Source organism: Mytilus californianus, unplaced genomic scaffold (genome assembly GCF_021869535.1).
Source record: "Mytilus californianus isolate M0D057914Y unplaced genomic scaffold, xbMytCali1.0.p SCAF_30, whole genome shotgun sequence".
Classification (NCBI taxonomy): domain Eukaryota; kingdom Metazoa; phylum Mollusca; class Bivalvia; order Mytilida; family Mytilidae; genus Mytilus; species Mytilus californianus.
Genome location: NW_026262680.1, coordinates 189,743 through 333,921, shown reverse-complemented (window position 1 = coordinate 333,921; position 144,179 = coordinate 189,743). Strand labels below are relative to the sequence as shown.

At 32.5% G+C, this 144,179-nt stretch overlaps 5 protein-coding genes across 9 annotated transcripts; all 5 read left to right on the top strand.

Moving 5' to 3' along the window:
* Window positions 1-14,955: 14,955 nt before the first annotated feature.
* On the top strand, window positions 14,956-15,917 carry LOC127736422 (E3 ubiquitin-protein ligase TRIM33-like). The gene has a single exon (XM_052246966.1). The coding sequence runs from the start codon at window positions 14,956-14,958 to the stop codon at window positions 15,895-15,897; it is 942 nt and encodes a 313-aa protein (XP_052102926.1). The 3' UTR covers window positions 15,898-15,917.
* Window positions 15,918-15,933: 16 nt separating this feature from the next.
* On the top strand, window positions 15,934-16,993 carry LOC127736376 (uncharacterized). Its single transcript, XM_052246888.1, has one exon. It carries the CDS (start codon window positions 15,934-15,936, stop codon window positions 16,882-16,884), a length of 951 nt encoding a protein of 316 aa, XP_052102848.1. The 3' UTR covers window positions 16,885-16,993.
* An 18,560-nt stretch (window positions 16,994-35,553) lies between these two features.
* On the top strand, window positions 35,554-71,585 carry LOC127736367 (carbonic anhydrase 1-like). The gene is made up of 8 exons (XM_052246875.1): window positions 35,554-35,669; window positions 49,768-49,809; window positions 53,597-53,767; window positions 57,944-58,092; window positions 59,264-59,356; window positions 64,501-64,564; window positions 65,888-66,036; window positions 71,234-71,585. The coding sequence occupies exons 1-8, from the start codon at window positions 35,603-35,605 to the stop codon at window positions 71,477-71,479; spliced, it is 981 nt and encodes a 326-aa protein (XP_052102835.1). The 5' UTR covers window positions 35,554-35,602; the 3' UTR covers window positions 71,480-71,585.
* Window positions 71,586-111,792: 40,207 nt separating this feature from the next.
* Window positions 111,793-122,780, top strand: LOC127736364 (tumor necrosis factor receptor superfamily member 6-like). Of its 3 annotated transcripts, none has more exons than XM_052246868.1 (7): window positions 111,793-111,909; window positions 115,960-116,477; window positions 117,237-117,398; window positions 117,934-118,057; window positions 119,787-119,932; window positions 120,510-120,617; window positions 121,823-122,780. In XM_052246868.1, the coding sequence occupies exons 2-7, from the start codon at window positions 115,976-115,978 to the stop codon at window positions 122,092-122,094; spliced, it is 1,314 nt and encodes a 437-aa protein (XP_052102828.1). In that variant the 5' UTR covers window positions 111,793-111,909; window positions 115,960-115,975; the 3' UTR covers window positions 122,095-122,780. The 3 variants fall into 3 exon arrangements, with proteins under 3 accessions (XP_052102828.1, XP_052102830.1, XP_052102829.1); XM_052246869.1 differs by lacking the exon at window positions 111,793-111,909 and adding an exon at window positions 112,142-112,349; XM_052246870.1 differs by lacking the exon at window positions 115,960-116,477 and having other exon boundaries at window positions 111,822-111,909.
* Window positions 122,781-122,925: 145 nt separating this feature from the next.
* On the top strand, window positions 122,926-142,840 carry LOC127736366 (tumor necrosis factor receptor superfamily member 6-like). Of its 3 annotated transcripts, none has more exons than XM_052246872.1 (7): window positions 122,926-124,142; window positions 136,130-136,643; window positions 137,623-137,784; window positions 138,165-138,288; window positions 138,702-138,769; window positions 140,445-140,621; window positions 141,855-142,840. In XM_052246872.1, exons 2-7 carry the CDS (start codon window positions 136,145-136,147, stop codon window positions 142,127-142,129), a joined length of 1,305 nt encoding a protein of 434 aa, XP_052102832.1. In that variant the 5' UTR covers window positions 122,926-124,142; window positions 136,130-136,144; the 3' UTR covers window positions 142,130-142,840. The 3 variants fall into 3 exon arrangements, with proteins under 3 accessions (XP_052102832.1, XP_052102834.1, XP_052102831.1); XM_052246874.1 differs by lacking the exon at window positions 122,926-124,142 and adding an exon at window positions 132,008-132,190; XM_052246871.1 differs by lacking the exon at window positions 122,926-124,142 and adding an exon at window positions 132,008-132,194.
* Window positions 142,841-144,179: the final 1,339 nt, after the last annotated feature.

The following is a 144,179-nucleotide window of genomic DNA, read 5'->3' as shown; positions in this document are numbered from 1 at the left end:
TTATTAGGTGTATGGGATGATTATAATGTGTACTTGTCAGACTGGCAGGTTTTATCTGACCTTGACCTCATTTTTATTTTTCAGTGCACAATCTTTAGTTTTTGTGGTTTTGTCTATCTAAGATACTATAAACAATAAGTTCTCTATATTTGGTGTATGGAATGTAAGTTGTACATGTCTGATTGGCAGGTTTCATATGACCGTGACCTCATGTTCATGGGTTTGAATTACTCTGACGTCAACTATATTTAGTCAGTTCTTAATCTTTTTTGTCGGAGAAAACTTGCTACTAATTTCTGGTTGGCAAACGGAGAAGACTCTTGCATAGCAAGAACAAAAACAAAAACAAAAACGAAATTACATTTCAAATGTTCAACAAGAATTGATTGTTTTATGTAAACCATTAACATAAATTCCCACAAATAAGTTTTTTGCCAACTGGTAATACATTTGCACCGTAAATGGAATTCGTTTGTATCCAGGCATGATCATAGTTCTGTACTTAACAATGAATAACTCGAGTTAACTAAATGACAGATAGAACTTTCATATACATGCAGCTTTATCGTCCTTTTTGATTCAGAGTTCGGCTCCATAGGTAAGAAAAGAAGACATAAAACGATACGCCAAACCATTAAATGTGTTGATGAGGGATTTATGTTCAAATCAATGTTGACATACATAAATTATAGAATTTCCCTTCGAAAATTTCACATGAAAATGAAACTTGAGACTTGGCTAATTACAAGTATTTCTTTTACTTGCACTAGTGTTAGTGCCATTTAGAAGTTGATTCATATCAACTTCTTTTTCATGACAGTTTACAAGCACACCATGAAAACGAATACAGCATTATGTATGTACTATCCCTTTCTTACAACTAGACATACAGTAGCGATCTCAACATTTCAGATTATTCCTCAGATGGAAAAAGGGAAAATTATATATTTTGTTAAACATATGTTTATATAATTATGATAGCATCTTAACCGAAAAGGATAGTCTAAAAAATATATATTTACCTTCAAGGGTTACAATTAGTGTCATTGTTTTAATTATAGACAAATCAATCTGAGGCTATTGTTTTTGTCTGAAAAATATATATTTACCTTCATAGGTTACAATTAATGTCATTGTTTTAATTATAGACAAATCAATCTGAGGCCATTGTATTAGTCTGAAAAATATATATTTATCTTCATAGATTACAATTAGTGTCATTGTTTTAATTATAGACAAATCAATCTGAGGCTATTGTATTTGTCTGAAAAATATATATTTAACTCCATACGTTACAATTACTGTTATTGTTTTAATTATAGACCAATCAATCTGATGCCATTGTATTTGTCTGAAAAATATATATTTACCTTCATAGGTTACAATTAGCGTCATTGCTTTAATTATAGACAAATCAATCTGAGGCCATTGTATTAGTCTGAAAAATATATATTTATCTTCATAGATTACAATTAGTGTCATTGTTTTAATTATAGACAAATCAATCTGAGGCTATTGTATTTGTCTGAAAAATATATATTTAACTCCATACGTTACAATTACTGTTATTGTTTTAATTATAGACCAATCAATCTGATGCCATTGTATTTGTCTGAAAAATATTTATTTACCTTCATAGGTTACAATTAGCGTCATTGCTTTAATTATAGACAAATCAATCTGAGGCTATTGTATTTGTCTGAAAAATAAAAATTTACCTTCATAGGTTACAATTAGTGTCATTGTTTTAATTATAGACAAATCAATCTGAGGCTATTGTATTTGTCTTAAAAATATATATTTATCTTCATAGGTTACAATTAGTGTCATTGTAATTATAGACCGATCAATCTGATGCCATTGTATTAGTCTGAAAAATATATATTTACCTTCATAGATTACACTTAGTGTCATTGTTTTAATCATAGACAAAATAACCTGAGGACATTGTATAGGTACTCTTCTTGACAAAATGACCGTTTTTTGCATTAAAATTTATCAGAATAATTGCAACACAGTGGCATTACATTGACTTTGGTTCTGTGAGCGGTTTTCTGCACAAAATTGACATTATATTAAATCGAGTATAGTACCCGATGTACCAAAATATAAGTAGCATTGATAAAAGCATTTAAGTGTCAATCACTTAAGTTAAAAATATGGCACTTTAAAATGTAATACCAATATTGATTTATATCTAATATCTCATCAAAGAAAAACATAATTTTGTATGAAGCTTGAATGTGCAAAAAAAAAACGTAAATTTTGAACATGAACTCATTATGAATGCTGTCTGTATGTGTGTTTATGGAAAATTTAATACAAAATGTGCCTTTACAATTCCCAGCTTAATAATTAAGTTTTCGCTTTTGATGAAAACGTTTATATACGAAATAACACAACATATATGCTTCCTTATTGCCAAATGTCATTTGTTTAAAATATAAACTATTTAATGGAGTTAATTGTGTCACCAAAAATATTGGCTTTCAACTTTCGGCCTGGAAAGTTTCCTGATGAAGATAAATCAAGAAAAGCGCTTCGAATGCATGATATTTATAAAGTGTTGTTTTCATATTGTATGAACAAATACAGTGGATTTACTATTTTATCAAAATAAATTTATTTTGTAAAATGTTCTTTCATTTATCTGTAACCTGGCCCTGGGAGTCTAGGAAGAAAACATTTCAAAAGAAAGAATTAAAACTACACAAGGAAAAAAATACTTTCTGCATGCACGCGTATTAGCTAAGGCCATGCAAGGTACCTCGTCTGTAAACCTTCCACCTTTTAATATTCTGCAAAACCTTTCTTGCTAACTAAAAAAAAAATTGTTGGGAATCTTGAAATGTGCAAGTATATTTTTTTTTTTTTTGTACTTAACAAAGTTTTATCTTCGGTAAATATCTGAATTTTCAAAAAAGTTGCAGTGGCCAAAAAATGTTGATTACCTGAAATTTAAAGATATTCTGAGGAATCTCTTGGCATACAGACTATACATAGATAGTCTTAAACCAATTTTGAGTTTATGCTACCAATCAATAATTTACAACTATTAATACATCCACCAACCATCTCACACATTTAAACTAAATCAAGCACTTATGATACTGTGGTGAATCTATATTTATGTCCTTTTTGTTGCCAAACCTAAATAAGAAATGACCACCGCCGTGCAACGTAATAAAACAATACGATAAATACAAACATACAGCTTCCAAGAAACCTTTTCTCAAATTGGTTCTACAATTGAACAAAGTTCAACATACAACAATAAATACAAACGCATAATTTCCTTTAAAAAAATATCTTACAAATTAGACTAAATATTGCATTTATTATACTGAGCTGATACTATACGTATTTCCCTTTTCCTACCAAACCAAAATAAAAAAATGCTTTCACAAAGGAACAAAATACGAGAAATACAAACATACAGCTCGTCCGAAACTATTTCTCACGTAATAACAAAATCATGCACCTATGGTGATCCTCTTCAATTTTGGAGTCTTTGGTGCCTATCCAAATCATAGATGGTCACCACTTTGGAACACAATTTAACATAGAATTGCATTGAACATCCATACAAATAAGTTCTGTACCAAGACAGTTAGGAATATTTTAACCAAGTATTGAATAAATGACACTATGATAATTTTGAGGTTTTTGCTTCTAATCTTAAACCAAGATGGCTGTCACTTTGGGCCACATTATAGCATTTAACCCTACGAGAATGGCATAGAAAAAGATCAGAACACATTTAATAGGGACCACCATACATTTACTCTATTACAAAAACATTGTAAAACAAACATTTAAACTAATCAAACAATAACTTTCCTCACTGATCTGTGTCCACATTTTTATAAAAGACAAACAACTTTTGAAAAATCAATATATAAAATCGGATATTGTTGAAGATAAGACAACGGCTAAGTGTATTTACCTTTTAATCTGGTATATTTAAATATATCTCAGATAGATTACATATCAAGTTAAAAGTCCAGTCATTGAAAATGGCAATTGCATCGGACAAAACAGATAATTTTAATGATTCATTGACCTGTACCATCTGTTTAGAGACCTTGACGGGCCCATTTATTTACCCTGGCTCCATACGTTCTGTAAGACATGCATTAAGATGTATATTCTGTCAACTGTTGGGAAGAAAAATACCAAAACATCGTTAAATTGTCCGATTTGTCGACAGACAGTTTTGATGGGCGAGTAACCTGGAAATCCGGAGATCTGGGCTGAAAATTTACTAGATAATTATTTTGATGCTTATATAATGGATAGACTAGCAGTTAGAAGAAGCGAAAAAATATGTGATTCGAGTAAGGTGAACAATAAATCGGAAGCTGCATTGTCTTGGTGTCCCGTATGCGAAGAGGCGTTCTGTAAGTCGTGCGAAATATGCCGCAAATGTTTTAAAATGAGCGTAAAACACCCGTTAGAAACGCTAAAGGAAATTTCAACGAATAAAGACTCGGCAAATATTTCAACCATAATAAGCTGCGAAGAACATGCCAGAGAGATATGAAGATTTACTCTGCTGATCATCGTAATATGAAAATATTATTACGATTGTAAATGCAGCTTCGGGTATAAAGGTGTCTGAGCAAACAACACAACTTTTAGAAAATCTAAAACATATGAGAGAATTGATAAGGACCTTGATTAAAAATCGTAAAGAGCAGTTGGAAAAATGTAAAAATAGAGCAAAAGGAATTCAGAACAAAGTTAAAAGCGTTAGGCAAGACTTATTCAAACAGATAAGTGAAAAAGAAGATGAAATTAATGGACAAATATCTAAATCTAAAACACATATATTGTTAATCGTATCAAAAGGTACAGCAAAATTAGAAAGCTTCGAAAGTTCAGTAGTTAACTGGATATCGTTATCGGAAACTTGTTTGAAAAACGGTACTGTTCAACAATGTCTGTGTGAAATATATAAAATTTCTGCTAACAAAGCAACATTCGATTAGGACTTTGCAAAAACCATTTCTGAAATTAAGACTATAATCATAAATTTCACAGAGGGCACAGATTTCGTGCAATTTAGAATTAATTCATTTGGTCAAATCAGCATTTCCAATAGTAAATGAAAAAGTCCTTATAATTCATTAGACATAAATCAATCTTTGAATTTTCAATCAGGAGATGTAAAACGTTTGCGAACTAATCAACTACCATTCAAAGGTGTCATACTAGTGGGATATTCTTCCAGACGAAATTGGTGTTTGTCCAATATTATGACTCGAAAGTGGTAAAATAGAGTCAAAACGGATCCCCCATTTCTAAACTTGTTCTTCACAAGAAAACATTTCACCAATGGACAACAAAGAGCTGTGGTGTCGACAGTAGAACAATCCATATTCATAATAGACATAAAGAAAATGAACTCATTACAAACAATTTTCATTTCCTTTGCAGTTTATGGTATAGCATATGTAGAACAATACATGTATTACATGGATTAATACCTCATCAGGAGCAAAAATACACACAAAAACAACAAGCGATCAAGTTGGTTTGTTTGTGCATGCAGCAAAGACAATTTTATTTGCGAAAATGGGACAAGCGGAATAATGATTGCAGAACTGCAGAACCTAGAAATAAGACAATAATGTACAACAATAAAACACTTTCCAACCCTAGGGGAATTACTGAGGATTGTGATGACAACATATATATTTGTCGATTAGTCTAAAAAAAACATACATCAATTTTTAAAAGATTGCAGACTAATTCCAACATATGAAGCCGATGCAATTGGATAAAAATCACCATGGATGATTCGTTTCAAAGACAACAGCAATATCTTTTTTCATGTTATGATACGGAAAAAGTTTTGCACTTTGCGAATTTTCTTAAGAAATTTCAAAGATGAAATCGTCTTTAAAAAAATATGTTTTTATACAATAGTTTAAGTTTCTGTAACATAAATTACAAAATAATATATATTTGTTTTAAATCAATTTTAGTGCCTTAGCAAAAAATAGTTTGCCTTTTATTTGACATACATGTATTTTGTTGTTTTAACGACATTATACTAAACATTGTAAACTTATTTAAGCCTGTAAATTTACATTACCTATATTGAGAAATGATTACGTTGCTTTAATCTGGAAACATTAATGAAAAATGTTCAGTTGTGAAGTCACAATATAAATATAAAATGTTGATTTTAATTTTTTCACATTATCATTTTTCGATGGTCAGCAAAAACATGGTTAAAATTCGATATATATTTTGTTTTCATATGGGTGTCACAGATACAGTTATGTCTGCACTATATATCTTGACTCATATCTAGAAATTGACATTGAGAATCGGTACAACAAAGGAGACGATTTCAGCTTTCCATTTATGAACGTTCTATTTTTATGAAGCAACATTCCAACAGATATATGATAAGATATTCAAGAGCTTGCCTTTCCTTTCATCATTTTCCTAAAAGAAGATTCCCTGCTAACGAGGTAGCTATTGAATCAAGGGCTCCTAGTAGTAAACTTAAGGTAATTTCTTCGAAAGTTTTATGGACGCCATTACGAGTTAGTTGAGCGTTACGGAACATCTGTGTCACAGACTACCACGGACATGTTCAAATTATCGTAACTACGGCTCTTTATTCTTCTTCGCGATTGTGACTCATCGATTTAAATTATCGTACATAATCCACACGACGCGTACTACATGTAGAACAGGATCTCCTTACCCTTCCTAAGCACATGAGATCACATCGGTTTTTAATTGGGTTTGTGTTCCTTGTTTAGTCTTCTATGTTGTGGTTTATAGACTATTCTTTCATCGTCTTTTTTGTTTTGGTAGTGTCGCTCTCACTTCGACAAATGTTTGTCCTTTTGGTATCTTCCGGGGCGACTTATTTCCCAGAAAAAAATAAAATCATTAAACATATTAATTTACATAAATTGTGCTACTGCATGGTGACTTTGCAAACTTTAAATCGCAACAGCCAGATTTTAGCAAAAGAGATTCAATGCATAGCTAACCTAGATACAAACACATTGCATAATAGTAGCTAACCTAGATACAAACACATTGCATAATAGTAGCTAACCTAGATACAAACCCTTTGCATAATAGTAAAAGTCGACCTGACTTCCGTTGGTTCAAAAATAAATCCTTCATTTAGTTCTTCACAAAACAAAAGACAAGATCTCCCTAATGTAGAACCAAGAATGCCGGATTTTAGTCAAAAGTTTCCTAAAATGGTACTGAAAACCACACATTTCCATACTTGCCCTCTCAGGAATACTTTTTTGTGACACTTTTGTTGGACATGTTGAGAGAGTCTATTTGTTTTAAATGGGTTTTGATTAAGATAATTTAAATATGACTGTTGTACCCCAATTTTTGACATTTTTACCTATTATATAAATAAGAAGATGTGGTATGAGTGCCTATGAGACAACTCTTCATCCAAGTCACAATGTATAAAAAGTAAATTATGTCTATTTGTGTTGCTCACACATTGTTGTTAATATAATGGAATTCTATATGACTATAATACGAGTGAGAGGTTTAGCTAGCTATAAAACAACATTTAATCTACCATTTTCTACATTAGGAAATGCCTGTACCAAGTCAGGAATATGACAGTTGTTTTCCATTCGTTTGATGTGTTTGGGCTTTTGATTTTGTCATTTGATTAAGGACTTTCGGTTTTGAATTATCCTTGGAGTTCGGTTTTTGTTATTTTACTTTTTAATTAGAATTGAGAGAATTGATTGCAGATTGTTTTCATGATATAAAAATAATCGGTTAAAATTGTGTTATAAAATAAAATTGAGAATGGAAATGGGGAATGTGTCAAAGAGACAACAACCCGACCATAGAGCAGACAACAGCCGAAGGCCACCAATGGGTCTTCAATGCAGCGAGAAACTCCCGCACGTCATACTAAACTCCAAATTATACACAGGAAACTAAAATTAAAATTGATACAAGACTAACAAAGGCCAGAGGCTCTGACTTGGGACAGGCGCAAAAATGCGGCGGGGTTAAACCTACATGTAACGTTTTTAGAATCGTTATGAATCATAATGGGCTTCTGTAAGGTGTTGTATATTTGAATGTGTGTGTTTAGAATTTAATTTTTAATTTTGATAGAAAAAAAGGAAATTTTGCTGCCGTTCATATTAAAGTATCTATAACCTTCCACATTTTTTTTTAATCCTGTACTTAATTATTGATAACTTTTTATATTTAACCCTTTATTTTCTAATTTACAAGTATTACTGTTTATATAATGGGAGAGTAGTTAAAAGCTTCAATTTTCATCTTTAACCCTTATAAAATGTTTTCAACATTATGATAAAGATCTCTCTTAAGAATGTTGGCTTTTCTGCTTCCTTCTTTTTGTAGACGTTTGAGTGAGTAAATAAATCATCCTAAAAAAATGTTACAAAGCAGGGACAATTAAAATGTTTAAGATAGTTAATTCATTCCATGGATCTTTTGGGTCACTGAATTTGAAATCACGTCACATCGCGATCCTTGCTAAATGTTTTCTTTACTACATTGGTGACTATGGCAACAGTTTTTAATCTGAATCTATCCTTAACTTTTAACTGTTTGTGTTTGAGTGTTCCTGATGAAGCTTAATCTAAAGAAACTCTTCAGACGCATACATTTATAATGCGTAATTTTCATCGTATAACACTCATTCGATACCGCTGCTGCCTGAGGGTGTCACCAGCTCAGAACTTAGTGTTTTTCACTGACGTGATTTGTAACATACTTTTCTTAAACCATTCGTTGATAAATTTAGAAATAATTAAGAAACTAAGGTTAAAATTCTTTCCAGCAAAGTTGACCTCTGATGAATTTGCTATTATCTTTAGGTCCATTTTAGTCATAAAGCTCTTCACATGGGCAGGCACTTATACATCCATGGCATTCAAATATTCTGGTTTAAGCGTTCCTGACGCAGGTTAATTCATCGATTTATGAGGTATTGTTTTCATTTTCTTGCACTTGGTCAATACCGCTGATATTAGACTGTTTGTCCCCAAGGTTATCACCAGCTTAGTAGTCAGTGCTTCAGTACTTACATGCATTATAACATCCATTTCTCAAATTCTCCGTTTATCAACTTAAAAACTATAAAGAAACTAAGGTTCCAACTTCCTGAGGTAAAATTGTCTCTCGATGGATTTCACTATTATGTAGATGTCCTTTTTGATCATATAACTCTTTACGTTTTCAGGAAATTAACTATCATTGGAATACACATGTTAGGGTTTGAGAGTTTCTTATGAATTTTAATCCCGAAAAGTGTGTAAAATATGAAAACAAAACGTTATTAATTTCATGCGTCCAAAGCGCTTTTGGATTTACTTTTATCAGTAACGCTCAAAACTAAAAATTTGAAAGCCGAGGATGTATAAGAACCGAAGCCGTTGAAGAGCTATATGACCAAACAGTACCTACAAAAATTGCAAATTTCATCCAAGGTCAACTTTGCCTGAGGGAGTTGAAACCTTAGTGTCTTAATAATTTCAAAATTTATAAACGGACAATTTTAGAAAAGTTTATTAAAAATCATGTCAGTACCGAAGTACTGACTACTGAGCTGATGATACCCTCGGGACTGATAGTCCACCAGCAGAGGTTGGATAAAATTGAGAATGGAAATTGGGAATGTGTCAAAGAGACAACAACCCGACCAAAGAGCAGAAAACAGCCCAAGGCTACCAATGGGTCTTCAACACAGCGAGAAAATGTATACATTTTATAAATAGAGATTTACAATAAGTGTATGACTCCGACCCGAGTCCGAATACGATTCAGGTTAAGACAGGTTAAGTAACGGGGGTGATCTCAAAATAATAAAAGTATTGTTAACATTGCACTTTAAATCATTACAGTATTCATTGAAAATTTGTTTTCGACGGTTAACAAAAACTACCACAAATATGTATGGCTTATATGGCTTAACGTTTGTGACGAAGATGCCTTCATGACTTTATAGCCAATAACATGCTCAACGGAGACTCGGTATTCTGTAATGAATCTGTTTAGCTTCCTACACTTTCTCTTTATGTGTTCCAGCTTTCTGGTTATCTGAAATGTCTGATAAACGGCTGATGAAATAATCAAATATCTTTCTGTTGACGAGGATCAGAAGCCAGCTACTCCTGTACTAGCAGTTGAGGAACCTGAAATTAGAAAACTGGATATTGGGCCTAAAAATGGAGATTTCAATGCAGACAATGCTAAGTAAAAGCTGCAGAAATTTCTACAGAAAATGCTACAACTGGAAGTGCAGAAAATAATAATGATGCTCCTGCAGATAACATCAATGATTCTCCTAGAAATTTTGAACCTACAAGAAAAGAAATCCCCCGAAAAGAAAGAAAAAAAAGAACCTTATATGCAGACGGTTCGCACTAACCATGAAACTTTCAGTGTTATTGCTCCCCGATTGAATGAAAGGTGAAGTACATTTTCCCTCAAGCCACATCCACTTACAAGTACCTTCCGTGTTCCTCCATAACACTTCTCCGTCCAGTCGTTTTGATTCTTTCTTCCCTTTCTATTTCATTTCAATCTACGTAACGGGTGAGGTTTTGTCATCACTTCGCGTCAGTCATCGTTTGTATCGTTTGTTGCTCAATTTAAATTTTTCCTTCTGAAATTATTACAGGAATGCTAACATAGAACACTCTATTTATTTGTCAATAAAAAATTTAAAAAGGATACTCCCAACTAAACAGCTGAAATATTAGAATAATAATTATCTTGTAGAATTGTCTATTTGAAAAAAATGAAGCATCGTATGACTTTCTTTTATTCAAATACAAACAGTTGCACATTACTTCGATAGGGATGCTGTTTGGAATGACTAAGAAGGTAAAAGAATTAAATATATACTCATTGGATATTCAAAATGATCCACAAAACTTATAAACTCCTTTTTCTCTGATTAAAATCAATGCAAACAGGAGTATGCATTACAATTCACTGGCAGCTAAAAAAAAAACAAAGACAAAAAACACATATTCAAATTCCTTACCAAAAAATGTTTGATACAATAAGAATCATTCAATTGGAAATGTTTATCCTATCTTCCAAGACTATACACAGTGGAACTAGCCCACCCCCTTTCCAGACAAAAAAAAAAACGGAACAAAAGTATTATCCTATTCCCTTTTTAATAATTCGTCAGTTAGCAAAGGATAATTTAACTTGAAAACGGGGTGTTTTTTACGTCAACGATAAAAATTATCAGGTAACAGGAGCAAAAAAATGTTGTTGTGAAAGTTTTAAAATTATGAACATATCTGTAAGCCAGCATAAAAAAGGCGTTTTTCACAGTAAAAAAATTAAAAAGTGTTTAATTAATTTGATAAATGGTTTTGTCCTATCTCCGCCCAAAGATCGAGTATGGTAAAATTATATAGCGTACACACTCTTTTAAGATCACCCCTTTTAAGTACCTGTATCACATGTAGTCGCACTCGTACTCGGACTCCGAGTCTGAAATCTCTTCTAGTTATTTTTTTTTCCTAGATTTTTGGTGAATTAGTCTAATATCAGGGTCTCCTAAATAAATAAGCATTTAGACTCGGTGAGTATTGGAATAGTTGTCTACTTTAATCGTAGAAGATCATAATTGATGTACTAAAAGACCACTTTTTACAGGATGTTGTGTAATATAATGAAACTGATTTGTAGTTTTATACTGGTGTTTACCTGTTTCGATAAATTATAAGCGATCCCGGTAATTTACTATGATATTAACGACACCGTTTTCGGTTATGCGTTTTTTTAATTGTAAAATTTGTTGTAAAGGGCGTATGATTTTTTTCAGGGTAACCTTTCTATGCAGTTTTTTTCGAACATTTCGACAACGAATTTCCATTAAATATTCAAATAGTCGAGCTCTCCTAGTGACTCTAAGTTATAATAATACCAAATTAAATTTTAATGCAGTTGTTGCTATTTTTGTAATTTTCATTGGTTATTGCCAATTTTGTTTGCGTGGTACCAATTCCACGGTTGAAATGTCATCGGGTGTGTGTATCTGTATCACATATTCCTACGCGTTTTGTTACAAACAAACGGAATGGCGAGTACGTGTATGACGAAGACATTGCGATGCTAGGGCCACTAATAATGTAAGACTTTGGATTGATATTTTAGATAAAAAAATTTAAAAAAAAGCTTAAAAGGGAGGGGACCCTCGGTACACAAACTATTTCTGCATCTTTTATATCTTATCATGTACATGTATGAAAATGGATACACCCTGTGTGTAACATCAAATTGTTTTCTTGTGCGTGTAGCATCACCATTATTTAATGTTTTTGTTGATATTGTCAGATCTTACAAATGTAAGATGAGTATTAAAATCAAGGCTTTCCCTGATTTAGATTGATTTTGATTTTAGATAGTATTCCCAAAGTTGTTTAAGTTTACTGGCTGCCAAATTAGTCTTTTATAGAATTTCAATATATCTATTAGGAGTAAAACTTTACTTTCTACATTTTCCTTGCATGGGCAAGTGGGCTTTATATGAAGACTGTACCTAAAATACACAAAAATGTATATTTCTAACAGCTCTTTGGCTATTTCTTAGGTTCTTTTTGGTCATATAGCTCTTCAAATGTTTCGGTTCTTGTACATCCTTGGTCAAAATGTTCGTTTAGTCTAGTACAAGCATGTGCCATATCAGTGAATGGTTTGTATGTTAGGATTTCGAAATTATCAACCTCAAATAGAGCATAGTATATACAATAAGTTCCTTCGAAATTCTTTTGGAGGGGAGTATACAAGCCCGTCATATCGAATCATCCAATTTCTCCTAAACAGTCTGTTCTTTCCTACGCAATTTCTTTACGGAAAAGTTATAGTTTGTTCTTGGTTGAAAATGATTCCTTATCAAATTAAATTATTGTTCTTTTGTTATTTGATATGTTGATTGCTTCACAAGGCCCATGTTGTTTATACCTATTTGTATGTCGGGGGTTGTTTCATGATTATTATCACCGTTATTGCTCGTATCAATGCTTGGTCCATTTGGAGTCGTTGGTATTTTAGAAGGGGCTGATTTGTGGCGTTTCCTGAAGGAAAGAGAGTAAACGTTACTAAAAATGTAATGCCTGAATTTTATGACCATTGATAGAAAAAATTGAAAACAACACGTTTAATAATTTCATGCGTCCGAAGCGCTTTTCTGGATTTACCTTCATCAGGAACGCTCAATGCCAAACATTTGAAATCCAAGGGATGTATAAGTACCGAAACAGTTGAAGAGCTATATGACAAAAATACCTAAAACAAATAGCCAAATTCATCTAAGGTCAACTTTGCCTGAGGGAGTTGAAACCTTAGTTTCTTTATAATTTCAAAATTTATAAACGGACAATTTTAGAAAAGTTTGTTTTAAATCATGTCAGTACCGAAGTACTGACTACTGAGCTGATGATACCCTCGGGGACTGATAGTCCACCAGCAGAGGTATCTACCCAGTGATGTTAAAAAATTGAAAACAGCACGTTTAATAATTTCATGCGTCCGAAGCGCTTTTCTGGATTTACCTTCATCAGGAACGCTCAATGCCAAACATTTGAAATCCAAGGGATGTATAAGTACCGAAACAGTTGAAGAGCTATATGACAAAAATACCTAAAACAAATAGCCAAAGTCATCTAAGGTCAACTTTGCCTGAGGGAGTTGAAACCTTAGTTTCTTTATAGTTTCAAAATTTATAAACGGACAATTTTAGAAAAGTTTGTTATAAATCATGCCAGTACCGAAGTACTGACTACTGAGCTGATGATACCCTCGGGGACTGACAGTCCACCAGCAGAGGTATCGACCCAGTGATGTAAAAAATTGAAAACAACACGTTTAATAATTTCATGCGTCCGAAGCGCTTTTCTGGATTTACCTTCATCAGGAACGCTCAATGCCAAACATTTGAAATCCGAGGGATGTATAAGTACCGAAACAGTTGAAAAGCTGTATGACAAAAATACCATGGGTATAGAATTATGAATGTTCGTAAGATTTTGGCTGTGATTGTTCGTCTTGGTCTTTCTGGTTTAAAGCATTCATCTGGATCAATAGCAGGAACCAGCCCCTCAACCACCTTGTACCATTAATTGTCGAGGGAAGATGCCATACAAATTCAAATTTTTTAAATTTAGATAAAATAATATTAATTACCTAGCTACTTACAACATTTAAGATTGAAAACTGTCTCTTCATTTTCACACCTGCACATCAAAGGCATCGAAGAAGTAATTTACAATCGCTGAATACATGTTCATTGTATAAACATGTCCTTCTTACTATTAAAGTTATCTCCATTGTTATTCAACATTAAACAAATAGAATAAAACCCCTTTTACGTGTTTTCCCTTCTTAACAGGTCAACTTTAAAAGAAGAAAAAACAATTAGAAAAACAACTTAAATCAGTTAAATAACTGATAAAATCATCCTGTAAAATTAATGTGAAAAGAACAATGCGGTACAATTGACAAGTTCTTTAGAGCGGTATTGTATTTTATCACTTGTCAGCAACAATTGAAAAATTTAGCTGATATTGCTGAAAACACATCAGTGCAGCCAGGAAATAAGTATTTGCAATCATCAAATTAGGAGATAAATGTATTTGCATATTTATCAGCATGGTTCTTACTGAAAATGCTCATCCCGCATCATAGAGAAGACTCACAGAATGCCAGATTGTTTAATATTTTCATGTATATCCCACTTTGCTTCGTGTTTACTGTTCTTGCAATAGGGATAGCGGAAGTGATATTCATAGATTAGATATATATTAGACAATAAGTTGCATTTCATATAAATATTTTGTCACACAGGTAAGTTAAACCTGAATCTATATTCATATTTAAGTCAGGGTAATCGAGACTAGTGACAAGGAAGTTTAATTTTAACTACTTGTATTCAAAATGGCGATTGCACCGGACAAAAAAAGTAATTTTGATGATTTCTTGACGTGTTTCATTTGTTTGGAGACCTTTACAGGGCCTAAATATTTACCATGTCTCCACACTTTCTGCACGAAATGCATTAACACTTATATTCTGTCCACCGTGGAGAAGGAAAAAACTAAAGCGACCTTTAAGTGTCCGATTTGTCGACAGAATGTTTTGATGGGAGAGTCAACAGGAAATCCGGAGACCTGGGCTGAAAAATTACCAGGTAATCATTTTGTTGCCTCTTTGGTGAATAGACAAGCAATACGAAGACACGAAAAAATATGCGATGCTTGTAATGCGAACAATGAATCGAAAAATGCGTTCTCTTGGTGCATTGTATGTGAAGAGGCGTTTTGTGAATCTTGTGACAAATGTCATAAATCGTTCAAGATGACTGCAAAACACCCGATCATGTTGCTGAAAGACATTGTAACTAACAAAGAAACGGTAAGCATTCCTTCGTTGATATATTGCGAAGAACATTCAGGGGAGGTAGTAAAGGCTTACTGCGTTGATCATTCTAAACCTTTATGTACATTATGTGCGACTTTATCGCATAAAAAATGCGAAGATGTCATAACAATCGAAGCGGCGGCTTCAGGTATAAAAAAATCTGAAAAAGTAATGGAATTGTCTAGAGAACTAAAAGAAACAAGCAAACAGCTGTCTGATTTAATACAAAACAGGAAAGACCATACGACCGATTTCGAAAAAGAGGCTGAAGCTGCTCTTACAAAAGTCAGTGCCATAAAGGATAACATTGTTAAGCATTTAAACACAATTGAAGAACAAATTAAAGACGAAATAAACAAATCAAAAAAAGAAGTAGTTCTAAAACTTTTCGAAAAGTCAACAGAACTTGAAAGTCTGAAAAGTACTGTTGATAACTTCATTGCTATATTTGATACCTGATTACATCATGGATCCGAACGGCAGTGTTTACTCGAAATGAATAGAATTAACGAAAACATGGTGACATTTGGTGATTTATTTACAAAAGGTATAAGCGGAATGAAGAATGTGTCCATGCTTCTAGAGACTAATGCAATAGCGGAAGAATTTGCAGATAGAATGGCAGTTATAGGAGTTCTTAAATTGGTCGAAATGAACGCAAGTTGTCCTAATTTATCATTCGTGAAGAATGTAAATTTCCACACGAAGAATATAAATGTAATTAAAGTTATTGATCTTACTGGATATTTTGCCTATCTAAGTGGTCTGTTTATGAAAGATGAATTCATCTTTACGCATAGTCAGTTATTGAAAGTATTCAAATATAGTGACAACGGAGACTGTCTGGCTGAACTAAAGCTACCAAACAGTCTCTACGATATAGATAAAATAAATGACACAATAGTTGCGATATCAGCAAACTTAAATAACATGTTTATCATCAACACGCATGACATGTCATTGTGCCGTAGAATTGAAAACACATATCCAGTTCATGGATTCTGTCATATCAATGGAGAATTTATTCTTGCATGTAGTAATACTTTAACCTGGATAAACACTTTCACTGGTGTCAAAAACGAACAGGCCAGAACAAACGGGAATACCTATTTTATTCATGCAGAAGACCGAAAACATTATATTTGTGCAGATGGAAAAAATGCAGTGACCAGAATGGTTAATAATACAAAAGCATTTACTTACACAAATAGTAAGCTTAAAAGCCCGAGAGATATAGATGTCGATTGTGAAGGTAATGTGTATATTTGCGGATATAAATCAGAAAATATACACCAACTCAGTAACAATGGCAAGCTGGTTAGAATTTTTCCAACCGATAAAATTGGAATCAAACAACCGTGGGTTATACGTTTCAAGAAAAATAGCAACCAGTTTTTTGTCACATGCTATCGAACAGGAAAAGTTGTCGTGTGCGAAATTATTTGATTTTGTAGAGTAAAATATTTTAGTCAAGTTGTAATTGTGAGTTGTTTTAAATATTGTCTAATAAGTAAGTAAGATAAATAAAAGGGAAGTAAACATTAAATAATATAATTTCTCATAGCAGTTTATATCATAAAATTTTATATTTTTATTCCAAAAGTATAGAATTTTAATATGCTAGTTCTCATTTTTGCAATGTATATCCATTTCAATTTAAAAATTACAAAAACACTTTAGATTATGAATATTGATACTGTTTTCTGCCTACCTATTATATGTAGGTCTTTTATAAGTTAACCTTAAATATATATTTTGATTTTGTTTTGAATTTTACGGACTCTAGCGTTTTAATTTTTAATGCTGTATTTCGATATATTGAAAAGCTTTTAAACACATAATATCGAACAGTGATTACGCTTTCGCCATTGACTCTGTGTAACCGAACATTTTTCTGAAGGAGAGCTGTAACAATGTGTTTCTTGTCATCGATTCACCTTCTTAATCGAGATATTTTTTACCAAATTGTTCGTTACTTTTTTCAATCAATTCTGCCTAAGCTATTAGATGACTTCCTATTTGAGTTATTTTCTTTTCTGTATTTGACAATTCAACACTATAATTAGATCTTTGAGTATTGTTTTTATTTGTATTAATATTGATTTTATTATCAGTAAATTAAAATCAAACTAAAAATTATTTTTTTTATATATATGCACATTCATGGCTTTACAATTTGTCGATACCTGTATCTTGGCATAGCACATGGTCATGTTTTTCTCTGACTTTTAATGACGTCTTTACACTAAATCCATTGGATGTTTGATGTGTACTAATTGATATTTTAGTCTTAGATGCATGATTTTTTTTATTAGTTTTTATTGGCTTTGATCTAGCTGTCAGTAACTGCGAGTACTCTCAGATCTGTACTTAGAGTGTTTTTGTTTTAGGGATGTATAAGTACCCCGCCACGTCCACTCTGTGTTTTTTTATATGTATTTCTGCTTTGTATCCATCAGATGAGTTAAGCCCTTTTCAACTGATTTTTATAGTTTGTTCTTATGCTGTACTGTCACACCACTGTTCCAGGTTAGGGGGGTTTGCGCCTTCAAACTAGTTTAACCCCGCCACATTCTGTATGTGCCTATCCCAAGTCAGGAATCTGTAATTCAGTGGTTGTCGTTTGTTGCTGTATATAGTATTTGTTTTTCGTTCATTATTTTGTACATTAATCAAGCCGTTAGTTTTCTCGTTTGAATTGGTTTACATTAATTTTATCATTTCGAGACCTTTTATAGCTGACTTTGCGGTATGGGTTTTACTTATTGTTGAAGGCTGTACGGTGGCCTATAGTTGTTAAGTTATGTGTCATTTGGTCTCTTGTGGAGCGTTGTCTCATTGGCAATCATACCCCATCTTCTTATCTTTATATGGTATATTAACCGTAAGTCTAGATCGATTTAGGGTCATTTGATTTTAGTTTATTAGTTCATTATCAGGTTAAATATCAACGACATATTTTAGAGTTTGATCTTTGCTTAATGCAACAGACGTTGATAATGGTTTTTGCAATATGTTTAGTTGCTACATGTGTCAAAGTGATCTGACGTAAACGTTTGTGATTATGAAGTACAAACTATATATAGGGTTAAAGATATTTTAGTACATATTTTCTCTGATGTGTTGAACTTAATAATTAATTTCATTCCAAGAATTCCATTCAGGTAAATATTAAAGCTTTGTTTATAAAAATAAGATAAATGTGGTTTATTGCCAATGAAACAAATTAAAGTATCTATAAAGACCAAAGGACACATGGGCAAAGATACGATCTAAGAGTACTCGCACGAACTGAAAAATAGTTTTAATCAGTTTCTTGATAAATTGATATGCATTTCACAAAAGAAATATTAAAGTTCTAAAAATGATTTAAGATGATCATATCAAATTAGTTAGTACAATTGAAAGTGTATAAAATGATTAACGATGGTCGAGATAAGATATATTATTCATTGGTAATCTTCAACGTAATATTGTTCGATGTTTTCGTCCTGGTTGTTCAGAAGAATATTCAAACTCATCGATCGGAAACAAACTGACAATTTCATGGCAAAAAACTAAAAAACGATCGAAAGAAAAACACAAGTATACAAAACGAAAAACAGAAAACAAAAGCCTGAGCGACAAAACCCCCACCAAAATCGGAGGGTGATCTCAGGTGCTCCAGAAAGGTGAGCAGATCCTGCTCGACATTTGGCATCAGTCGAGTTGCTCAAGTAATTACAAATCCGGCGGTTAGTCTAATTTGGTAGGTCACAATCGAAAAGAGGACGGGATTGAAGTTAGGACAACTGGAATATATCCGTCGTCATCTGTGAAACAGATATTCTATAACAGTCACCAACTCGTGATGCCGTCCGTAAAATTTTCAAATGGATGATTTTAACTTCAAAACTTGAAACTATTGGCTTCCTTGTAAGCAGCAATCCTCTATCAAAGAAATCAACCGACCCTCATTGTCAATTTGTAGATGTAATTCAATATAGGCGACGGACTTAACTGTATCTATTATATCCTTTATTTCAAGTTCGATGGGATGAATGCGTTCTACATAGTCACTAAACGTTGAACTATTTAGCGAGAGGACATCATTCATTAGGCAGAACGTGAAGTAAAGGATAACGTTAGCCTCTTTTCATATTTCCTAAGAAGCTCCTGAATAAAGAAACAAGTCGGCATGAAAAAATGAACAGTTGGTTCACAATCAATCAGGAAATCAGGTATCTTGATAATGTCAGTTTCAAAGAATTGTTTGTTTGAATCAGAGTGAGATTTTACAAAGTACGAATTATCCCTCCTAAAGAAACGATAATTGTATCTACGTTGGCCGTTCCTTTGTATGAAACAAAGCAAGACCACACTTTCAATCGTCTTTGAGTTTGGAGTGGAGATAACTTGTTTAAAGTGTAGAAAAAGTCAAATGGTTTAATACTGTTACAAAAAAGGTCAGAGATTTAGATTGTATGTACTCAGATGTTTGAAGGATTTTAGTAAACACATCTGATTCATGCCACCCCTAGAATAAGGAGTTTCACAAAAACTGTAGATCTAGGCCTTGATTGCTGATCAAATTATTGATATTAAAAATTTGGAAAGAGGTTTTGTGTAGCTCTTGGAAGAACTAGTAATTGTACGTTGTTTGTAAGGACACTTATGTAATTCAGGTATCCAGACTTGCAGACACCTTATACCTTCAGGTATTTCACATCCTATCTTTTACGGTAATATTCTATACAAAACACAAATTTTAAAATGTCGTCATTCACCTCAAAAGCTAACCAAACCTTTCAACTGACTTATTCGTAAGGGATATAGTTACGATACTGATGTCAAGTCATTAAAGATGGCATTTTTTGGAATTAATATTGATTCGCTCGTAGGGTCGTTGCATCGGAAATAAACACATTTTTTTCTAAAACCAGTTGTTAGCATGATACGGGTTATGTTCTTCTCGTATAATTTATGATGGCATGATACTAAACGCCTAACGGGATGGATAGTGCTTGATTTTCATATGATGAAGACATAATCTTTCAATCAGTTTAATTGAAGTCTGGAGCTGGCATGTCATTAACTGATAGTAGTCCTTTGTTAATTTATGTTTATCATTGTCATTTTGCTTTGTTTCTTCAGTTAACTATTCAACATCGGATTTTTTTAAAACTGAGTTTTACTGTGCGTTTTACTGTGTGTTTGTTTACTCCACTTTAGCTTGAGGCATACTGGGAAGGTTGTGATCTCATAAAACATGTTAAACCCGCCGTATTTTTGCGCCTGTTCCAAGTGTTTAATATCATGTCAGTACCGAAGCACTTATTACTAAGTTGCGATACCCTCGGCGATAGTCCACCAGCAGTGGTATCGACCCAGTGCTAGCAAATTAAAATAACACTTTGTAATTTTGTGCGTCCGAAGCCCTTTTCTGGACTTACCTTAATCAGGAAAGTTCAAACCCAAACATTTGAAAGCCAAGGATCAATAACACCTGGACACGTCAAAGGGGCATTAGCTTCGAGATATATTTTGTTTTTGTTCAAACATTAATGAAAGTGAAATAGTAAAATAATAATTTGCTTTTAGCTGCAAGTTTGCTTTAATTTTGTCAAAATAAGCTAAGGAACATCGCTGATGAATTATTCACTTGCAAGTGAATAATTTGATCTCATTAAATCCATATTCATGTGACCTTGAATTTAACCCGTAGCTAGGTATGGGTAGCGCATAAACAAGGCGTTTTCAGCTATTAAAAGGAAAATAATATCAAAATTGAAAGCCAAACAAGGATTTATCATTTGGTTGACATGATTCGATTTACACAATCTCATTTTTATTCCAGCATAAATGGTTTGCTAGTGTAAATAATAATGAGATGGAGTCTATTAATTTGAAGTTATTTGTCCATTTGCAGCAAAATGACTTAGGTCAAGGGTAAACGACTTGTTCTATTTTATGATGGTCATCGCTTCATACTCTCCTTAGAAACCTTAACAGATGTCAATAAAATGTTTAAGATATTTTGCTAGCTGCTGAATGATGCATCTTCCATACTAAAGGTCGAAGTGGTACGGTAATATTAAATAGGAGTTTAATCCTATAAATATGTTTAATGAACTGTTTTGTATTATCTGAAAAACAATGCATAGATAATAGACAATTTGGGTCTTTTGATTTTATATCTATTATCTATAAATTGAGATTGAATTCAATTCCACAGGACAAATTGACGTTATCGTTGATTTTGAACTTTGTCTGTTATTTCTACTTCTCTGAAATACACCTTATTGCTATTTATTGCTATCCGGATAACTTCTAAAATTACACAACTTTTCAAACCAGTTGAAGCTATCTGTGGCATTTTTCAAACAATGTATTGTGCATAAAACTTTTCATAGCCACATGTTTAAACCATCGTTAACCAACAAAACAAAGCATTTACAAAGACTTTATTTTGTCTTTAAAAAATTTCTTCTAAAACTGTAAAAATATTTAAATCTGCACTTTCCAAACGCTTCCTCTTTCATCTCATTGCTGGTGACCTTTGTTTTGGACTAAATAGCGATAAGGTGTATTGTAAAAGAGAGGAGAAAGATACCAAAGCGTCATTCCAACTCATAAGTCGAAAAAACTGACAACGACATTGCAAAAAAAGAAAAAGACAAAGACAAAAAAGACAAACAACAGTACATAAAAGACAACATAGAAGACTGAAGACAGGGCAACACGAACCCCCACTAAAACGGAAGTAATCTCAAGTGCTCCGGAAGTGTAAGCAGATCCGGCTCCACATGTTGCACCCGTCGTGTTGCTCATGTAAGTACAAACCCGGTGACAAGTCTAATTCGGTAGGTAGCATTCGGGGAAAAGAGAGCGGGATTGTGGATACGACAATTGGAACATATCCGTCGTCATCTGTGAAACAAATATTTCATAACGATCAGCTAAGTCATGGTGGATAGTCAAATATTTTAGAGATTATTTCAATATGGTCACTTGGAACTCTTGGTTTAATAGATCCTTTTGTACCAGCAACCCTCTGTCAAAGAAATCATTATAGGCAAAGCAGTCTCTGGAATATCAACTTATCCTGCAAGAGGATGTTCTGTGCTGTAGATTTGCTCCTGATTGATACTGGTGAAAATATGTGCGAACAAAGACGAAAATTATAATTGCTGCCTTTTTCCCGAATAAAAAAGAAAGGTTTTTTAAATGTTTTAATTTTGTTTTTAAGGGCACAAAGACAAGCAATATAATATTAGCCCTCTATGCTGTTTTGGTATGCTTCTCTCAAAAGTGCTAAACATCACGAATATGAAAAGAAAACAAACCTATTCCTTGAGGCAGCTTCCTTTACCTTAATACGCACGACAAAATAATAAATTTGTAAAAAAAGGAAGCAACTTGTCAAAATTGTGCATTTTCTCGGTTTAGACAAGTGATGGTGGGTCATTACTCTCCGCCGGTGGTTCTTACTACGATGATAGGGCATTTTGACAAGACGGTGGTCGCAATAAATTTTCACGCTACAGCATTTATTGAAATAGGCGTTAAAATGGCCCTGTAGTTTATTTTTAGGCATCAATTTGATTGTTTTTTTAAATAGAATTGGACAATTGTTTGCATTTTATCCGTATTTTTAATTTTCAGTCATGGTGATCATATTTGTTGTTGGATTTTATTATCATTCGATGAAAATTTGAACACACTATCGATCATTCATGTCAAGTTTCAATTGGTTTAAATCGGCAAAAGGGTTTCAGAGGTAAAGATGTTTGGAAAAAGTGCAAATAATGAGTGAAAATAGTCATTTAAGGATAGTAAATCAAATAACCAGTAAGTAGTCAGTTTCAGTCACGAGACTTAATTGAATTGTAAATCTTGTATTTGTCAATCATTTTGCTGTTTACAGTTTCTGCCTGTCAATAAAAGTTTTTTAAGATAATAGGCAAAACACTAAATTTGATAAACATGGTCAATGATCAGCAAAAACTCCTATAAGTAGTCAGTCACTGGCTTAAACAAGTATGGGGGACTAAGCAAATACATGACAACTAGTTTTTTATACTTTGCCAAGATGATGGCTATATCATACAATATTAAAACAAGAGTGCACACGCTGAAATGTCTCGACTTTTTTACTAATCATTGATATTATGTTTATAGTCCTAAATATAAAGCTTTATTACAACTGTCACATAAACTTAACATTAACCAAGTAAACTAAACATTGACCAATGAACCATGAAAATGAGGTGAAGGTCAGATGAACCATGTTAGGCAGGCATGTACATCTAACAATTCTTCCATACAACAAATATAGTTGACCTATTGCTTATAGTTTAAGAAAAACAGACCAAAACACAAAAACTTAAAACTGAGCAATGAACCTTGATAATGAGGTCAAGGTCAAATAAAACCTGCGTGACTGACATGTACATCAAAGAATATTTCCATACACCGAATATAGTTGAACTATTGCATATAGTATTAGAAAAAAAGACCAAAACTCAAAAACTTAACTTTGACCACTGAACCATGAAAATGAGGTCAAGGTCAGATGACATCTGCCAGCTAGACATGTACACCTTACAATCATTCCATACACCAAATATAGTAGACCTATTGCATAAAGTATAAGAAAAACAGACCAAAACACAAAAACTTAACTATAACCACTGAACCATGAAAATGAGGTCAAGGTCAGATGACACCTGCCAGTTGGACATGTACACCTTACAGTCCTTCCATACACCGAATATACAAGACCTATTGCTTATAGTATCTGAGATATGGACTTGACCACCAAAATTTAACCTTGTTCACTGATCCATGAAATGAGGTTGAGGTCAAGTGAAAACTGTCTGACGGGCATGAGGACCTTGCAAGGTACGCACTTACCAAATATAGTTATCCTATTACTCATAATAAGAGAGAATTTAACATTACAAAAAATCTTAATCTTTTTTCAAGTAGTCACTGAACCATGAAAATGAGGTCAAGGACATTGGACATGTGACTGACGGAAACTTCGTAACATGAGGCATCCATATACAAAGTATGAAGCATCCAGATCTTCCACCTTATAAAATATAAAGCTTTTAATAAGTTAGCTAACGCCGCCGCCGCCGCCGGATCACTATCCCTATGTCGAGCTTTCTGTGACAAAAGTCGCAGGCTCGACAAAAATATAATAAGCACAGATCACATTGCTTGTTTCACTCTTCAAGTTGTGAACAATTGACATATTCTGTAATAATTATTTAGGGAACCCCAATTTGTTGTAAAAGAATGAAAACTTAATGACAAAATTTCGAAATAAAACATGTGAAGATTGTTTTTATAAAATGCTTTACTAAATTTTGTAGATATTTAATTGCTAGTCATATTTGTTGACAGTTTCTGATTTCCAAAATAGTTTTCAAGTGATTATGCCGAAAACGCAAAAATATATTTATTAATATATTTATGCCGTTAGATTTCTCATGGTTTTCAAAATGTAAGACATTATCTTGCATTTTACCATGATATTCTATTTATTTTTACCTATTGTAATGTTGGTTATTGGACCAAAATAAAACAAATCTTTGTACGATTGACCCCAAAGCTCAGATGGCCCTAAACGCTTGAGAAGCTGAAAACAAGATAATAACAGTGTATGATCATATATTGTTTTCAGCAAGATGTCTGAGTTCAAAAATTTAATATCCAATAATGGATATGAATGACAAGGAAGTTTAAAGTACAATCATTTAAAATGGCGATTGCACCGGACAAAACAGATAATTTTGATGATTTATTGTACCATTTGTTTAGAGACCTTCACAGGACCTAATATTTACCCTGTTTTCATACATTCTGCAAGACATGCATAAACACTTATATTCTGTCGACCGTTGGGAAGGAGAATACCGAAAAAACGTTTACGTGTCCGATATGTCGACAGAATGTTTTGATGGGAGAGTCACAAGGTAATCCAGAGACCTGGGCTGAAAAATTACCAGGTCATTTTGTTGCCTCGATGATGGATAAACAAGCAATTGGAAGAAGAGAAAAACTGTGTGACTCGTGTAAGGTGAACACTAAATCGGAAAATGCACTGTCTTGGTGTCCAGTATGCGAAGAGGCGTTCTGTAAGTCGTGCGAGATGTGCCATACATCTTTTAAAATTTCTGCTAAACACCCGATAATATCACTGAAGGACATTGCAAGTAACAACGAAACGGTAAGCGTTTCTTCGTTAATATTTTGCGAAGAACATTCAGGGGAGGTAATATAGGCTTACTGCGTTGATCATTCTAAATCTTTATGTACATTATGTGCCACTTTATCGCACAGGAAATGTGATGACGTAATAACAATCAAGAAGGCAGCTTCTGGCATAAAAAAATCCCCGAAAACAATGGAGTTGTCATCGGAACTTAAAGAAACGAGCAAACAACTATTCGATTTAATACAAAACAGGAAAGGTCATTTGACCGATTTTGAAAAAGAGGTTGAAGCCATTCTAACAAAAGTTAGTACCATAAAGGATAGCATTTTTTTTCATCTAAACAAAATAGAAGAACAAATTAAGGACCAAATTATCAAATCGAAAAAGGAAGAAGTCTTAAAACTTTCTGAAAAGTCAACAGAACTTGAAAATCTTAAAAGTACGATTGACAACTGGATTACTTTATTTGATTCCTGTTTACAACATGGGTCCGAACTGCAGTGTTTACTGAAAATGGACAAAATTAGCAAAAATAAGGTAACATTTGGTGATGGATTTTCCAAAGTTATTAGCGAAACAAAGAATATTTCCATGCTTCTAGAAGCTAATGATATAGCTGAAGAATTTTCAAAAAGAGTCGCAGTGATAGGTGTTGTTTAAGTAATTGAAACCGACGCAAGTTGTCCGAAACTATCGTTAGGAAAAACAGCAAACTTTCACACGGGAAATATTAATGTAATTAAAGTTATCGAACTCACTGGAAATCATGTCTATCTAAGTGGCATTTTTATGAACAATGACCTTATCTTTACTCACTATAAGTTATCGAAAGTGTTGAAATATAGCCACAACGGAAGCTGTCTCCCAGAACTATGTTTACCAGACAAACCTTTTGATATAGTTCAATTGACTGACACGACGGCTGCTGTGTCAACAGAAAAAAAACTTTGTTTGTTGTTGATATACAGAAAATGACTCAGTGCCGTAAAATTGACATTCTTTATAAAGTTCATGGATTCTGCCATGTCAAAGGGGAATTTATTCTTGCATTTAACAATACTTTAACCTGTATTAACGCTTCCTCTGGTGCCAAAATTGAACAAAAGTTCACAAATGGGGACACTTATTACATTCAAGCAAACAGCAGAACAGATTATATCTGTACAGACGGGTCATATGTATCTAAAGTGGTAAATAATGCAAAAGTCTTTACTTACAAAAGCGATAAATTTTCAAGTCCGAGAGGTATAGATATAGACTGTGATGGAAACGTCTATATTTGTGGAAACGTTGCAAGCAATTTACACCAACTAGATAAGGATGGTATGCTGGTAAGAATTATTCCAGTCGATTGTATAGGAATTAAACGACCATGGGTTATACGTTTCAAGAAAAACAGCAACCAGTTCCTTATCACATGCTATGAAACAGGGAAAGTGGTTGTATGCGAAATCGGTTGAACCTTGCAGTTTTAACTTTATCAGGAAAGGTGATAATTTTAACACATGTGGTTTATTGTGGGAAATACAAATGTAGTATGAACTAGTACGTAGGTAGAATAGGAATTTGTGGAAAGTTATTCAAACTACTTTTTTGTAATTGGATGTATTAATAATAATATAAACTGGATATATTTATTCCGCTTTGAGTTGTATAGGAACAGTTTTAGATTATGCAAAAAGAGTGGCTGATTGAATTTCCGTGCAGGAGGTATACAAGAATGTGATATCATGTCGTTTAATTCAGTTTTGCCTTCATGTGAATAGAAGAAAATGTTGGGTTACATACCAATGAGACTATAATACAAAAAATGTCTACTGTAAATTCATTTTGTAATGCTTCAATTAAGTTTGCCAATTTGCCACCAGTTTGAAGGTCAATAACACCTGACTAATCTGGTGATTCATTTTCTTAAGATTTTGTTGTGTTTTCGCATATTGGGAAACTTTGTAAAGAAATTGATACTACACATAAGATGTGTATCCTAACATTGTTTATTATGAGATTGGTTTCCCATTTCATGATCTTCTTATCCTTTCTCCAAAATTTTTGTATATATATCAATACAATTTTTTTTCGTTTGATAGTAAATCTTATGACCTCGTATTTGAGTCATTTCCCTTTCTTTAGTCGATATAATGAAAATAACACTTCATTGATTTCATGTGTCCGCAGCGCTCTTCTGGATTTACTTTCATTAGGAACGCTCAAATCATTTGAATGCCCAATATTTAGAAGACCTAGATACGTGAAGAGCTAGTTGAGCAAAGGGACCTCAAATAACCAAATTCATCAAAGGTCATTTTTGCCCGAGGGAATTGGAACTAATAGTTAAAATCGTATAGTTCTGATACACTGACTACTGAGTTGATGATGCCCTATCGGACTAGCAGATCACTTATAGTGGTACGATCTAGTGCTGGAAAATGAAACTAACACTATTTCAATTTTGTACATCCGATACATTCTGGATTTACTTTTATCAGGAATGCTCAAACCCAAACATTCGAAAGCCCCGGATGTATAAGGCTCTTACACGTGAAGAGATATATGATCAAAAGGGACATACAAATAGAAAATTAATCTAAGGCCAACTTTGTTTGGAGGTTAGAGTCTTTGTTTTTCAATAATTTAAAATTTCCAGCGCATAATTTAGAACCGCTAAAAAAGAAATAATTTGAAAGCCAAAGATGTATATGAGACTGAAACACGTGAAGAGCTGTATAACCACAAAGGACCTAAATCCTAGCTAAATTCATTTAAGGTCAACTTTGCTTGGGAAAGTTGGAGTCTTTGTTTTTCAATAAGTTTCAAATTTTCAGCGAAGAAATTAGAAACGGTCAATCCCAAACATTTGATATCCACAGATGCATGAGACCGACACCCACGAAGAGCTATATGATCAAAAAGAAATTATAACATAGCAAAATTCATCAAAGGTAAACTTTGCCTGCCGAAGTTGAAGTTTGTGTTTTGCAATAATTTCTAAATTTTTAATTCAACAGAGAATTACGAAAAGTTGTTTAAAATCACGTCAGTTCCAAAGCTCTGACTACTGATTTTATGATACCATCTGGTACTAACAGTTCACCAAAGTGGTATCGACCCCGTCATAATGAATGAAAATAACACTTTATTAATGTCGTGAGTCCGAAGCGTTTTTTTATGGATTCACCCTCGTGAGTGGTATGCCAGTGTAAATCATAAAGACATGAGGTAAATATGATATGATGATATTTGTCCATTTGCTGCAAAATGAAACATAGGTCAAGGATCAACGACATGTTCTATATCGCACTAGAATCATCTCATTTCACCATAACAAGACATGTCAAGAAAAGGTTCCAGCTATATTGCTAGTTGCAAAATGATGCAACGTCGAAGTGGTATGGCTATATTTTATAGGACACTTCTGCCTAAAACTATTTTAAATGAACTGTATCATATTATTGACCTAAAAATAATGACTTGATAATATACAAATTGGGTCTTTTGATTTGAGATCCATTGTCTATAACTTGAAATTGAATTCTACGTCACAAGACAAATTGACTATAACGTTGATTTTGAACTTTTGTTATCTCTAGTTCTCTGAAAATTGTTAGTGATTGACAAAGAATAAAATGGTGCAGAATTTTTGAGGCGTAAATTGGAGATAAAGACCACTAGAGTAAAAATAATACAAGACCTTTTTATAGATTTTGGACGATTAATAAGATTATTACTGTGTAGTGTATACTGGAATGAAAATGTCTAAAAGCCTGCAACTTTCTATAAATCAGATCACATCAACTTTTCTAACTAACATTTAAACAACAACTCACGGCTGCCATAACATGCGTGATTATCTGGTATGCTTAAGATGTACTAAATTATGGATATGTTTTACTAACCATCCAAGTTAGGATTTACACGTTATTGGTCTTGCGTTTTGCATAAATATAAAAATAACAGTCTACCGTTTTAATGGACTTCTTTTATTCAACGTTTGTTTTATTTTTTGGCTAAAACTTTTTAATTTGTTCCTTTGAATTTTCATACAAGTCTGTACAAAATATATTATACTTAAATAAATAAATAAATGATGTTGGAAACTTAATATGTACGTGTTCATGTATCTATGATGAGTATAGAAGATCATTTAACATTAAAATGACCGGATGAAATATACACCATCGATTGTGTATCGGTTTTTAAAGTTTATTGATTTGTTTCATTAAAACAAATGGCCAACGTAGATACAAGTACCTTGACTTAGGGAGGGATAACTCGTACTTTGTAAAAATCACACTGATTCAAACAAAAAATGCTTGATTTCTTGATTGACAATATATTTGCTACTTTTGGAGAACGTGTTTTACAACAAACAATCGGCATTCCCATGAAAACCAACTGTGCTCCTCTTCTTGCCGACTTGTTCCTTTATTCACATGAGGCTGACTTCATACATGAGCTTCTAACGAAGAATGAAAAGAAGCTAGCATTATCCTTCACCTTCACGTTCCGTTATGTAGATGATGTCCTCTCACCAAATAAATCAAAGTTTGGTGATTACGTTGAATGCATCTATCCCATCGAACTTGAAATAAAGAATACAACAGATTCAGTTAAGTTTACCTCATAGCTTGAGATACATCAAGAAATAGCCAATAAAGGTCGCTGTGGGAACCAAACGTTACGATAAAAGAAAAGATTTCAGATTCCCAATTATGAAATTTTCATTTCTATGTAGCAAAATTCTACCAGCAACTGCATATGGATTATATATCACCCACCCAGTTGATATAATATTTCAGAGCTTGCATTTCCTTTCATGATTTTCTTGATGAAGGGTTGCTGCTTACAAGAAAGCTATTAAACCAAGAGTTCTAAGTGATGAAGTTGCAATCTTCCCTTCGAAAATTTTACGGACGTCATCATGAGTTGGTTGACCGATATGGAATATCTGTTTTACAGATAACGACGGATATGTTCCAATTGTTGTAACCACAATTCCATCCTCTTTTCATCTGTGACCTCCGAATTTGACTTATCACCGGGTTTGTACTTACACGACGGGTGCCACATGTGGAGCAGGATCTGCTAACCCTTCCGCAGCACCACAGATCATCCCAAGTTTTTGGTGGGGTTTGTTTTTAGTGTTATATGTTATCTTTCATGTACAGGTGTTTGTCTTTCCGTCGTTTTTCGTTATTTACCATCGACTTAAGGGTTTGAATATTCCTTTGATATCTTTAGTTTTTCTTTTGATGCTATTCAAGTTGTTCATGAAAATGAATAAATACGAATCCGCATCCGGTCGAAATTGGGACATTACTTCTTCTAGGTAAAGTGCCGATCCCTTGCAACAACCCATCCAATGGTCCATAGGGGCTGTTGCAAGGCAAGCATTCTATCCAGAGGCCCGAAGAGTTCGTTTGAACTTAACATTATTAGCCACTAGTGTAGTAATTGTTTGCCAATTTGAAAACAATGCGGTCCTAGCAAGTATAAAAGTTTGTATCTTATTTTGCTTGTTGCCGTGTAATTTACACCTTTGATGTTTGACATAGTTTCTCCAAGTGATTTTTGTCTTGCCTTGAGGGAGTATGCTGCTTTCGACGGCGTTGGCGTTGGATTTTAAAAACTTTTACATTGTTTACAAGTAAAAGTTTGTGTTTAAGTAAGTGTAATGGGAACAACTTATGAGATGTCAACGGTATTCGGTATACAGTTTCACAAGCATGATAATTTCTCTTTCCATGGTTCATTGACTTTAAATGTTTTGCATAGTTTACATGTTTAAATACTGCCATTTTGGTTTTAAATATTTGCATTATACTATCAAAATTACAAAAAGGCGAGAGATATCTCTGTGTCAACAGTTTATGTTACTCTATTGATGTGATTCGCCCCCTCCCTCTCCCCCTCCCCCCCACAGTTACCAAAGTACGTTGACCCGATATCAATTTATGCTTAGTATAACTTTAACATCTTTTTTCCATTTTGATAAGAATGTGATGAAGAGTTACTAAAATGAATAAATGGACTTAGTACAGATTTTATGTACTTTCAGTTTCTTGTAACCAGATATGCAGTAGTAATAACCTTAACAGTACCAATTGTATTTATTTCGACAATCAATGTTTCTTACGTGATGCTCGAGGCCTAAATATTTAAAGTCCAAGGCGTAATACAAATAATGTACTATATTATTACCATACAAGTAAAAAAATTAGTTTGAGATTAGTGCCACACTAAGTCTTATAAAAACTTGAAAAATGTTTTCTGCTTTAAATTCGATCAGAATAATTGCAAAATGCAATTGCAGTCTCATTTAATTTTTAAACGATACCCTTGATACGTTTTCAGGTAAATTAGTAAAAGTATTTGGGAGGGGGAGAGTGTGGCGGGGCATTTATAAAAAAGGGCAACCTGATTGCACTGTAAAATAATTCATTTTTATCAGATCATTGTTGAGTGATAATTTTTTTAAATAATCATGAACTAAAACACTGAACATACGTTGTACATCGTGCAAAGAAGAAAAAAGAACGATAACCGCAAATGGACAAAGTAAACTACTATAAAAACATATATTATTACACTGCTATTTTTAGCATGAAAGAGTTTTCCGGAAAATCATTAAAAAGTTGCATAAACTGTCCAACATCCTGCTTATTTAAATTTGTTTCAATTTTGCAGATGAAAAAGGTTGTTTGTTCTTTATTTCACCTTCGGGAGATATAACTTTCAACGTTAACTCGATTGTTAAGTTTGATATTCTTCTTTGTTTCACTTTCGGGAGATATAACACTCAACGTTAACTCGATTGTTAAGTTTGATATTCTTCTTTGTTTCACTTTCGGGAGATATAACACTCAACGTTAACTCGATTGTTAAGTTTGATATTCTTCTTTGTTTCACTTTCGGGAGATATAACACTCAACGTTAACTCGATTGTTCAGTTTGATACCGTTTTGATGGACGAACTTTATGGTGAATATTTTTAGTCCGGTGACCTGCTTCCCTAATATACATGTTGTTCTGGACAATAATGACGTATGGTAGCAAAGTTGCATATACAGAACATCGAGTAGAGAACGCATTCAAATCTAGTTTAAGTATCGTACTGGCACATAGTCAGCGTGATTCAGTTACTCCGGGTATGTAAAGTAAAGAATTATGAACATGTCTAGATACAAACTTGTTCCAAAAATAGTGAAAATGTCTTTGACGACATTTTTGCAGAATGTTCGGTCATAGGATTCTTAGTCTACAAGCAATAAAATACATTAAAAGTTTTTGCGATTCAACATTTGAGAAAAAGCCTATTCCCCAGTTGTTCTAACCAATTATGACTTTGTCACTTGTGTTGACTTTTTGACTTAAATGCCTTGTTGCATAAACGTTAACTTGGCTTAAAACGTTAAATTGGCTTAAAACGTTTGCAGAGTTCATTGTTCCTTAATTTTAATGTGTTTATGTTTATCAGAACACCTAGAGACACATGTAAAGTCAATTCAAGATATATACATTAATTAATTATTACTAGCTTAACGTCCAGTGGTAATTATTTCTTGCATATTTAGGACGTGAGCAAATTAGTTGGTTATTTAATAGGTAAGTTCTAAAAGGTGAGACAACCAGTAAGAAGGGCTATGCATCTAAGGTAGGAATCTAATAAGAATAGAATACTCTTTCTGAGGCAAATGGGTCTGTTAAAGTTTTAATCTTAGATTTATATTTCAACTTGCAGAAAAGAAAGGTTAAATATGTATATACTTTAACTCAGAATAAGACCAAAAATAGCCTTTGAAAAATTTTCATAAGGAATCGAAAATACATAATGTTTGAAAAAGTAAAATATTGAAATTCTAAAAATGTCTAAGAGGATTGTCGTACCCACAATCCCGTCCTCTTTTTCTCGAATGTGACTAACCGAATTAGACTGATCACAGGTTTAATAATTACGTGAGAAACATGACGGGTGCCTCATGTGCAGCAGGATCTGCTTAGCCTTCCGAAACACCTGGGTCCACCCCCGGTGTTTGGTTGGGTTCGTGTTGCTCAGTCTGCAGTGTTCTATATTGTGAGTTGTCTACTGTTGTATATCTTTTGGTCGTTTTTCATTTTTTATTGCATGGCATTGTCAGTTTGTTTTCGACTTTGTTTGAATATCCTTTAGTATCTTTTGCCTCTCTTTTATATTACATTATTTAATTAAATTGAAAGTGTATAATATGATTAACGACGATGGTCATGATAAGTTTATATTATTCAAGGCTAAGTAATATTGGACGATTTTGTTCTCCGTAGTTGATCACATGTTCAACGCTAATTCTAGCCCAGTACATGTAGAATAATTGCCCAACAATAACGGACTAAGATAACTTACAGAACAAGAAGCGAAAAATTCCAACTACATGCATGTTCTGTAATGAGATAATGGACGTTCTCGTTTTAGATTAAACTATACTGACGTATTCTTTGAAGCTATATGACTGCATTGTATACGATTTAAATCAAGTATAAAGGTAACAATGGTATAGATTGTCTAATAGGTGTTGTAATGCAAGTAATATCAATTAAACTCTCATGTTCATGATATGTTATGCAACTTTACTTCAAGGAAAATGATAAACATTTATTTAACCCCGTATAAACGAAAAGTATCTTTGACATAAGCAGGATACAAAATAACATGCATGAAACTATTTTTCACAATCTAATCCTTCCGTATTTCTGATTAATGTTGACATTGTTAAATCCGCATACTTGATAAATGTTGAATTTAAAAGACTGTAATTATTTATGGTACTGTTCTTACTGATGTCACAAATTAAACATGATTTTGAATCTTAAAATGAAGAATCCATTGCATTCTTATTAATCATAGTCATTTAAAATTATTTGAAATAAAATGTAGAAATAACGATAATAATTGTATGTCCATTTTAATCTGAAGGCCAAAACAAACGACAAAATGACAGTTTGTTACTGTTGTCAACTGTTTTGGGTCTGTACACATAAATACGTATTTATCCCATTAAGGATAAGATACAGTAGCAGGTGTCTTTTTTGGGGATACGAAACGGTAGCAGATGCCTTATTAGTGCATACACTAGCTAGGTAGCATGTGTCTCATTAGTGCATACGCTAGGTAGTATGTGTCTCATTAGTGCATACGCTAGGTAGCATGTGTCTCATTAGTGCCTCAGCTAGGTATCAGGTGTCTCATTAGTGCAAATGCTAGGTAGCAGGTGTCTCATTAATGCATACGCTAGGTAGGAGGTGTCTCATTAGTGCATACGCTAGGTAGCAGGTGTCTCATTAGTGCATACGATATGCAGCAGGCGTCTCATTAGTTCATACGCTAGGTAGCATGTGTCTCATTAGCGCATACGATACGAAGCCGGTGTCTCATTAGTGCATACGCTAGGTGCCTTATGGCAAACAATACGGTAGCAGGTGCCTTATTAGAGCATGCGATACAGTAGAAGCTGTTTTATTATGGCATACGATACGGTAGCAGTTGCCTTGATAGGGCATGCGATACAGCATCAGGTGCCTTTTAAGGGTGTACGATATACTAGCACGCGCAGACAATAACGCATTCTGGATATAAGTCTTTTAAGGCTGAGCATCGCCGATTTGCAGTGTTTATTTCTTTCTTATTCAATTATTTGTTTTATTACACGATAAGAGTACTTATTACATACATCAAATTTAAACAAAGCATATGCGCACTTATTGTTTGTCTCTCGACAAGTGCAAAAAAGTTTTGACGAACTACTTTAATTTACGTTTGAAACATTTACAACTTGCAACAAAACAGTTAATCATAAGTACACACGAACTTAACCCTCTTGACAATACTAATTAAAATATTGCAGAATGTTGTCACGCTAGTCCGTCTTACATAACAAGGTAACAAAGTATAAAAGAAAAATTTTAAGAATTGAGCATTTATTCAAAATGGAACTTTCAACATTTGCTTCGTGCATTATTGTTCTAGTTGGATCAAATTTTGCCAGTGGTGCAGGTAATTTATATGCCAATATTTTAAAATTAAAATTTGATTATAATTGATTTATCATTATTTGGAAATGTATTTAAAATTCTTTAAAAAGTTGTATAGTAAAAAAGTTACGAAACCCTATTATCATGATTATGGTGTATTCGGACGTTTATCAGTGTCAAACATAGTTACGTTCGTTCGGAACTTTTCTGAATATACCTTCATTAAGTACGCCCACTGCATGTTACTTTGAGATGAACATCAGTAATAAATCGTTCGTTCATTTTTTTGGAATTCGACAATTTAAGTAATACAGTGTATCCTGTGTTTCATTTCAGGACTTCAGGTCAATTTCTCCTTTTAATAAAAATTTCTTCCGGACATTCTTTAAGTAGTGATTTAAAATAATGGACATTTAGAGAATCCCATATTCGAGTCTTTTTTGGTACACGGATTCTGACTCATAAGATTAGACAAAGCCATTTCAGATCAGTTTTCCATGAGAAAGGTGGAAAAATAATTTGATATAACTGACTGGAGTTTTTTTACTATATTTATTTTCCCTTTTCAAACCATGTCCAGTGTCAAAACGTCGACTACTCTTAAAAAGAGAAAATTTATTGTAAGCGGCAATATTTAGACCAAAATATATCTAATTGATTAGTAGTGAAAGGGAACCTTTTTGAAATCTCTTTTTTTAGGGAATATCGTAACAGGTAAAAAAATGTCCAATTTCACACAAACAAACAAAATAAAAAAAACCAGATCAATCTTAAAATCTGTAAAAACTTATTGTTTTTTCAAATATAACGCTAATTACTTATCAACACATAAGTATATAAGTGTATTTTTTTCTTGGCTATACTAGTTCACACGGTAACTTGGGTTCTTATATATCATTGGCATTCAAATATTCGGCTTTGAGCGTACCTGATGAATGTAAATTCAGAAAAGCGCTTCGGACGCATGAAAGTAATAAAGTGTTTCAATTTTTTTGAAGGAATTTTTAATGTCATTCAGTGATAAACAGATGTTCTTCATGAAATCGACACTGATATATTTACTGTCTTTCAATATCATGAAAATTGTTAAATCGTTCAAGCTACAGTTCTCTTGGAATGGTCTTTTATATCAATTTTGTCATTTAAAAAAAATGTTATTCAATTCTTTAATTCTTTTTTTTCCAAACTGTGTGAGATAAGGTGGGGCTCTGAACTAAACACAAACAATTCTTATTCTTGCAATACAGTTTATATCATGCTGTTTCAATTGTTCACTATACAAGTAGAAAAAATGCCCACTAGTAAAATACACAAATGAGGCATAAGGTCCAGTGACAAATATTTCTGTTATATTTGGGACGGAGAAAAGGGAAACCGTTTAAAAGATCTTCATTTACTATAAAAATATGTATTCAAACTTTATTTTTAGTTTTAATAATTAGTTTGTTCAAGTTTTTTTCCTATTTTGTAAATTTTTTTTAAAAAGAAAAAAAAAACAGTGCTAGTGCCTAAAAAGATTTTGTGAGGTAGAGGTAACGGTCTTCAAGTGATCAAAATGATCTATTATTTTCAAAAGTAGACAAATCAGTCATATTTAAATTTGACAACATTTGTTCACGGCTTTCGTGTGAGTTTAAAAAAAATTGAATGATAACAGCATAATAAGACTGAAAAATTCCAATTTTCTGTAAAGACACCCAAGATTTTTTTTACCTTGCGTAGACGTGCGTAAAATATAATTAAATTTTTTTTCATCAAAAAAATAACTTTACCAAAGGATGAAAACGCATAATATGTATAGTTTCTCAAAATTCAAAAGAATGGACAATTTTAACATTGATAAAACTTTTTTTGCTACAAACATTTTGAGAAAAGTTAAAAGCTAGCTAAGCGAACCTTTTATACCTTTTGTGTCGTCCATTGTCCAGTTTGGTGGTCAATCAAACTACTAATAGTGGAGTGACAAGTAAAATCAAAGCATCGTTGATGTTGTGATCCAGCCATATTCATAGCTAGTCATTCTTTCTGACCATACTTTTTTCTAAATTTTGTACTCTTTTCATTTCCAATCTTACTGTAAAATTTCTATGTTATTGTCCAAAGGTAGGGAATTTCGCAATATTGATGCAAATATAGATATATATACTGATCTTTCAATTTTAGACTCTGTCAGATTTTATTTTTGACAAGAATGGAAAGGAAAATCGTCAAACAAGTAATATATTTTTTATATGCCATTAAAAATGACAGGTTTAATAATTTTCAGAAAGAGGCCATACAAATGCACTTTCTCAACAACAAAAATTAAAAAAAATAATAATAATTTTTTATCTAAATTGGTGTTCATTCTTCATTAAGAAAAATACATTTCCTGAATTCAAATCTGAATGTACAAATACCTAATGCTGAGATATTTCCAATTAATGATAAATAGCAATATAATGAGATATAAATGTAAAACAAACAAATAAATTTTATTGCAGAAAATGCTAAGATATGAGTTATGCAGTTTTGTTTAATATTTCAACCAAATTTCTGATAATTGTAACTAATTTATTAGAACTTGATTAGTTTCTTATGTCAGATGATAATGGCACTGATTTTACAAATAGAATAAAATTTGCTTGCATTTTTTATACATATTTTTTTCATTTTAAGTTTTTTCTTTGAAAAAAAAAACACATCAGATTAATCATCCAGCTAGCTAGCAAAATTAACAGAATATTTTAATGTAGTGTAGATCAAAATAAATAATACATTTGTGGGTTTACTATTGAGGTCAAGAATGTGTGTATTGAGTTAGTTGTGTAATAAACTGTGTCTATTTAATTATGTAACAGGTCATGAAATATTAACTGTTTTGAATTAAGCCTGGGGTTGTTTCTAATTAATACTTATTTGAAAATCATGACAGTTGAAAAACATTCTGACTCTTACTTGCCTATGGAAAGAATTGGAGTAATACCATTTCAAAAAAGTGTGGGAATCAACTTAGATATATTAATACACATGTTGACCTACATTTCACTGAACAATAATTTAAACAAGCACAAGATACTAATATAAAACTTTCAAAATTCTTATCAACTGATTCAATTGATGTACAAATACTTTTTCAAATTAATTCATAAATGGTAAATCATCATAAATTTTGATTTAGAAAGGAACTATATACAAGTGTATATCTAAAATAAAGTCACTATTCGACCAATCTTTTCTTAATTCAAGGGCAAATAACATGTCAAAAGTTTGCAGTTGATGATTAAAATGGTGTAGAAAGTTTCTGCAAGTCATAAAAACACATATTTAGTTTCATGATATGTCTTCAACTTAGTATTCTGCACCATCTCTAAAACCAGAGTGATCGCATAGATACAGCATGGCTGAATCAAAAAGTAGTCGTTTAATGGACCGACTTACCTTACGGCTGAAAATCTACATAAGGACAGAGTAAACATCATACTATCATTTTAGCTCTGTCGTAGAGTTTTCTTATAGTGCAGACTTTTGTAAAATCGCGATAAAGTGTGACTTTTCGATTTTTTAGTTTTTCATCATCGAAACCGCAAATTAACATGTTTTCAGATAACAATACCTTTTTTCATTTAAAAGGCATAATCGTATTCTAAAGATTTAAATTTTTCACGAATGTTAAACTATGATATATTAATTATAAGAACATTGTTTTAAAATATTTATATCTTAAATCAAAAGTTTGACAAAACATACAAATTTAACTTTCACGAGCCTTTTTGATGTACTCATCATATATCAGTTTACCTGTTTATTTTTTATCTCAAATATTCATGAAGAATAATTCCCTTCTCCATTTTTGCCTTACTCATGGATTGCATTGTAGTTGACAATGAATTAAATTGAATTATGTCTTGATTTCTGCAAATAAGAACATAAATGTGCATTATTTTTGTGTCTAAATAATTGGCTTAGCACAGTTTTTAATTTTAGTAGCGTTTGAAGAATTTTATTCTTAAGTTTTACGGAGAGATTAATTCTATTCCACATCGGAATAGAACCAGATTTATACGAAAACTGTTCAGCATTTCTGTTAAATTTGTTCGCTCAGTGCCAAAAAGATTATAATCAAATGTAATGGGAATTATGCACTTTGCTAAATTGTTATCACTTAAAATTTGTCAAAAGCAACAGAAAAGTGGAATAATACACTTTTTGAGGCAATAGATGTGCGATAAGATAGTGTATATTGCCGTGTTCATGACAAACTCGATTCAACCTCCATACATAACTTTAAGAAAAAGGAACTGTACCATTCAGCATCCATTGTCAGTTACTTACTGAACCGGAAAAAAAGGAACTTGCTACTGATGATTTACATGACTCTGAGCATAGTGTTGCCACTGATGATTTACATGACTCTGAGCATAGTGTTGCCACTGATGATTTACATGACTCTGATCATAGTGTTGCCACTGATGATTTACATGACTCTGAGCATAGTGTTGCCACTGATGATTTACATGACTCTGAGCATAGTGTTGCCACTGATGATTTACATGACTCTGAGTATAGTGTTGCCACTGATGATTTACATGACTCTGAGCATAGTGTTGCCACTGATGATTTACATGACTCTGAGCATAGTGTTGCCACTGATGATTTACATGACTCTGAGCATAGTGTTGCTTTTTAAAGCATAACACAAAGTCAATACGACGATCTGTTTTAGATAAAACAATAATTTTTTTATGTGGTTCTTGCTAGATAAATTTGTTCCATTTTTTCAGAATTAATTGATATTAACCGCTAAACTGCAAGTGCAGATTAGAAAATCATAATAGGGATTCCTTTGTGGTTCAAATTTAAAAAAAAATCTGTGGGAATCAAATATTATTTTCAGTATTCCAGTTGGTGTTTCCGAGGTTATTCTGTTACCCGGGTCTGGTTGGTACCTGGGAAAGAATAAAGAATTATAAATACATTTTCATAATATTTATTTTACATATGGCATGTCGGTTTATCAGCAATATAATGATAAAGCCCGATGCATCTCGCAGGATACACATGATACCGTAAACCACCTAAACAACTGTATTGAAATTGTAACTATTATAATATAATAAAAAATAGGGGTCCCTACTTTTTACAAAACTTCACTGTCTCACATCCTTCCCCACTGAAAAAAATGTCGTCCCGACATTAGAAATAAAAGCAGATTCTTTGACACAATTAACAACCTCTTTCTTAACTGATATGTTTAACCATTTAATACTTCACATCAATTTCTTCTTAGGACTGTTAACTGACTATTTGGTCTTTATGGATATCACCATAATGTAATAAAATACATAATAATGTCACTTTAGAAATGGCCATTTTCCAAAAAGTCATTTGACATTTAAGCCTATTTTTGATGACCACAGTCATACTGAAGTTTCATTCAATTGGTACTGAACAGTTCAGACACGCAACTAAACTGTACTTTCACTATATGCTTTTTGTTTCTGTCATTTGAGTGGTTTTAATTCGTTGTTTCGTCACACGTCTTTTCACTTAAACACGGCTGTTCTGGTGTAACTAAAAAAACAGTTACTGAAATTTAATATGTTTGGAACATATATCGTGGCTGTATGAAACGGACATAAGGATGTTGATACGGTTGCTGATGTTGCTGAAACCATGGAACCGAATAAGGATTTAGATTGCTCTCCAAATGATTAGATGTGACTGTTGTTGGATATTGTCGTATATGATTCCTATTCACATCAAAAGTTTGTATGCTTGGCTTTCCGAGTGTATCGTATGTAAACCTTGCGGCAGGATGCCGTAACCGTGTTGGTTTGTCTTTGCTTGTTACATTCTCGATGTTATTCGGGATAATGATTTCAGATTCGTCGTCTGATACAGCATTAGGAACATTGACAGTTTCATTATCAACGTGAATTCCATCGGTCGGTAGTTTTGAATATCTATCAGTAGATCGGACCTTGTACGTTAAGTCATTTGAATTGTCACTATCTTTTTCACAGACATCATTATGTGGTGTGATCGTAGATTTTTGTGTTTTTCGGTGATCGGTTTTCTTTTTGTCACTTCCGTGAGCACTTGTTGTACTTTCTAGTGGTAAACTGTCGCATTGCATGAGAATGTTTCGATGTAGTACCCTATTTCTTCCGGTTCTGTTTTCCTTTTTAACCTCATAAACAGGACTTTCGTCATTAAGACGTCTAAAAACTACATATACGTTTTCTTCCCAATATGATCGAAATTTCCCCGGTCCTCCTCGTTCTAGAAGATTTCTAACTAATACACGGTCACCTTCTTGTAGACAGCTACTTCGCACCTTTGTGTCATATAGACGTTTTTCTTTAGTTGTAGACTTACAGGCATTTTCAGAGGCCAACTTATAAGCTTTCTGCATGTTTGATTTCCATTCCTTAGCATACATCGATGTATTGCATGAATTGTTTACTTTATTTTCAAATCCAAAAGTCAAATCGATTGGTAACCTTGGATTCCGTCCAAATAATAGATAAAATGGTGAAAATCCTGTTGTGTCGTAACGTGTGCAGTTATATGCATGAACTACTTTATGACAGTGATATTTCCATTGACTTTAGGTAACGTTCTTAACATGGAGAGTAAAGTTCTATTAAATCGTTCAACCTGTCCATTACCTTGTGGATGGTACGGAGTAGTCGTACTAGCTGCTACACCTGCTAGTTGATGTAAATGCTTAAATAGTTTGTTCTCAAATTCCCCTCCTTGGTCATGATGAATTCTTTGAGGAAAACCAAACTTTAATATAAAATCATTAAAGATTTTCTCGGCGACTGTCCTAGCTGATTTATTGCGTGTCGGATAAACTTGCGCAAATCTTGTAAAGTGATCCATAACCACCAGCATATATTCATAACCACCCGAACTTTCTAGATGTAAAAAATCAATTGACACTAGTTCGAATGGAGATGTAGTCTTGATGGACTGCATTGGTGCAATTCCCTTTTTCCTTGGTATCCTATCTTTCACGCAGGAACACTCATAGTTAATATATTGTTTTATGTCTTTGAACATATTAGGCCAATATAATCTTTCTCTGGTGAGAGCCCATACTCTTTCCTTTCCAAGATGTCCCATATCGTTATGTAGTTGTTTTAACACTAGTTTACGATAGTGCTTAGGTACGACTAACTGTTCTTTTATTTTTCCATCGATGGTTACTATTCTTTGTAAGATCCCCTTTTCATTTACCAGTAGTTTATTCCAATCCCTGACAAGAATTTTCTGTGCATGATTGAATTGATGTTTCTCGTGATCTGATGGAGATCTTTTATGAATCTTCAAATTTATTATCGGCCCTAAATCGAGATCCTGATTCTGTGCTTCGATAATATGTCTTAATGGTATTGTACCACTTGTCTGCAAATTAGTTTCTAATTTTTTTCCCGGATTTGTCAAACTCTGCGTTTTATCATTTGCTTGATCCACTTTCTCTGACATACTTCCGAACGGACTTGATAATTTTTCAACTTCATCGTCGGTCATTTCAACGGTGCATTTTGATAGTGTTACAGTCCAAACAATTTCACCCTTGGCTTGTGCGTCAGCAGTTTGTAGTGTTGTCGTAATACTATTATTTTCAATCGTTTTAGAGCAGCTATTCATGTAACCTTTAAAGCAGAATGGCATCCTTGACAATCCGTCAGCATCACCATTTTGAATGCCGGGCTTGTAATGAATCTTAAAATTGAAGTCGGCAAGTTCGGCCACCCATCTGTGTCTTGTCGCATCTAATTTTGCGGTAGTTAATATATATGTTAAAGGATTGTTGTCAGTATAAACGTCGAACTCATTTGTGTAGTAGAGGTAATCCCGAAAACGGTCACAGATTGCCCATTTAAGTGCTAAAAATTCCAACTTCCCAGAATGCAGGTGATAATTTTGTTCCGCCGGTGTCAACGTTCTCGATCCATATGCAACTACCCCTAAACGTCCGTCTGCCTGTGTCTGGTATAAAACTGCGCCTAACCCTTCTTGTGATGCATCTGTATGTACAATATAAGGTTTTTCGTATTGTGGATAAACCATTATGTTCGGCTTAACTAAACAATCTATCACTTCTGATAATATCATTGTATGTTCTTCTAACCATTTTATTTTTGTGCCTGACGAGGCCTGGTTCGTCGATTTGCCTTTAATTTTGCTCTTTTTCTGTGACTTATCATTGACTTTGAGCAAGTTGTAAATTGGTTTAAGTCGTTTTGAAAAATTAAGAATGTATTTCCTATAATATCCTACAAATCCCAAAATTTTTCAAAGTTCTCCTATAGTATTTGGTTTTCTTTCTTTTAGAGCAATCACTGCTTCCTTGTCTGCTGGGTCCATTTGGTATCCTGTCTCAGATATCAAATGTCCTAAATATCGAACTTCTCTTTTAAAAAGTTCACACTTTGAAGGGTTTAACTTTATACCCTTTTCTTTGAGCCTTCGCAATACAGTTCTAACGTTCATAAGGTGTTCATCAAAACTACTGTTGAATACTAATACATCGTCTAGATATGGTATGCAAATGTTATCTCTGATATCAAGATAATCTTTAACCTCTTGGTACAGTGGTTTTGGTATTGAAGTATATGACCTATTTACGGGAGTTTTGTCAGCTAATTCTATCTTCATTTTCAAGTCCGTGCACAACCGACTTCCCCATCCTTTGAAAAAGCTCCACACTCTTCCCTAAGCAGTTGCTGTATTCTATTTTTCTCGCTTAGCTCCAAGTTTGAACCTAGATCGATTGGTGGATCCCAAAGTTGTTCATTGTTATTGTCTAATATATCTTGTTTGTATGTGTGTTTAGTTTTACCGTCCTTATCTGGTATGCTAAAAACGCCTTTAACGTTCTGAAGCATTCCCATATTTACTTTCTTTGGTAAAATGACATCATGAGCTGATGTGTTCTCCACAACGACATTAATTTTTGAAGCGCTACCATTTCCACATCTTACAAGACTTTCTTGGATTCTTAGTTCTTCTGGTATATCGAAATTTCCTTCTGGCATGAAAACAGCTGATGTACTATTGCTGGTATCCCTCACGTGCGCAATTCCCTTAATCATAGACTGTGAGTGTCCTGGAATAATGATATCCCTTTTCCCGTTTCTTACGGAGCAAATGTCCCCATTACTAGATTTGATGATGCTCATTTCTGTGTTTATTCGATTGACTTTGATTCCCATCGAAGATTTAAGAATTTCAGCGGCATCTCTATGTTTTTCCATGTAATGTTCGATTACGTTATATCCTATAATCGGTTCATTCATGTCCGGATGTGAGCTAAGTAGGAATGGCACTTCTAGACTATTTTCTAATTTTTCCTCTTTGCTTTTCAATTTGAAGTTAACTTGTACCCATCCTTCATATGGAATTTCGCTGCCATTTGTCGAACGGACTATTAGTTTGCCATCCATCAATTCACACAATGGTCTGATTTCAGTTTCGTTCATCTTTTCTTTCAGCCATTGAACTGGGATGATTGATATCTGTGCTCCCGTGTCCCATAGAAGTCGAAATTCTTTCCCGTTCAAGGAGCAGTCAACCTCGCATTTCGATCCAACTAGTCTTACTAAATTTCTTTTTTGTTTTGATGAAAGCTGGAATACAGTTCCTTTCAATTCACTTACAGACACTTTCCGTATACTCGGATCCTGTCTGTCTTGTTTGTCTTTGGCTCTAAATCTATTTTTACATCCGGCTTTGAAATGTTCGGAACTTCCGCATATCCAACAATGAGAGCATTGTCCTCCATTTCCTGATTGTTGACATTGCGGACATCCTGGTTTTCTCTCTCGTGTGGTCTTGTTTGCCGTATGTTGTTGTTGTTGTTGTTGTTGTTTATAGGCATTTGTGACTAGCTGTCTGATTTCTGCCAATTCCCTTTTAACTTCATCCTTAAAATCTCCGAAAACATCGCTCTCTTCTGTCGCTTCTATCTTGTTTACTTTACCCCTGGACCCTTTACTTTTTGCTAATCTTTCATTCTCTCGTAACACCATCTGATTTAATGACGATATCAAAGTTTCGTCCCGCACATTTTTATCACTCAGAATAGGTCTCATTTCTTGCCTGATGTTGTCACTTTGTATGCCTGTCATAAGACTGTGTAGAAACATAGCTTGAACTAGATCTGGATGATATTGGTGTTCATCCTCAGTTTCATTGGATGCAAACATCACTCTCTGTCTTATATCAAGAGCCCGAAGTAGAAACTCTTGCGGATTTTCTTTTTGCGATTTTGATAAATTGCAGAGTTCTGTATATAACTCTGTCGCTGTCTTTTCGCGATAATGCGCTCTAAGTATTCCCCTCAAGGTTGATAGAGTCAAGTTACTCCTTCCTTCTAAGTAATTACGTAAACTAGACCCTGCAGTGATGGACCGTATTACAACTTGGATTATTTCTCTGTCATCGTATCCTTTTTCCGTTCCTGCCTCTATTTGACGAATTAAACTAGTGAATGAAATGCAAGATTTTGAGTCGCCAATTTGTCCAGAAATCTTGAAATCTTTTCTCCATAATGAGCATTTATCCTTTAATAATGGTGTTATTTCAACGATATTTCGGGATCATCAACCTCTTGTTCCTCGTCTTTAGCTGTTTCTTCTATTCCTTTAGCTACCAGTATTTCAGTTGGTGTTTTACTCCCGATAAGATCATTTATTTGTAATAGGGTCGTGGTGCCTTTATCTTCATCTTTCTGCTTATCTTTCAAAAACTGTGTGATCAACTTTATTGCCTTTACCTTGGTTAATTGAGAAACGTCCTCGGCAGGTATTTCTAGTTCGGTAATTAGGGTCTTCAAAACAACCAACGGTTGAATGTAAATCTTTCCTGTAACCTCCAATCTAAATTCCTCCTCCTTCTCTGTTTCTTTAACCATGCTTGACTTTTGTTTGATCTTTCACTTTGTTGTCATATTTGCAGCCAACATATCCCGGACGAGCCCCCAGAAAATGTTACCCGGGTCTGGTTGGTACCTGGGAAAGAATAAAGAATTATAAATACATTTTCATAATATTTATTTTACATGTGGTATGTCGGCTTATCAGCAATATAATGATAAAGCCCGATGCATCTCGCAGGATACACATGATAGCGTAAACCACCTAAACAACTGTATTGAAATTGTAACTATTATAATATAATAAAAAATAGGGGTCCCTACTTTTTACAAAACTTCACTGTCTCACAATTCGCCCACACAGATGAAAACGGAATTGAAATATTCAGATACAGAAACAAGTTTTGTTAACAATCCCACACCTCAAAATGACCAGATCCGTCATTGTAAATGCAAAAAATGTGAGAAGCAGTCAAAAATCGCTTGACTACGAGTTTTGAAAGAGTTTGTAAATGTGCGTAGAAAGAAATCCAAATTAATATTTTTTTCTGATAACAATATCTTTTACATTTAAAAGGTATAATCATGTTTAGGCTATAATTTTTAGTGAGGAACTTTCAAGAAAGTTTAACTTTGATATATTAATTATAAGAACATTGTTTTAAAATATTAAAATCTTTAATTAATGAGTATATTTTTTTACTTGTACATTTAGTATATAAGGACAGAAAACGCAAATCATATTTTTTTACAAGACCAACAGAAGTCACTTTGCTATTTATCATTTTATTTCATTATTCCTAAAATCCAACGTCGGAGTGGCCATTCCTGCCTATAAAGACAATTGGTGTTACATATTAAAATTTCATGTCCAGACATAATACACACTAGAACAACTCCAACGAATGTTAAATAAGGTTCTATAACAATAACCAGCCAACTATGATAAATTTAAGTAATAAATTGGGTAGGGAGAAAAATACAGATTTTAAAGATAATTTCTTGTTACAACGATCAAATTATACTGAAACAAACTTTTTGCTAGAATTAGAAAAAGCCATGTGTCTGCATTGGCATTTTTTCAAGATAGAATAAGTGTATTTAAAGCAAAAGAACGTTTTAATTTCTACAGTCAACAAAATTATTGACTTTATAAAGCAAATTCGCCTTGTTAGTTCGTTTGTTTATTGATTCTTAAAATACTGACTGCAAACAATTTCCTACTCTGATTGATTCAGTGCTATTTTCATAAAGTGCGTTTAAGGTGGTACATAACACTACAGGGAGATAACTCTGTAAAAATCAGCTGAACGTTTTAATGACGTTCTATTGTTACGGAAATATTAAGCTTATCCATGATCAACATTAGTGTTTGTCAAACTGCTATACATCCAATGAAATTTTTCCGATAAAGTGTGTGGTTTAAATTTTTTGAAATTTTTATATTTTTGTCAAAGGGTCAAAGTAAATATTTTGTAAACATTTTATGAAAATTGAACGAGCCAAATTAATTTTAGTCAAGGTGTTTGGTACCACCTTAAGTGAACTATAGTATAAGAAACACTGAATTCCATTAAGAAATCAAAACACTATAGCTGACAGTACATAAGTTTTATTAAATATTTTCAGGAAATGAGAAAATAGGTAAAGCCAATTTCCCTTATAATTTCATAACTCACAGGGCCCAAATCAGAAAGATGCAACCCTTAATAGAATTTAAAAATTATAGAGAATATATAATGTACTCAAAATATTTGTAACAATGTTTACATACTTTTATAATTTCATCTATGATTAATTCAATTAATTCATATTTCAATAAAATCAGCTCTGTGCACAATCTACTGTTGTTGAGAACGCCGTGGACAAAATTATGCTCCGATGATTCGAACTTCTTTTAGCAAAATTAACCGTTTTACGTTAGGAGTCAACACACAACTTTTGTCTTGTTTTGGTAAAAAATGTGGAACTCATGTATTTTTTTTATATAACTGCCGAAAATCATCAAAATGCAGATATGAGCTATCTGTAAGCATTTATTTTGTAATTAGAAATAAGCTATAGTATTGTTATCACTTCAAAGTACACACAGGAAGCTGGGATACTATACTTATAAGTTAAGATTGAACTTCAATCTCGAGTAAAATAAATGCACGGGGAATTGGCCATATACATTAATACAATGAATTTCACTTTAATACTTAATATGAATACAAAGTGTGTATACATATATGCAACAAACATACGCTTTGGCAAAACCATTTAAGATCTGTTGTGTATGTCTGAGAAAGTTTGAACATTGTTTTGAAATTAGCTGACTAGAGGTTTTTTTTCCTGTTCCTTTTCTCTTTTTAACCTAGTGTCGAAATGTCGATTTCTTCAGCAGAAATACCTAAAACTTACTAAAAAATGAAAACAACACGTTATAAATGTCATGCGTCCGAAGCACTTTACTGGATTTACCTCCTTCACCAGGAACGCTCAAAACCGAATATTTGAAAGCCAAGGATGTATAAGAAATGAAACAAATTTCCTTAATAAACTACAACGATTATTTGAGTTCCAAGATAACCGCCACAATTTCAAGACCGCTTCGAAGAAAGGATGATCTCGTTTACCTCAGGCCATCGGTATGTACACATTTCTGTTGCATTTCCCTCGGCGACTAACATCAAGGATTTTTTTTAATTAGCCACTAAGCTTCATATTAGTAAGCATTACCGTCTGATATTACATATCCGTCATTTATCTGCCTTATGTTTGCCGCATATATGTATGCCTCTTCACATAAATTGATACACATATCAAAAAAATCGTTGCATTTTTTTCAGCAACTGCAAATCAGAGCATCTATATATTTGGTACCAAGCATATCTGTGGTAATCTATACACTGTTGACACTTTTCAGAACCGTTACTGATATACTTCTAGTTTTCCGCCTACATACAGCTTCTTTTACATCGATGCACGAATAAGAAGTTTTCTTCAAATTATTATCAGGAATTTCATGTCATAGCTTTGTATTTTGGTATCAAGCTCCATATGGTAAGCTGGACCGTGAAACACATTTTCAAATCAGTCACTTCAAAGTACTTCATGTTTAATGCATACATGAATGTTCTTCATATAGGGAAAATATCGCTTAGATGTTGTAATCTGCTTTCCGTAATTTTGATCTTGATACTGATCAATATAAATGATATATGATGATGTTTTTTTTTATTATTGATCTCTATTAATTTGATTTTAGTTCATGGTCATGAGTCACCGTGGGGATACCATCATGGCATCGGTAAGTCATGTTAACATTAGAAGTTGTTTGTTTTTATGCCACATTTCTGTTAGAAATTGTGTGTTTAGATCACAGATCATAAACTTAGACAAGAACATTTATGAAACTGTTTTAATGCCAACTACTGCTTCTGTTGTGGTTGATAATGATTAATATCCAGTGGCAAATATTACAAGCATAAATATATCACATATTGTGTATTTCAAGAATTTAGAAAATGTAACGGTAAATTGATTTTTTTGTTAGATCAAGTATAAAAATGTATACGATTAGACTACACATATCTATTTCATCATGATTGTCAGGTTTTTTGAATATCATTTTATTAAATTAAATGGGTGCTTGTAGATTTTCACTTTCAAATTATTGCTTCGCATCACGGTGCGGAGCTATTAGTTTCAGTCGATATACACGCCATCGTGAAACAATGACTTATCACATATAGATTCTGATTGGTTGCTTTATGATGTGACTGAGACACAGCAATAGCTTCTGGCTTAAACGAGATAAAGAATTACAGACTTTTCTCGTCTCAGGATAAGACATCGAATGCCGGAAAATTAGCTATGTGTATTTCAGTTCCGATCAACTGTCATTAATTCATGTTAGTTTTATTATGTATATATTACACACTGAAATTCAATATTGAAATATCAATTATCAATACGTGTTTATTTTTCTTTGTTAATATGCAATATGCACGATTTGTTTTGCTAAACAATGTTCCTATACAATGTTTACAAAAATGCATTATCTGTATTTTAAAACTTCTGCCAATCTAGACACACCTCCAGAGATGCACACCTCCTATTTCCAATACTAAATCAACAACCACATGCACACATACATTGTACTATTACCATAAATTAGGATAGAGCGAAGCAGTCCACAGCTTTTTAGAAAGCTCAAACTTGTTGCAATTACTTCCACAAATCATACCCAGACGCATAGACTATTTCCGGTTTGGAATTATAATAATATAGAATATCAGGCGTGTGTTACCTGTGTTACAACACCTTATAAGTATGCTGTAGTTTCATTGGTTGATATCCAGTTTTATCTTATGAATACCATTCATATTTCACCGCTGCCGGGATATTTGCACTTTTTTTCACCTCTCTGTCGAGGTGTGTTTGCCAAAACATATACGCTTTTTTTTTTATCTTCACGGAGGATCTCGATCATTTGTGGTTTTCATTAAATGCATGTGGTTTTGTTTAGTTTTGATAGCGAATGAATAATGAAATTACATCGAATGTTTAAACCAACCATTCCTAATAAATATTCGCCTTGCAGCTCAGAAAATGTATATAAATTTTGTCTTACATATTTGCATTAAGGCCACAGACTTATTGAATATTCTGCAAACTGTAAATACTTCCAAAATCATGAGCCTCAATATCAGATCGCCATTGATATTCAGATATAAGCAAAAATTTACCAAAATACATTTTATAAAGATGTTAATGTGTGTAAAATATCTTTTTTAGTAAAGCATGCTCTTTATTTTGTATAAATAGTTTGTGTAAAATGGCAATGAATAGTCAAATATATCATTTTCAACATATTTATGACGTAAAACGGTGACATCACACTTAACCTTATCTGCATTATAGCGTCCAGAATATATCAACCGGTTCGTTTATAAATAAGATTAACATAATTTTGAAAGTATTGAAACATTTAACCATGTTTGCGATTTCAGGAGCTAAATAATAAATCTTATCATACATCCTCTATTGCATTTGAAACTTTTAAATTTATCTCCCCTCAATATAGGTGGCGCGCTGTTGTTATAGTAACAAGATGGCAGCCCACTACGAAAACGTGAAATTATTTATGCGCATATGCGAAAGAGAGAAAATAAAAAGTGATTGATTGTGGATTCAATAATGGATTGCTTTTTGTATTGAATTATCTAATGTTATGAGGTTTTTTCCTCTATAATAGTTACATTCCAACTGATTGAAATTAAACCTGCAATTCTTAATAATTTCTTAATTTATTTACTGAAGAAATGTGTTATATATCAAAGTACTGTAACTTAATGTGAAAAATATTAAATCACACGGTCATGAAGTTTGTTTTATAAATAACGCATACAAGATTTTCTGCTAAACGAATTAAGACCAACAGGATATTTCTGTACATAACCAAAAATTAAACCACAACATGATTTATTAAACTTATTTTCTTTACCTTTGAGCGCATTTACATAAAATCTTAATTATTGTTGTTGTTTCACTGAAGCCATATCTTTTATGTTAGTCATTGCTTCTCATGTTTATATATAGCTTTCAAGATATATTTCCCAATCTTATATAAATATAAAATATAAATCGAAAATGATTACATTGAACTAATTTGTTGTTATTTAGGTATACAGTTTGTTACATCATATTGAGACATGCATAATACAAAACGTATACGCAATATCAAAATGAATAAATTCATATTAAATTATAACGATTTAATAATTAAGTTAAACAATTGTACACAGTTTCAAAAAAAAAACATATACGAGTTTTGCCTATTGCCATATAGTCATCCTCTAACCAAGCGAAATTTTCTTCAAAGATAGTTGTGTCGATATCATGATTCAATATTCGATGTTGGATATCAATAAAGTTGTTATATACTTGACCGTCTTATAAAATGTAACGCGATAATACCTTTGAAAATCTTTAATTTATGTTTTCTCGTGATCACACAAAGAAAAGAAAAAAAAAGTTTATTAAATATGGTAACGGCATGGAACATTAATTTATTTTTTTGTAGAAATTAAAGAGGAATTTTCAGCACTGTACATAGACACAATATCCATTGAGCTTTAAAAAAAGTTCATCGTTCATTGAAAGTAAACTATCTGATTAAGTGATCAATGCATCAAGTCTACATTCTTGGCCGATCATACATTCACCAGATTTAAAGAATTTCTGTTGCTCGTCAAAGGTGGTTAAGTTTCAAAGGGGAATAAGAACCCATACGTTGAAGAGAAAGAGATATCACCATTATCAAAACAAAAAACTACAAAATGAAAAACATAATTCCAAAAAATACAACACACAAACTAAAACATTGAGCAACACGAGCGCCACCCAAAACTGGTGTTTACTCGGATGTTCATGAAGGGTTTCGATTTACAGATGATTGAAATGGACTTATCGTTGTTCGTTGCTTGTCAATCAATTAAATCAATCAAATCGAAACTTGTATTCAAGGGAACGATTAGCGAATGTTACAATAATGTATACTGATATAAAAATCAGATAATGAGATGTCGGTAGTAATATTAATTAAATGAAATTGTCTAGCTATTGTTTTTAACAGCGATGAATGGTATTTTGCTTACTTTAAGTTGTGCTATTGATTCAATTTGTTATCGCCGCAACATTCCACTTCAATTAATAATGCGGTCAATATTTTGCCTGAAAAAATGTTGTATTTAGCATCGGACGCACGCAATTACTGTAAATCAACTTATTTTCGCGGGTACTTTATTTCGCGATGAGCCCTTTACAGCAAACTACGCGGCAATTTATTGTCACAGTTTTCAAACTTTCTTGATGTATTTTTATAATGGAAAGACCTAAGTGTTACATATTCGCGACGATGTAAATTTTGGTTATTTTTTCTACTCGCGATATCGCGAAATTGGTTGGTTTACAGTTTTATATTGTTATTTTTCTGTATTTATCATTGTATTTATCATTCATTTGCAAATAACTGACATTTATTATGTTTTATAACAGTCAAAATCTTCGTTTTTTGTTTTGTTTTTAATTAGACCCAGAGCATTGGAAGATCAAAGACTCGACATGTGATGGAAAGCAACAGTCTCCAATAGATATTAAGACAGATAATGTCAAGTTTGACCCAAGACTACGAAAATTCAATTTTACCGACCTCTTATTGCATAGAGATGTTAAAGTGAAAATTCACAACAACGGACATACTGGTACGTATTTAAAAAAAAAATAAACTGTTGCCTAATTTATATATCCTAAATATTTACATCAATTCATGATTTTAAAATGTTATTGAGCATTATGCATTGCCGTTGAAGATATGGTAGAAAACATATTGTAATTCGCATGTTTTTTTTTTAATTGTACATCGACAACCAAAATGAACTAATTTTTATCTGAAAGCCGATACCAAGATTTAACTTGACTGCCGATGATATGGTCCTTATCCATTTTTTAAGATTAATACACAAAATAACAAACTCTATCAAAATTGCTGATTTGCGCCATATTTAAGCTTAAATTGTCAAACATCGACTCGATTTTTTTTCAGCGTCAAAGTACACACATCCATCCCTTATACTGTAAATTTAAGATTAAAAAAGAATTGAAATTATTATACTTCATGTCAAAATGCCAGATTTTGATTGGTTAATACGAGGGAGACAATTTACTCTATTCTATGGTAAATACTGTATTACCCTTCATGGAGATGCTTGATCAAGTGTGCGATTTATTAAATACGACTCTATCCTACGGCAAATACTCTATTACCCTTCACGGAGACGCTTGATCAAGTGTGCGCTTTATCAAATACGGATGGTTGTTATGTACAAGACGTCAAACGGTTTATTACTTTGAATTTGAAATTTAATCGACAGTAATAACAGAACATTCAGTATAACAAATTAAATAACACATATCTGAGAGGGTGATAGAGCAGATTGCTACCCCTCGAAAAGACATTGTCAACCTTGGCTTCGCCTCAGTTGACAATGTTTTGTCGGGGTAACAATCTGCTCTATCACCCTCTCAGCTATGTGTATATTATATAATGATCCCCGTTAGAAATGTTAGAATTCGTCTTATAAAATGATGATGATGATGATGATGATGATGATGATGATGATGATGATGATGATGGCTGAATTAATATGCATATTCAGGACGAGAATATGTTAATGTAATATGAATATTAACCCTGCTTTGTACTCAACCGACACGCTGAGCCGGATTTTTAACGTGCTAGTTCACAAGGTAACAGTCCACAGGAAGACATGTCACCTTACCTGGACACATTATTCTGACTCCTAGCCGACCAGTTTTTGTTTTTACTCCTTAATGCCGCGGGCTTAGCGGGGAAGCAGCAAATACCAATTTAAAAATCTTTGGATTGACCCATCTTGGGTTCGAACCCACGACCTCCCGCACTGGAGGCGAATACGCTACAACGAGACCACCGATTTCGTTTTATAGGAATAGCGTTACCAGATATTGTTTTACTTTGTATTCTGAAAATAAAAATTAGAAGATTGACTATTCACCAAAAACCAAAGGACAAAGTATTATCTGTATTGTTCCACATACGAATAGCTATGTGCCACGGTATATTTAGGAAGCGAATAGTTGAACAAATAGCTATAGAGTAACACAAGAAAAAAAAACCTGCATGTGCTTATTATCTCCTTGTGTGTTTCATTCGAACGAGTGATGAGGTCAAAACGTTTATAACTTCACAATTGCAGCTTTATTAAACAGTTTAAATTTCGCTCTCCGAAAGGTTCATAGGAAATTTCCAACAATTTTGAAGGGGGAATTAAAAGCATGTTTTTGAGTGATATCAAAGGTATTTCACATTTCTACTCAAAATGATATGCATGAAATAATACTTAACATGGAGATATATAGCACCTTAAAATTTTTCCGTTTTTAAATTTAGAAATTATAAAGCAACAAAGATTTCAACTCTCCCAGGCAAAATTTACCGTCGATAGATTTTGCTGGTTAATTTAGGTCCTTTTTGGTCATATAGCCCTTCAATTGTTTCGGTTTTTATACATCATTGGCTTTCAAATATCCGGTTTTGAACGTTCCTGATGGAGGTAAATCTAGAAAAGCGTTTAGAGTGCATGCAATTTATAAAGTGTTGTTTTCATATTTTTAAAAATGAAACAAATCTAGAATCAGACATTTAATTGTCCAAAAGTCTATTAAACGAACATAATATATTAACAAGAATGCACACGTAGAAATGTCACGCCTGCTTTACCGTTTATAATTGAATCTTTCAGAAAACTCTATTTAAAAAAAAGACGCTTTCTTCATTATCAATGGTCCATGATGGTGAGGTCAAATTCATAAATGTATAACTTACAATCATTCTGTACAACAAATACAGTTGGCCTATAAATCATAGTCAAAAAGAGGAGAAAGATACCAAAGGGACATTCAAATTCATAATTCGAAAATAAACTGACAACGCCATGGCAATAAAAGAAAAAGACCAAAAGACAAACAACAGTATACAAAATATAACATAGAAACTAATGACTGAGCAACACGAACCCCATCAAAAACTGGGGGTGATCTCCGGAAGGGTAAGGATATTTTGCCTCATATGTGTAACTTAGAATTTGTAGTCGCTTTAAAAAAAACACTGGAATTAATCAAAGAACCCAGAAAGAAGATCGAAATTATATGAACACTCTCGGTTGGATTGATTCATATGATGAAGACAGTTTAATTGAGGTCTGGAGCTGGCATGTCAGTAACTGCTAGTAGTCCTTTGTTAATCTATGTTGATCTTTGTCATTTTGCTTAGTTTCTTCTGTTATCTCTTCTACCATCGGATTCGGACTTCTTTTAAACTGAATTTTACTGTGCGTTTTGCTGTGTGTTTTTTATTTTACATTGGCTAGAGGTATAGAAGAGGGTTGAGATCGCGACGCATGTTTGCGCCTGTCTCAAGTCAGGAACCTCTAGCCTTTGTTAGTCTAGAGTGCTGTTTTTTAAAGTTTGGTTCATTTGTATGTTTTGGAGTTTAGTGTGGCTTCCATTTCGCTGAACTAGTAAACGTTATTGTAACGGGGCCGGCTGAAGCCCGCATCCGGGTGCGAGTTTTTCTCACTGCCTTGACAACCCATTGGTGGCCTAGAGCTGTTTTCTGCTCTTTGGTCGGTTTGTTGTCTCTTTGACACATTCCGGTTTCCATTCTCTATTCTATGAACACCTTACAATCATTATTGAAACAAAATATAGTAACTTATTATGTCTGAAAAACTGACATAATCAAAAACACTCAACGTTGACGAAAGAAAAATGGTTAGGATGTCAAGGTAAGATGAACCTTGCCACACATGTTCACCATACAACCATTCTACATATCAAATTTAGTTGACCTATTTCTTTTAAAGTGACGAAAGACTCACACAAACGCTACGCTGACCGATGAATCTAGAGAAAGGTCAAGGGCAGTTATCCAAGTCGGACGAAATTATTCTATACATCAAATCACTTATCGTATCCGAGAAACTGGACACATCTCGAAAAAGAACGTTGATCAATAATGAACCAATAAAGAGGGTTCAAGGGCAACTTAAACTTTTTGTGACGGACATGTTTATGCACACTAAATGTATAACTGATATAATCATGAAACATTTATACGTTCATCAATGAACCATGAACATGAAATGAAGGTCAGATGAACACTTTTAGATAGAGATGTACATCCTACAAAGGTCCTTTTTGCCTATATTTGATCTGATAAACTGACCTTATCGCAAAAAATTACCATTGACCATTAAAGTGAGGTCATGACAGCTGGTCTCTCGCAGGTGGTAATGTGCACCTTAAATTGATTCTATTTTTGCCAAATATAGTTGACCTGTAATGATTACTAACACTTATAGTTGACTTATAACTATTATTTTACAGTAACTGTAAAAGATCATGTGAAAAACCTATACAGTTTAATGCGGTCATTGAACTATGAAAACAAGGCCAAAGACAACGGGTATACGCAGGACGGAAACGTGAGATCATAAGGCATCTACAAATAAGATATTGCTTCTCTTGATCTAAATACCATTTGAAATGTTTTGTTTATATAAAACGCTAACAACGCCGCTGTCGCATTTTGGTAAGCATCCCCTTGTCTCGAATGTTGCAGGCGAGACTTTATTGGCTTACAGAGATTTGATAGTCTGTGTATAATTTAAGCATAAGTACGCTGATGAAAATCGTCGCGAATTTGTAAAAAAAACGGATCCCCCTTTTATAAATACATCATGGAAATTAGAAGATCGTGAAATCGGCTAGAAATGGCTCTGCGCGAAATAAAATATCCACAGATAAGCTGGTTTTCCATAATATGATAAACATTTCAGTACAAGTTGACATGGAGGATCATACTATAAAGGTGACAGGGGGTGGATTGCCGGGAACGTATATTGTGGATCAGTTTCATTTCCACTGGGGATCAGTTGATACCAGAGGATCAGAGCATGAAATTAATGGAAAACATTTCGCAATGGAAGTGAGTAACAACCTCTAGATCAATTTTTTTTTCAATTTTGATTTGCAATTAAAATTTGGACAACATTTCCTTTAAAAAGTTTACATTTTATCAAATGTAGACCAAGGCTAGATAAATTTGTATATATATTCAACATATATGTCAAAACTTGCAATCGCTGGGTAACAAAAAACGGTTTCTAGATAATTGGGCCAAGGGTCAATCGAAAAATTTATATTTGATGCGAGTGTTACCTACATATATTGTCAAAAAGCTTTGAATTCACTTTTGCTTCAGACATTTAAAAATGGATTAAAATTATCAAACGACAATTTTGAATTCATTTGATGAGTACTTATTTACAAAGACACATCCACGTCAAATAAGTTGACAATATTGAAACATAAAGTTTTAGCATTCGTGTTTCTGTCAATGTTTTCTTACTCCATAAAACTGTCAACCAGTAGTAGCACTGAATCAGTAACAGTTATAATAAAGGTATAAGGTTTAGATGGAGGTCTTAATTTCTGTTATCTATAATTTTGTGAGCCATTTTCTCTATCGTCGATTTTTGCGTATAATTTTTTATTCTTTTTAATATTTTCTCTATTCTCTATCTAGTTTGCCCATGATTTTCAGCCTATTTAGTCTATTCTGTAAACCCCTTCCTGGTCTTCAATTGCTGCCAATTTCAATGCACACAAGTGTTTATTAAATAAGTTTAATCTGGTACGAACCACACAAAAAATGGAAAATCTTGAAACGCCTGTGAGCATCAACACTAAAATAAACCTAGATGCAAATTTCAATAGTACTCTCGTAAAACGAAAGGGTCTACAACAATGGCATCCATTAGGTAACTCTCATATATAGATGTCGGACTTCAAAAGTATTGATATGAATTTGAACATACACGACAAAGGTTAGAAGATGTCATTGGGCTATCAAAACAATAAGTCGAATTATTATCATCTATGTACACAGTTTTCTACTTTCAAATGCATTTTGTAATGCACTCTGACAGATTCTCCAACGTCACTGATGCTCTGAACAGTACATGTGGTCTGGCTGTCTTATGCCTCCTGGTTTTGATGCATTTCTGACACAAAAAAAGGTTTGATGATGCCGATGGGTATTAAAAACTATTTTTGTCGAAATATTAACAGCTATTTACACTATTTTCTACTTTTAGATGCATGTTGTAATGCATTCTGACAGATTCTCCAAATTCAATGATGCTTGGAACAGTACACGTGGTCTGGCTGTCTTGGGCTTCCTGGTTGATGTAAGTTTAAGTAAACGTCTGAAATGAACACCATAATTAAAACAAATCAGTCACTGCGTATTAAAATGTGTTAACGACATAAGGTGAGACATACGGTGAGACAGAAGGTATGTTACTCCTGAGAAATTGAAAAATTGATGTGCTAGTTCTCAAAAAATAGTCCACACGAGGAACAACAACTACGGACACGTCATTCTAACAACAAGCCGACAATTTTTGCTCCCACTCTTGCATATCAAGTGCTACCATATAAGCAAGAAATAACTATTATTAAAAGATTGGGTTGAACCGGCCGGGAAATGAACCCAAATTTCCTGCCCTCAATGTTATTACGCTAGTACAGGATCACAGAGACAGTTTCAAAAACCGATTTTGGAAAGAGTTAGCCACATGTGAATCTTTCAGTAGAGTTTTATAGTCCGTTATAAAAATAATTTAGTTTTAAGTGATAGTAGGTGTAATACCACCATTGATTTTCCCCTATTAGTCTTTGTTAAATTTGCACTTTTCAAAAAATTGTGCAGAATTTATCTTTGTTTCAAATAAAGAAATACTTGGCATGAGTAAAGTTTGATCCTGTCCAGTACTATAGAAAAAATTTCACATAACATTTCATTGCATATAAGAAAATAACCATCACTGGAAGTTAACCAATCAAATTTTCCCCCTTTTTTAACCTGTGTATAAGCTTTAGTAACCATGTAACCTCAAGTTTCCAAAATATTCTATAGAAACCCCAAATAAAAAAATAATGGTGCTTTGAAATACCCAAGATATATGTTTATGACCCAGAAATGTTTTACTGCAATGAAATGTAGGATCAATTACCTACAACTGTCAAATTCAAGGGAATATTTTTTTCCGACCTATTTTCGTATGCAACCGGATGTGACGTACTATGATTTGGTAGTATTACACCTAAAGAAGACTTTTTTGTTAAATAAACTGAATGTGACTTTTTTCCTTTGTAATACTGGTTATTTCAAGCATTCCTGTCAAGTTTTGTCATAATCAGTTCAATAGTTTGAGAAAAATCTAGTATAATGTAAGACGACATCTACAGCGATTCGAGCTAAATTTCTTCGAAAAATCCAAACCAAGCCGCATCATGATATAATATAGTGTGGACCAATAAATGATCAAATATTTATCTCATCTGCCTACAAACAGTTGAATATGATACAAAAGATGACTTTAGGATGATAAATACTACTAATGGACCTCTTTGTCTTCCTTATAAGGTCTCTTTTGGTCCATTTATACCTCTCATTTCCTCAAAATTTCTACTTTATAGGCCAATAAATAAAAAAATTGGGTTAACTTTCACTCATTTATGATAGAAATGTTATTATAAATGATTAATTGAAGTATTCAAGCTGAATGAACTATCCGTATAAAAGTTTACTGTCTCCAAGGAGGTTTCAATAAGTCCTTACGTAAAACTTAAATTTACGCCGCGTTCCAGAGAGCGACATAAAAAGCTTCTCTTTTGGTGAATAATTTGTTGTTACTGCTTTAAAAATAGTTTCATTTACTTAAAACTATATATTTATTAAAGTATTTCTTAGGAAAAATTTTCTAGTATAGCAGAATATAAGAAAAAAGGAGAAAAAGCTCCCCAAAACTCTAAGTATGGCTTATTCTGTCAACTAATATTCATGGTAAAGTCCTATTTCAAGGAAATTTTCTCATAAAATGTGTTTTGGAGACTCAATCCACTCAGAATATTTCATTATTAGTAATATTTCACTTAAATAGCAAGAAATTTTAACACATGAGAGTACTCACAAGGTCAAAGGTGCATGTACAGCTTCCCATAATAGGTGTAATACCACCATTGATTTTCCCCTATTAGTCTTTGTTAAATTTGCACTTTTCAAAAAATTGTGCAGAATTTATCTTTGTTTCAAATAAAGAAATACTTGGCATGAGTAAAGTTTGATCCTGTCCAGTACTATAGAAAAAATTTCACATAACATTTCATTGCATATAAGAAAATAACCATCACTGGAAGTTAACCAATCAAATTTTCCCCCTTTTTTAACCTGTGTATAAGCTTTAGTAACCATGTAACCTCAAGTTTCCAAAATATTCTATAGAAACCCCAAATAAAAAAATTATGGTGCTTTGAAATACCCAAGATATATGTTTATGACCCAGAAATGTTTTACTGCAATGAAATGTAGGATCAATTACCTACAACTGTCAAATTCAAGGGAATATTTTTTTCCGACCTATTTTCGTATGCAACCGGATGTGACGTACTATGATTTGGTGGTATTACACCTAAAGAAGACTTTTTTGTTAAATAAACTGAATGTGACTTTTTTCCTTTGTAATACTGGTTATTTCAAGCATTCCTGTCAAGTTTTGTCATAATCAGTTCAATAGTTTGAGAAAAATCTAGTATAATGTAAGACGACATCTACAGCGATTCGAGCTAAATTTCTTCGAAAAATCCAAACCAAGCCGCATCATGATATAATATAGTGTGGACCAATAAATGATCAAATATTTATCTCATCTGCCTACAAACAGTTGAATATGATACAAAAGATGACTTTAGGATGATAAATACTACTAATGGACCTCTTTGTCTTCCTTATAAGGTCTCTTTTGGTCCATTTATACCTCTCATTTCCTCAAAATTTCTACTTTATAGGCCAATAAATAAAAAAATTGGGTTAACTTTCACTCATTTATGATAGAAATGTTATTATAAATGATTAATTGAAGTATTCAAGCTGAATGAACTATCCGTATAAAAGTTTACTGTCTCCAAGGAGGTTTCAATAAGTCCTTACGTAAAACTTAAATTTACGCCGCGTTCCAGAGAGCGACATAAAAAGCTTCTCTTTTGGTGAATAATTTGTTGTTACTGCTTTAAAAATAGTTTCATTTACTTAAAACTATATATTTATTAAAGTATTTCTTAGGAAAAATTTTCTAGTATAGCAGAATATAAGAAAAAAGGAGAAAAAGCTCCCCAAAACTCTAAGTATGGCTTATTCTGTCAACTAATATTCATGGTAAAGTCCTATTTCAAGGAAATTTTCTCATAAAATGTGTTTTGGAGACTCAATCCACTCAGAATATTTCATTATTAGTAATATTTCACTTAAATAGCAAGAAATTTTAACACATGAGAGTACTCACAAGGTCAAAGGTGCATGTACAGCTTCCCATAATAGGTGTAATACCACCATTGATTTTCCCCTATTAGTCTTTGTTAAATTTGCACTTTTCAAAAAATTGTGCAGAATTTATCTTTGTTTCAAATAAAGAAATACTTGGCATGAGTAAAGTTTGATCCTGTCCAGTACTATAGAAAAAATTTCACATAACATTTCATTGCATATAAGAAAATAACCATCACTGGAAGTTAACCAATCAAATTTTCCCCCTTTTTTAACCTGTGTATAAGCTTTAGTAACCATGTAACCTCAAGTTTCCAAAATATTCTATAGAAACCCCAAATAAAAAAATAATGGTGCTTTGAAATACCCAAGATATATGTTTATGACCCAGAAATGTTTTACTGCAATGAAATGTAGGATCAATTACCTACAACTGTCAAATTCAAGGGAATATTTTTTTCCGACCTATTTTCGTATGCAACCGGATGTGACGTACTATGATTTGGTGGTATTACACCTAAAGAAGACTTTTTTGTTAAATAAACTGAATGTGACTTTTTTCCTTTGTAATACTGGTTATTTCAAGCATTCCTGTCAAGTTTTGTCATAATCAGTTCAATAGTTTGAGAAAAATCTAGTATAATGTAAGACGACATCTACAGCGATTCGAGCTAAATTTCTTCGAAAAATCCAAACCAAGCCGCATCATGATATAATATAGTGTGGACCAATAAATGATCAAATATTTATCTCATCTGCCTACAAACAGTTGAATATGATACAAAAGATGACTTTAGGATGATAAATACTACTAATGGACCTCTTTGTCTTCCTTATAAGGTCTCTTTTGGTCCATTTATACCTCTCATTTCCTCAAAATTTCTACTTTATAGGCCAATAAATAAAAAAATTGGGTTAACTTTCACTCATTTATGATAGAAATGTTATTATAAATGATTAATTGAAGTATTCAAGCTGAATGAACTATCCGTATAAAAGTTTACTGTCTCCAAGGAGGTTTCAATAAGTCCTTACGTAAAACTTAAATTTACGCCGCGTTCCAGAGAGCGACATAAAAAGCTTCTCTTTTGGTGAATAATTTGTTGTTACTGCTTTAAAAATAGTTTCATTTACTTAAAACTATATATTTATTAAAGTATTTCTTAGGAAAAATTTTCTAGTATAGCAGAATATAAGAAAAAAGGAGAAAAAGCTCCCCAAAACTCTAAGTATGGCTTATTCTGTCAACTAATATTCATGGTAAAGTCCTATTTCAAGGAAATTTTCTCATAAAATGTGTTTTGGAGACTCAATCCACTCAGAATATTTCATTATTAGTAATATTTCACTTAAATAGCAAGAAATTTTAACACATGAGAGTACTCACAAGGTCAAAGGTGCATGTACAGCTTCCCATAATAGGTGTAATACCACCATTGATTTTCCCCTATTAGTCTTTGTTAAATTTGCACTTTTCAAAAAATTGTGCAGAATTTATCTTTGTTTCAAATAAAGAAATACTTGGCATGAGTAAAGTTTGATCCTGTCCAGTACTATAGAAAAAATTTCACATAACATTTCATTGCATATAAGAAAATAACCATCACTGGAAGTTAACCAATCAAATTTTCCCCCTTTTTTAACCTGTGTATAAGCTTTAGTAACCATGTAACCTCAAGTTTCCAAAATATTCTATAGAAACCCCAAATAAAAAAATAATGGTGCTTTGAAATACCCAAGATATATGTTTATGACCCAGAAATGTTTTACTGCAATGAAATGTAGGATCAATTACCTACAACTGTCAAATTCAAGGGAATATTTTTTTCCGACCTATTTTCGTATGCAACCGGATGTGACGTACTATGATTTGGTGGTATTACACCTAGTAGTTTGTTTACTTTGTTTTTCATCTGGTTTTCTTTTATTTAAAATTTCTATCATGTTCAAAAACTAAAATAAGGATGTCGTTGAGTACACTTTCTTTTAATCACTTTGTTGTTCCAGGTTGGTCGAGAACATCCATATTTTGAAAAGATCATCAGTCATTTAAAGGAAATTAAGGATAGAGGTAATTTGAACATATCAATAAAAGTATTTTATAATGCATTATATGAACATATTTGTTTCGTAATTAATAATTAGTCACGCTTGAGATGCCTTAAGAGGACATTAATATGGAAAGCCGTAGAGGAATTAATTAAGATGTGACGATATTCCTGACTTGCGACAGGCACACGAAAATGGATGGGTGTTAAAAACGTTTTTGGAGACCTCAGCTCTGTAGAAAACACATTCCTTGGTAGATTTACAAGAAACCATTTTGCTTGGTTTCCACTAGATCCTCTTAGATTTCGAATAGCATGCAATTTTAACAAAGACGAAGAACGGTTTTTTTTGTTATACACGCATTTCAATACCAAGCATTGCAATTTAAGCCAAAAAAGAGTGCTTAAAGATTTTTAGTTGGATGAGGCTTATTTCACCAAGAAAAAACCAAATGTACTGCCTCAAGTTATCAAATACGCTAATCAGGGAACATGTTGGGTCATATGTTAAATGTTGTTCTTTTCTAAACCCACGTTTGATTTCATAATGCGATGAATTTTGTTTCTTAATTGCCTCTTATGATGAGAGTGCCACGTGTGTAGCAGATATATGCTCTCCAGCATCATTCGATCAGATTTGCACCGATTTTTTGAAGCCGACGCTGAGGCTAAAATCAAATCTTGAAAATGTTTACTTTTTTTCCATATCTTCGGGCAGTATGAAAGAGTTGTAGTTATGATTTATATCATTCATTAACATATACCCGGTATTTACGTACAAAATAGAAGGTAAATATGGATTTCATCAATGTAAGCAGTTGATTATGATAATTATCCACTCTAGATAGTTATATTTTCAAAAAGTAAAATTAGACATATTTTGAAAGGATGTTAATGACCCTAGTAAAAATAAACCCACATCTTATTTGTTAAGAGTAAGCTCGATCACTGGGAATCAATGGTGAGATTTATGTTCCCCATGCTATCAAATGTTTCTACATATTTCATGCTGCAATCTATATTGGTTCCTTTTTCGTCTAATCCTTCCGCCTATCTTTTTCTTACATCATAATTTCATATTATCTTTTCATGGTTATTGCTTCGATATAATATTTATGTGTTATTGCGGAATAAAGCATCAACTAACCAATTAAACAAACAATCAATCAAGAGTTTAGTAATACAAAATATATAGTAAAATGGTAGCATCTGTATAATACTGTAATAGATGTTGGAAGGAAAGGAATATTCGAAGCATAGTTGACATATTCCCTGCGTGTTTACTAAAAAAATTATCCAACCTGTTACACTAAAAAAAACGTATGTATTTATATTTTTTGAAACAGACGTCACTCTGGACAAATTCCATTTGGAATCGCTGTTTCCACGAACAGACTGCTACTACAGGTACTATGGAAGTCTGACAACACCCCCCTGCTATGAAAGCGTTATCTGGACAATATTTAAAGAACACATCTATCTTTCTAAGAGGCAGGTTTGTAGTTTTTTTTGTTGCTAGCATTTGAATAAAAGATGTAGGTTATACATTAATTGGACTGCAAAAAAACATAAACACAAATAATCTGAAGACAAATAGAGGGACACATACAGTTTTCAACAAAAGACATGATACTCTACAATATGGGAAGCTCTAACTCGCCATGGTTAATAAAAAGATGTAAAAAAATCCGCAAAAAATTAGCAAGGATCTGCCATCAACACCAAATTCTTCAAATGAGAAAAACACAGAGAAATAAAAAAAAAAACCAAAAGCACATCTTTATTTATCTGACATACATCACACACTGATTAGGTTCTTGAATTCGTAAAGGCTCAATGAATGCCCATTTCCCATGTTATAACAGGAGACCTTAACATCGTTCGCGACCGAGAGTTAAAATCATTCCTCAGTAAAGGACCTAAATATCGTCCCCCGTCAATTATTAATTGGAATGAGTGTCGTAATATCATCCACGACTCATTCGTGCTTACTGTTTGAAATGGATAAAACGGGAAAAAGCTGACAAAAAATCTTTTGACTCTTTTTTTAATTCAGTAATGAAGATAGTTGATATACGTTTACAACATTTTAAAGAACATTTTACTCTTAATAACAACCATAAAAATCCTATTTCTCGTATCCAACATAAACTAAAAGAACTAGCCAAGGAATTTGTTTTTGTCCCGGCTGATAAAGCTGCTAATAATATCATTATAGTTTGACGTAAATTTTACATTGAGGTTCTGCAAAAGGAAATCACGAATTCACCAACATTCCAAATGACTTCATTTTCAGAAAACGATATCTGTAACAAACACAAACTGTTAGCTACTTCTTTACATGCAGAACCGAATACAATGAAAGTCCCAACTTTGTACTGGCTTCCGAAGCTACACAAATCACCTTACAAATATAGATTTATTTCGTCTTCAAGTCATTGTTCCACTACTAAATTGTCTATTCTACTTACTAGTACACTTGGTACAATCAAAAACCTGATAATAAATTGTTCAAATAAGGCCTTTGAAAATAGTGGAATTAACTACTTTTGGAGTGTCAAAAACTCGTTGGAAGTACTTGATAAATTGCATGCATATATTGGTGATTTTGAATCTGTTCAAAGTTTTGATTTTTCTACCCTATATACCACTTTGCCTCATATTCTTATTAAGAAAAAATTCACACACCTAATTAAATGAGAATTTAAAAAGTCGGAATGCGAATACATATGTTCAAACTCTTTTAGGTCATTTTTTAGTAGCAACAATCAAAAGAGCTATGTCAATTTTGACATGCTTTGATACTATATCTGCCCTTGAATTTTTACTTGATAACATTTTTGTTCGCTTTGGAGATTCCGTATATCGTCAAGTTATCGGAATTAAAATGGGGACTAACTGTGCACCACTTATTGCGGACCTGTTTTTGTATTGTTATGAGTTACAATTTATGACTAAAATCAGCAAACACCCATCGAAACAACATCTGATACAAATATTTAACAATACTTTTAGATATTTGGATGATATATTGGCTCTCAATAATGACGACTTCAGTATGTATACTAAAGAAATGTATCATGTTGAACTTACTTTAGATAAAGCTAATACCAACAATGACCACTGTCCTTTCCTCGATCTTGATATCTATATCATTAACGGGAAGTTTAATACCAAAATTTATGATAAAAGAGATGATTTTTCATTTCCTATCGTTAATTATCCATCCATTTTTAGATGGTGACGTTCCCTTGTCACCATCTTATGGTGTTTATATATCTCAACTTGTACGATTCGCTCGTGTATGTAACAACGTATTAGATTTTAGCGAGAGAAATTTATGTATTACTAAAAAAATATTACACCAGGGTTTTCAATATCATAAACTAGTCAAAACATTTACTAAATTTTATCATCGGTATTAGGACATCATTCGTAAATATAACTCAACATGCAGACATCTTATACGTTCGGGTATTTCACATCCAATCTTTTATGGTAATATTCTTTACAAAGCACAAAAATGTCAGTATTCACCTCAAAAGCTAACAAAACCTTTAAACAGACTTTTGTTCTGTTGTCAGGTCATTAAAGATTGCATATTTTGGCTTTAATATTGATTCACTTATAGGGTCTTTGCATCGGAATTAAACATATTTATTCTAAAACCAGTTGTTGGCATGACACGGGTTATGTTCTTCTCATATATTTTATGATGGTATGTTACTAAACCCCTAACAGGAGGGATTGTGCCTGATATTCATATGATGAAGACATAATCTATCAATCAGTTTAATTGAGGTCTGGAGCTGGCATGTCAGTAACTGCTAGTAGTCTGTTGTTATTTATGTATTATTGTCATTTTGTTTATTTTCTTTCGTTTCCTATTCTGATCTCGGACTCGGACTTCTCTTAAACTGAGTTTTACTGTGCGTACTGTTGTACGTTTGTTTTTTCTACATTGGCTAGAGGTATAGGGGGAGGGTTGAGATCTCAAAAAACATGTTTAACCCCGCCGCATTTTTGCGCCTGTCCGAAGTCAGGAGCCTCTGGCCTTTGTTAGTCTTGTATCATTTTTAATTTTAGTTCCTTGTGTATAATTTGGAGTTTAGTATGACGTCCATTATCACTGAACTAGTATACATATTTGTTTAGGGGCCAGGTGTAGGACGCCTTCGGGTGCGGGAGTTTCTCGCTGCATTGAAGACCCATTGGTGGCCTTCGGCTGTTGTCTGCTCTATGGTCGGGTTGTTGTCTCTTGACACATTCCCCATTTCCATTCTCAATTTTATTTCAATATTGTATGAATCGCTTTGTTTTGATAGACACCTTTCTCAAATACTATGCAAAGCAAAATAAAGAATACTATAGGTTTGCAATGCTTAAACGTAAAACCTTGACAGATATGCTGAGTTCTTAAATTTAGGTAAAATAAAAGTGTAAATATGTCAAGGTACAACCACTGATAGGAATGTTTCCTCATATACTACATCAACAATGTACTAGTAATGAATAATAAGATGTAGAGATGTGATGTTTAAAACAATGCAAGAGCAACCAAACATGATTAAATAAAATGACATTAACAAGCCACAGAAGGATTTAAAACCTCGCGTATCTATTATAAGTACAAACAGTCATAATTTACTGAATATATAGATTAAAACCATTAGCGTTACCAGTTTAACTGCACTAGATGCGCATTTCGACAATTAATGTCTCGTCAATGTTGCTCGAGGCCAGCAAAAATCCAAAATCTTATTCAAACGTTGAAGGGCTGATCAAACCTAAAAGGACCTAAAGTATAGCCAAATCCGGACAAGAAACCAGAGCTTTGCATGAGGGAGATTGAAAATGATTTTAAAATTTTACAACAGCAAAATATATGCGATGACAACACCGAAACAGTGACTGCTTTATGAATATTGTGTGGTTTGAAGTTCATACAAAATATACAAATATTTTTTTATAAAAAGTACGTTAAGGGAAACAACAGATAACTTCTATAATGAAAAAGAAAACCCGCATAGTTCTAATCAGGTGTTAACGATTTGAAGTCAGTCCTGTCCTCAAATTTATGTTTTTTTTAAATTTGCTTGGTTAAATGTAGCATTTTCTTCAATAAAGTAACGCTGTAATTGTAACATGTAAATATAAGTCCTTTTAGTTGAGCATATAGGTCTTAAAAAGTAAAATAACAAAAATACCGAACTCCAAGGAAATTTCAAAACGGAAAGTCAAATGATCTAACACATCAAACGAATGGAAAACAACTGTCATATTCCTGACTTGGTACAAGCATTTCCTTATGTAGAATATGGCGGATTAAACCTGGTTTTATAGCTAGCTTAACCTCTCACTTGTATGACAGTCGCATAGAATTCCATTATATTGACAACATTGTGTGGTATAAACAAACAGACATAATAGGTAAAAATGTCAAAAATAGGGGTACAGAAGTCAAAATTGTGTTATAATCTTAATCGCTATAGAAACAAACAACTATGTCAACAAAGAAAAACAAAATGGCATATAGACACTCTATAGACAAAGAACAAAAGCAAAAATGAAAGACAAGAATACAAAAAATGAACATAGCACAATAACACAATGGCGGGATGTTTAACTGAGCCACGCCAAAAATGGACTAAACAGTAAAGGTTCAAAATATAGAAAGACAAATAACAAGAACACTTAAATGACACACAATTCGGTACAGAGGGAACATTATATTTATATTTTACTTTGTACTTTATCGGGAAAGTGAATATGTCATTATGTTTTACTATACTGCACTATGAACTACAAAAATTTATTTTGTTAGATTTATTTGTATGTCTGATTATATTATTTTAGTCGGTTGTGTATATCTTTGATGTTTGTTACAAAATTTTGGCGGTTGGATCCCAATTATTGCCATGTTAACCAATTATTGCTGTTTAATGTCTGTTTTGGTTGCTCAAAGAATGTTGTAAATATAACGGAACTATAAAGAAATGTCTTACAAGTGGGAGGTTTAGCTAGCTATAAAACCAGGTTTAACATACCATTTTCTTCGAAAAATGCCGGTACTAAGTCAGGAATATAACAGTTGTTTTCTAGTCATTCCATTAGTTGATATCGTCCAGCGTTTGGTATTTTTTAGGTTGTATGGCCTTCCTGAAATTCGAATTACCTTTTATTTTGGTATTTCTGTCTATACATCGATTTGATCCAATTTAGAATTGTTTGAAAAGAAGAGGAAGAAAAATCTTTAGGTTTAGTCAATAACACTTGTCAAAGAATAGACAGCACCATGACAAAAAGACAAAATAAACCGAAAAGAAAAACGACAATTCATCAAACACTGCAAAGAAAGTCTTATTTTGATCAATACGCATCTGACAATGAATTCCGGTGCTATGGAAAAGTATGCAATTCCTACTTCACTAGTGTCACTGTCATGTTGCACATTACAAGAAACATCCCGGTTATAGGTCGCTGTCGATGCTGCCATAAATGAGGAAACACATGACGGGACTATCTTTACAATGAGGTCATCTGTGACACAGATATTTCATAATTGTCATCCAAATCATGTAAACCTCCGTAAAACATTAAGAATAGACGACTTACTTTGTTTAAACACGATGTTGAAAGGTTTAGTTTATGATTAATGTTTTAATGAAATCAAGTTTAAATTTATTTTACAGCTTGATGAATTCAGAGCTTTAGGGAAAAAACTTGGATCAGAGGACTTGATTAACAACTATAGGAATCCTCAGCCACTAAATCATAGGGTCGTAACCACAAACTGCATTGAATCCTTCCCATCTGTTTGTGCCGATCGGGGTAAGACTGGAAGAAAGCGACATCGTTGCGTAGATTATGTAAAAATCTACATAAAGAAAATTTTCTCGATTTTCAGACGTATTTTCCATCGCCGGGATGATGATTAATTTGTTCAAATGATATATGTTTCATAAAAACCTTATAAATGTGTCATAGAATACATGTAAATGTGAATTTACTATTGATTTCTTTTTTAACAAATAAACGCATTAAACAAAATTTTCAATAGACAGTTTTTTAAAACACTTCCGGATAACATAATATCATTTCCGATATTGGTCGATTGTTTTACATGCATTGTCATTGCTTCCGTTTGTTTTTGTGAGGAGTTTAGGTTTAGCTAGTATTTGTCATTTGTTGGTTGTTGCGATCTTGACAAGTGCTTACACATGGTTTCTTCTCATTATTGAAGGCCGTTCGGTTTCCTGTAATATTTCCCCTTAATTCAACACAGGATAATTGTTTCATTGGTTATCATACAACATCTCCATATTGTTCTTATGTATAATATATAAATAACACATAGCTGAGAGGGTGATAGAGCAGATTGTTACCCCGAGAAAATATTGTCAATCGAGGGGTACCAATCTGCTCTATTTTGACAGTCAAATAATAAAATTTGAGCCAAAACGTAGAAATTAAGCATTGTATTTAATTACTTGATGTAAATTCAATTCATTGTTCTATAAATTATCGATTTTTGATTGGTCTAGACGAGAGGGTGACATTCAAAAAAATTGTCACCCACTCAGCCATGTGATAGAGTAAATTAACACCCTCGTATTAGCCAATCAAAATATGGCATTTTAACGTGAAGTATAATAAATTAAATTGTCACTATTTATGGGAAGATATCATCGATTTTTTTAATTATTATTCATTTATTGATGTTATATTAATTTTGTCTTGAAAATTCATTCAAAAAATCATACTCTTTAGTGCTATTTTACAAGCATTAGTCAACTTCCGGGCTTCATGGCTCCAAATCACGGCTTATTGGCTTCAATTTCTTTGTTGTCATTTGTGTACTGTTTGTTTTTTCGTCGTTTTCCGTTTTTTGCCATGGCATTGTTAATGTGTTTTCGACCTATGGGTTTGAATATCTCTTTGGTATCTTTCCGCCTCTCATTTAGCTAGCTATTAACCCACCATTTTCTTCGGAATAAACCTGAACCAAGTAAAGAATACGAAAGCTGCTTTCCAATCGTTCTGTTTGTTGGTTTATTCGAGCGTCTGGTTTTGTAAGTATGGACTCCTCCTTTTTGAATTTACCTAGGAGTTCAGTAAATTTGTTTTTCAATTGTTTATGAACCGATTGAAATTGAATCTACCTTTGTTTATTATGCATTTTTGTGTATCTATCTTGGATTATTTTGCTGTAAATAAAATTCATTTTGCTAACCTTTTATGTTTGCAACAATGAAGAACTTTAGGTGAATCAATCTTATTTAATGATTTGACTTGGTAATACGTGTAAAAATATCAGATTTGACTTTGCCTGCCTTATATGAAAAATAGCAGCAGAAGTTTTGCAAGCGGTGTTGTTCGATCTCTAATTACATGTATATATATATAAATACGAAGATGTGGTCTGGTTGTCAATGAGACAACTCTGCACCAGAGACCAAATGACATTGAAGTTAACAACTATAGGTCACCGTACGGCCTCTAACAATGAGCAAAATCCATACCGCATAGTCAGCTATAAAAATCACAAATGTCCCGAAATGACAAATGTAAAACCATTTCAAACGAGAAAACTAACGGCCTGATTTATCAACAAAACAATGAACGAAAAACAATTATGATGCGGTGTTAAACATGTTTGCGAGCGCCGAACCCTCCCCCAACCTGGGAGAGTGGTTTAACAGTAAAATTTATGAACAAACTATAAAAAAAAACAGTTGATCGATATAAAGCAGACAAAAAACACAGACACAGACCGGACGTGGCAGGGTTTTTATTCATCCCCACAAAAAAAACCCGACACTAAATATAGATATGAGAGTACTCACAGTTACTGACAGCTAGTTCAAAGCCAATAATAACTAAAACATAAATCATGTTTCTAAGACTACAATATCAATCAGTACACATCCAACATCCAAATGGATTTAGTGTAAAGACGTAATTGATAGTCAGAGAAAAACATGACATAGTGCAATGCCAAAATACAGATATCAACAGATTGTATGTACATATGTATATGTATATAAAAAAAACATTTGTTTGGTTTTAATTAAATTTAATCAATATTTATACCATTAAAAACAATATTCAAAGATCTTATTACAATGTTAAATTGTTAACCTGCTAGAACAAGTTTATTTAACGGATCGATAAGTTTACCAGGATCGTAATTGAATTTCTGGGCTCGGTAAACAACATATCTGTGAAAATTAGAATGTGCTATAAAGTAATAAAATAAGTTTCCTACAGGTAGAGCCAAACGTCCAAACCAAATGTGTGTATCTATGGAAGAATTAAGTAAAATCTTTAAGTAATTTGTGGTAACGAAATCCCTGACTTAAAGTCATATGAAACTTCAAATTAAAAAAGAAAAGTTTGATATGTTTTATATACTTGAATGGCTAAGTTTTACTATAAAACAAGTGTACGTGAACTTTCTTCTCAAAGAAAATTCTTTATATTATCAAATATTTCATAAATGTGCTGCTATTGAATTATTGTCTTCCCGTACACGAATTCGCCGATATATTTCCGTATGCATTGACCTTAACTACGAGACCTCTCGTTAGAACTTCAATCACCGCAAGCGCAAGTGCGAGGGAAAAGCGATACGAAAGAATGACAACAAATCATTTAACAACTGTTAAGGAAAAGTTTAATTAACATATGGAAATGCACGGAAAATATGAAACAAAATATGGCTCTATTAATTCACTTATTTGTCTCGTGCTGTTGATTGTTTATCAATGTCACGATCCGGTAAACTTCAGCAACAAACTCGAAACTTAATTATCTTGCGATCAACAATGACTGAATGAAATATTATTTGTCGATAATACGTTATAGATTCACAATACATATAAAATAAAACGTGCATACAGGACTTAGTTTAGTATATATGCATACATTGGTTCAATAATTTCGATGACATTAAAATTACAAGAAACGCGTTTCGTATGACATAGATGATTTACCAGTAGTACATAGATTACTTTCATTGAAATCCAAAACGTCACTTCATACAAGAGCAGAGCGAACGAGTTGTGATATATAAACAACGTAAGATGGTGCCAAAGGAACATCACCATCTTAAAAAGAAAAATTAGCAATAGGGAAAGAAAAATCGTCCCTTTTTGTCGTAAATTTTGATGTAGAACTTCCTGTGTAAAACTGCAATATCTTAATCTAGGAGAGGACAGTAATAAACGTTTATTTTTTATTTATTTAAAGTAATTTCCTTTGGGTAAATGTCGGCAGTATATTTAGAAAATTCTTCATTATTTAACAAAAAATTACCATCAAAATAACGATAACTGTTGTTGAATTTATCAATTAAATGCAATTTAGACGGGTCTTTACTGAGTTTTGTTTTAATAGTCTAGTCAATTTAGTGAACAACCTGCAACTAATTGCAACACAAAGTTTTTCTCTGAAAAACAAGTCTGTTACTATCTATGAATAACATACTAAAACTATACAAAAATATGTTTTGCGGAAAGTGGTGTAATTTATAAAAATGTTTAGTAGTAAAAGTAAGGTTATATGAGTTGCTTCCCCTTATTTCCCAAAGTTGAAAAAAATTAAATTATACAAAAAATGTTCTGTAGTTTTTAAAACAGTTGAAATAATACAATACAATACATAATTATTTCAATTTAAAAGAATAATATTACAAATGAATCACTTTCCTGTCTCAAAATTTGTATATTTGAATAAGGATATAGACCGAGATTGTGTTCTGCTATTTTACAATCCAAGAATCTAACTCCCCAAAATAGTGTTGGTAAGTAACCTATAAATGGAAAACTGTGCTGAATTAGAGTTACCAACTTAGTCACATTCTTACTTGGTATTTGAAAGAATTCTGCCCCTGTATTAAAGGCACAGACAGTTAATTTTTTGTTGGGGGAGGGGTTCCAGAAAGTCATGTTTTGTTCTTTATAAAAAAAATGTTATTGCAAGATTCAAAGTCTTTAATGTATTTTTTTCCCCACAACTTTAGAAAGAAAACAATATATTTTTTTTTCATTTACCTTCTGGAATAAACATGTTAAGATTTAGAATTCAACAATGTTTCATAAAAAAATAAGAATGATGAGTGTTAAATGATTTTATGTTAAATATTTTTTCACAAATGAAAATTTCAGGCTCCTCGAAGCAAATAGCTACTCATGTAATTTGCGACGATCTCAGTACTCACACACCATATAAATAAAGCTTTGACTGTAACACTGAATCCACGTTTCACTTTGGTTACTAATCGGATGTGTACTTATTTATATTTTAGTCGGTGCCAACAGTATTTATTCATCAACTGTAATTACTAAGCTTTGAACTAGCTATGAGAACTCAGTGTCTTTTTGTTAATTGGTCATATACTCCGTGCTGATCTTTTTGAGTTGAGCCCTTTCCAACTGGTTTTTCCAATTTGTTCTTACGTTGTTTGCTATTTAAATAAAATTGAGAATGGAAATGGGGAATACTGTATGTCAAAGAGACAACAACCCGACCAGATCAAGAGCAGATAACAGCTGAAGGCCACAAATGGGTCTTCAACGAAACGAGAAAATCCCGCACCAGGAGGTGGTCCTCAGCCGGCCTCTAAATAAAAACTGTTCCTGATTATTGGAAGGTTGAGTGCTCGCAAACAGGGTTAACCCTACACACTATGAATATGATGATCACAAGTCAGTGGCCCTTTATTACTTGGTTGTTATTGTTTGCTGTCTGTCATATTTGTTTTTCCGTTTATTGTTTTAACATTAATCAGGCCTTTGAGTTTCTCGTTTGACTTGTTTTATATTTTGACGATGAGCTATAGTTGTTTACATCCACACCCACATCATTGATATCTCTTGTGGAAAGTTTTCTCATTGGTAATCATACAACATATTCTTATGTTTTTAAAGTGGGGAGATTTTATAATAAGTGGTGGTTTCATTGGCAAGCAATCAAACTTACTATCAAGAGATCACTGATAGAGTTTAGTGGACCATACAACTTAAACATTTATATTCTTTGGCATGAGGTGTATTTTTTAAAATATTTTTATAGTTTCGTTTAAATGAGTTGAATACAGGTCAGCATTCCGGAAGCAGAAAACAGCGTCTTTAACATTGATATATCTGTAATAGAGTATATTTATGAATAAAGAGAGATTTGAGGTTTTTAAAGTCAACTAGAAAGCAACCCAAACGATTAACAAAAACCAACAGACATACTTTCAGATAAGACATGACTATCTAAACGCTATCTCTGGCCATCAAAGTCGCCCACAGACACTACAACTTTTGATTCATACACAGATGATGCATGATCATTTTTTTACAGTTCTTAGCCTAAGCTGATTATCTTTTATTAAATTAATTCAATGAGATATATTAAATAAAGAACTTGGTAATGTTTTTTCTTTATATACTAGTAAGTATATTTATATCTTTGACCATAATATTTTCACATAGCAGACAACCCATGTTAGTTCTTTGTCATTACCATTTGGTTGATGTTTCAGACCACCACATACATGCAGGTTTATAGGGTACACACACAAGGCGCTGTTCCTATTAACACTTCCTCCAGGAAGTGATCCCATTAATTCATTCAACAGTGCTTATCTCATTTTCAACATCCAAAATTGGACCACTTTAGTACAATTACTATTTAGATTCAAGCTCTTGAGGTAAACTTATAATCGTATTGACAAAGCTGCTCTTGAAATTGCATTAAACAATATCATTTAATTTTTGATCTATGAGTTTGACTGTCCCTCTGGTATCTTTTGCCCCTCTTTTAATGCTAATTCAGTGAACTAGTATATGTTCCTAAATTTAAAAAGCTTATATATCTGAAATTAAACGTGGATATTGATAGAGCTTGCTAAATAAAATTAGCAACACATTAAGAGAAATCTGCAATCACATCGTCTGTGTTTAACTGTGACTTTATGCAATTCAAATATTGTAAAAGTAGCTAATGAAAAAATACACAAAAAGGACTACAGTCAATGACGATGCAAGGACACTAGAAAAATGAATTTTCCAGCAATTAACATGATAAAATCAAGTCAGTAACCAAACTGATTTACAGTTATTTTTGAACACAATCATTTTTGTCGAGCTGACATAATGACATCATCCAGTTTGTTGTTTAATAGTTTAAACTGGTTAAATGTGGAAAAACGCATTCAATATCAAAAGGCAATACTTGTATTTAAATCATTAAATGATATGGTTCCTAACTATTTACAAGAAAACTTTCATTTTATTGGTAATCAGAATTATAATTTACGTTCGGCTGATGAAAAACTATTAAATCTTCCGAAACCAAAAACAAACTGTTAAAAGAAAACATTTACATATTCAGGTTCTCAAATATGGAACAGTTTACCAAATGAAATAAAAATGAGTAATACACTTGTATCTTTTAAAACAAAATGTTACAAATTTTTCATCAATTGTGCAAATTAATATGCTTTTTCATTATTATCTAGATACAATTGTATATTGTGTATAATATATCATTATAATATTGTATGTACTTATAAATATGTTATTATTATTTTGAGGACTCTCAGGAAGATTAGTTTTAACTAATGGGATTATCCTCTTGAAATAAAGATTATTTATTTATTTATTTATTTATTTATAGCGATCCTACATTCCGTCGTCGTCGTCGTCGTCGGCGGCGGCGGCGGCGTCCACAAATATTCACTCTGTGGTTAAAGTTTTTGAAATTTTAATAACTTTCTCAAACTATCCTAGATTTCTACCAAACTTGGACAGAAGCTTGTTTATGATCATAAGATAATATTCAAAAGTAAATTTTGTAAAAAAAAAATCCATTTTTTCCGTATTTTACTGATAAATGGACTTAGTTTTTCTGCCAGTTTACATTACATTCACTCTGTGGTTAAAGTTTTTGAAATTTTAATAACTTTCTTAAACTATCTTGGATTTGTACCAAACATGGACAGAAGCTTGTTCATGATCAAAAGCTAATATCTAGAAGGAAATTTTGTTAAAATCTTGTTCAATTTTTTCCGTATTTTACTTATAAATGGACTTAGTTTATCTTCCAGTTAACATTACAGTCTGCAGTTTAAGTTTTTAAAACATTTTTTAGAATCATAAACTATCCTGGACTTTTACCAAACTTGGACAGAAGCTACTTACAATCAAAAGATAGTATAGAGAGGAATATATTTTATTAATTTTTCTCCTTATTTTTGTTGAGCGTGCGATTTTGCAACAGCAAAAGTAGGCGAGACACTGGGTTCCGCGGAACCCTTACGAATTTTTTGTTTATTATACCTACACGTAAAACTATAATTACTAAAAATCATAACCGAAATATAAGATAAAATTTCAAACTTCCACGAAATGCACATATTTAAAACTGAGTTTTACTGTGTTTTTGTTTATTCTATATTGTCTAGAGAAACTAGGGGAGGGTTGAGTTCTCAAAAAACATGTTTTACCCCTGCCACATTATTGCACCTATCCCAAGTCAGGAACCTCTAGCCTTTGTTTGTCTTGTGTGTGTTTTTTTTTTTGTGATAATTTTGGTTCATTTGTATGTACTGGAGTTTAGGGTGGTGTCCATTTTGCTGAACTAGTGTACAAAATAATTAAGGGGTCAGCTGAAGCCCACCTCCGTGTGCCGGATTTACTTGCTATGTTAAAGACCCATTAGTGGCCTTGTTTTCTCTTTGACACATTTCCTGTTTCCATTCTCCATTTTTTCGTTTTAAAAAATCAAACTAGAAATAACCAAGATTTTAAAATTTTCATTTTATATGCCCCTCACTTAGGGGGATTATGTTTTTCTGTCTGTGCGTCTGTTCGTTCGTCCGTCTGTCCTGCTTCAGATTAAAATTTTTTGTTAAAGTTTTGGTCAAGAAATTTTTTGATGACGTTGAAGTCCATTCATATTGAAACTTAGTACAAATGTTCCCTATGATAAGATCTTTCTAATTTTAATGCCAAATTAGAGTTTTGACCCAATTTCACAGTCCACTGAACATAGAAAATGATAGTGCGGGTGGGGCATCCGTGTACTATGGATATATTCTTGTTTTGTAGTTAGTGTCTAAAACAAAATATTTCACACAACAAATTGATTATTATTGATATCGTTAACAAGAGGAATACATATGCGATAAACATAAGATTATATAGTCTGTCTATAAAGATCCTATGTTAAAAGTTTTAACCATGAATAATCGAGTTTTTTATTTCCATTTTTTCACACAATTTTTCTCTACAAATCACATTTTACACAAAAATTACAATTTTTTTAAATACTAATAACTATAGGGCTTCTTAAGATAAACATCGGATAGTATTCTCTATTTTCTGTCAAGATTCCAATTTGAAAGTTTTAACCATCAATAACCGAGATATCTTCATTTCCAGTTTTCCGGGTTTTCGGTCTTAAAACATATATTAAACCAAAATTACCCAAATATAATATTGATAACTAAAGGACTTCACAAATAAAACATAAAATAGTATGTTCTTTTTCTATATAGATCAAATTTCAAAAATATTAACCATTAACAACGGAGATTTTCTACGTTTCCAGTTTTCAGCGTTTTTTCACTTAATATCACTCATTTCACCTCAAAATTACTTAAATATGAATAATAATAACTAGAGGACTACATAATACTCTATTAAGATAAGGTTTCCTGTCTTTAACAAGCTTTAGGTCTAAAAATGTAACCATAAATAACATTTTTTCTTCTTTTCCAGTTTTCAGCATTTTTTCTCTAAAAACCACATATTTCACCCCAAAATAACCTTTTCCGGAAACTATATCAATGTATAGTTTTAGTATGTTGTTAGTACAAGTCTATATTATAATTTGCACTTAAAAAACCTTGTGTTGCAATTAGTTGCAGGTTGGGCGATTTTAGAGCTAAATTGACTAGGCTATAAACTGTGATTCATAACAGTACACGAACAAGTCTGTTATTAAAGGTGTGTAATTGGTGCCCATAGGAATACCTTTAACCTGTCGATACACTGTATTGCCGAAACGTACATACATATTGTTAAGGAGAAAATCAGCAGCTTCAATCATCTCATCATACCTCCAGTAAGTATATCTACCATATTTACCTTTCTCATTAGAGAAGAAGGCTTTAAATGAGTTACAGCAAATATATTTTCAATCAGATTTTTCAAACGACCATTTAATTAAATAGGAAAATTTTTGTTTGATAAGATTGAGTAGAAGTGTATTGTAAAAAGTTGAAAAGTCAAAACCGTCCACAGAATCAAAAAGACCATCAAAATCACGCAATGTATCTAAAACATCCAAAGAATTGTTTACACTCCAAAAATAGTTAATTCCACTATTATCATATGTTTTATTACAAAAAGTAATGATAAGTTCTTTGATAGTAAGGAACTAGTTAAAAGCACTGAAAGATTAGTTGTAGAACACTTACAAGAGGTCGAGACGAAACGATATTTACGGGTTTTTTTTATGTAGTCTGGTTTCAACGACATTTCGTCAAAATATAATTTGCTGTAACAGCACCACAATTCAGTTTATTACCCTGTTATGCTGGCTATCAATAAAAAGAAAGAGCGACAATCATTCCAATTACTTAAAGAAATAGAAACCTTCAATGTATACGTATTCAAAACGGTCATAAATATAAAAAAAAAGATACCAATTAAAACAATGGTCACAAACACTTTACAAAATCAAAGAAATATTTATTCAGTGAAGTTCATGTGCTGATTCATTTTAAATGTCCAATAAGTAATTTTCATTTGATAAGAAAAAAACTTTGAAGTTCTGAAAATCGCTTGATCAGTTATATCTCCATTAATTGATTTTAACAAGAATCCACAAGTCACTTAATCTTGCAGTAGAATGATTTTAACGTTCATAAAATTATACTGGAATTTCCGTTAAAGTGACAATACTTTTTTTTATTCGAATGTGGTGTAATTACTTAGTCACGAATTCAACAAAACAGTCAAGAGGATACGTCTTACTTCCATGATAGTTCTAGAAACTATTTTTTTCTTGTAAACATGCGCAGGACGTTGGTTTTAATAATTTTGTTGGGCGAATTTCACATATCTTCATCATATAAGGAAGGTTTTTATCATCTATTAAATGGGCTAAGTGGAACTGCCTCGCCAATTTGGACACAGAAAGGATTAACACATATTCATTGCTCATATTTATGCATGGAGACTCCTCTATGCAGTGCTTTGGAATATAATTATTTACATTTTGAATGTAAAATGTATTATGAATTTGGAATAAAACCATCCACGAATGATCATACAACAATGTTTGGTGGTGCGTATATATTTCTTTTAATCTATGTTAATATAGTTATATAGTAAGACAAATACAATCCACTCTTTTAAAAGCATTTTTCTTACTTTTTCAGAAAACTATAGAAAATCTAAGATTGGTTATGAATTGAACTGAATTGTTAATGACTTTCACCGATTGTTTTAATAAGAATCGGTTGAAGACATTACGTTTCGAGTGAACAATATACTGTCATCCCACAAAATTTTGCGGGTAGAAAAATACTTCGAGTATACATTAATCATTGCAAAAATGTCAAAGTTAAAAAATCGTGAATATAAATCTCCAAAAATAGGCTAAAAAGGGTAAAAGCTTAAAACGTAACCGCGAAAATAAGTTGGTTTCCAGTATAAGGGCATATATCTTGAAGTTATGTACATTTTGAATGCCTTATTCCCTCGGTTATTTTGTTCGTATAAGATTTTGTTATTAAATAAACCCATCATAGATACAGGATTAACAATTTTGTAATATCTATATATAGTTTCCCTATTTAACAAGTTTGTTGAAAAATCTGATTGCAAAGTTATTTCCTGCAACTCATACAAAGCCTTCATCTGTATGAAAAAGGCAAACATGATAGATATACATGTACTTACTGAAGTTGTGATGAAATGTTCTCCTTGACCACATCTATGTACGTTTTGGCAATAAAGTTTATCAACGGGTTGTAGGTATTCCTATTGGCACCAATTGCGCCCCTTTAATAGCTTGTTCCTGACTTTAATGAATCACAGTTTATGGCTAAACTCACTAAAGATCCGTCTAAATTCCATTTAATCGATAAATAACACTATTCCGTTATCGTGATGCCATTTATTCGTTGAATATTCACGAATACTCTAAATATACTGCAGAAATTTACCAAAAGAACTAACATCAAATAAATCAATTATAAACAGCAAAAACTGTCCTTTTCTATCTTTAGATATTTCATTTTTACACGGGAAATTCTTCGCAAACATTTATGACAAAAGGAACGACTTTTGTTCCATATAGTAAATTTTCCTCTTTTTCTTTGACGGTGATGTTGTTTCGGAACCATCTTACGATGTTTATCTATCCAAACTCAGGTTTCCAATTCTGTAATTAGATGTTCGAGTATTGTTTTTTTCGGTATAAATATTAATTTTCTTATCATTAAATTAAAACCAAACTAAAATTATTGGTATACACATATGTACATTCATGTTCTCACAATCTGTCGTTACCTATATTTGTGCATTTCACAAGGTCATGTTTTCTCTGAGTTTTAATTACGTATTCACACTAAATCCATAGGATTGAGGATGTGTACTGATTGATATTTTAGTCTAAGACACGTGATCTTTTTATAAGTTGTTATTGGCTTTGACCTAGCATTCAGTAACCAGGAGTACTCTCAGATCTGTACTACTTGTTTTTGATTTAAATGTCTTTTTTGATCGAGTTAAGCCATTTCAATTGATATTTTATAGTATGTCTTTTTATGTTGTAATGTCTCAGATCAGGGTGAAGGTTGGCGCCTGTTAAAACGTATAAACCCGCTGCATTTGTTTGCACCTGTCCTAAGTCAGGAGCCTGTTGTTCAGTGGTTGTCGTTTGTTCGTGTGGTTCATCAGTGTTTCTCTTTTTTCGTTTTTTATATAGATAAGACCATTGGTTTTCCTGTTTGAATTGTTTTACACTAGTCATTTTGGGGCCCTTTATAGCTTGCTGTTCGGCGTGAGCCAAGGCTCCGTGTTGAAGGCCGTACTTTAACCTATAATTGTTTACTTTTTGTACATTGTGACTTGGAAGGAGAGTTGTCTCATTGGCACTCATACCACATCTTCTTATTTATATTTGTTTCATTTGTGTTTTCGTTTTTTTTTGTGCTTTATATCGACCTCGTGAGTTAAGCCCTTTAAACTGACTGTTATAGTTTGTTCATATGTTGTACTGTTACACCACTGTCTCGGGTTAGAGGAAGGAATTGGCACCAGCAAACCTTTTTACCCCGCAGAATTTTGTATGTTCCTGTCCCAAGTCAGGAGCCTGTAATGCAGTGGTTATCGTTTGTTGATGTTTACCATATTTTTTTAACGTTTATTGTAATGTACATAAAACAGGCCGTTAGTTTTCTTGTTTGAATGGTTTAACATTGGTCATTTTATGGCCTTTTATAGCTTACTATGAGGTTTTGGTTGTGCTTATTGCTGAAGGCCGTACGGTGACATATAGTTGGTATCTTCTACGTTATTTGGTCTCTGCTGGAGAGTTTTCTTATAGCCAATCTAATCTCATTTCCTTATTTTTATAAGTTTAAATTTACACTTGTGGATTATAGTAATAAGATCAAATATCATATACACATACAAGTATTTACTTTCAAAAAGTGTCTTTTTTGTTTTGTTTTTTGTACAGATTAAAATGGATGGAATATTAAGGAAATTCATGTGAAATGATCGGTTTCTTGGTTTAACATTCATTTGCCGGGAGGATTTATGACTATATATTTTTAAAGGAAATTCTTAATCCATGGAAGAATGGTGTACACGAAATGTACTAAGCTTCAAGATATATTTAATGAAGTCTCCAAATACAAAGGACATCTTGTTTGCTCATAAAGTAATGATTTGAAGAGCATCAAAAATAAAAAAAATCAATAAATTGTATCAAACCAGACAAGGGTCATGTTTTCGTGAGGGTAGAAAAATTATTTCGAATGATTTTATAGGTAAATATATAGTAAATACATTAAATGACGTATCAACGATATTTCATGTTAGCACTAATGGACTGGTGATACCCTCGGGACATGAAAGTTAATCTATGGCATCGACCCAGTGGTTGTACAAACTCATCAGAGATACCTCGATTACAATTGTGTACTTTAGGCGCGCGTTTCGGCTACACAAGACTCACAAGTGGTGCTTAGTGGAGTTTTCCTAAAAGTGCCTTGTAATCGCATCATTTTGTACTGCTAATATATAAACAAATCAAGTATACCAGGCTTATAATTGTGAACGCCATACGCGCGTTTCGTCTTAAAAAAACATCAGTGACGCTTGAATTAAAAACAAAGATAAAAGGCCTAATCAGGTACGAATTTGAAGAGCATTAAGGACCCACAATTCACAAAGGTTTTGCCAAATACAGGCCAGGTAATCTATTCATGGGGTAAAAATTGTTAGTATTTCGAACAGTTTAATTTTGTAAACAGTTGATTTATAAAATGACCATTTCAATAATATTCCATGTTTCTGCAAAACTGCTGGCTACTGGGCTGTAGATGAAACGTAGTACATAGGTATGATCCTAACATACAGCTATTTACATAGCTAGGATATGCAGGTAAAACGAGTTTTATATAATAATTGCCCTATAAACTTAAGAATGTTTACCCTATCAATATTGCGTTGCGACTGTTCTTCAATAGTTTATTTGATTTACATGAGATTGATATATTGCTTATTTCTAATACGCAATTGTACAAGTTGGTATATTTTCAGATAATGAAAATTTTCTAGGACCAGCAGTGTAAGTCATAATTAGCAGATTTCTTTAACAGTATAATGAAAAAATCTAAAAGTGGTATGGTGATTAATTAGTCAGTTTCATAAAAAAAAAGTGTGGTGAGCTTAGTTTGAGAAGGAGATATGATAGTAGCATTACTTTACCCATTGAATAGACTATTTTCATATTACCGACTTTGATTTTATATTTTTTCGACAGGTTACCTACTCTTTCGCAGGACATGCTGGTACTCGGTCAAGGAAATTTTCTCAATGCTCTTCAACTTCGTACTTCATTTAGCCTTTTAATTTTGTGATTCGAGCGTCACTGATGACTCTTTTGTGGGCGAAACGCGCGATTGGCGTAATTAATATTAATCCTGGTATCTATGATGAGTTTATTTACAACCAATGGGTCGATGCCCATGCTTTTGGAGGTTTCTCTCCGAGGGTATCACCAGCCCAGTAGTCAGCACTTTTGTATTTTTTTTTAAATATAAAGCAGCATGAATAATCTGAAATAATACAGTAAAACAGATATTGATATAACTCAGAAGCGATCATATAATTTATGCAATGTATATACAAGTTGCAAATTAAGCAAGATAATGCTGACTTTGAGATATTTTATTCTTGTATTTTAAACTGAGGAAAAAGTAAAAGCATAATATCATTATGTAAAAAGCAAGAAAGCAAAATGATATGTAAGGAAATTGTGACACAAAACAATTCACAGACATATAATTGATGCCTTTTTCATCTACTGAAAAATCGATAGGAAATGTTTATGTAAAGTATATTATATCACGAATAAAGCCTGAACGGGATACATGTATAAAAACGTTAGTTTCATTAGATGTTTGTTATCAATATGCAGTTTATTTTAATATATATGTTCTTCTCGTATAATTTATAATGACATGATACTAAACCCCTAACGGAAGAGATTGTGGTTGATTATCATATGACAAGATATAATCTTTCGCTCACTTTAATCGAGGTCTGGTGCTGGCATGTCAGTAATTGCTAATAGTCCGTTGTAAATATTTGTTAATCATTGTAATTTTGCTTAGTTTCTCCTGTTACCTATTCTAACATCGGACTCTGACTTTTTTTAACTGAGTTTGATGTGGGTCTTGCTGTGTGTTTGCTTATTCTACATTGGCTAGAGGTATAGAGGTATTGAGATCTCACAAACATGTTTAACCCCGCCGCATGTTTTCGCCTGTCCCGAGTAAAGAACCTCTAGCCTTTGTTAGTCTTGTGTTTTAAAAAAATCGGTTAATTTGCATGTTTCAGAGTTTAGTGTGGTGTCCATTTCGTTGAACTAGTGTACATTATTTAGGGACTATCTGAAGCCCACCTCCAGATGAAGGATTTTTCTTGCTGCGTTGAAGACCCATTGGTGACATTGGGATGTTTTCTGCTCTTTGGTCGGGTTATTGTCTCTTTGAAACATTTCCCGTTTCCATTCGCTATTCTATAATTCTTTTGATAACAAAAACAAAACCAACCAATATTCTGATATATTTGCGTAGACTGTTGATACTATAGCCTCGTTATCCTGGTTAAGGCGATTCCTTTATAATGTACATTTATGCAGGCGATCAGATCTCATAATCGATAAAAATGACAGATCAAACTTATCAAACAAAAAGAAAAACCAACCGATATTTTGATATATTTGCTTAAACAATTGATACTATAGCCTCGCTTTCCTGGTTAAAGCGATTACTTTATACTCAATATACTGTACATTTAGGCAGGCGATCAAAACTCATTATCGATTAATTAGATGACAGATCAATGTATCAAACAAAAACAAAACCAACCGATATTCTGATATATTTGCGTAGACAAGTGATACTATAGCCTCGTTTTCTGGTTAATGTGATTTCTTTAAACTGTACATTTAGACAGGCGATTATATCTCATAATCGATTAGGATGACAGATCAATATATCAAACAAAAAGAAAAACCAACCAATATTCTGATATATTTGCATAGACTAGTGATACTATAGCCTCGTTTTTGTTTGTTAAGGCGATTCCTTTATACTGTACATTTAGGCTGTCGATCAAATCTCATAATTGATTAAGATGACAGATCAATGTATCATACAAAAAGGGAATCGCAAGAACTCCAAATTCAATGAGGCATGGTAAGCGTTTCCTACTTTACATGCATCATTCGCCATGCTAATCTACAAAATGTTACAATCTTGAAGAGCGTTTCTTTACAATAAGTTAATTGTTTCATTAACCGTTTTACCAAAGCCATCGCTTTGGCAGTTGTTTTTTCACTTGTTACGTTGATTAATAATGAAGGATTTTGTCAGTTTGTTTGGACTTCCCCTTTTTTAATTTGATTTGGAGTTCGGTATTTTTGTAATACTTGTTTTTCTTTGTTTTACTTCCTTTTGTTGTATTAAAGCTATGTTAAAATGTACCAACATATAAGAATATTTTCAATCTGTAGTGTGAAGTGTAAAAATATTGATATCTCATTTCAATTACATTACGTATCAGATGTGCATCTTTTTTCTATTAAGCTGTTCCGATTTGACACTTACAGATACAGTTATTTGTATACGCTGTCACAGCACGTAGGCATTATTTAGTGCCCTTAACCTCAGTTAACATAATATTTTGTTTAGCTTTTGGTTTTTTGTTGCATGTCATATGTCAACAGTCCTATTGACGTTTTATATGACGTATACTCTAACTGTAATTGATCTACAAAATGTATCTTAATAAGAAATTAACAAATGTTTGTCTTAAGACGTAAGAGTAAAGAAATAAGGTTTCCTGGACTATACTAATGCTCGTAGTCGTTATGAGTCGCGTTGATTAACTGTATCTTTTCTTTTCGATTAAAACAGTGGGGAAAATTGTATCCACGAGGTTTGATACAAAGTCATGGTCCGTAATGTTCTTTAACATGGATCTACAAGCACGAAATGAAGTTGGTGCTTTCAAATGTTTCAAATACCATTCACCCTTTTCACTATTGTATCTTCCTATATAAAATCTGCATATATTTTTCTAACTGATGTCAAATGATTACGGATAATACAATAGTGCAGTTGGAAAATCGTATGTATCTTCATGTGAGGAAGTTGTGTGAAAATTAAGTATTGTTGAATTAAATGCATAATAGACATTTATAATGAATATAGTTTCATTCAAAATACTTTAGAAACAGATGGCAATCGTCTCAGTAATGTTAATAAATAAGTTAAATATATTTATAGCAAAGAAAGTGTATAGAATAAATTATATACCTATATGGAGTTACTTTCTTTCAGAACGACAGGTCATTCTTTTGAGGAAACAACCTGGACGATACCAAGTTTCAATGAAATGTGCTTCAAGGCATAACATATGACCTGAGTCAGGTCATTATTTTCCCTGATTAAAATGCAAACTACAGATTACTAGAACATTTAATCCGTGTGTTGTTGCCAATTGGGTTTTATTGTACAATTTTCTATCTTTAACACTTTTAATAACATTTAGACAGAAATAATTCTTTAATCCGTGTATTAGACTGAAACAAATACCCTTTACTCTATTAAATGACAAAACATTCCTATTTTCTACAGGAGAACAGCCACGTTCTTTAAAAGGGGGCTATAATATTTCATCCTGATTCTCAATTTTTGAAGAAAAAATGTATTGCCTGACAAAAGGAGAGAAAACAATGATTAAAAAAAGTTCGTTAAAAATTGTTGAAAAAATAATTTGCCTTTCTGCGATAAAATGTCACGAAACAAGAGAAATCACACAGCACCCCTTTTATATAGATTATATGATAATTACTCAAAAAAAGACTTGCATTTTCGTACATCTTAACAATTCAGTTGCTTCTAGCTTATTTAATTACAATAGCATTTATATTGTAACTGGGCAGTGATTTCTAATGTTTATACATGTATCTAGATTAATTAGTGAGTTTTATTTTACATTAAAAATGAGCCGTAGGACGTTGACGTTAATGTTTCAGAAAAGAAAATCCAACTTCAATGTGATTGGTAAAATAGTATTCAACTTCTGGAAATCTTTGCAGAAAATAATATTTTTTGACGGTATATCAGACAGACAGATAAAGCATATTTTAAGGTGTATCTTGTATAACACATCTCGTGGTGTCAGTATTGCCCAAAGAAAGACCCCCCTCTGGTCGATCTTTCATTTGATCAATCCTGACACCCCTCGGTGTGTTATACGACAAAACACCTTAAAATATCTCAACTTGTTTGATTCGCTCGTGTATGTAACAACGTATTTGATCTTAACGAAAGAAACCTCTGTATTACTGAAAAATTATTACACCAGGGTTTTCGATATCACAAACTAGCCAAAACATTTACTAAATGTTAGTACATCGGTACAAGGACATCATTCGTAAATATAAATCAACATGCAGACATCTTATACGTTCAGGTATTTCACATCCAATCTTTTATCGTAATATTCATACAAAGCACAAAAATGTCGATATTCACCTCAAAGGCTAACCAAACCTTTAAACAGCCTTATTCAGAAGGGATATAGTTACGATACTGTTGTCAGGTAATTAAAGATGGCATATTTTGGTATTAATATTGATTCACTCATAGGGTCTTTGCATCGGAAATAAACACAATTATGCTAAAACCAGTTGTTGGCATGATACGGGTTATGTTCTTCTCATATTTTTTATGATGGTATGTTACTAAACCCTAACGGAAGGGATTGTGCTTGATTTTCATATGATGAAGACATAATCTTTCAATCAGTTTAACTGAGGTTTTGAGCTGGCATTTCAGTAACTGCTAGTAGTCCTTTGTTAATTTATGTATCATTGTCATTTTGCTTTGTTTCGTTTGTTACCTATTCTGACATCGGACTCGGACTTCTTTTAAACTGAGTTTTACTGTGCATATTGTTGTGTGTTTGTTTATTCTACATTGGCTAGAGGTATAGGGGGAGGGTTGAGATCTCACAAAACATGTTTAACCCTGCCGCATTTTTGCGCCTGTCCCAAGTCAGGAGCCTCTGGCCTTTGTTAGTCTTGTAAGTTTTTTAATTTTAGTCCATTTATATGTTTTGGAGTTTAGTGTGACGTCCATTTTCATTGAACTAGTACACATTTTTGTTTATGGGCCAGCTGAAGCCCGCCTCCGGGTGCGGGATTTTCTTGATGTGTTGAAGACCCATTGGTGGCCTTAAGCTGTTTTCTACTCTTTGGTCGGGTTGTTGTCTCTTTGACACATTCCCCATTTCCATTCTCAATTTTATTTATCTATAACATAATAAGAGAAGTGAAGCTTCGTAGAGTTTCTCGTAGAGAATTAACTTGGGGAACAGAATATTTCTAATTTAAAAGGCATTTGTTTTCATTTGAAATCGTTGTATTTATATATGTTTTTTTGTATTTAATTCATGGTATTATGTAAAGGTTTTGATGCATCGAGGCGCATGTCTGAATCTCACCAGAAACACTCAGGGCCAAATGACTTTAGATTAATTAGTGAAAACAAACCCACATATATATCATATATGTTCAGTTCATCATACCACCAGTGGAGCAGCATCTTCGTACCCTTCCGAAGCACCTGCGGACCGCAGGTTTTGGTGCAGTTTGTGTTGCTCAGTCTTTAGTTTTACATGTAGTGTTTTAAGAACTATTTTTTGTTTTAGTCGTCCTTCTATTTTTCTTTTTTTTTGCAATGGCGTCATCAGTTTAAATTAACAATGTCCCCTTCATATATTCCGCCTCTTCGTTTTCAATAGACGGATTTGCCAATCTAAAGTCGGCAAAATCTTTCTTAAATTATCCGTTTATAAAATAATGAATAATTAAGAAAAACTAAGCTTTCAATTCCCTCAGGTAAAGTTTACCTTAGATAGATTTGGCAATCATATTAAGGTCCGTTTTAGTCAACTGTTTCGATTTTCATACATTTTTTGTTGTTTTTAAATATTCGGCTTTGAGAGTTCCTGATAAAGGTAAATCCAGAAAAGCGCTTCGAACAAATGAAATGTATAAAGTGTTTTTATTTTCTTTTTTTCCAACTGAGAAATGACAAGTTGGATATAAAAAATGTCAAGTTGGAACTGATTTGGCTGGATATCTAAACAGTTCAAATCGTGCTTATTTGAAGATACAACTGAATAGTCGAATAGCTCAATTAATGGTTTTTGTATGATAATGTGGCTGGATAGATAAAACAGTTCAATTGATTAGCATCTAATAGGCATAGTTTTACTTCCACGAACAAATGTTTCGTTTGGAATATCTGTTTTCCCTTAACTAATTCAAATTCAAAAGTAACATCATCTCGAACAATGTTTAAGCATTCATTATGATCACTTAATTGCATGTTTTGATAAACGACATAATTTCGTTTAATTTGCTGACTTAAAGCTGTCATACAACATTTTTTAGTAAAATTATAAGACTTTTTAAGCGTAAATAAGGAAAATGTAAGGAGTTTGATTTTCATCCTTCATATTATGTAAATATCATGATTAACCTTAATGTGATTTGATTGTCATGATAAGAACATACGTTTTGATAAAACTTAAGAATCCTTATGTTTAGCAGACATGAATTACTCTCAGCGATCAATAAAGAATTTCAAGCATTTTCTGATGTTTAAATTGCGTGTGTTTTAGCTTCAATAAAAAAAAACTAGGGATTTAATATACAGAAAATGTCCTTGTACTTGAAATACGTTAATTGAAATTGCTCGTTCGAGGAGAGAATGATTGCATGGTTTGGCTGATTTAAAATGAATAGTGCAATTGAGTCGACCTAATCATTATTTGAACTATGGAAATAAATTAAATCAGCTTAGTCAATTCAACATCATTATACAAAATATAAATGATTGGTTTTGATATATTTTACAAGGCTAAGCCATTTGAGTTATCCAAAGAACTAATCATACCATGGAAACAAGTCAGTTAACTGAAATAACTAAACTGAAATCCATTATACAAAATATAAATTCTGGCTGGTCTGACGGATTTGAAATGGCTTGTACAATTGAATCAATTAGTATTTTTGTATGATCATTTGAATGGATAGACATGGGATAGAAATGTTATGAAACCCAATTGATGTATTACAAAGTTTAAAAAGGTATTGTTTCGCGTCTAGGAAAATAGTGTTTCTGTGGTACGTTTGTTGTTTTTTTTATCCTTTCTTCATTCTGAAACTAAAATCTATCTTCATGTTTAAGCATTTATTTTGATTATTCAATTGTAAATAAAAAAAATCCGATATAATGTTATTTTCTGCTGCAATTGCAAACTTGAAGCTGTCATACTGCAAATTTTAAGAACCAAGCTGAAAGACTTTCCAAACCGGACGAAAGGGAACTTTTGGGATGTTGGTTAGAACTCTTTAAGTTATTGCAATTTTATTTGAAATATAATAAGTTGCATAAAATTTATGGGTTCAAATGTTCAGCGAAATAACTCGCTGCCAGCCATAAATATTTTTTTCTAAAGTTTTAATTGCGTGTGTTTGAGCTTGATTACTTTTTTTTATTGATTTCATCAGCAGTATAATTTGAAAAATTTCCTTGCATCTTTAAAATTATATTGAATCAGATATATATATATATGTTGATACCATACGATTTTTAATATCATATTATCTCATTGCCTATAAGCATAGTGAATCTTCTTTCGTAAAATCATCATATTCAGTGCAGGAAAAATCAAGAGTTTAAATAAGGCTTGGAACAGGTAACGGTGTAGTTAATGTCCTAAGCAACTTCAATGACGTAGGATATGACGTCATGCAAATTTTAATAAAAGATAGCAACTGCCTATGCAGATAATATATTTAGGACATGGGTAAATAAAAGTCACATAATAAAACAATTGTTGACTTTTAATATCCGTTCATACAATGATTTATCAACCCCAGAATATGACATTCACCATGGTCCATTGTCATCGGTGGATGTCATATTCTTGGGTTTGATACATCATTGTTTCAACCTCATCAAAATTATATTTTGACATTAAAATATTTTCATCAAAAAATATTTGCTTACATTTTTCAAATTTTAAACGTTGGGAATTGTGAACACCATCGGTATTTGGTAGGGTTCATTTTGCTTTAGTTTTCCGAGTAGTGTCTTGTAGAATTTTGTTTGTCTTTTCGTGGTTTTTTTATTTTGACCTTGCTAATGTCCGTCTTTTTTCCAATTATGATTTTTTTTATCGTCCACTTCGTATTTCCCCCTCTGAATAAGGTATTTATTTAAAAGAAGAAGGAGCACGAAGCACAGGCTGGGACATAGCACGTTTCAATTTCAGTTAAATTTAAGTATGTTATTCCTTTTTAATATGAATTACATTCATCAAATCATGTTCGTTATGGATGATCTTCATTGCTAGATATCTCAACATACATGTAAATGTGAAATTTCCAAAATGTTATAATCAAGTATTTTCCATTTTCGCTAGGAAGTGGATAACTGGGTAGCAGGTTAATAGATATTTGCACCTATGCTAAAAAATAGAAAAGTTAAATATCCGGTTTTAATATAAAATATCATAATGATCGCGGTCGTTTTCGGTAATTTTTTCTATTTAATAAATCTTAAAATTATTCGAAACATTAAAGTTTTTCTTTCATAGGAATAGATGGTTTAAGTGAGATTTAGCACAGCTTTTGGAATATTTTTTATTTAATGCTTATCATTTATTTATTTGGTATTCCAATTTGTTGTTATTCATGCGCCATTGATATGAGTTTTATGTAAGCAACACATGCGTCAGTCGTATCAAATTATAAATCTGTTATCTTTGATGGCTTTATGTCCCACTGAGTGGATACTAATTGTGTATCACCTGCCATTGCTTACATGATATATCATCGATGCAGTCATTATCTGTAAATTCCCTGTTCATTAAATATTCAAGTCATTCGAAACAGTAAGGGTTTCTACCCCAGGCATATATTGCCTTAATCATATTAAGCACAACCTTATTGCAATTTTTGGTGTCTCAATGCTCTCTTATTTCATAATATATTTGGCCTTCTGAATTTCTTTATTCAAAAGCCACTTAAGAGTCAATTTACACAAAAAGAGTAGGTAGGCATTTCTGGGAATTCTGACGATAAAAAAGGCGTCTGTACTAAAGATAATGAGTTAGATTTTAGGTTCGTACCTCATAATTTATCACATGATTAATATTTGTCATTTGGTATTAGTTCTTGTGAGCGTTTTCAATATTTTGCATCCTAAACATTTGATTGTAGAGTTCCTGTTTTCGGTTAAAACGGAAACACATGTTATGAACTATGAAATATGAAGAATACGTTCAAATTACTACTGATGAATCCGTATTGGTGAATATTGCAGTGAGGCCTTGTAGTAACTCCACCAGATTTTAGGGTTAAGAAACTCTAATGTTGAAATGATACATTTTGGTTTAATATATTCATTTTATAGGCTATGTTATTTTAACTAAACTAATACAGGAACTCCTTCAACCAAAGATGAATTTATTATTTTATAACATTATTGGCTTGTTCCTTTCTGAGTTGGATACTTCCAAAATATTTTAAATAGTTTCAGTAGCTTAACAACATCTAGCGTGCATTATAAATTCGTTTGATATCTGGTAACGTATTCTATGATCAGATATCGTATGCAATGAAACCAGCAGTGTTCTGTGGTTTAACGTACAGTGATTCTTTGGAACTTTGAATTTATTTTCATATCTTTTTGGAAACTTCGTACCTCATAATTTATCACATGAATAATATGTATCATTTGTTATTCGTTCTTGCGAACATTTTTGATATGTTGCATCCTAATTTTTTTATTGTAGAGTTCCCGCTTTCGGTTATAACGGAAACACATGTTATGAACTATGAAATATGAAGAATACGTTCAAATTACTACTGATGAATCCGTATTGTTGAGGATTTCAGTGAGGCCTTGTAATAACTCTACCAGATTTTAGTGTTACAAGTTCTAATGTTGAAAAAATGCATTTCCGTTTAATATATTCATTTTATAGGCTATGTTACTGTAATTAAACTAAGACTGAGACTCTCTCAGTCAAAGATGATTTTTTATTTTATAACATTATTGGCTTGCATTTGCTCCATTTTGAGTTGGATACTTTCAGTAGCTTAATAACTTCTAGCGTGCATTGTAAATTCGTTTGATATCTGGTAACGTATTCTATGATCAGATATCGTATGCAATGAAACCAGCAGTGTTCTGTGGTTTAACGTACAGTGATTCTTTGGAACTTTGAATTTATTTTCATATCTTTTTGGAAACTTCGTACCTCATAATTTATCACATGAATAATATGTATCATTTGTTATTCGTTCTTGCGAACATTTTTGATATGTTGCATCCTAATTTTTTTATTGTAGAGTTCCCGCTTTCGGTTATAACGGAAACACATGTTATGAACTATGAAATATGAAGAATACGTTCAAATTACTACTGATGAATCCGTATTGTTGAGGATTTCAGTGAGGCCTTGTAATAACTCTACCAGATTTTAGTGTTACAAGTTCTAATGTTGAAAAAATGCATTTCCGTTTAATATATTCATTTTATAGGCTATGTTACTGTAATTAAACTAAGACTGAGACTCTCTCAGTCAAAGATGATTTTTTATTTTATAACATTATTGGCTTGCATTTGCTCCATTTTGAGTTGGATACTTTCAGTAGCTTAATAACTTCTAGCGTGCATTGTAAATTCGTTTGATATCTGGTAACGTATTCTATGATCAGATATCGTATGCAATGAAATCAGTGTTTTGTGGTTTAACGTGGAGTGATTCTTTGGAACTTTGAATTTATTTTCATAACTTTTTGAAAACATCTCCAACGCGTTGCAGTGCTATGTTAAGTTTTTTGTTACCTCTGTTTTGTAATCAATGAAGAATTTTTTAAAGTTCAAATTTCACATAATCAACTGGTAATTTACTGTATGCAGCATTTTCATTAAGATCAATTCGTTTTTTTTCATTTTATTTATTTTCTTACATGTTCAGTGCATTTTTTTTTTACAGAACGTTGCCCTAAATCACTTGGTTATAGTTATGAGGAAAATTTAGATTTCTGTTATTTGGTACATGGAGAATGGAAAGACTGGTTTAATGCACAGAGTGTATGTGCTGGAGAGCGTGGTCAATTGGTTAAAGTAGATACCATGGAGAAGCTAATCTATCTGAATAGTTCTGTTCAAGGTAAATGACAGAGTACTGATATTTAGGCAATTTAATACCGATGTCGTATCTCTGATAGTTAAATTTATTTACAACTATTCTAGACTAGGAGATCTTGATATATTTTATAAACAGTAATCTATGGTAATAGACCTCTTGACGTCTTTGTTTTAAGTGTTGTGTGTGTATAGATAGATTGCCAGCTCTTTGACGTATTTTACCCCTGATCATTTTCTGATCTTTTTTTAATTTCGAGGCGAATAAAGATTTGACATATTGAAAACTGTATATTGACGTCAAGACATCTGTTGGTTGTTTTGTATCTTGTTGGATAGTTGTACCATTGATTTATACTCCTAATCTTTATTCATATGCCTGATTGACAATTAAATGTAGATAGTTCCATATTATGTAGAAGTTCTAGACTTACAAATTCAAAAATATATTATCATTTCCCTCAAACTCATCAGCGTAAGTCTCAACGATGTTTGACCCAGATCCCATGTGTATGGATTTCTCTCTTTTCGTTCCCTCTATGTCTATGCATAGCATGAGTTAAATATAGCTATCTGAATCACTCCCAAGATACGTCGATTGACAAGATATCATTGCTCAATGAATTGTAGTTGCTGCAAGATGACCTTAATGCGAATATCATTCATATAATCAATATTAGTCGAGATGACCCAAATAAGAATATCATTCATATACTCAATATAAATTAGTCGAGATGACCTTAAATTTGTTGAGCATCCTTTCTCAGTTACTATCCAAGACTTGCAAAAGAGGGGCGAGAGATACCAGAGGGACATTCAAACTCATACATCGAAAATAAACTGACAACGCCATGGCTGAAAACGAAAAAGACAAACAGACAAACAATAGTACACAAAACACAACATAGAAAACTAAAGAATAAGCAACACACACCCCACCAAAAACTGGGGGTGATCTCAGGTGCTCCGGAAGTGTAAGCAAATCCTACTCCACATGGTTAAACATGTCATTCTTTAACTTGTAATTTCTTAGATCCGGGTCAAAATGCAAAAATGAAGGTGACATGAATGTCAAAATATGAGGGTCTAATAGTTGATTATAGATTTTCCATTAAAGTTGTAAAATCAATTTGCATATATTTTCATAAAACTGCAATTTGGGCAAAAACGAAAATATTCTGTTAATTTTCGTTTATAGTCCTGACCATTCTAGAATAGTTAAAATATCATTTCCCTGTAAGTGTAATGTTTCTATCTCAATGCATAGATCTGGATATTAATAAACAAAAAAAAACATTATATAAATAACACATAGCTGAGAGGGTGATAGAGCAGATTGATGCTCTATCACCCTCTCAGATATGTGTTATTTAATTTATTATACTGAATGTTCTGTTATTACTGTCTATTAAATTTCAAATTCAAAGTAATAAACTATGACGTCTTGTATATAACAACCGTCCGTATATAACAAAGCGCACACTTGATCAAGCGTCTCCGTGAAGGGTAATCGAGTATTTACCATAGGATAGAGTAAATTGTCTCCCTCGTATTAACCAATCAAAATCTGGAATTTTGACATGAAGTATAATAATATAAATTCACTGCTACCAACCACTAATTTCCGAAGATAACATTATATAAATAACACATAGCTGAGAGGGTGATAGAGCAGATTGTTACCACTAGAAAACATTGTCAACTGAGGCTAAGCCAAGGTTGACAATGTCTTTTCGAGGGGTAACAATTTGCTCTATCACCCTCTCAGATATGTGTTATCTAATTTATTATACTGCATGTTTTGTTATTACTGTCGATTAAGTTTCAAATTCAAAGTAATAAACTATGACGTCTTGTACATAACAACCATCCGTATTTAATAAAGCGCACACTTGATCAAGCGTCTCCATGAAGGGTAATAGAGTATTTACCATAGGATAGAGTAAATTGTCTCCCTCGTATTAGCCAATCAAAATCTGGCATTTTGACATGAAGTATAATAAAATATCTAATTGAAGTTTAAATAACGACGATAATATCGCCAGTTTGTGTATTTTTTTCAGATAACACGAAAAGTTACTGGATTGGAGCAACTGACCAGGTAATTGAAGGAACATTTGAATGGAGAGATGGGACAGTATTAGCAGACGACAACCAAGTATGGGGACTGAATCAACCTGATGATTGGAGTGGAGAGGACTGTTGTGAAATTAAACCTTCTCTAGGATGGAAAATACAGGATGACAATTGCGGCTCTACGCTTTGGTTCATATGCGAATATGTTGTTTGAGACTGATATTTGATATGAATTCAGCACTTTTGTGTTGACAGAAACATCATTGATACGGTTATTTTAGTAAATTTGCTGTTTCTAAAATGTTGAATCATTCGAATCGATTAGGTATTTCTACACCCTAGGAATACATGCCCTTAGTCATATTTTATAGCGCTTTAGCTTTTTTTCTTTTTTTTTTTTTTTGGTTTTGAATGCCTATTTTCGTATTTGAGTTATTTTCCTACTTTTTTACTCCAGCATCACTGATGATTCTTATGTAGACAACACACGCGTCTGATTAACCAAATTATATAAACCTGATATCGTTGATGAGTTTTTGCATATGCTAATATGTATTTTGAGACTTATAGTTAAAATTTTTTTTCTGTTTTTGCAATTGAATTAAGACTATTGTGGAATTGGAGTTAATTTGGTATGGGAAATACGAAATGACAACTGTAGCTCTATTCTATGATTCATATGTAAGTTTGTAAGTTGAGACCAATATGTGAAATGTCCTTCTAGTTTTGTTTTTTCATTTTTAATTTACATCAGTTTGAATATATGAAAAAAGAAAGGCTGAAGATATTTTTTATAGCAAAATGTTTGTTTCTGTAAAGAGTTGAATACTTTGCAAAAATATTGATTGAATTTATACAAAGTTGTATGTTGACAATAATTGTCAATTTATGTAGAGCATTATTGTTGTTGAAGCTTTTATTGTATTTCCTTTTACTTAATATCATAATGATAAAGTAGTTATTAATAAGTTCATGTGAATGCTTATCATCAAAACACATTTGTTTTTTGAAAGCCGTTCAAACAGAGATAAAATGTTTATTTTTTTTTACTCGATGGAAACCTTATTTATTTATTGATTTAAAAAAAAAATTAAATAATAAAACACAAAATCAACCCAAAGCTCATTTATGAATTTTTTTATTACAATATTTGATATAGTACTTAAATTTGCATAATTGTTAAAACAAAGAGACGGAAGATACGATGCCAAGGAGGCATTTAAAAATCATATGTAGAAGATACAAATTCATAGCAGAAAAACGGAAAGTTGCGAAAAGGACTTTTATATCCGGGTCCTTGATAAGGAAAACTTGTTATCATTAAAACATCTAAATACTAATCTTAACAACTGCTGAAAGAGGGCTTCAGAATTACACTTCATTTAAAATGAGAATAAACAGATATTTGAAATATTCCTCAATGACATAGGAACCCAACTGAAAAAAATACAAGTGCATGTAAGGCTTATGTAGTTTTTTTCTTCATTGTTCCGACAGAAAGATTGATAGAGTTTTCTATTTCGCTTAATTCAAAAATATTTTGTCGAGATATGTTTCTCGTTATTGCGATATTTTCCAGTGCATTGTATGATGCATTGTGTGTGTTAATTTGTAGTTCATAAATCATAAATTCAGTAAAGATTGGAATATTATTTTTAAATGAACCAAGTGTGATGAAATTCTCGGGGGAATTGGCCCTACCTGTTTATTCACAACTTTTTTTTAGCATGGGGTCGATTTAGAGCGAGACATATTGTGTAGACATTTTTTCTGTTTTTAAAGTCCGTATGTTGACGTCTGTCTTTTTGGTGTAGTTGGACTGCTGTGATTTGCTGAAATCTGTTTTGATTCGAGCACCACGGGTGAGTCTTATGTAGACGGGAAGGACGTTGGCTGTTCCAAATTATAAGCCTGATATCTTTTATAAATTTTTTTTTTAACCCAAATAGCATCTTTTTATATGAGATCTTGCAGCAAAAAAATTGTGAGTAAGGTCGTACGTCATGGCTCTTAACAAAATATTAATGAAAAGATCTCAAAATTAGGATATGTATGACAAGCCGTTCTCGTCTAACTATTTTAGCCTTTTTCGAGAAAAAAAATTACACACTGAAATTTAATAGAAAGACACACTGAGATTAAAAAACACAAAAAGACATGCTGAGAATTACAAATCACACACTGAGATTTAAAAAGTTCAAAAATGCATGTAATCAGTAACATTTTAAAAAGCATTTACTACAATGGTAAGTCTGAAAATTGACCAAAAGACTGATAATGACTTAACAATTTATTGGGTAGACTTTTAAGAGCTGTTCAGATCAAAATTGGTTTACTATTGAAAAATTGACACACGTGGAGAAAACGTGATTATTTCACGTCCTGGGATCTGTAATCAGGTTAATAAAGGAGTAGGTCCGGTAAGGGCCGATTTTGGCCCCAAATTTCAGGTTCATCTGATGAAAGATTTTGGACACTTTTTAAACACTTAAGTGTCTTCTTTAGTAGAATCAATTTATTTATGTGAAAGATTTGAACTGATTTAGTCATTAAAAACGCTTATATTCAAGCTTAAATGTTATAAATCTATCAAATATGCCATAATATGTAACTTTTCAGATGGTTTTTGTCAAAAATGGAAGTGGCCGCATCCGTGTTCATCCTCAACCTTTATATATGTTATGTATTGTCATCAAATACAACTTACATTTAAATATTAAGAATTAACACAAATGCGGCCACGTCCATTAAAGACGGAAACCAATTAAAAATTAACTCAAATGCTAAAATTATGAAGATTTCAGTAATTTAGCATGACTTAATGATGCTAGTACCCGATAAATATGCATTGTATTATCAAAAACAGCCCATATGTATGTAACAGAAGTATTCTACTTTCTAATGAATAGCCAAAAGTTTACATTTTAACAATTTTATAAAAACTGCTATATTTTGGGGCCAAAAAGGGGTCTTACTGAACCTACTCCTTTTAACTAACTATTATGGATATCCGACCAATAATGTAACGTTATTTTAATTTTGGTGTAAGAACAATAAAATTAACCATAATCCTTTTTAATTTCAATAATATTTTTTTAATAAAAAAACAGGCAAATTGTGTATTTGTACTGCTTGGGTGTTTAGATGTTTTGGTTTCTTATGGTACAAATATAAGATGAACTTTAAAGTTAACTGTCTCCGGTGGATAATTGTCTTATTGGCAATCATACAACATTTTATTATTTTATATTGATAAGTAAATGTTATTTTATTCGTTTGAACTTCTCGTTATATGCCAATAGACTGGTATTTGTTTAACTGCGCTCCAATGGTAACTATCACTCAGCACGATAGTGCCGACTAGATTTGACGTGTCCTTATAGGAAAATTGTATAGTGTTTGTATGTACATGTTGATGATTTTAACCGTGATTACTGACTTCTGTGTCGGGTTAAGTATTCTGTATAATTATAATGTGTAAATTAAAGAAAAACACATGGCACTGTCGTGTGGTCATTGCAATTTTTGTTTGTTTGTTTGTATCTATATCCTAAACGAGATGCAATAGACTTAATAAAGAATGTAGGGTTATGTTGCCTATGGGTATGTGTTCAAGATGTAAAACAAGAAAAGGATCACAGCACACGGCACTGTCGTATATGTATCCCATTTGACATAGCAGTTTGTGTCATTTGATACATTTGAAAAAAAATCCCAAAGTTCGCTAAAAAGTAAAATAAAAAAATACCGAACATCAATTAAATGTAATATTCATTTCTAACTGCGCAATTAATGTTCTCGTTGACTCTAAATAGACATTTTCTCTTCATTTAGCAAACATTTATATTGCATTACTCTAATTAAGATTGTAATACATGGAAAGCAGAACATTATGAGTAAATTTCCATATCAATTAAGAAAAAAAACCATGTTTGTATGTCGGGCTTAAAGCAATATGATCAAGATAAACAGACAATTTATTCAAGGTTTTGAAAGTTGTTATTAAATTAAAAAAAAATAAACATAAAATTAGTTCATGGTTTTCAAACGAAGTTTTGAAAATTCATGTTTTCGAATTAAATAATTCAGTCAGCATGAGGTGTAGGATGCAAAATGTTGTCCTGCATTTTTTTTTCACTCTATTCGGTCCTGGCCTTTTTTATTAGTTTATCCTGACTTTTTTACAAAAATTGTCATCCTGCCTTTTTTTTTCACTCTATTCGGTCCTGCCCTTTTTTTATTAGTTTATCCTGACTTTTTTACATAAATTGTCATCCTGCCTTTTTTTTTTTGCCAAGTTGCTCATCCTGCTTTTTTTTTACTCAAAACTCCTGTCCTGCCTTTTTTCAAATTTCATCCTAGCCCCCCCCCCCCCCCCCTATAAAAATCAAATGGTAGCTCCCTTAGTATATGATAGAGGTGTCCCTTATCATGCTACTTAAACCCACTGCATTTTTATGCACCTGTCCTAAGTCGGGAGCCTGTTGTTCAGTGGTTGTCGTTTGTTGATGTGGTTCATAAGTGTTTCTCATTTCTCGTTTTTTATATAGATTAGACCGTGCTTCGCCTCACCCTGAAAAAGGCTAAGTCTACAAAAACCAAGACATCTAAGGGCAAGAAAACCTCGCACAGTGGGAGCTCCAACGTCTCTAACATGTCAAGTCTTGCTTTTAAATTGGATTCTTTAATCCTGTAATCCTACAAAAAGTTATCCCCAACAAGGCCTCGAAATGGTGTGTTAATAAGTGAGTTTTTAAACCACCAAGCCGATTTTGCAATACAACGATTTGCCATACATGATTATTTTTATGTACACACAATACCAAACATGCAATGTGCGACTGGACAAAGATTTTTTGGTAAATATCACGGTAAGCACTGCGTAGCCGTCGTCATAGACGTTTCTCATGGCAGTTAAGCCATGTCTCCTTTATTTTTATTTTCTTTGAGGGGAGTGGGAATGGGGAATGGGTGCGTCCATCGAAAAAATATAAAATAAATCCTCAAAACAAATCAGCTAGGTGTGGGTACATACACGAAAATATAAAGAAAACATGACCCAAACATTTTAATAACATTATTACACTAAAATCATCCTTTTTTGTTTTTGTTTTTGTTTTTTTGCTTTTTCTCAGCAAATTATACATAATAAAATTGAGAATGGAAAGTTTTTATTTAATGCCAGATAACTGTGTACATGTAGAATAAACATAGTTACGACTTAAGTTTACAATTCCCCATAAAAATTACAAAATCATGAATTTCTATAGATTTTATGAATATGAACAGAAGGAGATGTGGTTTAAGTCAACGACACTGCAACCTTACGACACAAATAACTAAAAGACAATAAGAATGCAATAAAAAGTCTACATCACCAGACATATATATAATCTATACAATATATTAAGCTCTAAGTCTTCACAGGTATTAAACAGAAACAATCAAAGCTTATTTATTTCCTAAAGATTTTTTGTGTTTGTTTTTATAGCTGGGACAAGAGATTAACTACGACTTCCTTTATTTTACGCTTTTTTACGGAACAAAGAGATAGTGCCAACTCCCCCAGACTTTATTTCACAGCATTGCCATTTACAAAAAATCTTTCAATATATTATATCACAGCATAATATGTGTTCTAGTAATTTAAGGTTCTAACAATGTAAATTTTCAATTTCGTTTCAAAATATCAAGAACAGAAATATTTAGAGCTGAATGGCAATTTGAGTTTGTGGAAAAATATTTTAAAAATCCTTAAAAAATATTTTGAGTCTATATAATCTTCAACATTTTCCAGTAGGATTGAACAACTTTCAGATTGTAAAAATACAGGGTCAATTGGTGCATTCTCTTTTTAACGTCGACAACTGAATTTAAATATATTTAAAATTAGAAAACAACACATGAATTTGAAAACTATAAAAGTCGTCAGTTACTAACAAAATTCCGTATAGTAAGTTTTTTAATATAAGGCCGATGAAAAAGATATAGAGATCTTCGAACTCCTTTATTATACAAAGTTGTATTGATTTTGAAAGAACCGATGGTAAAGAAGACATTTTGTGGGTCAAATTGACTTTGCTTGGAATCGCAAAATTTAGTATTGAATATTCCAGATCAAAATTGAATGCTCTGGTTGTGCAATTCTATATACGTTCATCTATGTTCTGATTTCCAAGACCTCTCATGAAGCTAAGATCTTTTATTGTGGAATAATCGTAATTCGATTTGCCAAAACATTTATTTCCGTCGGTAAAAAACTGAACAAAGCTGAGACGCTTGACTCGATCCGAATACCAACGGACAACATCTAAAAATAACAAAAATATTCTTAAGCCATCATTTGCTTAATAACAATATTCGTCGAAGGTCTCATCTGAACAAAATTCTGTAAATACTTTAGCATCTCCGGCTTCCTCAACCAATAAAAACTGACTGCCACGAAATAGCTGAAAGTAGCGTTAAATACCAACCAATCGGTTAATCAATCTTATTTTCATATTGCAATCTTTGGTAGTTTTTTTGTTAAATCGAGAGATATCGGTTACCATGGTAAAGTTATTAAGCTGTCCCAGAATTTATAATAATCTACATTTTTCAGCACATAATGTTGACAGCAGTACTATATTCTGAAATGCAAATTAAAAACATTACTATATGTAATTTCGATTTTTAAGACTTTGACAATTTCCAAGTGAAATCCGTATCCTATAATCTGTTATCCTTGTCGTCGTTATACATAAAAAAAACAAGGAGATGTGGTATGATTGCCAATAAGACAACTATCCGCTAGAGTTAAAAAATAAGCGGAAATAAGCAATTATAGGTCTTATTTCTTTCATCTGTATACGTTACATTCCATTCGCGCAAGCTAAACTCAAGATGCAACCCAGAAATATCTTTTTCGATTTTTTTCTCTCGATGTTTTAGTAACAGTGATCTTACCTTTGATCTATTGCCCTAAAAATCAATAGGTTTTTTTTTTCTCATCCCTACTACTCTTTCCAGAATATCATTTCCGGAATTACATTTTTTACTCTAAAATTATAATTTGAAGTACGTTATTTTCCTCGTCTGGCAATAGAACTGCTTATTGGTAATGGAGAACAATGATGAATAAACGATTAGCGATTTTTAATCCTTGTTGATGTAAAGTTAAGATTTGATTGATATAAATGAAGAAATCATTAATGGTATTTTGTATTCCAAAATAATTCCAATCAAACTCAATTATAATAAGCTGGAAATGTGTGTAATTTAAACTGAAAGTAGCACATAGTTTTCTTTATATGTTTCACCTTTATTATGCATTGCAGCAAATCAGTATTTATACCAGTATACTTCCCAACAAAGGAAATAACTCGTATTCAATTGTTGTTTAAAAATTAGATTCGCGCTTTCGGAACTGAGTTTCGAGGAAGTCTTTATCTTCCATTTATAAAATTTTCATTCCAATCAAGCAAGGACAACTCAAGCAATCATCCGGAAACTATTTTCTTATTTTATAGTAACAGTGACCTTCACCTTTCAAGTTTCCTTTTTATCCCATAATTGTATAGGCTTCTTTCATTATCCTATATCTTCAATCTGTATTAGTTTATTGCAATCAGGCATGGAAATTTAAGTTATCATCCTGGAACCTTTTTTCCCATTTTAGTTGCAGTGACCTAAAACCTTTGACGTATTAACACGAAAATCCATAAGCTTCTTCCTCCTTCATTTTAACTTTCATCTGTAGAAATAACATTCATTCCAATCAAACGAGGGATTTTAAGGTTATCATCCAGAAATCATTTGTTTCAGACACATGAATGAAATGACGACAAAGCAGTTTTTATATGCTCCTGAATTGTTTTGAGGGAGCAATATTAAAATCAAAACCGTTCTTACGCTACACATGGCTGTCAGGGGCAAATTCTGTACATATTTCAAAAAAACATCGAAGGACTAAAATGGATGAGCTAGTATGTGAAGGAAAAGAAAAAGCCTTACTTCCGACAGAAGAATATTGAAATTGGACAAATTCTTCTTTTTTTATAAATACAGAAAATTTGCCAAAATCTGTCAAAATTTAAAGTCTAAGCTCTAAACATTTGGTCACCTGGCCTGGCCTGCGTTTCACAAAAAATCTTGCAACTGAAATTGATTGTAAGTCATTAACAAATCGGTATACTTACAACAAACTTTAGTCGTCAGAATTTTCGTGAAACGAACTGTCGAACCAAGAGTAAATTTTATGGTGTAAACACGGCCCTATATTTTTCAATTCTTTCTGAATAGCCTTAGCTCACGCAAATCTGTAATTTTTTTTATTTACATAAAACTTAGGAGCTGACCAGTAAAACGAGTTTGATGTTTTCCGAAAGGTGATATATAATAAATAATTATGAATTGCATTGAGGACTACGACAGAGCATGGGTTAAACGAGAAGAAATTGAACTGGACACATTGTCAGAATGGGTCAAAACAATCAAATCTGATAAAACATCGAATTCATAAGTTGAAAAACTGTGCGAATGATCGACCAAAGTCCGCTTTCAGAAACAAAGAAGCTGCGAAATGTCTTTCATCTCTTCACGATAATATGTTGTTTTCCTGCGGACAAAGTTTCAAATAATATTGTCCATGTATGCAAATCGTACTACTACGAGTGGCTTGTAAAAGAATTAGGAATAAAATCCCACATACAAAAACATATCATTTGACAAGGATGCGATTTTGGCGAATCATAAGTCCTTCATGGCTATAATGAACATTACATTGAACAGCAAATCTGAGAACTAACCTTGTTTGTATTGGATACCTAAGCTTCACAAAATTCCGTACAAACAACGTACATTGCCGGCTCATCTGCATGTTCTACAAAAGAATTGTACATTAGATTGACACAAATTCTGTCCGCAGTGAAAGGGAGTCTTCAGAAATACTGTGAAACTGTTTACTTGCGTAGTGGTATTAACCATATGTGGATTCTAAAAAACCCTAAAGAACTTCTGGATAATTTTAAAATCCCGATCTTTATCTGAAATTAATCCTATCAAAACTTTTGATTTTTCAACCCTGTATACCACCATTCCCCATGTGAAGTTGATAAATAGTCTATGAGAAATAATCCACAATGCTTTTTAATATACCAAAATGGTGGCATACGCTATAAAATTTATTACTTTGGGATACCATACGGCATATTTTGTTAATAGTGAACAAAAAGGTTTATTCCCGATTGTCCCACTTTTTAAAATTTTAGAGTGCTGATTGTCCCACATTATTTTATGAAGTAAAATGTTATTAGATAAACAGTGTAACTGTTGTTTGTTTTGTTAAATAAACAAGAATTAATTATTGCATATTATTTAATATCAATTTTATAAATGCATAAACTATGATATGTATTTTTTTAAATCATCAGATTAATGCACTTTTGAGAAGATAATATACTAGTCAACAAAAGAAACGATACAAGGCCATGTATTTCCCATATACTGATATTGAATACATTGTACCAAGGTTAATGATTGCCCAATTGGTCTGATATTTACAGAGTGTTTTTTTCTGATCAAAACCATTGATTTAAGGCAAATACGGGATTTTTTTTTCGCAATTTTTGTTATTTCAAAAATTGTATTTTCACCTAAAAATTCAAAATTCGATACTAGAACTTAAAAATTCAAACTTAAACATGGTCTGCTTAAAATTTTGAATGCCGTTGCAGATATTTGAATACTTAATTCTCATCTTCAAAATTAAGTGCCGACTTTTGTCATAATTTTCCGCAAAATAAATTTGACCCCTGTCTTCAGTAACACGGTATTTTCTCACTTTCAAATTTGGTCAGATTCTTTTTTATCATATGCATTTTCTTCGCAAATGAATGTTTTTCATTGGATAATTTAACAGTTTTTCCTATTTATTATATTTTATGATAATTTGGAGTTCAAATTTGTGTATCGTTACTTTTGTTGACTAGTATATAACATATATCTATAATGTTACGTTTATTTATAATAATATCAATACCGTAATTTAAATTAAACTTTTTTTTTAAGTTTTAAAATAATTTAGAAAAAATGCTTGGAATTAAAAAAAAAAAGTATAAACTCATTTACCCTTTACACGCAACACGCAATTGTTGATGGAGAGATGTTTCCTCTAGTCTTTTCATTTTTACTCTAGAATCTTTTCACAACTGAAGACTTCTTGCAAATTCGCCTGAACCCAACAACTTTCTTCATCGATTTCGAAGCTGATGTCCAGAATTTTGCCAGATCAAATTTTGGTGTCGCCTTTTACAATGAAAAGAATGTAAACTCTTCTCTTTTTTATATAAGTTATTAATTATTTATTCGAATAATTATGGTTTGGAGAGTAAATGGTTATGTTTCATAAAAAACACATTAGACAATTGTGGAATGTCAAATATTTGGAATCAACAGGGTTCTTTTTCTGCTTTGTGGATTTCTAAATGTGTAGAACAAAAACTGAAAGACCAATTTATACAGGAATGGGATGAAAATATTAATTCCACCTCTAAAGGTACATGTTGTAGAATATTTAAAACAAAATTTAAATTTGAAGAATATATATCTATTTTACCATTGAATTGTATGTATATGTTTTGTAAATTTAGATGTGGTAGGTACCGTTTACCAGTCGAGACAGGGAGATGGCATAATCTGTCAAGAAATTATAGATTGTGTCGTCTCTGTGGCTGGGCTGAAATCGGTGACGAGTATCATTATAGTTCGTCTTGTAAATCTTTCGCCAATGAAAGAAAAAAATATTTACAGGAATTTTGTTGGAAAAATGCAAACACCTTAAAATTATTTTAACTGTTTTCCTCAAGTAATATTACAGTTTTAGAAAAATTATGTCGATATATTAAAGCTGTTAATGTGAAAGTCTCTCCTCCTGGTTAATGTATATCATTCATTCACACATGCACTGTACATTATATTGTTGTATATACTTATTGTCTCTATAACTATATGACAATAAAAAATTCTTCATTCATTCAGAAATCATTCATTCATTCATTCACTGTAAAACTGTAAGTGTTTCGGTGAAAAGCTCATTAGAGCTTATGTTGTAATATGTTTGTTAATATGCTGAATCAAAATAAAGTTTTACTTACTTAACTAATTCAATCACTATCAAAACAATTCCCGATTGTCCCACATTTAAACTTCCCAATTGTCCCAAAAAATTTCATTACATTTTTACCTGTAATTTCAAAAAGTGGGACAATCGGGAAGACACCAATGTCACCGAACAAAAAGGTAAAACATGCTACACAGAGGAACAACTGATCAGCATGCTTGAGTTTCTTATTGACAACATATTTGTTGAATTTGGAGGTAGCCTTTATCAACAAATTGTCGGCATTCCTATGGGAACGAACTGTGCGCTTCTCTTTGCCGACCTCTTCTTATTTTCATATGAGTCGGAGTTCCTTCAGACACTTGTCAAAAACAAGAAGATCAAAGAAGCCAGATCATTTAATTTCACATTCAGATATATTGATGATGTTCTTTCCATTAACAATCCAAACTTTTTTGATTGGGTTCAATTAATATATCCTCCAGAACTAGAAATTCAAGAAACAACAGACACGGCTTCAACCGCTCCATTTTTAGACTTATACCTCGAATTTGACATAAGCGGTCATCTCAGTACCAGGATCTATGACAAACGAAACGGTTTAAATTTTGAAATTATCAATTTCCCCCATCTTAGAAGCAATATACCAACTCCACCTGCATATGGGAATACATTTCCCAACTAATTCGGTATTCAAGAGCTTGCAGCTGCTACTCAGACTTTATAAAAAAAATCACCACTGTCTGATCAGAAGTTAATGAACCAGGGTTATGTCGAAGAATGTCTCGTCCTTTTCCTAAAAAAAGTTCATCGGATGATACCAAGACCTTGTTAATAAATATTCCGTATCAACTTCACAAATAATACATGATGGTCTTGAAGTATAGATTCTAGGTACTGACGTTGTTTATCATCTTAATTACGTGTTATGGTTTCTTTTATTTGTCTTTAGCTTTGTAAATTATTAACCTTTACTGTTTAGTCCATTTCTGGTAATACCCTTTTGGCGTGGCTCTGTACTTATACATCCCGCAATTGTGTTATAGTGCTATGGTCATTTTTTGTATTCTTGTCTTTAATGTTTGCTCATGTGCTTTAATTTGTCTATGGAGTGTCTATATGCCATTTTGTTTTTCTTTGTTGACATAGTTGTTTGTTTTATAGTGATTATGATTATAACACATTGTTGACTGCTGTACATCTATCGTTGACATTTTTACCTATTATGTCTTTTTGTTTTGTTCACACATAGTTGTCAACATAATGGAATTATATGCGACTGTCATACAAGTGAGAGGTTTAGCTAGCTATAAAACCATTTATGTGTTTGAGCTTTTGATTTTGCCATTTGATAAGGGACTTTCCGTTTTGAATTTTCCCTGGAGTTCGGTATTTTTGTTATTTTACTTTTCAGACTGAGCACTTGTATTTGTTTTTAGAATACATATAAAATCAGCTCATTATTTACTCAATTATAACCAAGAGAAAGTCTTTCTAAATAAGCTACGCGTCAATACGTTCAATTCGAAGTTTTCGGTTCACAGTCAATGAAAACCTTAGTCAAATCTAGCCATTTCAGTACATACTAATTTTACCTAGAAAATGTCTAAATCCATTTTCCAAAATTACACAGAGTACAAAATGCGCAAGATTCCTTGCCCAGTCTACTAAAAATAAAATAAGCGCACATCATCACACATGGTGGAAATCTCGCTCTTTTCTTAAATAGGTCTACACACCTGGAAATCTGAGCTGGGTATGCTATCCAAACCACAATCATTGCACGAGCTTAAATTTTCCCGGGAACTAATTGAGCTCTCAGATTGGTTGAGAGGGGAAAATAGTTCAAAGCTATTGCTAGGTTTTTGACGCATTAAGATTCATGACTGAAAAATTCTCATCAAATTATGACTATCAACATTTCTGAGAAAAAATATAAAAAAAATTATAAATATATGAAATAAATTAATGGAACACATTAAGGATCACACACACGTAACAATATTATGTTCATATCCTTGTGTTCACGTGATACAAAAAAATACACATGTTATTGTTTAAATAGTACACTATAACCTGTGAATAGTGATCAATTGATATGCTTTATTAATAGGTGTGGTTGGATTTTAAAGCCGAGTGCAAGTAAAGTAAGAATTTAACTATATCAATGTGTATTTGAATTACATGTAAAATAGCTTTTATTTTAATCATTTAGGTAATTTAATTTAGAATGTGATATTGTTAATAGTAATATACATATAGCTGATAACGCTTTAGTGTTTTATCATTCTATTATATATCTATAATTATATCATTCAGTCATTTGCGAAATTGGTGCCCGATTAAGCGTATTTATACGACACCAATGAAAATGTTGTATTTGTTTGTTTTTTCGTTGTTGGTCGAATTTTTGTCAGTCATATGTTTTTCACAGTCACTCCTGATTAATCCTAATATAAATATACCCAGGTATTATTAGTCAGTCAATAAGTCTATGTATTCAACACATACTTATCGTATGTTTGTTGTGAAATTGATGACAATTGACTTTCCGCAACTTTAAAATCATACTCGTTACATATACAAGGTATTAAGAGTTGTGTTCTTAGAAGGGTAAGAAAGTTTTAGAACTAAAACATAGGATGGGATAACCAAACCCGCTTGAAATAAAGTTCATCACAGTAGGTACATGCCAAGTTACCGTCAATTACGTAAAATATTTTATAAAGCAAGAATCTTGTAAAATTTGAGTTGTCTCGGAATCTTAACAATTGGCTACTACGTTATAAGTGTTCTCGCAACCTTAAGTTGGATTTTTTTGTCTTTGACTTTGTCTTTAATAGAAAAACAAAGGATATTAGGGGGTATCCATCCATGACACAAAATCAGTACATGTATGACCAGGTTGTTGGTCACCTCTGTCATATTTATTAGTTTCGGGGGAAACTAGCGGTATCTTAAATAAAGTCCAAGTCGCTGGAAAGTTTACATATTTATTTCGCATCCATATATTTCAATCATTAAAACATAACTGAATAACAACATAAAAACAAATCTAAAATACAAATTCAAAAGACTGATTGACCTGCGGAATATCAACCAATCAAATATCTGTTCATTAAATAATATTAATTCGCGTTTTACCTCTGTCATATTTATTAGTTTCGGGGGAAACTAGCGGTATCTTAAATAAAGTCCAAGTCGCTGGAAAGTTTACATATTTATTTCGCATCCATATATTTCAATCATTAAAACATAACTGAATAACAACATAAAAACAAATCTAAAATACAAATTCAAAAGACTGATTGACCTGCGGAATATCAACCAATCAAATATCTGTTCATTAAATAATATTAATTCGCGTTTTGGCGAAAGCGGGGATTACGGATTAAAAACATGCTTCGTATAAGTTTGTCAAGAATGGCTTTCGGCAGTTATCACTTAGTGTCAAATTATCTATGTTCTTTGTTACAGAACCTTTTATCTTAAAGACGGATATAAATCTTTGATAATTAATCTGAATGAAAGGATTATAGTTAAGTGTAAAATACAAGTAACTTTTGAATAGCGTAAAATACAATAAACTTATAAATTATTAAAACGCAATGAGGACTCGGAATAATAATAAAAAGCTAACATTTATAAAAATATACAAAATCCTAAATGTGAACTTTGAACGAACAATTGTCGGGTCATATTACCCCGTCGCTCCTTATCTGATACTCCCGTATCAGCATGTGTAAATTATGAACGAATAATATTTCAAAATGCATAGAGGAGAAATTAAAAAGAGCAAAATTTATTTACATTATTTACAAGCGCGCTATTACGAACATTTGTCGTCTAAAATTTTCTCTCTCAAAATTTCTTTAAAGTACATGTAATTAAATCTAAGTGTGTCTAAATACCAACACGAATAAATCACGAATCAATATGTATAAAACGAACAGTCTGTAATATTTGCCACCATGCAAATAACAAATGAACACTGTGTCTCTTTCACAGAAGTTCGATACTTGAATCTATATGGAAATATAAAACAAATCAGTAATATGTATATAAACATTGTTATTGCATTAAGTCATTGTTTTGTCAAATAAATCTGTTTTCCTCACCAACTCTATTTCCACCTGGAATGAACACTAAGAATATCCCGGAGATTCTCTTCAATCTGAATTTTGTTACTAAATATTTTAAGTTTCAGGAACATTTGTCCGAACTAGTTCTGTAGCACTATATGCCTATTTATGTACACATCTTTGTACTAATACATCGAACACATCTATGTGAATGTAACCATTTATCAAAATGTCGCTTATACCTGATATCTGTTTTAAACAATAAACGAAAAGTGTAGATCATTTCGATACTTGAAAAGGCATTGTATGGAACATCGCAATACTGATTGAAAAGTGATGTGTAATTAAAATGTGTAAATCTACAGAAGAATAAGGAGGGGGAGGCTATTTCTATCTCTTTGTTTTACGTGCTTTTATACGTTTAGTTTGATCCATGCGAACTTTAAATTCGTGTCTTAATTCTGGAGGAATATTTTCTTCCGGTTCCCATGAATTGCTTCTGTTACCAAAACCTAACCATTTTATGTAATAATGCATTTTATTGTTTATACGTTTTGCTTTTACTATCCGTTCTACTAGATACAGATCTGAATCATCGTTATTTCGGTCATCATTTGTGTGCCGTTGTACCTGGGTATCGTTTCGTATAGGGTCATTAGAGTCGGGCTGTGTATCAGTTTGAACAATTTCATCGTCATCTTCAGCATTTTCCTCTTCATTGTCATCATCGTCTGACATTTCGTCGTCAGTTGGAACATCTACATTGTTTGTAGGCATAAAACTTTTTTAGCCTGTTGACGTTGATAAGTCCTTTAATTGGTACATCGTCAGAACAGCGCCGGAGTCTATACGTGCTTCTACCTTTAACTTCGGTTATGTAATACGGTCCTTGCCATTTATTACAAAGTTTTCTTGAATATCCAACTGGCGTAGTCTTTGTATCCATCCAAACTTTATCTCTAATCTTAAAAGTTGCCTCTCTCGCATTTTTATCATGTTGTGCCTTGTATTTCTGTTGTGCCTCAAGTGAATTTTCTTTGGCTATCTCTCGGGCCAATATGATATTCCTATGTAGTCTATCGATGAACAGTCTTGCGTCTGGCCCAACATTTGTGGGTTCTGTCAAAACTGTATCAATCGGCGTTCTGCATTTTGTCGGGTCATACATGCATGATTTTGTCTTGTTTTTTGTTTAAAAAAATGCTTTTGGGTGGTTAATAAGTGATGTACAACAGTTGGACTGTAAATTGAATATCAGGCATTAGAACAACCAAAAAAACTTGAGGGAATCTTTTTTTATGTCAGGATAAACTACGATGTCTACACATGTCTCCCACCCTTTTAATCTAAAAATAGTATAGGGTATTTATGTACTAAAAATAACACCGTTTGTTAAAATAGACCTACCCTATATTTAGAAATATGTTATGCCATTGTATGACTGAGAGGGTAGGATTAATTGACTGTTAATTGATGTCACTGATCAAAAGCGATTACATTGTAAAATGTTAATTTGTGTACGTCAGAAGATCTATTTTAGATTTGCATAAGGACGCTAAAACCTGAAAATATGATATGATTTATCCGAGGATGTATACTTATACAGTACATGAACACGTGAAAGCCATTTTGGTCAATTTACTTAAATTTAAGTTAACTCGAAGGAATATCCAGGAAGCACTGGGCTTCACAATAATTTGAAAAACTATAACGCTATTCAAGATTTAAACCACAGGCGCTTGGGTATATGATACAGAAATTTTTTTTTAATATTTTTTGTTTGTTGATTAAAATATTCAATTTTCTATATTTATACTACATATTTATCACTACTGCGCATGTCTCACCTAGTTTCGAGTGATTTTACCAACTCTGAGACAAACCCCCATTTTACTATATCCACACTAAGTCTTAGTGGATAGTAAAATGGGGGTTTGTCTCAGAGTTGGTAAAATCACTCGAAACTAGGTGAGACATGCGCAGTAGTGATAGATATGTAGTATAAATATAGAAAATTGCATATGTTAATCAACAACAAAAAATATTAAGAAAAAAATTTCTGTATCATATACCCAAGCGCCTGTGATTTAAACCGTACCAATTATTCATTTTTAGCACTAGCCTATCAACTATGTTTGCGCAGTTGCTGTTATGTATGAGTCTAGTTGTCCATTTCATTGAAGCATATCTGTCATCATCTGAGGCGGTTGTTCAAACAAGTGGAGGACTCCATCATATAGAAGCGAACAATCATTTTCTCAACAGAAATAAACGGACACTAAAAACAAATTTTGGTCCACAGTCGACATACATAACTCAGAATGGTCTGACATGTCTTGTCTGTCCTCCTGGTTTGTACAGAAAATCTGACTGCACAGCAAATGGAACAAAAGCAGTATGTGAACCATGTCCGGACGGATATTATAATAACCAATACAATATAGCAACTAGCTGTGCTCTATGTAGTCCTTACTGCATTGACAAAAATGCAGCACCGGAAAGCACATGTAACGCCACTGCTGATATGACATGTCGATGTAAATATGGCTATTTTAATCATTCAAAAGGTAGCGGTGAATGGATATGTATAAAACATAGTCCTTGCCAACCAGGAACGGAAGTACAGACAACCGGTAAGCGCTCGTTTTCTCGTTTGAATTGTTTTACATTTGTCATTTCGGGGCCCTATGCGGTATGGGTTTTTCTCATTGTTGAAGCTCTTACGGTGACCGTTAGTTGTTAACTTCTACGTAATTTTGTTGCTGATGGATAGTAGTCTCATTGGCCATCATACCACATCTTTATTTTTATATCGTATTTTTACATGGAGAATGAGCAATCTTTTATTTGGTTTGTTCTTTCAGCTATAACCTAGTTGGTACATTCTTTTAATCGTTTAATTGCTGAGGAAGTAGGATTCTATATGTATCTACTCAGTATTGCCTTTTTAAATGGAATTACTTCACAGATTTTACTTCTCTATTTTGTCCGCCCGTTGTTTTTTCTGGGAATTACGAGTTAAAGACTTCTGAATGCTATTTTAAACTTAACATCCTATGGCATATGCCTTTACTATCAACGATTATTTATGTAATATGTAAGCTCTTGTATCATGGCATAAGTACCGTAAATGATAAAAGCTATTTAGTCTGGTGTATCCGGTAGCAGAACATAATTTTGAACGGAATTGCAGGAAAAGCAACCCTTCAACTTTACACGACATGATGACATATGGGAATTAAAGGCCAATATACGATATCTTATCCATTTAAAAATATGTTTGCTTGATCTTTGAAAAGAGATGGATAAAACATGTCTAACACTCTCGTTTCCAACAGTTCTACCACAATAAGAAAAATAGTGTAATGTTGTGTACCATTATAACATTCTAGGCACACCTGAACACGATACAGTATGTACCATGTGTGAGAAGGGAACGTTTTCTCCTAAGGTCTCATTAACAGCCAAATGTTTGCCATGCTCGACATGTGATGGTGAACGAAAAGTTAAAAAAGCCTGTGACGAAACAACTGACGTCATTTGTGTTTCACACGGTGAGTGGTTTATATCGAATAACAATAGCCAAATTCACATATAAGATTTTAGCAGTAGTACTTAGTATTACTAGTTGTGGTGGTAGTTTTTGGTCAATAATAAATTGTTGTATATCTAATAAATTATATTTTGAAATACGAAACTTAATTTGAGATTTTTTTTATTCGAAAATTACCAAAATAAAGCTTATGATTTGTAAAAACACTTTCATTTTAAGCACCAGCAAAAATCAAACGCCCTATATTTGATTATGTCATGTTCCCTACATATTAATAACATCGAGCAAAAACTTCCAGTAAACGACAAACTGCAACACACAGCAGTTACTGCCTCTGTCCAACTTATCCATTTTATCAAATGACAGTCCAACATCTCCCCCTTTTTTCGTTAGACCTACATTGCAGAACCTAAGTGATTGATTTATTGCTTAATTTGTTCGCGTCTTCAACATGCATGAAATATTTGCCACTGGACGATTAGTAATCAATCAATTAATTAATCAAATCAATCATTTTAGCATGTTGCATGTTGTAGATGAGACGGCTATAGTTAACATAGTTGTTCCTGTAGTTTTAACTCTAATAGTGATAGCTGGTATAGGCTTAGCTGTGGTGTGTCTTTACAGAAAGGGGAAACTAAACCATTGCAAAAAATCTGGGTAGGTGTTGCTAAATGAAACTATTAACTATACAGTTATAGTACTAGTAATACTAATTTTGTATTTATAACAGTGAGCATTATGAATAAAACGAGATGTCTACACGTCATTGTAACAATAATCCGAAAACATGATCGAAAAAAAAAGAATGAAAATCCGGAGGTTGATATTATTTGTCAAACTTGTTTAGTTCATTGATTTTATCACTATTCATTTTAGACCTAAGCCTTTAAAGGTCCTCTATGTTTGATTTAAAGTGTTTGGCTCTCCAAAATTCGATGTCGAGGGTACCTGATAATACTTATTCCAGAAAAAATGTGTCTAGCACACAGAAATTGGTATCATTAGTTGTAATTGGCTTTGAACTAGTTTTCAGTATCAACGATAACTCTCAGATCGGTAATTCATGCCTTTTGTCTTTTTGTCTTTTTATAAGCTGACTTTTACGATTCATGCTGATCTGATGAGTGAAGTCCTTTCCGACTTTTTTTACAGTTTGTTCATATGTTGTGCTGTAAAACCCTTGGGAGTCTGTGATTCAATAGTTGTTAGTATTACCTTTACTTCTTTCCTATAAATACATACTCTTGAATAAAACAAAACAATATACTCATATTGCCGATAACCCAGACAGCTAGAAAGTCATTTTTTCATGTCGAAAATTTTTATAGACTACTATTCGGTGTGGAGTTTGTTCATTGTTGAAGGTCGTACGGAGACCTATAGTTGCTTACCTCCACTTAATTTGGTCTCGGATGGATATTTGTCTCATTGTCATTATTCCACATCTCTTATATATCATACTTCATTATAAAAATAACACATAGCTGAGAGGGTGATAGAGCAGATTGTTACCCCGTGAAAACATTGTCAACTGAGGCGAAGCCAAGGTTGACAATGTCTTTTCGAGGGGTAACAATCTGCTCTATAACCCTCTCAGATATGTTATTTAATTTATTATACTGAATGTTCTGTTATTACTGTCTATTAAATTTCAAATTTCAAAGTAATAAACTATGTCGTCTTCTACATAACAATCATTCGTATTTATTTAAAAAGCGCACACTTGAGCAAGCGTCTCCGTGAAGGGTAATAGAGTATCTGCCATGGGATAGAGTAAATTGTCTCCCTCGTATTAACCAACCAAAACCTGGCATTTTGACATGAAGTATAATATATACTTTTATAAACTTGAGGGTAGTACAGACCAGATAATCCTATTCCTACATACCGTAAAGGAGGAAATATTCGCGACGGGATTGTGCCCCCTTATTCTGTGATAAAGATCTAATCGCGAAAACATCAAGTATTTAAATCGAAAGAAACTTTAAAATTCTTGCTATCAAATTAACTTGTTTACTTTATCACATTTACTTCAAGATTATTGTTCTAAAAGTATGTCCGCGTCTTCAAAATTTGTATGCAATACCAAGAGTATTTTCCTCTAAGCGTGAATTTAAATTTATTTGGAATACAGAAAACAAAACCTAATCGAGGTAACTAAAATGAACCAAACACACACACAAAATAGATAATACAAGTTACAAATACATGTTTATACCAACACATACTAATACCAAAAAGAGTAGAAATATGGAAAGAATGATACACAAATTCATTTATTTAATTATATTCAACTCTTATGATTGATACGTGAAAAAATGTAGATATGATTGTAATAAGATGAAAATGAAATATATTTGTATTTTCACTTTGCTCTGTCTTTTAGTAAGAAGACGGATGAAGATTGTGAGCCTTATGTCGGAATAGACTTAAACGAAAACACAATCAATGAACGAAAAGAATTGTGTTGTCCTAAAGCTGAAATTGAAATCGAAATGTACCCTATACCACCAGTAAACCACAATCAAACAGGTATCTCTATTAATTAGATTGTAGAAAACATTTAAGTCTTATATTTCCATAAGATTAAGAAGCATGATACATTTTATCTATAGATAATCTGCATAAGACTATTTTTTTCTGGTCAAATCAATCAACGAAATTAGTCTTCTTTTTGCTGCCTTCCCTAGTTTCACTTTTTCATCTGACTTTCGTTTCAATCCCTGGACTTGCTGATCACATGTGCAACCCATTTCAAAAAAGGTGAAACGAAGGTCACAATGCATACGTTTCAAATGAGGTTGACTTATTGACTTGCAAGCCAATAATAAATCAGAGATATTTTCGAGCTAATTTTGACAAAATGGAATTACACTGAAATACTATTTAAATATTCCGCTTTTATAAATGGTTGAAACAAAAACAAAAAATATATTTAGATTTTTTTGTCTTAATCGTAGTTAATGCCTCTTTATAGATACTGTATTGCGGATTTAAATTTAACCAATATATCATTTGCACTTCTTCAACCTTCGTAGTAAGCTATGTAGAAGGAGTAATTTTTTTAAAACTATTCATTTGCCATTTCTACATGTGTTCTTTTTCCTAGACGACTCAATCCAAAATGAGGTTACATGGAGTCAGTTATTCACGGAAGTTTCTGCTAAAATACGCCTCGCAGATTCCATCTGGGTTGATTTCTTGAGAAAACTATTCAGTAAGTATGCGTTTTTGTTTGACTACAGATTTTTTCCTAATATTTTATTGATTTTTATCATTTCTAAAAGATGAAAACCAAAATAAGAACCTAATGTCTTAGAGAACGGTATTTTTTCAAAATTCAATTCTTTTTATTAGTACGCTGAAACATTCTTGCTTGCTGTCACTGAGTATTTTTTAAATATAATTGGCAATATGTTTTAAATTAGTTAACACAAGTATTGTACCAAACTGCATTAGATTACTATATGCAGTCAGCTTCATGTCAAGTTAAAAATGATTTGACCTGCTTTCTTTTTGACTGAATTTTAGTTTTGCTTGTATGCTATTTACTCATCGTTTGTTGGGCTGTTTGCTAATTTTGTTTGGTTCTTGATTTAGCTATCTATAGTGCTATGTATAGTGCTGTTTCTTATGGCTTAATTCATATGCCATGGTTTTTTTCTTATTTATACATTGTTTTTGCCTATAAGTGTATGTGTGCTATTGTGTTTAGGATTTTATTTATACTGCTATTAGAATAAGAAGAATTGACAAGAGTGCCATTTAGACAAATTTATATATGTCACAGCCTTCAACAATGATCAGGGGCCTCGGTGGCCCAGTGGTCTAAGTGGTCGAACTACTTTCTCACTAGCCTGTCAACACTGATGTTGTGAGTTCGAATCCCGCATGTGACGGGTGCGCTCGACTGCAATCTTAATTGACTAGGAATGTCAGTTTTCCTACCAAAGATCGGTGGTTCTCTCTTGGCACTCCGGCTTCCTCCACCAATAAAAACTGACCGCCACAAAAGAGCACAATAGTGTTGAAAGTGGCGTTAAACACCAATCAATCAATCAATCAACAATGAGCAAAACCCATGCCGCATAGCATGCTTGTATGTTTTCGTGAGTAAAGGCCTAGTGTTGATTGTTGCTATGTATGCTAGTATAAGTGACAACTCTAAATAGAATTTACTAACTTACTTCTGAATAAAAACTGGATATAAAAGGACGGTGGAAGCACTATACAAAATGTTGTATATTTTAATTTAATTCTTATACCCGTATGTTTATTCAAATTGTGACAGTTTTAACAGATTTCAATTGACTATCTGAAAGAATTGTTTGTTATACTTTTTTATATGCAGAATTTTGGTTATTCAACACAACGGTAAATCTATGTTTTAGTTAATCCAGAATCTGATCTCTTAATTTTCAGGTAAAGTATATCCAAATGTTGAAGAAATAGATAATAAAATAGACGAAGTTCGCATTGATCACCAACATAACGGAGTCAAGGAACAAATATACCGATGTTTAGTTGCATGGAAGAAAAGAGCTGCCGATGGCGCATGCCTTGAAGATATATTACAAGCCTTAGATACCTGTCGCATGCAAACTTTCAGCAGTCAATTAAAATTGAAATATGCATCTCTTTATCGTAGAACCGATATAACGGAAGCTGACGATTGTCTTAGAGAACAAGACTAACTTATGAAAAGATTTTTTCTTTGCAAGTAAAGAAATAAGACATGCTATGGTACATTTCTCAAACTTCATCATATCGTTTTAGTCAATGCACATGCATGTATGTAAAAGACTGTCGGTTATTTCTAAAATGCTTTGACCTGTGTTTGTCTTTCAATTGATTTGGCCATTGACATCAGTCTTTCAGACAGTTGAGGGACCAGAGTCTCTGCAAAGTCTGTTTAGATTTAGAAGCATGCATTGCCTTTCTACCTTGTGGACATATTGTACGTTGTAATGACTGTGCTCCTGTCATGAAAAAATGTCCTATATGTAGGACGTATATCAAAGGAACTGTAAAAACTTATCTAGCACTACTTTTAGTTATGAGAATCCGAAAATCAAATGATTTAGAGGAAGATCACATAATCATGTAACATTTGAATTTGCCTTGAATTTTCCTATTGGCATTCGTCCTCCAATGGATTTGTCTTTCAGTCATTATGGGTTTTCTATACATTTAAACAAGTTGATATCTTGTCTAGTCAAATAATTTATTAGTAGAAATATTATATGTAGTTAACTTTTGTTTGTTTTTGCAGTGTATGGTTTTTAAGTTTATCAATAATACTACTTAGATAATAAGATAATTATTAATTTAAGTTGTGATAAAAGAGAACCAGCAATAAAATTACGTTAATGAAGCTGTACACTTTGTTGTTTTATGAAACTTTCATACATTGTACATACGATTCTTGGAAAGCTAATGAGAAATAGAACCGAGCTGTCTTTATCTGTTTTGTAAAATGTACTAAACGTCTGTTCCTTTTCATGATAAACGGAAGAACAATCTATGCGACTAAAACGCATTAGAATCATAACATAAAAGACTAAATTAGTCCAGAATACGAAATACCATTTTATTAAAATTCACAATAAAAATGAGGTGGAATATATCAAAATTCATAAGTCGGAAAGAGACGGACAAAATAATGGCAAAATTAGAAGAAAAAAAAACGACGAAATGACAAAAAGTCCACAAAACACCATGTAAAAAACGTAAGACCGAACAACACTTATCCCACCAAAATCCGGGGGGAGGGGGTGATATTATGATATATCACGGACCTGTATAAGAAGGCTATGAAAAAAGACGAATTACAAGCTCGTCAGAAATAGGATTGCGCTTTAGATTTGCCGATGTTTTTTTTTCTTTGACCAATTTAATAACAACAAAGAAGTCTCTTGACTTATCCGTATTCATGTAGTTTTTGTCTGGCCTCTACGAAGTGTTGTAGGCGAAATTTAGGCGTTCTGTTTCCGGTGGCGGCGTCAACAATTTGTTAAGTTTGTGATTAGGTCGGGTTTTAGGGGAAACACTTATGGTAAGTCAAAGGATAAACATGGCCATGAACGATAGACACTACAAACATTGCATAGATAAAATAACACCGATACTAGTAAGACAAAAGCCACTTCTCCCATTCAACCACTTAGCTGCTCTGGAAAGTTGAGCAGTTCCTGATCCAATAGTGCCACCCACCATATGCCTGTTCACCATAAGATAAATTCCAATGATAAGTTGCATTTTGTTATGCCATTAAAGAAGAAAAGAGGACGGGATAGTCAATACGAGGAGTACCTCTGTGACAGACATCCCATAACGAATAACAAAATCACGATCATGGCTTCTGTGTGAAATTTGAGGAGATGATTTAAACTTGACCAGTCCAGATAAAATGGCATCAAGTCATCAAAATTACCTCGGCTTGACCAAACTTTCTTTTATTCATTTTCTATTTATTTTTTATTTAGCTATGATTTATCTATTTATTTAAGACCACAAATTAATACATGTAAAAAGTATTGAAAATTCAATTATTTTTATAGCCGTAATGGTCCACTGAACCGAAACACACCTATCACATTTATATGCTTACATATTTGATTTAAATCATTATAAAATGATATACAGTGTAAATTTACATAAGGAGGTGCAGTTTATTTTGTAGTAGCTTAAGTTACAATACAAATATTTGTCTTGCTGATAAAGGACACTTGAGCACTTCAAGGTAAGGGTTTTCAACTGTTGATTAATATTTGTTATTGTAATAATTATTAATATTATCTAATGTAAATATTATTATTGTTATTATTATTGTTCTTACTATTATTATTATTGGTAGTATTGTTATTCTCTTTTGAATATGATAAACGTAATCGGAAATTCTTTTATTTATTATCGATAAATATAGTTAGATTTTAACATTAGTTGCATCGTTCATCTGTAGAAATATTATCACGGCACTTGGTTTTGCCCTTCTTAATTGATATTTTTAATATGTCTTATTTATGGCCATATATTACTATGTATAATATGGGTCTGTTTGGGGTCTATCATTTCTGTATTCTTTAATTTGTTTATGTCATTTTTCTCTATTCTTTATATGCTTGGCCTATTATTCTCTATTCTTTATATTTTATTATTCTCTTTTTTTACCCTATTTTTTCTCCGTTCTTTATTTTTTGTTGTTGATTTTTCTGTGCATTCGGCCCATTATTCTCGATTCTATAAATCGCATCCAGATCCTATATTATAATGTATTGGATAAAAAAGCAAGCAAAAAATAATAATCCATTCAATCTGTTTATTTTCAAGAATAAGCAAATACGGTAAAAGACACTGGTCTTTTTCAAGTCAACAAACGGTACGTCACAGAGGCGGATTTAGGTTAAGGGGGGGGCAGGGGCCCGGCCCCTCCTTTTGTGGGGAAACTTTGGTTGATTGTTAAGGGAATCACTGAATCATGGCTGGAGCGGGCCCCTCTTTGGCAGTCAGCCCCCCCCCCCCTTATGAAAATTTCTGGATCAACCACTGCGTCATATCACAATGTTGTTGGGATGTTGTTATGTATTATCATTGTACATGTTGTAATGTCTAATTTTAGAAACTGGATTTTTCTTGAAGCTATTTATACTTTACCTACCCTTATGGAACTGAATTGTTTGCCGCAAACTTGCAGCAGACTTGCTGCAAGCTTGCGGCAAACAAAAAGTTTGCAGGAACACAGAAAATAGTGTTTGCAGATGTTTGCCGCTAGCTGCAAACTTCCGGCAAACATTGCAGCTTTTTGCTGCAAGCTTGCGGCAAGTTTGCAGAAACATCAATGTTTGCCGTAAGATTGCCAGAAAGTTTAAAATTATAAAGAATGTTTGCCGCAAGATTGCAGAAAACTTTGACCATTCTATATGTTTGCCGCAAGATTGCAGAAAACTTTGACCATTCTATATGTTTGCCAGAACATTGCAAGAATTACACAATATTGACTGGGCATGCCTAGTTGGCACTTCCTGGAAGTTATCAATTTGAAATTGTGGCTAGGTCATGTTGGTTGTGTTTGGAAAATGCATTTCACAAATAAGAGATCAAGGAGGCATTTTGGTTCAATAGATAAAGATATTCAGTATGTAATTGTGTAAGTACAAATAATTCATAGAATGTTTTAATAAAATAATTAATGTTATCATCATACATAATAAAGTAAGCAACTATATATACATGTATGTGTGTAATGAAAAACTTTAGCTATTACAAGTTTGAATTTTGTAACTGATGTACTGTACCATGTTTATTAAAACTAAGTTCAATTCTGTTATGCAATTGTTACCTAGCTTTATAATCAATACACATTTGAGATTTATCCTTTTTCATTTCTTAATACAGGTATATGATGTCATTTGAGAATGACCCCTGCCCCCTTTTTCAAAACTCAAATGCATGTATGTATTTCCTTAAATCTCGTAAGTTTGCAAGAACTCTTTCAATGACTGTTTGTATACAGACATGAATTGATTTTATTAAAAATGTTGCTGTGTAATTTGAAAGAGATAAATTGAATATGTCTACACACATGACATTGGTATAATGTGTAGTTCCTGCAAGTTTGCCGCAAGTTTGCAACAAACAATTACCGCAAGCTTGCAGCAAACAATTGCCGCAAGCTTGCGGCAAATCTAATTTGCATAATTATGTTTGCAGCAAGCTTGCCGCAACCTTCATTTGCATGGTAAAATGGTTGCGGCAAGTTTGCAGCAAATGTTTGCTGCAAGCTTGCGGCAATGTTTGCTGCAAACTTGCGGCAAATGTTTGCCGCAGAGCTTATTTTTCGGTAAGGGTATTTCATATGAAGTTAAAGGATTTACCATGATGTTTGATTTAAGGAGCTTTTATTGATCTGTTAAGTTATTATATTATCAAAAAGGGAATAAGATGAGAAGGGTGTATAGAAAATAAGACGGCAACCAAACAACACAAATAAACGAGAACTTCTGAAGAGACATCTGGGCCGGGGTCAACACAGAGTTTCAACAGTAGAAAAGTTTCTTTATAATATGTCATGATTGAAATTGTCCGGGCAATTCTGAAAAAATGAAATAATATATCATATTTAACAATTTAAAATGCACTATTTACAGTACAAAACACATAGTAAACTAATAACTGAAGAGGTTCATAATTTTTCCACAGACATATGAACGTGTGATGGGTTTTTTTTTTTTTTTTTTATTTTGGTAACCAACCCTCTCATTTTTATTTTGACCAAGATTAGGAGAGAAATGTAGATTAAGGTGAAGAAAATCATTTCATAAAGAGTTCGTGAAGCTATAATATCGATATTATAAATAAAAAATGCAAGCACCTGGAACCACATGATCACAAAAAATGTCAAACTACACAACATATTCAAATAACAGCGCACCACAACGCATCCAAATAAAACGATATTTGAGCAAAAACAACCGAAAGTTTCAATTAATTTTACACAACAAAATTGTTAGATGAAATTCAAATTTGTCCAAGACTTCAAATTGAGTCCATGACAAACAGAAGCAATTGAACTTGAAGTAGTTCGTTTAGGCCAAAATAAATTAATAGTGTGTTTCCTATTTCACCTCCAAAAAAATTAGGTAGGGTAGGTAGGTAAAACATTTTATTTTATGAAAACATTTTATTTTTTTTTATTGATGGGTCGACAGGAGAAAAAAGTTCTAAATCAAATAGTTTGATGTGCGGGCTTCTTTGATATTTAGAATAGTAATTAAGTCTACAGCTTTTTTAATTTTCTGTTTTAGTTATGCGTCAGAAATATGAAAATAAACTTTAATGAAAATTTTATGGTCGTAAAAAGAAAAGTGTATGTTCTTCACGATTAATTATCTTAAACCAAAAATGGCAGTAAAAAATCTGGCATGGTATGTTATTATGTTGGGCCTCGTTGAACCTAAAAATGTAAATGTCACACAGGGTATACATGTGGAAGCAGATTAGTACCCCTTGAAAACACTGTGAACCGATGCTAAGCAGCAGATAATTATGATTTTTTTAGGGTTAATACTCTAGCTGCCCTTGCACCCTCTTTATTTAATAAACAGATGTGTTTTGATGTTTGACAGAATGTGATGTTGTTTGAAGATTGGGTGGTTCTGACAATATTAAAATTCCAGGTTTTGAGAAGAGTGAGAATGTGAAATCTTTTGTCTTATTAATGAGGGTAGTAATGCCCTTTACCGTCAGGCGTCAAACGGTCATTATCAGCTACCGTTAGCGTCAAATTGGTTAAAATTTTACCTTAATTCATCAAAATATCCTTATCGTGATTCTTCAGAGCAAGGATTTGTATACTATTCAAATCCTTGGTCAGAGGTCTCAAATAATTATCGTAACCGTTATTTTTGGAAAAAATTTTACGTGATTCGTCAAAACCAGTCGATTTTTTTACCATCTAAAAGAAAATGTACATTTTATTGTCATGCACCAAAAATTACCGTTTAAAGTCGTTTGGCAAGATTTTTTAGCGTTATTGTGTCTACATATAATTGTTCTGCCTAACAGAAGTTCCACTGGAAACTTTGTTATAACCAATGTCATAATATTTGTTCCTGTTGGAACAAATATTCTAAACCATTCATTCTGTTAGGAACATATACTGTAAAATTTATTCCAGAACACTTTTTCCAGTTGGAACTTCTATTATGAAGGAACTTCTATTTCGTGACAATTCGTCATGAAGGTACCTCATTAATCTACTGGTCAAATAAATTGCAGATGTAAATATGACAGGATTTTTTCCCTTTTCTTATATAAATTGTTATGGGACCAGCCAGAGAAATAAAAAAGAATAAAAGTAGACATGGTGCTGGGGCAGATTCATTTATAAATGAATATGAATCATACACCATGTCTGCCTACTGGGGAAAGCTTCTCAAGTTTCACCTTTCTCGTTTCTCCACATTGTCTGTCCCCTTGCCATCATAAACTAAAAAGCATTAACAGCCGTTTGTGTTGCGTCCTGAGCACAATTCTGTACAACATTCGTAAGAGCATGTTTTACATCAAAAGCTGGATTGATTTTAGCAGTAAATTTGAACTCATTTTACTATAAAATTGTTAGTCAATTTACCGACAGATACAGTCTGTCCAACCTGAAACGATTCTGACTTTTGGTCCAAAGAAGCACAGGTACAAGACGAGATTTAGTTAATATATGTATATATACTGAATACACTATTCATTATATATACAAATATTTAAAAAATCTCGCTTGTTCCTGAACAAAGAAGTTGAGCATAGTGCTTCAACTTCATATTTTTTTGTCTATAGGTCCGCTTGATGTTCTTCAAAAAGATTCATCATATCGTAATTATCCGGAACTGATGTCATTATATTTTGCGTCTATGTGATCATATTTCACATATTTGACAGCTAATACGCTACACGGTTGCCGAAAAGCCATGCTTGTTTATTTAAAATCTTGGTCCTTGAAATGCTTTACTTAACAATATTGGTCGTTATTATCAAACGCTTTGAAGATCTATAGTACTCTAAACGAATAATCTGATCCGGCCAGACTGAAAAATCCGGATTTTGAATTTTTATTTTCATTTTTGTCAATAAAATGTTTAGGGTCGGCGTCGGAAACGGAGGTAGGGTCGGGAAACCGGAAACACACCATTTATTTATTTTGGCCTTACTTCTTTCAACAGTCCTATTTACAACGTATACATTATCGACATATTGATCCAAATATTGATCCAACTTATATGTCCACAAATTCGCGTGTGTTATCTTGTAGTTATAATAGACTTTGTCAAATTAAAGAAAATGCATATATAAGATACATGCATAGACTAATTGTAAAAAAAAACATATTTAGGGGTTAAATTTTCATGAACCAATTTTCATAATAATTTTTTTTCTTTCTCTCATGCGAAATGTCCTCCAAACTTAACTACAATTTACAGCATCAAAGTTTAATATAAAAATAAGGAAATGTGTTATGATAACCAAGGAGAAAACTATCTACCAGAGATCAAAGGACATCGATGTAAACAACAACTGGGACTGTTCGGCCTTCATAAAAGAGCAAAACCCATACCGTGTAGTCAGCGATAAGAGCACCGGTACATGTATGACAAAAACGTGAAATATTTTAAAAGAAAAAACAAATGACCTGGGGCCTGTTTGTCGAAACTGTCCTAAGATCGGTCCTAAGAATTTCTTAGGACAGAAATTAGGATAAAGTTAGGACCGACTTACGACATGTCTCAGCATGCACATCGGAGCTATCTTAGGATTATCTTAGCTAGGATGTCCTAACCGCTGTCCTAAGTATTGGCGTAAAAAAAAATAATAACATATTAAAAATGAAAAAATGAAAATATTGTATCAAATTTAACCAATAACTATAATTAAAAAAAAAGATAAATAGTTAGAAAATAATTATTAGTTTTAAATTAAAGGTGATAAACACTTTTTTATATTATAATTGTACATTTAAACTCATAAAATAAAACATAAGACAAAAAATATAACTACGTTTTATATAAGAATTGAAACAAACGAATTGTAAATAGTTAAAATAAAATATATAATCGGTAAAATCAAGGATTTGGATAGTATACAAATCCTTGGTAAAATCAGTATATGCTTTGAGTGATCTGAATTCGAAGTGTCACGGTTTCATACTTCAAAGGCAAATCTCGTGAATCTTTCATATAAATACTTATTACTTTAACTATTTCATTACTGCAAATAACATGCGATGATACGTGTGAATATAAGAGACGAAATTCGAATTATACCGATGCAAAACTACAGACTCTCCAGGACGGCGTGGACAAGAGTAACACTTTGCTTTTTGGTAAATTGTCAAATGTTGCTACAAATGGTGCTGAAAAGAGGGATAGGGATTTAATATACATTAAGGGAACTACCATTTGATTTTTATTTAGGTGGGGGGGGGGGGGGGGGGGGGGGGGGGGGGGGGGAATTAGGATGAAGTTTGGAGTAAAAAAAAAGGCAGGATGAGAAACTTTGCGTAAAAAAAAAAGCAAGATCACAATTTACATGTATGTAAAAGAAAGTCAGGATAAACTAATAAAAAAAGGCAGGACCGAATAGAGTGAAAAGTAAAAAGGAAAGACAGAGATTACAACAAAGAGAATGCAACCAATACAGGCCATATTTGTTTATAAAATAACCATCCTAAATATATCCTAAAGTTAGGACCATCCTAAGACCATCTTAAGACACCTAAATTGGTATCCTAAAGTTAGGACAATTTCTAGGATTTTCCTAAGTTACGACATGTTTGATAAACCCACTTAGGACTAAGATATGTCCTAAGTTGGTCTTAGGACACGTCCTAATCCTAAGACTGCTTCGATAAACAGGCCCTTGATTTATTTTAAGAACAGCAAACGAAAAACCAATACGAAAGATAGCAACTAACGACAATACATGAAAAACCTGACTTGGAACAGGCACATGCAAAATTTAGCGGGTAAAAACATGTTTTTGAGTGCTCAACCCAACCTCCTACCTGGGACAGAACATCATAAGAACACACTATAACAAGAATGTCTCCATATTAGACGGATGTCCCACTCGCACTATCATTTTCTATGTTCAGTGGACCGTGAAATTGGGGACAAAACTCGTAATTTGGCATTAAAATTTGAAAGATCATATCATAGGGAACATGTGTACTAAGTTTCAAGTTGATTGGACTTCAACTTCATCAAAAACTACCATGACCAAAATTTTTAACCTAAAGCGGGACAGACCGACGAACGAACGGACGCACAGACCAAGAAACATAATGCCCCTAGGTGGGGCATAAAAATCATTTGAAAAAGGCTGGAATCATCAGATTGGCACTGAGCACCAAAAAATAAACCCACAACAAACAGATAAAATCACAAGGTACCATTTTAAGAGTACACACAGTTAGTGTTATGAACATACTTTAAGAAAATTATTCATTTCTGATGGCTCAAAACTGTTATTTGAAAAATATCGGCAAATGTTTCTGTTTTATCCCAAAAATGAATAAAGCACATTTTTAGCTAAAGGTCAAAATTTCATCGGCAGTGAATCTACATTCAGACAAAAATTAAAATTCTTTTGGTGACAGGTCTATGAATGAAAATTTTGGAACCATGCAAGAATTGCAATATTAATAGTATATCTGATTTGTACTAAACAACTTGAAATGAAGAACATTTTACTTTTACATGTATTTGTGAAATTTTAGAAAATTTTTCAAACTATATTATTCAAACTATCAATTTGTGCGAGAATTAGAAAATTGAACAAAGAAAATCTGACCGAACTTTTCTCCTTATTGGTGGCGAGTGAAAACACGTTTCAATTTTCATGCATTCTACATCATATTTTTTGTATCCTGCAAGTAAATATTCGTGCTTAACTGATGATAAGATATGCAATCGATTTTTCATTTTTCTTATAGATCAACATTTTTGCACGCGTGAATCGCACCGAGGACACCAACAATTACTTGTGACGCAAGAAGACATTTATATATATCTAATTACAACTTTATTAAACTATTGATATGCTTTCTGACTTCGCGTTTTAATTTTGTTGAAATAAATATATATGTATGTAATAAAACGTATCAAAGGTCCGGAATTTAATTATCATATGACAGTATGACGCAATCATCGAAATTTGCTATGATCTTTTTTGGCAATATTGCAAGCAAATCCTAAAATATCTTCCATACGAGGACATCTATACAGCATAAGCCATATAGTTGTAGGTAAGTCTATAAAAACATTTTGTAAACTCTAGATAATGAAGATTTTTTTATAATCTATTCAAGCACACTGTATGTTCGTGCATCCCGCATCATGTCAAATTAGTTCATACAAACTTTATCATCCCCTGATTTTAATTCATAGGGAACACCCACTCCCATTTAAGCCCAGCTACTGCACTGACCATACACTGTAGTTATGATAATAAATATTTACAAGAACTATAAAGATGAACTTGAAAATATTTTTTTAAGCTTTTTATCTACATAATTATCATTAACATGTTATCGTGAACAATCAACATTGTCTGCTGAAATTTCTTTGTAAGTAATCTGTAAGTGTTACTATTAATTTTACTTTACTAATATTTAAAACTCATTTAAATATGATTTTTTTCAATATTTGAGCCCCGCTATTTGTTTTCTCCTATAATTTTTGAAAGGGGAACTTTTTTCAGTTACGTTCTAAAAGCTCACCTTTATGAGTCAAAACATTAATAAATAGATCAAGATATATTAAGGTTTAAATATAGGTATATGGAAATACAGTTCTATAATTATACGACCCCTTCAATACCCGAAGTCCGTACCCAGAATTTTAAAATCTAGTTCGTGGAATTCCAATTTAAACCAACTTGAAGGTAAGCTTACGTTTTCAAAGAAAATGGGGATTTTGTCTACATTAAAGACAACTTTCAAAAATACAGATAATCATTAGAAGTAATATATATATATATGATACTTTGATGATATAATCAACTTAATGATCCAGATAAAAAAAAAAGGAAAGCCAGTTAACAGACAAACAGAACAGATAAATTCCTGTCTGTTTGAGGTGGTACCCAACACCTTGACTAATATTAATTTGGCTCGTTTAATTTTCATTAAATTTTGACCAAATGTTTACTTTGACCCTTTGACAAAAATATAAAAATTTCAAAAAATTTGAACCAACCACTTTATCAGAAAAATTTCATTGGTTATATAGCAGTTTGACAAACACCAATTTTGATCATTGAGAAGCTTAATATTTCCTTAACAATACAACGTAATTAAAACGTTTAGCTGATTTTTACAGAGTTATCTCCCTGTGGTGTTAGGTACCACCTTAATGTCGAACAACTGCACGTAAAAAAGAAATTCAACACAAGGACGAGGAACTATTTTAGTTGCTTACATTCACGTCGTTTGGACTTTGGTAATTAGTTGTCTCTTTTTGCAATCATAACGAACTAATGATGCAACAGACAAACCAGTCCCCTAGTCTTACTGATCCCCATCCTTTAATACACTGTCGAACAGAAACACAGTAGAGGGTACCTCATTCAATTTTGGATAATTTCTACTTCGGATCTTAGATTTAACACATTTTGCTACAGAAAAAGGATGAAGATAACAAGGGACAATCAGTAACATGCGTCATAAAGAGATGAGATGAAAATACTAACAAAATTCCACACATCAATACATATAAATCATTTATTAACCAACATGAACCCTTACGCAGCGCTCTGGGTTCAAAATAGGTTTGTTTTCGTTTGGGTTGGTGATATATATTCAATCAAGTGTGATAGTTTGTTTTTCGTCCATTTTTCTTTTGTGTCCCATAATTATATGTCTATCTTTTCCTCCCCTATATCTTTCCCCTTTCTTTTGAAGAGGTAAAACTTTAGCTTCCTCGCTTCACAATTCTTATTCCTCATAACATATTTTCTGTTTTGTGAAGCAGGATAGTTGAAATTCGGCCTTGATCTAACTTTTTAGTAACTTAGACTGTATAGTCGGCTGTTAGTTGTTTAATATTCGTGTCCTGTGGTCTTTGGCGAATTGTTATCACATTGGCAATCTCAGAATGCATACATAATACCGTATCGTCTTATTCTTATGATTACAAACAGCGGATTAGATATTCAAAAACGATCAAGCTAAAACGCCTTTCAGTTGTGCTATTTACTTATTTACGCATACGAATGAGTAAAACTTTAGCCTCTATCTAGTATATTCGTAATATTGTTAAACTTTCCCCACACGTAGATAGAAAAATACATATATCTACATTCAGTGACGGGTAAATACATTGGTATTACTTTTTTAGTTGACAATTATAATTGTAAGTGATTTTAGCAAATAATGCTGTTCACAAATATTATTTAAAAGTGAAAGGCTCTGATTTGGTCTTCTTATATTTACCTAATAATATTCCCCCCGGAGTTAATTATGAAAAACAGGGCGAAATATTAAATGGTGCATATTAACTAGTTTACAAGTTAAAATGTATTTATAGTCTCAAATGAAGGCGTGACGGATTTAAATGTTCAAAGATAGCTTACAAATTGGAAAACTTAGTCTTAATGTTGTACAATATGGTTGAGTTTAAAAAACATTTACCCACATGAAAACAATTAATCAATGTTTAAATCCTAAAATACGATTGATTTAGTACAAAAAACCATCAAATGCATTGGATGATACGAAATGAATAGCTAATGAAAATAAATCAAAAACGGGGTTATATCGGTAACAAATGAGAACAAATTTCTACCGACACTAAAATATATGGAGAGTTGGTATGGGTGCCTTTCGTAGCAATCTGAATTATGTATTGAGAAATATTCGTCTCTCGGTAAATGAGTTATATGTGTTCCGTACGGTGATAAAATAGGATATAGGGTATAAAACACAATACTGCTTTGTTTGATCACATACTACTATAATGTCTCTTGGGACTTTGTCGATTGTTAACAGCTTACACGCTCAAACTGAAGGTAAATCCAGACAAACGCTTTGAAGGAACGCAATTTAGAAGGTGTTATTTTCATTTAAGAATTAAATGCTTCTTTTAATTATTTTATTGGAGTGTAAAAGCGTGGGCCATGCGCGCACGATACAATAAATTATATGTATGTTTCACAAGAATCCGTCATTTTTATTGGCCGAAAACAATTAGATTTTATTTTCCAATAAAATGCAACATTCTAGACAACACTCGCCTCCTATGAAAACGTCACAACAATGTATAGGAAAACAAGCGAAACATTTTATGTATCTCGCAATTTCATGGTTGTTTAGAATTGGATGTTTCTTTTTTTTTTTTCGTTATATTATAGGAGTATTAAAACGTTGATATGCGCATAGTTTTAGTATGAAGATCTGCGCTTCATACAAAATATGCCCCGTTCAACGCTTTTGCACCTCTATAAAAGCATTTCATTCTTGATTAAACGAAAATAAAAACACTCTGAGGATCATTTATTTCAAGTTTGGTTTATATTGTGACAGCAGTTTGAGAGGTTAAAATCTTTGAAACTAACATGCAAATAATGAATAAAGATAAAAGTTGTTAAAGGGCATTAACTCAAATAAGCAGTCAATTGGCAGTTTCGAACATGTTTCTTATTTAAGGTTCAATATCGCTTATTCTTTTTCCGCGTATTGAAACTCTTACGTAAAACTATGATTGACCCTTTCATATGAATACATCTTTAAATCCAGTACATTGTCAAGCTTCAAATACAAATGATTCATAATAATTAAAAGTTTTGATAATGTGAGTCAGAATACAAGAAAAATAAGTTTGATAATTGTTCAGATGATTGTTGCCTGCAGTACGCTGAGTTACGGATAAGTTTTTGTGGGTCGGGCCCTCGATGACCGAGAGGTCTAAGTCATTCAACTACTTTATCATTAGCCTGTCAACACTGAGGATGTAAGATCGAATCCAGCACGTGGCAGGTGCGTTCGACTCCAATCTTAATTGACTAAGATTGTCAGTTTTCCTACCGAGGGTTTGTGGTTCTCTCCGGGCACTCCGGCTACCTCCACAAATAAAAACTTGCCGCCACGAAATAGCGCAATTGTGCTGAAATTAGCTGTAAACACCAATCAATCAATCAATCAATCAATCTTTTATGGTCAATTTTTATATCGTTTCATTTCAGTAAAATCACCAGGAAATGGAAATTCTTTACATACTACCGTTACTTTTTTGTCTGGCTGGACGAATGATAAACTGTCTTCCACATGCTGAAATATCACATACCATTTTAACCAAAGCATATATAGAAAGGAACACTGCAGCTAGAGATAAAAGGTCTCCTCACGGTACAAATTTCGGACCCCATTCTACCTACCCTGCTTCAAATGGACTAACATGTTATGTGTGTAGACCTGGATTTTATAAACGGTCAGATTGTACAGTGGACAAAACAACAGCTTCATGTGAGCAATGCTCAAAGGGAGAATACAACGGTAATTACAATATAGCCATGCGATGTGAGGCCTGTAGAACTTACTGCGTGGATCAAAACGCCATCGTTGAAAATCAGTGTAATTCTACTGCCGATATAACATGTCGTTGTAAAGATGGTTTCTACAATCACTCCAAAGGGAGTGGAGAGTGGATTTGTGTCCCTTTTAGTGATTGTCCGCCTGGAGAGGAGTTATATCTTCAAGGTAATAAAGAAATGAATTTAGTTGCATTCACGTAAACGTACATCAGTATTATATGTTTAATGTGAGAGAGAGGTTTTAAGTTTAATGTGAGAGAGAGGTTTTAAGTTTATTGTTCATAATCAAACAAACATTTAAGTTTTTGTTGCAGTAATTTCAAATAAGGTCTTTATAAATTCATTATATCAAAACAGTGGTAACATTTCAACATTTTTGAAATTTCCATTGATGGACATCTTTGGTGGAAATACATAATAAACTTTTTGAAATGTTTCAAATTTCAGTGATAAAGTAACATAATGCACAACGCAAAATAAATCAGTCAACAAAACAAATGCACAGACAAACCTACAAAGATGTATGGGAAATGCATTATTTAAAGCTGACAAACTCTCATCAAGACCGCGAGTGATATTACTTGTATGAAGCAGACAATGACATTTCAATAGTTTCCTAAATTTCTTAACTGCGATATATATAGTAATTCTAAAATATAAGTTTACATGTACATTGCCTTTTATTATGAATGACAAATAAATTCTAAATATTATTGTATGCATCCGCGTCCTTATGTGGATAGTTGTCTCATTGGCAATCATATCCCATCTCTTTTTCTTATATATAAAACCAAAAGAGATGTGGAGCATACATCAATCATCAGCGACACTATAAACATGATAAGACATTTCATGCATGCATTTCATTGTAGAACTTAAGGTGGTACCTAACACTACAGGGAGATAACTCTGTAAAAATCAACTTAACGTTTTAATCACGTTATATTGTTAAGGAAATATTAAGCTTCTCAATGATCAAAATGAGTGTTTGTCAACCTGCTATATAACCAATGAAATTTTTCTGATAGAGTGGTTGGTTCAAATTATTTGAAATTTTTATATTTTTGTCAAAGGGTCAAAGTAAACATTTTGTCAAAATTTTATGAAAATTAAACGAGCCAAATTAATGCCTTTTTTTTCTTCAGGCACAGCCATCAGTGATACACAGTGTTTACCATGCAGGTCTGGGACATATTCAACGACAACCTCATTAGAAGATAAATGTTTATCGTGCTCCAGATGCACTTCAGATCAAACAACACTTCAAAGTTGTGACGGAACAAGAGACACTGTCTGTGGAACAATAGGTAATTACTGAATATTCATAACCTGGAAAAGTTTATGAAATTTAATTTTGATGAATATGTGTTCCAAGAGTTCAAACAAAAATCAAAGACTGAAAAATGACAAATGACACATTAGCTAAGACGAAAAAACAAATATTAAACCACATAACACTATATAGAAAACTAAAGATTGAGCAACACAAATTAATCGTTAACTATACGAGGTGCTCTGGAAGTGTCATGTCAATTTACTATTCAACGAATGGACAAAAGAAGCATTGCTAGTAATGTATTAATTGTTATAATTGCCATATATTGATAATATTCATACACAAATAAATTCAAACCTCCATGCAACAGTTGCGTAAATCGTTGAACTCCATCTATATTATTTTTTTCAGAACAATCACAGTCTTGGAAAATTTATGTGCCAATAATTATAGTAGCTTTTATTATTGGTCTTATTGTCCTTGTTTTTGTTCTGCTGCACCGATACGGATATCTAACTAAATTGAAGGCAATGTGGTAAGTTTGTATGGAATAATATGTTTTGTTTTGCTATAATTTAATTTGCCACTTAAATGGCTTAAATTTACAATTTATAGAAACTGTGTTATTCTAAATAAATTATCGCTTCATTTAAAAAACATTGGTCTGCTGCTTTACGAAAAATCTCGTATTGATTGCTTTGAAAGTCTATATCAACTTCATTTGAACTCTAATAGATAGCAATCATACCACATCTCCTTATTTCTATATAAAAATAACTGTAATTCATTTGATGTCCTATATTTACTACCAAAATTGAGTTATTTTCATTAACTTGGGACAAGATAACTTTAAATAAATCAAATAAATGCAAAACATCTATCGAATTTATCTTGTTGTATCATTTGCTCAAATGAAGAGAGTCAAAAGGGTCATATTTGCATTTTTAGTTGTAGGTTTAATGATGAAGGCCAGACTGAAATGAATGATTTAGCCATATCACAAAGCCGAAATAACAGTAAGTTGAATAAACATAATCACCTTGAAAGATAATGAACAAATATAAAAAATAAATCAAGTAAATATCAAACAAATAATCCGCTACTAGCAGCAAAAGAATACGTTTATTTTTGTCAACTTTGTTGTTGATGCGTATTCACAAAGAACACTCAGAACCGAAGGTCAAATGTCAAAGATGTAAATGTTGTGTACAAGTTATCATTGTGTACATATAATTTGTACAAACAAAATGTACAAATTATAATTTGTAAAGTGCTTGTACAAATTACAATTTGTACAAAATTTGACTAAAATTCACTTATAACTTGTACACTAATTTATAGTATGGATTTTATTATAAAAAAAGCATTGATACACACTATAATTTTTTTTATTCAATGACCACACAATAAACCTCTTTTACAAAATACAAAAAATAGTTCTGTATCATTTGTTTGAGCATGTGAGTGCATGAATTATGGCATCGGGAATTGTACAACATCTTTTGCTTTTTGCATTAACATTTAGAAGTGCTGCACTCCCATTTGCATTTACATGAAAGAAACCCCTGACCACCACTTTTTTAAAGCTTTTTAACTGCTTCACGTAGCGAAAGTTGAAGCTCAGGAACCGTTACTGCGAATAAAGATGTGTCTTTAACAGCTTCAATTTTATTTCTCAACAAATTTTCTGTTAAAATTCCTACAGCTGTTCCAATGCGGTACCCAAATTCTCCGTTTTCAGTAATTACACCTAAGATATTTCGAGGGTCAGTTGGGGCACGATCATACTGAGGAATTAGAATAATGACATTATCCACCACAGCAAGTTCTGATAATTTCCGTTTCGTTTTCTTGGTTAGATATTCGCTTGGATCAGTTGGCCAGATAGCGCACGCTTCCTGACACATATGATTGGTGTGTCAACGTCAGTGTCATCACTCGGGCAAATTTCTATTATACTATCAAAATTGTCACTGGAGCCAATTTCTATAATACTTTCAGAATTGTCACTGGGGTCATTTTTTTATTATTCTATCAGAATTGTCACTGGAGCCAATTTCTATTGTACTATCAGAATTATTATTTTGACAGTGTACAAATTGTATTTTGTACTAAAAGTGCTTGTACAAATTACAATTTGTACAAAATTTGACTAAAATTCAATTATAACTCGTACAATAATTTATAGTAAGGATTTCGTTATAAAAAAGCATTGATACACACTATAATTGTTTTTTATTCAATGACCACACAATAAACCTTTTTTACAAAATACAAAAAATAGTTCTGTATCATTTGTTTGAGCATGTGAGTGAATTATGGCATCGGGAATTGCACAACATCTTTTGCTTTTTACGTTAACATTTAGAAGTGCTGCTCATGAAAGAAACCCCTGACCACCATTTTTATAAGCTTTATTGTGAATTTTATACAATCATATACTAGTAAATGAAATATTTTATTTGCTAAAAAAAAATGTTTGCCTACAGAAAGGAAAATAGAATTTACTAAAATATTAAAAAATATACGAGTTCTGCTTGCTTTGCTGATTGTGTTTCACTAACTTAAGGGCTAAACAGCAATCAACAAGTTCCCGGTTAAAAACTATTCACCCACTTTACAATAACTACATGTGTACTTCTTTCATTGTTATTATCATGATTATCATTCTTACTATAATTATAATTTCAGATAATAATCAACAAATAGACGAAGTACGTTCTAATTTGCCCTCATCCAGAGACGCTTACATAAGTGATCAGGCATGTTCTTCTACAGAAACTGATAAAATGTGGTCTCCTGTGTTTCGACGTATTTCCACTGGAATTAACCTTGTTGAATGGAAATCAGTAATGAGAACTTTATTTTGTAAGATTTTTAAATTTTATTTTTTAATATACAATACAATTCGATAAAAGATAACAATATGATACAAAAATACAATACAACATGTACAATAGGATGAATATATCCGACAGTAGTTAAACCATGTTCAAATCTCATATATCGATTAAGAAGATAAATCAAGGTAACAAATAATAAAGAGCTGCGCCATGAGCGCATAATACGCCCGTCAACCTTTTTGCGCGTTTTTGAAGTAATGTCGTAAAAATCCCCCTTTTTTATGATTAAAGCCCCAATACTCCAAAACGTAAATCGAAAGGGAACTTATGTCAATATATATATATATATATATATTAGAAAGTCTAAATTGAAAACAACGTTCAAACCTATGAATGCGTTGGATAAAAACCGCAATTTTAATACGTGTGCATGCAAAACAAATTTCTTGGTAGAGGGGTCTAAATACAGCACAAACAACATTTTCCAAAAGACCAAAAAAGTGAAAAAGTATATTTTAACAAAATGCATTTGACTAGCAGGTCGAACAACTGATGTTCTTAAACCCTGCTGACTGCCATTGGCGATTGCCAAATAAACGAATCACAAGATGTAACAAAATGGATCTTATAAATAATTAATTAATTAAACAGAAAACAATAAACTTGCGGAAAAGATGGTATACCGCAATTATAAGGTGCAAAAAAAATTTGTACACCATATCCGGATTTCGACAATTAATGTCTCTTCAGTGATGTTAGGAATCGAAACGGTATTTGGAAGGCCATATAATTAATATTATATATATATATACAATTATTGTCCGACGGAAGGACGGACTGACAACGGTATGCCATAATACGTCCCGTAAAAGGACGTATAAAAACTGACAGAATTTCATAAATTCTCAAAGGATCGATACCGGGTGCATTCACAGGTTAAGCGTCTCAAGCTATGCATGCATCACTATGATAACTTGTCGTATAACTTGAGTATTTATTCTATGTTAAATTTCAAGGGGAAGTAATTTTTTTTAAGTTGATGTGCCGTGACTTACAAATGACAGGTGCCAACAGCTAATAAATTGTACCTTAAAAAATACTGCAACTTTTTTTTTTTATAAAAATGTCATTCAAACATAATATCTTACTTGGTTTATTGTGTTTATTATTTTCATATACTATATTTTTAAGTCTTGTTTGTTGTATAATTTCATTTAAGAGACCTCGCGTTAACAATAATAGATATTTTCCCTTGTAGCCAAATATGACAAAATCCAGGTTGCAGAGCGTAATATTGAGGAAATTTGCCATGATTATCCTAACAACGTCAAAGAGCAAATCTACCAGTGTCTTTTAAAATGGTTCAAGCGTGCTGGTGATAATGCCTTCCTAGACGACATTTCTTCTGCTCTTGAAAAAGATAATATGCTTTCGTTAGCGGACGAACTTGAAAATGAATATCCTATGTTGTTGCTAAAAAAATGTAATGAAACAAAATGTTTACAAGTAAGAAAATTAAGTAATAGTTGTTGAACAATCAAGTTGGTATTATGTTAGTTATATATACTGCACACCTTATATAACCCTACTTGACCCGCACGAGTTCACGAGTTCGGGTCAACTGGACCGAGTTGTGCAATGTATTAAGTAACATACGCAATTTGATTGATCAATAACTGTTTTAACATGACGTCATCAATCTACATGAACATTTTGGAGAAATAAATTTTCGAGAACTTTGTAAATCCACAGCTCCTGTGAATGTTTTCTTGTGCATAGGAAAGAAAAGATACGCCTTTAAAATTAGTAAAAGGTTGCTAACGTTTAGATTATTAACTGTTTTGAATTTCAGGGCTTCCTCTTTAATGGTCGCATTCTTTTAAAAATGGGATTTAAATGACAAATCTTTGATTTTTTCTGTTAAATTCATTCGCAATTTTTATATGGATTTGTGACGATTTACGGCTTGAATGATGTTTTATTAACCTGTCTATTGTTGAAAACTGTATTATATCTTATTGACGTAAACCCAACAACTCCTTTTATTCAAACAGGTACATTTCCTTGTTGTGTACTTCCAAATGGTTCATCACATATCACTACTTAAAGGGTAAATGAAGGTTAGTTCTTTGGGAAATTTAACGAAAGAAACGTAATATTTTTCATTTTTTGAGGTAGTTAATGCACAATTTTACTATCTTTTATCCAGATTATAACACAATGATAATTTAGGGATTTTGCCAATGTCAAATGTTTTAATGAATCGAAAGAATTCTTACGGATTTCTCAGACACATATTATCTTGAACACTGGTTTCAGAGTTACAATTATTTCTCTATTTCATGTCCCGTATGTCCTTGACAAGTTGAGTTAATCATGCATATCGTAGTTGGATTTCCATCTGTTTACTTTTGTTGTAATGAGTAAATCAGAAAACTGCGGATAAAACAGGTTCTCTCTGGATCCGCGGAGGTACGGAATCGGCCGAGGTTGCAACAAGTGATGATTTATAGATTTTCATATTTAATGAGTATCCCACCGTTTGAGGCAACATAATGTAAAGTAACTAAAGTAGATCATTAGAAGTCTGTTTGTTTTTTATCGCTTGGAAAATTGTTATGCCATAATGTGTAGTTCCCCATATTATTATAATACATTTGTATTTCTCGTTTTGCTATTTTTATCATGACGTGATTGAATTATCACTTTTAATTTTTTTGTCAAAGCTCGACATAGGGATAGTGATCCGGCGGCGGCGGCGTTAACTAACTTCTTAAAATCTTGATATTTCAGAAGGTAGAAGACCTAGATGCTTCATACTTTGTATATAGATGCCTTATGATATGAAGTTTCCGTCTGTCATATGTCCATGGTCCCAGACCTCAAAAAGTTAAGATTTTTTGTAATGTTAATTTCTCTCTTATTAAGAGTAAAAGGATAAGTTTATTTGGTATGTGCGTACCTTGCAAGGTCCTCATGCCTGTCAGACAGTTTTCACTTGACCTCGAGATCATTTCATGGATCAGTGAACAAGGTTAAGTTTTCGTGGTCAAGTCCATATCTGAGATACTATACGCAATAGGTCTACGATATTTGGTGAATATAATGATTGTAAGGTGTACATGCCAACTGGCAGGTGTCATCTGAGTCAAACCTTGACCTCATTTCATGGTTCAGTGGTAAAAGTAAAGTTTTTGTGTTTTGGTCTGTTATACTGTAATATACTGTATGCATAAGGTCAACTATAGTTGGTGTATGGAAGTATTTTACGGTGTACATGTCAGTCTGGCAGGTTTTATTTGACCTTGACCTCATTTTCACGGTTCATTGCTCAATCTTAAGTTTTTGTTTTTTGATCTGTTTTTCTAATACTGTATGCAATAGGTCAGCTATATTTGGTTTATGGAAATATTTTACGATGTACTTGTCAGTCTGGCAGGTTTTATTTGACCTTGACCTCATTTTCATGGTTCTTTGCTAAATTAAAAAAATTTGTGTCTTTGTCTGTTTTTCTTAAACTTTAAGCAATAGGTCAACTATATTTGATGTATGGAATAATTGTAAGGTGTTTATGTCTCTCTGG

What these genes read in the sequence shown, in the direction of transcription:
- LOC127736366 (XM_052246872.1), top strand. Translation starts at nt 136,145, where the DNA reads ATGGAAATTCTTTACATACTACCGTTACTTTTTTGTCTGGCTGGACGA. An exon ending in AGAGGAGTTATATCTTCAAG is followed by an intron (nt 136,644 to 137,622) that starts GTAATAAAGAAA and finishes TTTTTTCTTCAG; the next exon opens with GCACAGCCATCAGTGATACA. An exon ending in CACTGTCTGTGGAACAATAG is followed by an intron (nt 137,785 to 138,164) that starts GTAATTACTGAA and finishes TATTTTTTTCAG; the next exon opens with AACAATCACAGTCTTGGAAA.
- LOC127736367 (XM_052246875.1), top strand. Translation starts at nt 35,603, where the DNA reads ATGGAACTTTCAACATTTGCTTCGTGCATTATTGTTCTAGTTGGATCA. An exon ending in TCACAACAACGGACATACTG is followed by an intron (nt 53,768 to 57,943) that starts GTACGTATTTAA and finishes TAAACATTTCAG; the next exon opens with TACAAGTTGACATGGAGGAT. An exon ending in TCTTGGGCTTCCTGGTTGAT is followed by an intron (nt 59,357 to 64,500) that starts GTAAGTTTAAGT and finishes TTGTTGTTCCAG; the next exon opens with GTTGGTCGAGAACATCCATA.
- LOC127736376 (XM_052246888.1), top strand. Translation starts at nt 15,934, where the DNA reads ATGAATAGAATTAACGAAAACATGGTGACATTTGGTGATTTATTTACA.
- LOC127736422 (XM_052246966.1), top strand. Translation starts at nt 14,956, where the DNA reads ATGGCGATTGCACCGGACAAAAAAAGTAATTTTGATGATTTCTTGACG.
- LOC127736364 (XM_052246868.1), top strand. Translation starts at nt 115,976, where the DNA reads ATGTTTGCGCAGTTGCTGTTATGTATGAGTCTAGTTGTCCATTTCATT. An exon ending in AACCATTGCAAAAAATCTGG is followed by an intron (nt 118,058 to 119,786) that starts GTAGGTGTTGCT and finishes TCTGTCTTTTAG; the next exon opens with TAAGAAGACGGATGAAGATT. An exon ending in AGTAAACCACAATCAAACAG is followed by an intron (nt 119,933 to 120,509) that starts GTATCTCTATTA and finishes TCTTTTTCCTAG; the next exon opens with ACGACTCAATCCAAAATGAG.